A 144,179-nucleotide genomic window follows, 5' to 3' on the forward strand; every position below is an offset into this window, starting at 1 on the left:
TCCTTTAATGAAGATATAGGAATGACTTATATGGCAAATCACTGGGATAAAAAAGTTTCAAGAAAAGCAGGAAGCAATAAGGAATCCATTCAAAGATATGAGATTTGTTGTCAATGTATACTGTATCTATTGTGTTATGTGAAACTCATTCATACTGGAACCAAACATGGAGAACAAAAGTATTAATCAGTCATGACACTACTGAGCATTTTAGCTGCGTGCCCGTCTCTGCCTGCCCCTACTTATAATTCTATTTCTTATTTCTTATCCTTGCATGCCTTTCAAATGTGCCATTTCAATGGAGAGCATTTAAATTGAGTTAGCTCTGGCAAGATACAATGCCAGTTTTGATAGTTTTCCCTGTTCCTCTGCTGCATTTTACTCCCGTCTTTCACAGTCGTCTTCCCCCATCCATTCCTTTATCCATCCTGCCCCATCTTTCCATGGCATGCCTGTATAATTGGGGCTGCTAATGTAAGAAGCTGAATGCTCAGTCAAGCAAACTGAGAAATGCACCACGCTCTCCTGCAAGCCATTCAATATGGGGATTCTGCTTCCACCGTCGGCAAACTATTCAATATCGTTTCTTTTCATGGGAGAAAATAGGCAAACCCCTCAGAGTTTGGTGCAATCATGTCTTAAGACGAAGGCCAGCGAATAAAAACCCTTGAATGTAGAAAATTGTAATATTGCATTGCAAAATTTTTTCCTGCTACTTTTGAGTGTCTGGGATGTTGTTCCGATAATGAAGGATTTTGACATATTTTGATGAGGTGGAGGGGGGGGGGGGGGGGTGGGGGAGTAACTACAATGCCTTGAAAGAGTGTTAGAAAGTGGGAATGAGTTTGTAGAAAATATAGGATTCCTAATACTAACTAGATATATATTTTCCTTTGTTTAATTAAAGAATTATGGAAAAGCAATTGCCTGATGCATGAAGTTTAGCAGAAAGCCCAATGAAAACATTAATTTTCATTGGGGTTTCTGCTAAAAAAAGGGGATTGTAGGAAATGTGGAAAAATGTATAATGCTTTAACAATGCATTTTACTTCATATTAAAATATAATGTTAGAGTTGAAGTTGCTGCTACAAAATGATTGAATCTGAAAAAAAGGTGACATTGCAATAAAGAAAAAATTATACAACATTGGGGCAAAGCAGTACGTAATATTGGAAATGAACAGCAAACAAACAGCATTCTAATGGTGATCTGTATAGAGAGGGCATTTTCAATGTGAAATTCCATTGGAATATGCGAGACATAAATAAAATCCTCATTCACTCAGTAAGCCTGAAGAACTGAACCATTATAATGGACATAATGAATACAGATCATGAACCTTCATTTGTATCAATCAATTAAGGCTATAATCCAACTCATCAGCTATGAATGGAGTAGATGGAATAAAAAGTCAATAACATTCTTGATATAGGGGCATCCGGATCAGGGGCTCTGAATGGCAAAAACATACAAATGGAGCAGCATTAGCCGAGTGCTTAATCGTAAACACATTATCCAAATTTACAATGGCATTTATGGAAATTGAATCTGCACTGATGATTTCAACTGGAGCACTAACCCACATAATTCATGAATTTAACCCTGACCTTCTCTCCAGTAAAGACATCAAAGATTACTATATCTATGGACATTCCCCAGGAAATTCGCCAATTGGATAAGTGGGTTGGTTGTGGATGATGGGTTTACGGGTGCTGAGGGATAAACTTTAATAAATCTCATAAACCTGTTTGGATGCTCCATGCAATAACATGGTGTTAAGAGGGTCAACACTGCCACTAAGCTAATCTTTTTACTCGTTAGTTGACATTAAAACAAATTATGATGATTAATGTGACCGATGATCTGTCAGGGCTTTGCATGTTGAATTGCATTAGGGAGCACATCAAGCAATGCTGGCAATCATGTTGGGGTTCGTTGACATGTTACCAAGTGATATAAGGGATCATGTTTAATGTTCATACTCAAATGTAAATCATCGCATGTCTTAAAGTCATATCTGATGATGGTCCAAACAGATGTTGGATGTATTTGTCATTTATGTGTGATATCTTGTGAAAACTATATATGCTCTTACGGATTAAGTGTTTAAAATCATAAATCTTAATTGAAAGAAATACAGGAAGAAATTAAACCGTTGAAAATTGGAAAAAAAATGTTCCTCCCAATTTAACATTTCCATTCTAAAATAGATCTTATTTATATTGTAGTGAGAAGAGGAGTCTAATTCATTACAGTTTGATTGTCATTTAAACCCAGTTAGCTTGTAGGCATTGAGCAAATGAATGAAAATGTCAATTTTCTGTTGAAGTTTACACGCTAGAGGCAACTCAAGAAGGAGTAAGAAAAAAGTCTCCCCTCAACCATTTGCATCACATTATAGTTCTCATCAATTCCCCCACATGTCCAAAGAATCTAAAAAGAGAGCTAGAGTCTAAAAGAAAAGGATGAGACAAGATGTTGTATCTCTAGCTAGCTCTGATTGCTTCTGAAATGACCCCAAATAGCGCAGTGTTAATTAAAAGATAGCAAGCGGCTTATGAATGGCTATTCCACGTGTGGGTTTTAAGGCTAACCCATTTCGTGCAAGCCTCGAGATACAATCTTTATTGGCTTTCCAGATCTTGCCATTAAACAGCTCACTTTTCTATCCTCTCCTTTTGTCATTATTAGCATTTAGACAGGGCTGTCAAATGGAGGTTACTGTGATTCAGTGTCTAATTCAAAATAAAGTACACTTTATCAACTTAAAATGATTACTAAAATGATCAAACTATTGTCCTTTTGACAGCAACTTGAAAGACAAATTAAAACACATTAAAAAGCAAGAACATTGAAAAAAGACTAAAATTACCTGCGATTAAGTTCTAGACAGATTATCTAAATGATGTCTTGATGTGAAAGTTACTTCAATGAGTTTTCAAAGATAACACCAGAAATAGATGCAGTGTAAAATGAAATATCAGTTATTGTCACAGATATTTGATCAATAGGCCTATTCATGTTTATGATGATGAAATAATATACAAAGAAATTATTTTAAGGTGTTAAAATATTCAGTCTTCCCTTTGATCAAAGAGCCATCTTACTTTGGCCATCATACTGTAGCCCTTTCCCAACTCCATAGAATGACCTCGTGTAGCCATAGGAGAGTGATATGAGACTATCTGCCTTTAACATTCATCATCTTCCAACTCAAGTATATTCCCATTCCTTTGGAAATAGATGGCAACAACAGGAAATCTACCAAATTGGTGAAAATGCATCGATAATGATGATATAGGGATTGAATGTCAGGTATGCTGCACGACTCAAACACAGCGAGCCCTTGCGCCGAATAACACCGCCACTGCAAAAATGTTATCTGAGCCGTGGCGACTTCACTTTTTCTCCGCGATGCGTATCTCTTGCAATTCGATCCCGTTTGGTTTGTTTGCTTCGTTAACATACTGCCGTATATTTCATCTTTCCTCTAACGTATTGCATTTATGGTTTGTCTATACTATGGCATGCAATTGCAAAATGAGAATGTCTTGATCCATTGAACAAAGCAAATGGAGGGATGCGTAAGTCTTGGCCAGTTCCTTGTGCCAGTATCCATTACCGATATTTGTAATTCTGTTTGCTTGGTCTCTATTGCTGTGTACATACATATAGAAAGCGCTGGGTGGGTTGTATGCATATCTCACCACCGTTAATATATTAGGAAGAGGAGCTGCCATGTCTCATTTGTCCACATTCAAATTACAATTTTCAGAGTGGAAATCAAAGCAGAAATGTTATGGTGTCCATATTTAGACACTCAGAAAGTGACTCAGATCTGATCTTCAGAAGGAAAAAAATTGAATAGAATAAAGGAGGGAGTGAAATTTATATAATTATTTTTTTTTGGATGAATTGTCCTTAGAACTTAATCAAATTGACAGCAAAAACAAACTTTATATATTCAATTCAATTCAATTTTATTCACATCTCTTTAAAAACATCAAAAGATCAAGTTTACAAATCAATACAAAATACAACATACATTATAAATAACATTATAAAAGAAATGGTTAAGTTGAAGGGAGGAGGATGTGGGGGATAAACAAAAGGCCATTGGCCTGTCAAGGTAAATCCCCGAATTTACCCCACTTCAAAAAATAATACAAAATAACATATTACAAACACAAAGCTAACAACATAAAACAACATAAAAGGCAATAAATTAAAAATTAAATTATTCATATTCAAACTTAAGTAAATAAAATTTATATTTTCTCCTAAAATTACAAGTAGTTTGACTTTCTTTGAGGTCATCTGGCAAGAGATTCCAAGACTGTGGGTGGGCCTTTAAAACTGACAGTTGTTCTTGAGAAATTATAATGGTAAAAAGGTACATACATTTTATTGGCATTTCTTGTGCAATATTTATTTATGTTGATGTTATATTCAAAATATTCATTACAATATTTTGAGAGCAATTGTTTAGAGTAAGAAAACATAAAAGATGCTAGTTGTAATTTATTTATATCATAAATATTCAGTATTTTCAATTTCTTAAATAAAGGTTGAGTATGTGCTAAATAATTGGCATTAGTAATAACCCGTATTGCACGTTTCTGTAATAAAAATAATTTCTGTAATGAATGAGATCAACAGCTGCCCCATACAATATCGGAAAACATGAGATGTGATAAAATCAAGCAATTGTATAATTTAATTAAAATTCTCAATGGTAAAATGTGTTTCAAACTATTAAAAACTCCTATGGATCTTGATATCTTTAAAGCAATATGATTTACATGTTCCTTCCAATTCAGGTTTTCGTCTATGATTACGCCAAGAAATTTAGTACTAGTTTCTCTCTTTATTAATACATCATTAAGTGTTATATTTATTTCACTTTCTTGTATTCTGCAATTCCTACTTTTAAAGATCATGTAACATGTTTTTTTTTATTAATATAAAGTTTATTGACAGTAAACCAAGTTTGTATCTTTTCCAATTCTAAATTAAATAAATTGTTCAATGCCACCGGATCATTACCTGATGCTTTCAAAAATTAATTGCTGTAATGTACCAGATTTGTTGTTCTTTTCACAATTAATGCAAACCTATTGATGGAATGGGATAATTTGTTTGAAGAAAAACAAGAAAGAAACAGAACAATGCACCTTCCCTACACATATGCATACAACAGAAAAATAACTCACTGACTACTGATGTATTAACCCCCAAAAAAAACTTTGTACATAGGGAACATTTGATTTATGTAGGAAACAGAATAAGAAATGGTGCTAAAAATTATTCCATATCTACTGTAGATATTGTTCTGATGTTTCATGTTCTTTTGAATTGTAAAACAATTACAAGATTGCCAGTTACAATATTGATTAGAAAACTATTGTTTAAATTCAATAGTTGTATATTCACATAATTGTATATAAGTATTGAAATTATCATTTTATATAAAAAAATCTGTATTTTATAATATATTCATTCTATGCAGAAGCATCTGGTTAGTGATATATTCATAGAGTTACATTTGACTTTATGAATATGGCAAGCCCCCCCCCCCCAAATCCATGTTGTACCTTGCAGGGTTTCATCACTTCATAATCCAGTCTATTATCAAGTCATTATGTAACTTGATAAACATAAAAGCTTCCAGATCATATCACCTGCTGAGTGCCATTAGTTTGAATAGAAAATGAAACAGACATATAGGCCTGCATGTATGTCACTCTTTATCATTGAATTTGAAATTTACCAGTCACTGCAATGCTATCATTCAATAGTACATACTATGCACTGGACATCATGACTCTGCTCTCTATTCTATATGCACGCTATGCATGATGTAGAGATGGAAATACAAGTGCTGATTAGGAAGAAGACAGACTAAGTAAGCATTCCCATTGGATTAATTAACCCCTGAAGAAAGGGGAATAATTAGATTGGGTGCATCACACAAGGTCATATTCATAAATAAAATTGAGTCAGGGTGTTTAGATGGTGTATGTTCATTGCATGTAAGGGCAAACAATGAGGTTAAAAGGTCACAGGAAGTACATTGTTGAGGAAATACTTCACATCCAAAATGCAGACATTGATATGCATGTTAGGTTCTCTTTTAGCATATTAGCCTGTTTGATTTTTTTTTTGGGGGGTGAATAGATCTGTACTGAAAATGCTTCCACTCATGAGAAGCATTTATACAGTATGTTGTATTTCATTGGTTTTATTATGTACTTTAGGAATGGGAATATTGAAATGCAGTTGTATTTGCCATTTCGAAATGTAGACTTTTAAAAAATGAAAACAAAAAATACATTCATTTATGTCCTACCAAAATTTTGACCTCTTTACAATGGCATCCATATTTTCATTTACTTATCTTTACTGCTGTGAAAAGATATAAATCAAAGCAAATCTGTGCTTATAAAAACTCCTAAAGCTAAAGTTCACTATAAAAATCAAAGATTGGAAAAGGATAAACCACCCCTTAAAGGGCCAAGAAGTGACTTCATTTTTAAAAATGATGGAAAACGCTGTCATTCCTTGGTCCTTTTCCACCATTTCCACCCTTTCCGCCCTTTGTGTTTTTAGAGTATTTATTCAACAATGCACATGTGTCTTAATCAAAAAGACTTCTTGTAGAATTTGTTTGAGAATCATAGTCTTATTAAATGCATTTAGAAGGCATCTTTCCCATATCAACAGTGGCAATACGAAAAATATGTGCATCTATTTATATGCCCTGTGGTCGCCATGGTAATGGAGACTGCAACAATGGATGCCTTGCAAGCGTGAGTGGCCCCTCACATGCAGGCATCACCTGAAGAGCTGGGCTCTGTGTATATGATGAAGACAACCGCATCACTCTTTCTCTCTCCTTTTTTGAACCCTCTTCCTTTTGGTACAAAAGCATTGCAGCAAACCAGATAGGAATTGCATGGTGTATTTCGTTAGGACATACCGTGCCAGGAGATTTGCGTGCAACCCGATTCTCCCGGGTTACGCTACTGGAAGAAGTGCAGCGATACCTCGTGTGCCCCTCGGCACAAACAGACCATTCTACATCACCCAATCTTTTACCATTCTTTGTCCACTCTTCTCAACCAATACATTGATTTTTGATTCAGAGAGACTTATTATCCAGGGGTGAAAAAAAAAGATGACCCTGAAATGAAAGCAAAACTTCCAGAAAGATCTGACTTGGCCATTTCCTTTATTATTGTGAAATAGGATTGGCAATGGAGTTTTCTTAAAAACCTTCCTCACAAAGAGATCACACATGTCACTACATAATTAATAATTTCATTCCGTTAGATGTTGATGTTTTCTTTATGTAAGTGCTCTTAATATTGTACATGTTTTGTTATACTAAAAAAAATAATATATTTTTAAAAAGAGCTTTTGAACCTTTTGCTGACTGGAAGGTCACAAAAATATTCTATACTTTAGCAGGCAAATACTGATAAAACAATAAAGGGCAAAATAAGAAATAAAAAACACTAGCAATTTCTATCATTTTCACAAAATGTTTTATTTCTCTTATCATATGTTTAAAAAATTGGCAAAAGAAAAAAAAATAGAGAGGAAATCCTGAATAAATAAAAAGCTTTTTGTTTTACTTTTAAAAAAATATGGTTCTTCTGGCTTATATACTATAATTCATTGATGGGGAATAAAAATGTCACTGTGTTGTAATCTTCAGTGATCTTTAGAGATATAATGTCTCATAATGCTTCAGGCAGAGTACACTTTACTCATACCAGACAGTTTTTATCTCAATAAAATGGGTCACCAAAATGTCACACAGCTATTTGTATCGTGATGAATGGTTATTAATAGCTTTTTTGGGGGCTATTTTTGACTGTTTTAGGTATTATTTATATCACTTCCTAATGTAGACCAATGCTATGCTTGAATGTGGAATTCATTGCCCATGAATTTATACATGTGACTCTAGATAACATACTTGTATTACAAAATTTTCTATAATACAGTTTAATTTTCTTTGTAATTTTGAGACCTTGATGCATATTTTTTAGTAATCTTGACAGGTAAACACCACATCCATATTTTCATTTACTTATCTTTATTACAGTGTGGAATCCATTATGTGGAATTATTTTTGTGCAATATCAATAAGTAGTTTCAGAGAATTGGATTAAACTGGGTAAAAAAAAATGGGAAGGAAGGAGGGTGGGAGTGAAAGAGAGGGATTGGGGCTATTATCTGTATGAGACCGAGAGGAAGAGATAGATGGAAGGAGGGCGAAACAGAGAAAGAGAGAACGCTAGTTTAAAAGAAGACATCATCCAGATTAGCCAGCTCTAAAGACTCATGGTAGACATACTGTTGACTCTCTGTCATGAGAATTAGGTTAACGAGTAGTTATATGGTGAGAGCGTGATGATTGTAACTCTGAGTGTGTGTGTGTGGAAGGCTAAGAATGTCTACAAGAGAACTCATTCCATATTGACGGGAGAGAAGTAAAACAACTGTCGCTTTGGTGTGTATCTATGCTATTTGGTGACTGGCTTTTAAAGGGTAATTGCATTAAGCATATGCATTTGGATGTGTTCACTCAGTCTGGAAAGTAACACTCACTTTATTTTAATACTGATTTAAAGGCCCCATCTTTTGTTTGAATACTCATGTTAGTGTCAGATGGCAGAAAATTAAACCGGAAATTGTCTGAAGTTTAAGATTCCTATCAAACTGTCAGCATCTGTAAACCAGTTATAGACAACATTTAAAAAGCTCAATTAAGTTATGCATTCATTTGTCACAAATTATTATTACTTGGCTGTAGGTCTATGTTACATTGTCTTAATGAAAAGATAAAAATTTACTTGGTCAACTCATGGTCTGTGTTTTATAGCTCCATGGTCAACTTTTGGACTGAAGGATTTGAGTTAATATTTTAATAAAATTTGATTTTTTTTTTCATTTTATGTTCTGATTTCTCCATTTTCATGTTAAAATTTTTGTGGTCAGGAAAAATATTTGACACTCATATCTTTACAGACTCAAATTTGACTCAGAATAGTGCCAGCTACCAAGTATCGGACCAAGAGACATATATTTCTGAACTGTAGTATGCCATGAACTGAGAATCCAAGTGACTTTACCTTTTGAGTGATGACACCATTTTCACCCGAATATTTACTCAAAATTACCCCACGGAATTGAATTACTTTTTAAGCTGATGTTTTGTACTCATATATTATAAAAATGCAGAGATCATATGCTTTCAAGAGTCTCCTGTGAAGAATGAATAGTTGCCTTGACCATTCCATCCTAATTCTCATAAAGTTCATATATCCCCCTCCCATTGTCAAAATACACCTCAATCAGGCATTGCGCTAGTATTAGACAAAACTCCCCTTGGCATTTTCCAATTGGCAAAATAAACATGAATGTCTTAAAAATAAAGAGACCCCAATTTTCCATACATGCACAATCATTTTGATGTGGAGTGGAAAAATCTCAGGCATATTATGTAGAGTGTATTTTTAAGTCAAGGTCAGGCAAAGCAGTGAAATAGGTATGTTACATTTCATTTTTCAGTTTGACCTATGTTCTGCTATGATTGCAAAAAGTCACAATGAAAGTTACTTAATTGACATTAATGTGTAAGTTTTCATAATGTTTCTTGTGAAACTAATGAGAAAGAATGTGACAGAAATGTTCTGCTTCTCACATGGCAGTTTTTCTACCCATGTGATATAAGACAAGCCACCATTAGAAAAATATTTTCACTCTATTATTGTAATAAGTTGACATGGTACCCAGTCAGAGAAGTTATCCAGTCATGAGTGAAATCATGATAAGATATGAACATGTTTTCTCCATATTTTATCAATAATGCATTGTACTTTCCTCTGTTTTCCAAGTCTACCTTAAAGTCTTCAACACCACCATCATTTGATGACTTGAGGATAATAAACACATGATAACATTAACGCTGTATATTTTTATGCCATCTCTAGTGTACTAATTTGTATATAAAGAAATTACTTTGTTAGGTTTTACATCATAATTGCCTGAATAAGTAGTATAATGCATACATTGGAAAAATATCCTTATTTTTGTGTGAATCGCATAAACATGAATGGTGTGAATTAGCATGTTTTTATACATACATGTACTTTGGAAAAGAACATTGACCATACTTTTAATTTGAGATTGCATTGTTTACAATGGATTGACACGAGGAAGTAGAGCCTCAAGTCTAAGGGAGGGTGCTTTAGGGTATTAAAGATTGGAGAAAGGAAACGGGGACAGAGAGTGGAGGATAGAAGAGAGAAAGAGAGGTGGAGAAGGGAAGGGGATGGGGGAGAAATGGAAAGAGATGAGAAGAGGTCAAATGAAAGAGAAGTTTACCCCAATCTCCCCCAAAAAAGAAAAAAAAATGAGTGAGGACATAGTAAGGGCAAGAGAAAGGGAATGGTATAGATGGGTAGATATAGAGGAGAGATAGAAAGAGAGAGAGAATGTGCGAAGGCAGTTAAACAGATATAAAAAGAGTTTGAGAGCTGGCGAGACAGTTGAATATAGAAAAAATAAGATAAAGGGGGTGTTAGAAGGCAAAAAAGAGGAACATAGATCAAAGAAGGAAGATATAAGATTTTAAAAGGGAAATAAACAGAGCCAGAGGGTCTAGAGGTAACTTTTGAAAGAAAATAAAAAATGATGAAAAAAGAGCAGATGATAAGATGAGAACAGACAGGTAGAGGGAAAGACATGAAGGTATTTAGAATTGGATTAAGGTAGAGGTGACTAGCTGGAGTGTTTGCTTGTTGTAACCCTATATTGACATAGGGGTAATAAATGAGATTTATAACGATGAGTTAGAGAGATGCCTGTTGTGTTAATGAGTACACTATAGACTAGACACATTCTGGAAAAACAGGCCTATATAAACTTTAAGAAGCATTTTTGGGTAAAAGTTGGAAATCGGACTGTTTCACTCAATTCAAATATGCTGAATCTGATAAGACCGGTTCCCAAGCTAATTTCTCATGTTTTGACCACCTAATTTGCATAAACAAAATGGCTGCCAAATTGACAATTCAGAATATTATTTCGACAATGTTCTTTAATTATATTCGCTTTCACAGACATGAATACTGCAAAATCCTGCATACATACGTGTACCTTTCGGGAAAACTTGTTATTTTTGTTTGCGGCTAATTAATTATGCAAATTTATGCATATTTTGGATCATTATGCTATAATTTGATAATTTCAGCTCGATTGTTTATATTTTTGGTACAAATAGCATTTACATCATTATAAATAATTGTACGGCCCTTAGAATATCATATCACAGTGAATAATAATGTATTTTATTGTTTTTGAATTTCTAATGTATTTCTTTGTATTTTGTACCTTTTGTTTTGTACATGTTTTGTTATGGGATCTGTCAAATTATTGATTATCAGTGGCATAAAATAATAAGCTTCAATTATTTAATTACGTAATCACTTTTTTATTCGCATATATTCATGGGCATAAACAGATTCACCCACTCCCACACCCACATCTGCATACAAAGGTAAACTCCTGCACGGAGGGCCTTCCCATTTAAAAGCACACTGGTGGAGATCCAACGAATTTCATGAACCTATCTGTATTCAAGCGAATGTCACTATTAATTGCTTATATTTTTATTATAAAATGGTATCTTGAATTATGATATCAATCAATTCATTCATATTTACAATTTTAGATTATGAATTATTAAATTTGAATCATAACAGTACTGAAATTCTCAACTCCTTAATAGTCAATCAGTTGCATTTAATATCCTTTGGAGTAGTTATGTTCCCGACCAGCAGAATCTGATCACACATACATGTATATATATTTAGTGTGTTTTTCTTCAGCAAAATGAAGTGAAAACCGTCTGCTGAAAATGAGATGTCCTGTGTTTTTCTCCATTACGCTCGTCAAATTGTCCCAATATTGGAAAAAAATTATCAGAACTGAACCCACATACATGTATAATCCATCTAATTTCTCATTTTGCCTATCAATTAGACCGTTTTCCGTGTTTTAAAAGCCATTTTTTTATCATTGGACTTCATGAACGGATTACATGTGCATCTCCATAATATATCTTTTCCAATGCAGTACTGCACCTGTCCTATCAAGGATTGCCGCTTCATCCAACCTAGAGCCATCCAGCCTCCCCCAGCTTGATATACACCTTTTCCTTCGGGGTGTTGAATGATCAATGTCAGTTATCATGATTTGGTGTTCAATTGGATGGCTTTATTGATAGAGCAGCCTCATATTATAAAAGTCATCTCTAATTGTTGGAATCAAACCAATTTAGTACAAGTATTCTGCGGAGGCAGTTCGTATCGAAGTCATCGTGTTTGTGTTCTTGAGATATGTCCGATTCTCATGTCACAGATCCATAGAGAAAACCTAAACTTTTGTCTTGAGAGAGAATCTTCTGTCTAACCAGATCTTGTTTCAGGTGTTAAAATGCTCAGAGTGCACCTTTTCAATACCGCATTGAATTGTGTAATGTCTTCTAGGCCATTTATCGAAATTCTAATATTCACATATCTTCATATCTTCATAAGATAGACTATTTCAAATTGATAACCAAGATATCTTTCAGAGGATGGTGGGTTCCTGGAATGTTTGGCGTTTCTGTGGGTGATTATTAATCCACTTATTCTGATCGGTATTAAACCCAACAGCATCCAATAGCTTACCCAGCTCTGATAGCCTCCATGCGAGTCTGAGATATCACCATCAAAGTCTAGGTCGAGAATGTCTTCGATTGTAGAGCCAGGATTTCTCTTTCTATGAGGAAAGCAGTTGCCTAAGTTATGTTTGACTTGTCAACCGGTTTTGATACCAGTCAACATGTCATTCTTCTGGGGAGACTGACAGTCTGTTTTGGAATTGATGATTTTGCACTCCAATGGCAGGTTTCTCTTACCTTGCCAACAGAGCTGTATGAAGCTGTATTCATCACTGGCATGCAGACTCCTGTGACTACCCTTTGATATGGAGTTCCTTGGGAGTCTGTCCTTGTCCCTTGTTCTTCAAACTGTACATCACTCCTCTTGGCTCTGTAATGTGGCAACATGGTGTTGGTATACACTTCTATGCTGGTGACATCCAGCTGTATACCTCACTTTTGATCCAGAAGGTAAATATACAGAGGTTCGTGCGGCTGCTGTTGTTGGTGCTGCCATTGAGGATTCGATGTTGGATGAAGGTCAACTTCCTGGAGCTTAACAATAAAATGCGAAGTACCGGTATCTTGTTCTGTCATCTCCATATATGCGTAATTATTATGACTACAACTCCAGTCTTAATAGGTGAGGAAGCTATATATCTGCAGTATGCAAGGCTAGATCTCTTGGCGTAGTCTTTGATAGAACAATGAGCATGAAGAAACACACATCACATGTCTGCCAATCTGCATATTACCAGCTCAACAGAATTGCTGAGATCAGACATTGTCTTACATGAGCTGGTGCAGAAAATATCATCCATGACCGGGATGACCGGATAACCTCTAGACTGGACTTCTGCAACTGTCTCCATGCTGGTTTACCTTCAACAGGCATCTCTAGCACTTTTTAACCATAGGTCACAATGTGAAAATTTGTTCTGCATTGGGCAGTGACTGGGTTGGAAACCTTGTTTTGCCCATGTTTTAACCATGGAGCTAATCTGTGTTTAGCCCCATGTTTTTGTCATTTCCTCTTCTGTATTCAGTATCGTTCGTCAAAGAATCTTCCAAGGTAAGGATTGGATAAAAGCTGTGGTTTTCAGTTTTCACTTTGATGGTTGACTTGGGGAAAATGTATCGTTGCCACATAAATAAATAAATCGGTAATGACCAAAAAACTAGTAAGTGATCCAGTAATACAGACCCTTTGTATTTATTACAAATTGTTTTTTGGTTAACTGCCATGATTGCAGTTCTGATGGAGCTGAATAAAAGATATGATTTTGCTGCAAGGATTTTAACAAAGTACTGATATTATATCGGATTGATAAACTACACTGCGTAAATCATATGTTTAATTGATTATTTGATCTGTTATGAAACATTTTAATATATCTATTTCAAGAAATTTAAGTTCAGCATGATTACAGGTTTTTCAACTTCTAAACTCTTCTTTTCTTACGGGTTCATTGAATTTGGTAAGTGTCATGATTATATGATCAGCATCAATGTTTTTATATTGGGCATGTCTACTATACCTTGCAAGTATATTACTTTCTATATACAGGTCTGGGTGTGGGAGCATGTGTGTGTTTTTGTTCCTGAGTACAATTAACAGTTGTGGCAAAAGAAGTTTATCTAATGATTCAATCATTGATACTTGATATTTGTCTGCCATTGATATCATTTTTAAAGATCTCATCTCAAACATATATACAAAGCAAATGGCAGAAAATACAAGAACACAAAAGAAATATCAAAGAACAATAAAATACATATAAAATTGACTTGAATATTATATTTAAGGGCTAAACAATTATTATGATGATACAAATGCTATTTGTACTCAGAATAATGAACATTTTAGGTGTGATTTTCAAATTATAGCATAATATTGCAAAATATGCATAAATTTGCATAATTAATTAGCCGCAAACAGAAATAACAAATTTTCCCAAATGGTACATGTTAAGTATGCAGGATTTTGCAGTATCCATATCGGTGAAAGCGAATATTATAAAAGAATATTGTAGAAATAAGATTATAAATTGTCAATTTGGCAGCCATTTTGTTTATGCAAATTAGGTGGTCAAAACATGAAAAATTGGCTTGGGAACCGGTCTTATCAGATTCAGCACATTCAAATTAGGTGAAATAGACCGGTTCCCAACTTTTACCCCAAAATGCTCCTTGAACTCAAATTCTCCCCATATTGGTCTTGTCTACTACCACTTGTGATTAAAGGACATCTTGTAGTAAATCTCATTGAAAAAAAGAGCATCTTGTATTGTAATCTATTTGTCATTCCTTCTAGATTAATGACTACAATACTAGTACTGGAATGATAGTATACTATTGTTAGATTATGTTTTTGCTTTTAAATACTGTAATCTGATTTATGTCCACTTATTATACCACATAAAGTCAAGTGCGTTTGCGAATTGCTCTGTGTATTCAATGCAATCCACAAATGACATTGTGGTTTTATATAAAAAATAACTGTAAATTCAACCTGAGATTGCTAAAAATAATAAGGATTGTGATTATAATTATTATGTGTCACCTATATTAATATAATATTATATAATCAAATATCCTTCACATATACATTGACAAAAAATAAGGATGATACCTGACCTCACCTTATGATTGTTTTCTCTTTTGTTTCCCCATTTCTTTTTACTTTGCTTCAACCATCTTATCCTCATCTGGCTCGTACAGGTAAGAGATTTGTATACTTCTTTTTTAATTTTTGATAAAAGGCAGGTTTATCTATAAATCATAGTGCAGATTTTTTATGCTGTTTTATCATTCTGTTTTCTATTATATTTAGATGTATAATAAAGTAAATGATATTCGTTTGCTTTTGATGAAAGTAATGTTTGAATGCAGTTTTCAAATACATACTGTGTATATATATATATACAAAAATACATAATATAATTATGTAAGCAAATGGGTAAATAACCATTGGTTTTACATACATAGATGTAATATAATTGATTTGAAATAATGAATGAAAAAAAATTACCAGAATGATAGTTTTCAGTTATTCCAAAACTACCTAAAAAAACAATGGGAAAATGTGATGTATTCATAAAAAAATCAGACAAAATGTCTGTCATCCAATAAAGCTAACTGAAATATCCATTATTCTTTCTGTGTTACTGAACACTAACTAGGCATTACTAAATAGCATAATTGATCTCATTGATAATATATATTTTATTCAAATCACTTCACACTCTGTCCAAAAAAATTCAATCAAGTAGATTTTCTTTGAGTGGATTAAAAACACAAATCATTAGGGAGAAATTGCAATCAAGACAATTGAATCAAGCATGATATGAGAAATCAATATAGAGTATGAAGGGCAGTTAGTATATTGATGCAGTAACTAATTACATCGATTGAGTTCAGTACAGCCTTTTGAACTACAGCTATAGCTCTATCATATAATATGCTATGCCTTGATGTTTTGACTGAGTATTCACTGACATGTGTTCATTACCATTAACATATGTATAGTATGAATGCTTACTGCTTTTCTTGAGAAAAATCTTGGCATTTGTATTATAGGATGTTGGAGTATCTTTTCCTGCATTTGCTCAGCTATATGAGCTGTGTGAGAATGATAATTAATTGATTACCCTGGTATTTAAAAGTAAAATAGATATTCAGCAGATATTATTCAATAATTCTTAATACAAGTCAATTTTTCTAAGGCATAAAATATATTTTAGACTAATAATTAGTATCCATCATATGTCTTTGGAAAAACCAATCATTAATGAATCAGTCCTAAGATTACTTACCTGTAATGGTTATATTCTGTGATAAATAATTGTCATATTTGACAACACAAATTGACTAGTTTAGTATTACATCAGGATAGCTTTAATCTCTTGATGTCAGGATGTTGCAAGTGCAATAGTATCATATTCAAAATAGAACTCGGACTTTATTTCTTCTGATCACATTCCTTTGAGTTTCCTCTAGTTGTGTCCCTCCTTGTATTTGTTTTGATGGTGATGATTGTATGCTGTATCTGATGAGTAGACTGTAAATACAAATAAATAGAGTCTTGTCTTCCTGGCGCTGTATTTATCTGCTGTGCGCCAGGCACATTGATGCGTAGTATAAGGTCAGATAGTGATCAATGGCTCATTCACACAAGAGGAATAATACACTTTTAGAAAATTAATATCGATATTTTAATTCTACTTGTGTCACCATTTCATATCTTAGAATAAATGGGGGTGAAAGTTGGATAAATGTGCAATGGAATATATTTACAGTGGTGCTAAAATGTTAGTGAACCTCACCAAAAAATTAACATATTTGAAGTGTTCAAGTTCTACCATGTTTTATATATTTAATTATGAAGTTAGGTGATAAAATATTGCATTCAATGAAGTTTGCTTCTCTGGGCTCGCCGAACATTGTAGTGTTGTCTCCATTCAACACTCGGCATGAATGAGTGGATATTCTGGTTGGGTTCACTAACTTTTTAGCACCACTGTACTTGTACATTGATATATCTTGTTAAACAAAAAGTCTTTTTTTGGTCCTATATGATACTATCTTGATGTTATTTCTCATGGGTGCAAATCTGAAAGAAGTGAACCTTTAGCCTAAAAGAAGAAGAGCAATTGCTCAGTGGATTAAGCATTAACTTGCAAATTGGTGTGCTAATTATTATTCCAAAATTTATCCCCCGAATCAAAATCCTTCAGAGAATGCAAAACTGATAACTCTTTGGTTTCATTTTCCGTACGCTCATTCTCAACAGTCCAAATAAAAAACAAATTATGGCATTAGGTAAATCCTTTCTCTACCTGGAATCTTGTATAGATTGTGCCCAAACCTCTCATGATTATGTGTAAGGTACATATAGTCTGAGCAGAGAGAAATAATCCTTAGTCTCATATAATATGACAACTTTGCCAAGAAGTTTCCTACAGTACACACTTATTTGCTAGTCTGAATGAGGCATAGGAGGAATCAATTAAATGAATCCTCATTTAGAGCAATGAGGTGATGCGGCCAAATTGATTCTCAGAATGAATAGCACAAATGATATGGAAGATCTTTACAGTTGAAGGCATAGGCTGGTCTCTATCCATTTGAAACATGTCAATAGCAGAGAGGATTATTCATGAAAATTAATGATAGTTATCATGGACTTAAACATGAACAGTACTTTGACAGATCTCTTGGGGTGGGGGTAGGGTATTAAGAGTAATAATCTAGTTTATGCTCTCTCAATTTTAATTTGTAGTATCACTATCACAAATGGTCCAATGATGACTGTTTAAAAACAATTATTGCAATAAGATGAGGCTATGTAAGGCATTAGAAATTTAAGTATAAAGGATCATTCAGTTTAAAAAATATGTTGAATTCAAACCCGGAAACAATTCATTTTAAGGGAATGTGGAATAGATGCTTATGTCTTACCTTCATGCATGAGTATTGGGACTATAATATTTTTGTACTTTTTTATTATTTCATTGACTGATTAAGATTGAGAAATGGATGAGTTGGCTAGAAACTGCTAGACATTCTGCATTATATTTGTTTATATTATCCTCGTTCAATGGTCATCCTCATCTAAACAACCAAATTGTCCAGTTTTGAAAATGATTTTTCTAGTTTTTCCAATGCAATCATATTTGAATGCATTAGATTATTCAACTAGGAAAGAGGTGTGCTTGTTGATATGACTGCATAATTATAAGGTATACCTGATGCCTGCCATTCCTCTTATACCATTAATTTACAAACTAAGCATGCCCTTCACTTCAAAATATGACAATTGTACTGTGGCATATTTGTACTGAGGGATGAGCGGTTTGATGTTTTACTAGTAATACTGCAAGATATTTATATTTGTCATGTTATATACTGTCATGTCATGAAATAGCTCTCTACCTTTTTATATATGTATATTTAATTTCTCCTTTTGTATTAAATGTTTAAGTAATTATAGCTCTTTTGAAATACAGTATTTACCTTAACAATTTCCCTTATTTTATAATTTTTCATACAACTTTGTTTAATTACAAAACAGTCATTTTTTTATGTTCATCTTGTGTAATCCACCATTTTCAAAATAATTAATGTGTTTAATTTAATGTAGGTCTCAATTATTACCTAAGAACATATGTTTTCAAATGATAAATTCTATTAAATTTAAGATAATTTTCATTTTCATCCCTGTCTATTCTTTTTAAAATATTCTATCAATTCCTACTTCTTTTGTACACCATTTATTTTTGTATGTCTTTTTTTCCCTATATATTTCTGTAAGTTTAACTGTTATCTGCATTTTAAAATTGTACTCCTTTTTGGCAGCTAATTGATATTTGTCTCAATGAATACCATTTTTACATCCACTGCTATGCTTTTGTAACTTAATGAGACTGTGTATCTTGAATGAACATTCAGCCATTATGTTATGGTTTTAAGTTGAAAGATATTGAGATGCTAATGGCTATAAGATGAATAGACATCAGACAGAGAGATGGTTATGGGGATAAGATGACTGGCTATTATGCAGTCTGGCTTATCGGATGACCATCGAGCCAGGTGTTGAAAGCATGCCGGCATACCGTGAGAATCAATGAACATCGCTCTCACGCTGCGGTATGCATGCATCTCCACGCATAGCTCTTAGGGGTAGGCAGGGAGAAAGGGAGGGGAGGGTTGGGGGGGGGGAAGTGCCTTAGTTGCATGCTATCTCAATGAGGAACCACAGCATGATCCAGGAAACAAGAATTAACACATCACTACAGATTGTCTCATTTTCATAGGTACTCAGTATGAAGTGCTCCAATACCCTTCAGACACCTTTGTCCCGTTGCATATAACTTTTATACAGAAGCTTGGCAATTGTGAAAACCAAAGTAATGGGATTAGCAGAAAATCAAAATAAAGGTTTCCAATGTAGTTACCATACTGTCAAAGTCACCACAATACATTAAGTTTTCATGCAACATGACTTTAGCCCTTATAGAAGTTGATGTAATGGGCAGACTTATCTCAGTGCTGTCTTTTTAAATTGCGAATCAGATGAGGATGAATATGTTGTGAATTTTTCCCACACTCTTACACTAGTGCATATTTATAAAGGCTATCATTATAAAGTGCATTTTTATAAAGTGTACATGACGTTGAATTCCAAAGTGCAGTGACGTAAAGGGGAATTGAGAATTGATGATTATGTATTCATACATGAGATTATGGAACTGACTTCATTGATTCCCAAGGCTATATAACTGTAATGCAGTAATCCTTGTACCAGGCCATAATTTCATTAGCTTAATGATGCTTAAAGAGCATGAAAGGCTGTTGGCATGAGATAAAATCTTACATAGTATACATAGATGAACTTCATCAGATGTGAAGAAACAATGTCTTCATTCATATCACACACCTTCATGTTTAAGCCTCTGTATTCTCTGCCATCGTCCTTGAGATGTTACGATAATAAAAGGTAGAAGATTCAAGGACTCTTGGAAGGCCATATTGTCCTCCCATGACCATTACTGAAGGAGATGACTTCCCCTTCTGGGTCATTCAGCGCTTGCATACCTGCATCAGTGGAGCCGTTTGACTGCGTTGATAACATCGTATAATCTTCCTCATCTTAGTGGGCAAACACTCGTAACCTTATCATCACCGTAGTAACGTCCCATCACTGCAAACATGCTTTCACCTTGACGGCAGGATGGAGGATGGAGGAAAGATCATGGTGGAAAAGAAGGAGGAGGAGGTGGTGGTAGTGAAAGTCCAATCAGAGGTCAATCCTATCTCTGAGTAAGCATGTAATCACAAAACTTCATCCAGGCTCTCCCCCTCCTCTCTACGTTCACGTCAAATCAAGTTGTCAGTTGGCACATTCAATTTGTCTGATGGTGTTTCATCCCGTTGTGTGGGATAGTGTCCCTTGTCTAATCTCAAGGTGTTAGGACACTTTAAGGCGTGTAGTATGTGCGTAAGTCTAGTCTGCAGATTTATCGGTAAACCTATCTACAAAGAAAGGCAAAATTAAAGTATAGTGCAAAAAAAATTGTGTTAACATTCTAAAATGTATCATACTCACCAATGTCTATTTACCTTGTTTCTTCAGAGTTGTGAATAGAATTGCTGATCCATGTCCACAGATCAGGGATCATCTAATTCCCTTTGCCATCTTGAAAGTTAGTTTGTGATGTGTGCTCTCCTGAATTCTGTCAGATTTGCATTGCTTGGCTTTGCAGATTACAAGTACAATTTGTTCTGACTTGACAGGTACAAATTTCTTTAAAATTCAAAAAGCCTTTGATTAAACTGATGAAAAGCTGCCTACAGGTCTCATACATTCCATTTTTTGTTGTATAAGGCTTCGTGTCTCTGCTTTGAACCGTCAAGTGTGCAGACAGCCAAGCAAGATCATATTAACCTATACTTGGTTGCTTTAACCACCATTTACATGGAAGGTTCCTGTGTGATGTCATTTTGTCTCTACTCTGCAAGCATGAAACCAAAGAGGGCTGCTTTTATCATTTTGTCTAGAGTCTCCTCACCTTCTTGTTAGTTTTCACACATAATTTTATTGTGCATCATCATTTATAATTTTACACTGTGTACTAAATACATTCATATGAAAACCAATTGCGACTTGTGAAACTTGTTTATCTAAATGAAACAGTGTACATGTAGCTGCACATTTCTTTGATTTTTACAGAAATAGACATGAAAACACATGAGATTTTGATTTCATATAACTCTTAAATTAAAGATTTATCAAATCTTAAAACAATAATTTACTTCCTTTAGCCATACATAAGTGCAAAGGGCAGTCACTTTGAATGATAAACCCTGCTTTTACCCCAACAGGCAAATTTAAGGATCTCTAAGTGCATTTGCAATTCAGTTAGAATAAAAGAACACTTGACTTCAGATTAACCCAAGTGAAGTGGGCAATTTTTACCTTCATGTGAGAGCTGTAATTTACACTTGACTCAATCTAGGTTGGTATTTGGTTCATTTTTTTCAAAAGGGGAGGAGATTTGGGGGTAGATAGATACATGTACCATTGTTTTTCTTGTGCATGGTAAAGTATTAAAATGAAAGCATTGTGGCAGATCTATATGATGTGGAAAGACAAACACATAATTCTTATTGTACATGTATAGGTTAAATAAAAAGTTTTTTGAAGCTATTTTTCTGGTGGGTTGGCACATGAAAAACATGGAAGCATGATTTAGTTTGATTAGTTTTGAATTGGTTCTTAACAGAATATAGAAAATATGAGATATAACCACATCATGAGAATGTTTCATATCTGATAATTGAATGAAATCAATAAGGGCCTGTTTGGTATATGGATTTTCATCAAAGATGAGTGTCCTCTTATGAAAATTCTTTATGTAATATTACCAAATTGTATGTTCATATCTGCAGTAGATGGTTTATTGATGAAAGTCATGAAATATGTTTATAAAATGGTATACTGTACATATGTATATTTTTTATCCAAGAAAAGGGTATTCTCTAACAAAAAATGTAATACTGCATATGATTTGTTCTATGTTCATATCTGTAGTAGATGATTTATTGAGGACTGCTTGAAATACGATTATATATGCAATATGGTAATATATATATATATATATAAGACAAGTGCTTTTTCAAAAAAAGGTAAAAACTATATGATACACAGGTGAAAATAATCTGCATGTCCATATCTGCAGTAAATGGTTTATTGATGAATGTCATTAAATGAGGAATTGTGTTATACTATACATGTATGATAAATTAACTTTATCTTGTTAGATGGGTATGTATATTGAATTTGAAACATTCCACACCCCACCCCCACTTAAATGTAACATTCTCATTTGTTTTGTGGTTAGTGTGTTTCAATCTTCATTAGATATTGGGTAGTTATAGGTGAAAATTACTTCAGATATGAATAGGCCTATAATCATTACTTGGCATATTGTTATCATGGTTAGATTATGATTTCACAAAAATATTGATTTATGTTGTTATGAATACATGCCAGTCTAGTAGTAATATGTAGTTATAATGATTCATGAAATTATTAGAATGTTGGCATAATCAATTATTTAGCTATGCTATATCACTACTAATTATGCAAAATTGAATCGCCCATTCAATTGTTGTTTGTAAATGCTTTTTGTACATAAGAAAATTTTAGTCAATTTTTTTAGCTTTAAATGTTTGATGTTTATAGTACGTCTACATCTACTTTAGATCATGTAAAGATTTCAAAGAAAGATTTTTAAACTGCTAAGGATCATTTTAGTTCATCTTGGAGTTCAATAAAATATTTAATGTTTATTCTTAAAATAGCTCTCAGTTGTGATTATGAAATTCTGAGTTGTATGTATGACAACTTTCTATCTTCATGAGATAACATACTGAAAAACTGCCAGATATTTCCATGCAGTTTTCTTTTAGAGATATATAATGGAGCATATTGTGTATTACATATACCTCCAGCAACTTTATTTTTCATTAAGTTTTATGATTATAGTTTTCTAATTTGTAGGTTTTTTCATGAGAAGACTGTTAAAGGTTCATGGGAGGACTAATGCATTTCAACTTCTTAATAAATACAATGTCTGGCTTCATAGAAATGTCAATCCATTTCAAGTTGTAAATATGCTTTAAGTATTTACATATTCCTAACGTTACTGTGGAATTAATAATTCCACAGTAAATTTAGGAAAATGAAAGGGATAAGAACAATAGAAAGTCAATATATTGTGTGGGGTAATTTCTATTTCATTGTAATACTTTGCTGTAGAATTAGTGAAAAAGATGCCATAGTTTGCAACTTAATTTGGTGCTGTGTTTTGTGGGTAATTAGGCCTACTTTTATTATTTTCCACATGGTTAAATCCCTTTGAACCAGCTACATGCATCAGCTTGAAGAAATCTTTGTACATATTGACACATTCTGTACCTACCCATTGGCCTTTCCATCAGTGTGGAATTGGATATTATTGACATTGAGATATCTTGACAAGAGGGTTAATTCATCAGTATCAGTGTGCAGTGATAATCAAACTTGTCAGTATAGCTACAACACTCATTTCATTCACATACATGTAGCAACCACAAATCTATATTGTGGATAATAGTCATGAATATTAGAGGAACAAAATGAACTGTTGGTAAAGCACATTCAACAGCTATTGATGATAATGAATATTGACAAGAAATCAGTCTCTAAATTCTTCACTTAAGATTTTCATATTGCAGAAAGATGAGATCAAAATAGATTAAACTCTATTACACATAGATGATCAATACATACTTGTGAGAAAAATTACTTTTGGAATACAAACACATTTTTTTCATAACATGGTGTTTTTATTCAGTGACTGCTGTCATTAGTAATGATATATCATTGGCATTTGAGAGAGCCAGAAATTGGCACATATCATTCATTTTATCCACACCTGTCAGAAACACATTTGATCAAACTTATATAAACTTGCACTTTTTTGTGTTTTGAATAAATAGATTTAATTGTACTAGTGAAATTTCATGAGGATATAATGTACTCATTTACATTTTCATGATAAATAAAAACCTCTTTGAAAAAAAAAGAAAACCCTTAGAATAGCTTTTAGCTGATAGGGGTGTTCAACCCATAAGTGGACATAAATAGATGAATAAATAAATATACTTTTGTTCCACCCAAAAATATCTAATCTGTTTGGTAGTGCATGATCTTTAAAAAAGATGATTGGAATAGAAAGGAATCTGACATTGTTTGAAATCATCAGTCTTGATTGAGTTACTAATCAGTAAAGCCAGGACACCCACTCCTCCTAAAGTCACATGATATTTGTGTGCTGTTTATGTTGATTAAGATCAGCTCACTCTGACCGATCAAAAAGAAACACCAGGCTTGTGAAAGGAGAGTGGGATGGCTGATTGATCAAGAGGACTGGCTTGCTAATTGATGAGTTTATTAATGGATGTCAACTGTAGAATGGATAGTTTCTGAATCTATATGACAATAGCTGATATGATAGGAGGTGTGTAAATGATAGCAGTATTTGGAGGTACCATGAGTAGGATAGTTTTATTTTGATTGTTTCTAAGTCTTCCACTGAATCATAATGCACTGACCATGACGCCTGAAATCGATGTATATAGCGGTAAAATATAAACACACTTTTTAAGTAAGGTATTTCCCCCCAGAGACAACTCAAGATTAAATTACCTACAAAGTAAGTCATCAACCACAATTGATCCCATTCCTCAGTGATGAATTAACACCATTAGTTGCTTCTCGGTATTAGTTGGGCAAAACCGATGGTCATTTTGCTTATATCTAATTTATGTGTAAGAAGCTTGTCAATAGATTTAAAGGTGAGTGTGCGCATTATCAGAAGTGACCATAAGTGTAACATAGAACTCCACCTGGGTAATATTTTTTTCAAAGAAATAAACAAGGTCAAGAAAAATTCAGATAAATTTTATTTGTTACTTTGAACAAGGGAAGGAGACATTTAGCATTTTAATAATTAGCCTACTTTCTGGAAAAAGAGGAAAACAAAAAATGTTCCCTGCCACCACATATAAACAGATTTTATACAATGTGTTAGTTCTCAGAGCACATCAGCACATATTGTGCAATAAGTCATAAATGTTCCCTCATATAGTTTGCATGTAGAGTAAAAACCATTGCCAGTACAAATAAAATTCAACCATGTATTTTCTGCTCAACTGAGCATGTTATGAACCAGCTTCTAAAAATGTAAATTTTTGTGTTGACTTGCTGATTTTTTTTCTTCACCTCTGTGTTGGCATTAACTCACAGGAGAGATGACAGACTTGTGATGTGTGAAATTTTCCTGGAGACCTGTTCTGTAGTTTGCACTTAATTACCATCCCTGACCTCAAGATGTATTTTGTTCATCCCAAGAGAAATGTTGGAAATTTGCTTTCTGAAACCTGTCATTCCTTCACGCTTTTATCTGTCACTATTCCTCTCATAATATCATTTTGAAAGAGAGCTCTTAATTTCTTACTTTCATTATTACATTTGTATTGTACGCCTGAGTTGAGGTTCTTTAATGCAAGTATTTACAGGGTTGAATAGGGATGTGAAATAATTTTTGCCAGATCAGTGTATTTGATGTCTTATTTCCAATCCAGCTATTAATCTGGTGAGCTCTCTTAAATTCAAGAATGTTACCATAATAATATAATGTCTGCCCAGGTTGAACATTCTGTGATGAGAAATCAAGTTGATTACAGTAGAAAAAGATGCAGATTTTTCTATTACAATTTGTGAGCACAAATCCCACTGTTTTTACATATTGTCTCAATCAAAAAGAATAGTTGGTCACTTGGAACATAATAGATTGGTTGAACTTGGGAATTTAGATAGTTTCCTTACCTTTCGTTTCAATGCAAAATCATTTCCATTTGACCTTTATAATATCTAGTGTATACACCCAAGTTTAATGGCTTTTAAATAAATAATGTTGCAGTGTATGACTCATTTACCCCTTCACCATTACTTCAATAAATTATATTTTTAATTTAAGATATGAGCTAATTGATACTGTATGCAAAACTAACAACTTTTACAAAACACATTGTATTTCTTGTTCTTTTTTGCAATCCATTATATGATATACGATAGCCTATGAAAACTTAAATTGTACTGAGGTGGAGAATGAAAAAAAATCTGTGAGCAAATGCACTTCCTAACCTAAACATGGATATTACATGAATGTTATTTATCTATAGGTAAAATGCCAGTTGCTTTCCACTAGCATTGCTGGAAGTCAATATGAATGTATATGATTAGTGAAATTTCATTGTGTGCTTCAGACACTTAAGGTGAACACCAACAGGCTGTTCTTTACACATTTTATCAAAGATGTTTTTGATTCTGAGTAAATAACTAGCTTGGCAGTTACTTTGATTTCAGATGACCCTAATTGCCCACACGATCATCGCTTCAATCCTGTCCAAGATTGCAGGAGGCATCATTAAGTGGGAAAGGAAGATGATTCTCCCGCATAATGGTAATCTCCTGAGGATTCTAAGGGAACGTACGCTATATAATCTTGCAAAGAAAACCAGTTTTGATAGAGAATTAGTGGGCTGACCTTATTCTGCTCCTGGCCGAAAAGAGAGTTTTTTGTTACCGTGGATGTAGGACATAGAGCCGAGAGTCCCTTTGGACAATCTCCAGAGAGTTGCAGAAAGGGATGTGTGGTGAATAAGCAACACTGCTTTCAAGTTGTCCCACTTTTTTCCATGTTGAACATGTAGACTTTCCATCCTCATTGCTTGTCATGTAAAGCACATAGTGGTTTAGATATGGAGAGAGCTTTAGTTACAATTTTGAAAACCTTCCTCTGTAGTTTATCAGTAAGTGTGGCAGTGAAGAGGTCCCTTTGTTCTACCCCTACCCCATGGTCATAATATAGTTTAGCTAGACCAAAAATATCCTCTCTTTAAATATTTTCAAACATAAATAATTTGACTTAAATTTGAATAGAATGCAGGCATCTGCCATTGTGTAAGCTCTCTGGCTGTTAAACCCAAGACATGCTTGGAATTGTAGCATTTCACAATATTAATATCATTCAATTGTTTTTTGTGCTGCTGCATATGAAAAGGAATTCAGCTTGAATACAACCCACCAGTATCATTTTTATAATCAGAAGTAAATGTTACATGTGAAATTTTGTGAGTGAAAACCTTATGATTGCATACATGAACAAACTACCATAACAAGCACAAACAACAGCTTTTTACCTATCCCTCCCTACTTTGGTCCAATCATGGACCTATTACATGGTCCAATCTCCTTTTCTCTATATACAATGCCACCCACCCCCATCCTAGCCAGACCCTATACCCCTGCAACAATATATCACATACAATATTAAATGACAGCACGCGGCACACATTAAGCATTAGGTGTGATCCATCACCCTTTAGATTCAGGATGTCAAATCACCTGCTGACTCTCCCACCGTCATTGAGGAGCACCGGAAAAAGCCCCAAAGATGCACTCTCTTCTCCCCCCACCTGACCTTGTGTGCTCTGACACTTGTAATAGGAACTCTTTCATCTACTAAATACATGCAGGAAAGGAGAAGAAAAGGGGCTTCAATTATATTTCCCGATTTGTGTGTTTGAAATATACTTGTCCCAAAGTGCACATGATTTCCAGAGAAGGCACTCAATTAATGCATTGCGTCAAGAGAACTTGTACAGTGATATTCCTCTTTTTTTTAATATGGCCTTGTGGATATGAAAGCTTTCAGGAAAAGATCCATCTCTTTTATAGATGTTTTTACGAGAACCAGATGAATTATTTAGCTGAGGAGAAATAAGGCATATTTTTTAATGTCATCAATTTTATAATGTTTTGAGCTGGTAATAAAAGTAAGAAGTTGAATATATATTTTGTATGATTTATACTCTTTATTATGGTGTGTCTTTCTGTTCGCAAGGCAAATATCCACCTTTCAGAGAGATGATCAAATGAATTATAAAAAAAAAGGATATGTGAACTTCTGGCTGTTGGAAAATCATCAATGTCCTTTCTTAAAAGAGTAATTTGAGTATATATTCAACTGGAAAACCAAAGAATCTTCTACTTTCTCAGTGAAAACGGAAATCTGTCTATCAGAATCATAATTTTCATCAAATTGGTTGAAAAGTATTTTGGTAGTGACGTGACAGTCAATACTTACATGTAGGTGTACATGCATGCATGATTCACACCTTACATAGTTCATGAATAGATCATAAATACATATCAAGCTTTTGTTATTAGCTTTGGGTTTGACTGTGAAAGGCTAACAGCTTTTCAATTTCACAGGAATTCAGAGCATGAAAAGAGAAAAATCATGAGCCTACCAATTGATCCAAAAGAAAAACAGATGTTTGTATCCCCTATCTTGGAGAGCGAGCTGCATTTAATGAAACACCACGGAATCAATGATACTGATATAACCATTGTTTTGAGGTATCAGTATTTGCATTTGACACCCTTCTGCTTTTGTCATGTAGTTGATGAAATCGGCTTGGCATTGGGGTTTGTCACCAGCTTACTGGTGTTAACAGACTGATTATCACAGCTTCACCAGATGTCTGTCCCACCCATAAACCCGCTAGGATGAAGCATCTCTCCTATACATGATGGGAAGAAACTTCATCTAAAACTCACTCTAGGCCTTTGTACTTTATATCCCTTCTTCCTTTGGCGCGATATTTTTTGTCCTGTTGTTGATGTCTCAATCGCACCAATCTCTACTGCTTTGCACTCCCGTAGTTGTTTGTCAGCTTCTTGCTCTCTCTCTCCCTCTCCCTCTTTTAATCTCTCTCTCTTTAATCTTGTTCTTTCCCTCCCATCTTCAGATATGGCTCTCTCTGCTTCCCACTGCTCTCTATCACTCACACCTCAGGCTTTCTCTCAACTTTTCTTATTCTCTTAATCTTATTTCTAATTTCTCCTTACCCTCTTTTCCTTTTTTCTGTGTTCTGGAGGATATCTTATCAGGTTACATCACTTTTCCACGTATATTCCCTTCATGTTTTCAATAGATCGTTGTATCACTTTTTCCACTCTTATTACCCTTTCTCATATATCTTCTTTGTTTAACCTGTTTGTTACTGAATTGTCCTTTTACCTCTCATCAATGCTGATCAGTAAAGAGTAAAAACATTATTTTAGTAGCTAATTCAGTTTCTCTTAAATTTTGTATCTATGAATAAAGTTCAATTTCCTTTTTCATTTTCATTTTTTTTAAATCATGGGATAAAACAAAATAACAAAAACAATTACAATGTGGGGATTCATGAGCTCTTTAGGATTAACAACAACAACAAAAAACTTCAGAATTCAAGGATATCAATAGTCTCAAATATCATGCTATCATAAGTATGATTTTTATGATGCATTATTGTTTTAATATTGAAATATAATTATAACAGTATTTTTTTAAACTTCAATTGCTTACACTGCTTCTCAGTTTGATACTGAAACACAAATATTTTTTTTCTAAATTTCTGTTTGCTTCCATATTTCACCTTGCAATTATGTCAAAACACTGAGTATAAGAAAATAAATAATCCTTACTACTTTTACTGTTTTTTTGTAACAAGAATCTTGACACAAGCAAGAAACAAGGTAGCTCAAATATGATTTTTAATTACTTTCTCTGCTAAATTTTTGATTACAAGAATTAAGTCACATCCAAGCACAATACTTTCCTACATCCTGTTGACCCTAACAAGAAAAGAGATGAATATTGATACTCTTGGGTTAGTGCAAATTGCACATTATTTTTATCTTTACAGATTACACTAATCAGCTTAGACTTTTATGGTAGGAAAGAATAGTCCCCCTCCAAAGTATGTAGAACAGCAAGATCTTTGACCTTCTTTACTCTAAAATGAATAAAGGATCAGGAAATAAAAAAGTAAATAAGACAGCAGCTTTGGGGGTAAGAGGATCAAACCATTGAAAGTGTGCAAGAAAGGTCTTGTATTTGAGCTTTTAAGGCTTGGGAAAGTGAACAGACTGACATAAAACCATGATGCATACAAGATTCTCTATATTCTCTTTAACTTAGTCATACTATTAATAACAGTTTATGCTGTCTTTAAATACATGATGTTTATCATGAGTGTCACAAGGTTTGAAGTCTAAATGATGGTGGTACAATTATGTAAATATAAATGAAATTATTTTGAATTCATTTTAAACTGTAGAAGAGGGGTCAAATGCTGTTGCCAGTTTGCTTTACATGTAAACTACCATCCATGCAAATAAATAAAGTTTAAAATGTAATATCTTGAGCTGGATGTAAATAAAAGATTGGGATGAAAAGAGTAACATGAACAAATCTACCATGGTCATTTCAATTCATTCTTAGTTACATGATATGCATATTTAATTTTCTTACTTTTGATAAGGTAAATAAAAACTTAAGGTTTAAAATTTGGACTGGAGGAACAATAACTTGAATTTTGAATGATTGATTGTGCAAGACGGGTCGATAGAAGCGTCATAAGTTGACAGTACATGTTTGATGTTTATTCTCAAGGACCAAACAGATCTATATAAGCTCAATCTACACATTGTTCTAAAACTTTTTACATCACAACCGTTATTGATTTGTCCTTTTGTGGATTGTGTAAGCCCATCATGAGACAAATTATGAATCATTGCAATAGGCAAGAATTATAAGTATGTTTTTGAGATGTAATTGGTCTGAGATCCTCGCAGAACCTTGTAAACGGGAAACTGCGCATGTGGATTAATAAGAGTTCGATCCATGCAAAGTAAGACTGGTCAGTCAACCATGGTATTGATTAGTTTATATCTTATCAACTGTAGGCCCCCACTGGTCCTCTTTGGTTGCTATTGTTCCCTTTTGTCTCCAAGTTTGACCAAACGTCTCTAAATTATTGAATTTTCCCCTTTGTGAAGCTGAGAAGCTTTTCTACTTCGGATTAAGGTTGCAATGCAAAACTCATGTCATTAAAAATGAAGTGTGTAGCTAACTAGTTTCAAGTGCTTGTATGCTGATGTTATACTTGTTGCTATTGAGAATAGTTTTGAACAGTTACCCATAATACCATTGGAAGTGCAGAGTTACTTCAGAAAAATAAAGAATAAAAGCAAACCATATTTCATTTTGAAAATTGAATGATGTATCTTTCAGAAATTTATAGATTATGATAGTTGTAAAGAATGTGAAAATAAGGGGAAACAAAAGATAGGAAGTGAGGGATAGATGAAGATGGGAAAGGAAAGAGAAAGAAGGAGGATGAGAGTATGTGTAAATGAAGTGTGAAGAGTAGAAAATCTAAGAAAAAATAAGTGGATATTGTGAGAGAAAAAGGGTGGAAAGGGAAAAGGAAGACATGTAAGCAGAGGTAAAAAGGAGAAATGGGAGGGATTTGCAAAGAAATAGGTCAAATACAGCATCAGAAGGCATAAATACAGCTGAAGCAACTTTGTTTTTGGCAAGACCAATCATCAGGCCCTGACCAGCTCAAATATTCAATTCATCACATCGAAAGAAGAATAACACTGCCGAAGCTGACAATTTGCTAAACTCATGGGAAAAAATCCCCTGAAATAATCAGAGGAAATAGTCTTAAGGTACATTTGCGCACTTCCTATCGGAAACATGGCCTAACCTATGCACATTGGAGGTCCCACTACCTAAATTATTCCGTTTACCCTGGGGGAGAAACCGACATATAAAATCTGATTCATGGTTTGTTGGTTAACGATAAGCCAGAGTTAAACACTGCTCCTCCATCTTTGGCCAACCTTTCATGCCTCATTTGAATTGAACTGGTGTGATGTGGAGTACTGTTGTGTCAGTTAGTGGGGTCAAACCAATGTGAGAGTTGAGGTATTCTACTTTAGATAATATACACAATGTAGAGAGGTTTGGGGAGTTCAAGGTGTCTTTTATTATGAAGAAGGAATTCAAGCAGAAGAAAACCAATAGATTTCTGTTGAATTTCATCAAGCTATATCATATCTGAAAACCATAAGAACACCTGATTAGTACAAAACTTTGCTTTGGGATTTTAAGATAAAAATCATATCTAGGAAGAGATGAATGGTTACTGGAATAATATCAGAATACTCTTGCATGTGTTTATGAAAACTCTGGTTTTAAGAACCAATTATGTGAAAGAAACATATGCTTGGAGAAAACTTACAAATATATTCATTGTCAGGGAATTAATTGATTTGGAATTGTTCAGCCTGCTAACAAAGTGTATTGATTAAGATAAGGACAGTCTGCATTTTTAAGACTTTCATTCTATGTTTTGGGTGTTTTTTCTTTCTATTCAACCTACCAGTTCTCCCTGAAAACAATGCCTCCAAGAGTCATTTCCCTATAGCTAAAAAGAGTGATGAGGGGCACGCATCTTCCATTAATGGAACAAAAACCACCCAGATGATTTCCAGCTGTTGTCATGGCAATGGGGAAGTCAAAAAAATAACCAAGGGCTTTGTTTCCCTTCTAGCCAATTTCATTTTGTAGCCTGCTATATCTAATTCCCCTTCGGATTTAAGGTTTGAGGATGGTTTGGAGAGTATTGGAGTAAGTAGGTTGATGGCATGGTGCGATTTATCACGATTGTGATCAATAGACTTCATACTACTAGTATTCATTGTTATATGAGACATGTTAACAGTATTGGGTTTGTATTGGGTGACAAGAGTGTGTTGGTATCTCAAATACTTAAATCAATGTGATTTCATGTTCATTATAGATAATACAATAAATTTAGTTTCTTTTGATCAATTTATTGTCATTCAGTAAGATGTGTGATTTAATGTAGTGTTAAGGCTATGTTGAAATGAAATGTGCTTCATGATATTATCAGTGACCGAAGTTCATCTTCATCTATTGCAAAAAAAAATTCCAGAATGAAATGTCCAGAATGGCATTGAAAATTATTGAATATCATTAGCTTATTTTCAATCTTTTCAAGTTTCTTTAAACTCCTAGTGATTAACTATTACCAGTGATTTAAAATGCCTCTAAAAATAGTTTTTGGTTTGAAATGAGTCATATTTTTTAAGTTCAAAATTAAACCAAACTCCAAGAATTTTTATGTTAGAATAGAAATCTGGAAAGCTTCTATGACTCCCATATCCATAGAAATTGCACTTTGTCAATCTTTTGCTACGTGACTAGTACACAAGACCCCTATGTAGCATGAAAGCAGTAAAATTAAATATTTAGGAAAATCCTTCAAGATGGTGGATATCCTGGCACCGATAGCCACAGATGAGACTAAAAGAGAATAGGGTAGGTTCGCCAGAGAGTACCTTGCTTGATGTATTATTCATGGTACCTCTTCTAATGCATGATTGTCATTTGATGATGGCGCACATTTCTTCTCTTAAAGCTTGGTACAGGACAGTTTATTCAGTGGTTGGTCACTGTCTTACTTTTAGCCTAACTTCCAGGCACATTTACCGTTTTTTGAAGAATAAGTTTATTTCCTGCTCTATTTTTTTCCATTGTGATTTACTCAAAATATTTGCTCAAAATTTACCCATGTTGTTAGTCTGACTGCTGCTGAAAATTGCTATATCTTTAATACCTTTTAAGATGACAATGATATTACATTTACAGAGGCTTAATTGTAATTAAACAAGCTGCATAATCTTATTTGATTTGGTCAATATGTTCCCAGTTATTCTTTGCTTTTAGTGGCCATTTTCAAGGCATTGACCACATTTCGCATATATGAATACACAGTGGTCCACTAGTGAAGACCTATTCCTTATAGAAAAAATATATGGGTGTAAAGTTGATTGTCCTCTTCTGTAGATGCTATGATGGCTCTTTCCTTTTTAAGCTTGCCTTTTTTCTTTTGATTGGTATCTAGAACTTACATGTATTTGAAAATAATAATGATTATGAATTATAAATTAAATGTTCTAATATTGAATATAGCTATTCAGTTAGCAGTCAGCTTTGTAATATATTGAAAAAAACCCTAGTCACGTTTGTTTAGCCTACAGGTATAAGTCTAGTTTAATTTTAAACCACAGATCCTATGCTTTTTATTGATTTATTATTATTTATATTATTTCATTATTATTATGATTATGCAAATGCATAGTGATATGTATTTTCAGTAATCCCTATAAAATAAACTTTGTATTAAGGAAGTTTAATACAAGTGCCTGTTTCAAAGTGACTATATATTTCACTTTTTATCAGTTGATGCAATTGAAAATGATTGTACAATAAATCATAACTTTATGAAACTATACTTTCAGAATCTAGTAAGCGTAAACATACAGTGTAAACGAAGTGTTGACAATCTTGCTATAGTATAGTGAAACTACATATTTATTCCATGATATAAAATTGATATTGAGATTGGGGGCTGTGAAGTGCTAATGTAAATATTGCAAAATCTAGTGATATACATTGATGATCAACAGTGAAAAAGGTTGTTTGGAATATAGGTCATTTGACCTTCTTTTATTACTCAAAAGTGTCAGGTATGCCTTAGAGGTCTTATTTGCAAGTTGTCTAGTGGCATAGTGACGTTTGTCTAGATATCATTATAGGTCATCACATGTATTGTAACTTCTTACTTTCTCTATGTTATGTTATGTTATGTTATGTTATGACTTTTCTGTTTTTAACTTCCCTCCAAGAGTATATCATTTGTTCATTTGTGACTATCTCATGACTTACAATTACATCATCCTATTACTTTTTTTAGAACAAATGTCCCAAGATGATACTTAAGCAGCGTTCGAGATATATCTTGATTATGTATTCAAAATTGTAGTAAGAAGAGCATTCGCTCACACAGTTTTGCAGACAAAATTTGCAATGTTGTATCTCGTGGGGGTGGGGCCTTATGAATAATTCATAAGTCTGCTGCCTGAAAGGGTCAGGTGAATAATTGATGTGGTCAGTGAATGGCAAGGGGGGACCAAAGGAAAGCGTAGTCATCCGCACGAACCCCTTTCAAAGAGGTTCTCAGCAATTTTAGGTGAAAATCAATTTTTGTGTGTCTATGTTCTGCCTTTGTAGTATACTCTCTTTTTGTTGTGATTGTTAGGTATGGCCCTGTGAACATAGCAGGTGGATTCAGGAGACTGCATGGTCTCTACAATCACATAAGAAATCCCTTTCTGTTTTTTGGTTTGTATTGATGAATGTGGTTTTCTGTTCATCCACATCCTTGTTCAAATTACCTTGATCAGGTAGAGTTCATCAGCGGTTATTTGAGCTTATCAAGTTCACTCCTCAGCAATGCTAATGGCTGTTAGATTAAATGATTAGGTATTGTCTGCAATATTGACAGGGGTCACAAAATAATACATTAAGTGATTCTGTGAAGGAACCTGTCTATTCATATGACCATTAACTGTTTTGAAATGTTTGCAGTCAAGCCAGAAGGAAAAGCCAGAGTTATGGATGTTAATATTATTTCCAGTGAAATTCCTTGCTTGGTTTTAAATTGTAATGAAGTTGTTACTTGAGTAATATTGGGCCCACATCATTATCACAACTGTCATATTGTATCAAAAATAAAATTGTAAGTTCAATTTGACAGAGTCCATCTTCTGCTGGATTACCTTCAAATCTGTACACATTTCTTAAAGTATGGAAATATATGATGGATTGTATTGATGATTGTGGTAATTCTAATTCTACATTTCTTTAATAATTCTCAATTTTGTAGTAAATAAAAAAAATTATGTAAATTAATGAATGCAAATCTAATAATATTTGTTACACTCATATACATGTATACAAGAAAAAATATCCAGTTTATCTGAGAACAATGTGTAAAGATTTTCATACAACCGCTGTATTTGTATGGAAATATATTTCATCAACTTCTCATTTTCATAAAGATCATTTGGGCTATCTGAAGGTGTGAATTATAGAAAAAGCACAACCTTTAAAAACAAGCATTTCCAAAATAACATCCCATAAAATCAATCTTTCAAAATGTCATGCCTTGCGATGTTTACCTTAAGTGTCTGGTATGACACTATTTTGATGCATTATTCAAAGGCAAGCGGTATAAGGCAGCGTGCGCGGTGCAGGGAAGCTACAAGCCTTCCTTTCTCCCAGGAGATGGATGGATGATACCCCATTGCTATGGATACATATTTGCATTTAAGCAAGGAGATGGAGAGAAAAAGAGGATAATTTGTATGCATATAGATTACATGTGGTCAATATTGTTTATTTTTTATATTGAAGTCTCATATCATATATTTCTTGTCCAGAATTTGATGCCTTGGTTAAAGATGTATTATATTGTTGCTGCTGATAAAGATGATGACTATTGCTCCTATTTCAATCTGGATGGTGTATTGCAAATGCAGCATAATATTATTTTTATTGAATCAATGAATATGAAGTAATTCTAAATGTATATATTGAGGGAGTGTATAATTAAACAAACACAATTGTCTGATTAAACAAATTCATGAATGGTATTATGTACATTGATACTGCTTGTATACACAGTACATACTCAACTGATCCACATCTTTGCAAAGGATAGATAAAATAAAAGCTCCTAAATAATTAATTTTATTTGAAGGTCCCGTGTTGCTGTACACCAGCAGGTGTCAGATTGTTATGGAAACTCATCTTAATCACCAGTTAATGATAAGATACTTCACAACGAGTATCACATCCATTGCAGCCGTTTACATTTATTATTGATATCTTGAGTTACTGGTCTATGCATTTTGATTCAGCATGGCTTATAGAAAGCAGACAGAAATCTTGTAAGATAGAGGAGTGATGATGGGGTTTATTGATTATAACAACTATCAGATCAGATGTAACTTATGTTATTTGCCAACATCATGTATCATTCATGACACCCCACAAATAGATTTACATGGTTAAGGAATATCAAGACGTTTCCCATTCTCTTCTTCGTCTTGTCTACAAAAGAGTGGATAGATTGGTGCTCCTTGGGTAGAATCTATTTTCCATATATCGACTGGGTAATTTGAATACCTCTAGGCTTTTATGTTGGCAAAGAAATCAATATTATGGAACAGGGGTGGAGAGGGTGTAGTATATTTTTTCGAAGGGAGATGAATCAATCCTGTATGAATGGTGCTTTCAAAGGAGTCCTATATAGCCAAGCCTAAATTAGACTTTGTCACAAGATGATGTTTCTGAGAGGCAAGAGTGGGTTAGTCCTTTGATGAATTCCCTTCTGAATTTTAAGCAAATGATAAAGGGTCTTAATTGAGTTACAAGCAGTATGTATAAAAAATATTTATACATACATGTATTAAGGAATATTTTGTTTAGAGATGGGAAAGAGAGAAACAGAGGGAAGGGGGGGGGGATGAGGGTAGTGAGTGTGAGAGATGGGAGGGGGGCATAAAAAGTTTCAAATTAATTGTATTTAAATAATGTGCAGCATTCTCAACAGGGAGAGATATGTCTTTTCCTTTGTTTTTATATCCGTTATTTATTCTTCAAATATTCATCAAGTTTACATTCATATTACTCCATTAATAATTTTATTCCAAGACATCTGTCATGCATTATACCAAGGGTACTATAAAAAAAATCAATAATGATTATTATATCTTACATAAATTATCAAAATCAAATTTAAAAAAGTAAAACTTATTAATATCAACAATCTTTGTTGTCACATTTGATCTTATTAAAGAACCAAGACATCCATTACAAGAAACGTGACTCAACATTAATGCTAAAAAAGTCATGAAAGCGAAGATTGTAAGACATGTCATGTTACATTCAAGAAGCAAACTGATTTTAGTGTTTGACACAGAAGTATCAAATGAACTTGATATTGTGAAGATAAAATATTTGAAGGTCAAGTAGGATAGTGCTCTGTTTATCACCATTTTGGATCAGATATCAAAACTAAAATTATATCTAAAATGAAAGAGAGAGAGAGAGAGAAACGTACAGCATGTTATAAATCCTTTAAAAAGGAGAAATTTAGTAGATCTGCATTTAGTTTGTGTGTAATGCAATTTTCATGGGTTTGATGAGTGCAAATCAATTACCTTTATCTCATAAAGATTGTATGCTAAACCTGCATTGGTCAATATGTACTTTTAAAAAGGGCTCTCAAGTTCTCTTTGAGATTAGTTCCTCTCTTGATAAATTCTTGCTTTTTATTACAAGATGAATAAAAAAAAGTGTTTTATAACATTTAACCTTAATTAATGCAAATTATTATAATATTTCAGCAGGTATTAAATGAATGGAATGACCATAGAAGATATAATTTTTTTTCTTCAAAAATACACTGCATTAATTTCATATATGTTTTACTCTTGTTTCAACTGCTCAAAACATTTCTTTATTCACTACACAAAATGAAAAGATATCACTGTACTTATTTAAACATGGTCATTGCCATTCAGTCACACAGCAGTAATACAATAATGTATGCATGGATGCTTGCTTGGTCCACAAGAAGGGAAAAAAGATCAACTCAAAGTGCCCTATATCATTTGATGTAGAAAACGTAATGAAATTGGAAGTGTATATGTGGAATTATATACACTCGAGGGAGAATGGAGAAATCAAATTAGTGGAAGTGTGATTTCTTTACAAATTAATAATTCAATACTCTGGGATAGTCACATACAGATGATACAAACAGAACAATTTTTTTAGGGGGGGGGGGAGAGTTGAAACAGCTCTGATCCTATTGATTTTTCTTTATCCACACTAGGCAAGAACATCAACAGCTTTTGCTAATGCCTTGTGATTGTCTCTGTTTTTATACTCCAAAGAAAGGTATATTCTCATTGCCCCCTTCTCTCTATTTTATTACATACCCTCCTCTCCTCCACAACCTAATTACCAAAAAAATATTTATCCTTACTCTTTTAATTAAATTCAGCAGCGTCTCCCTGCGTGTCTCTCCATTTGTTTTGTTTTTAAAACTTTCAGTTTCTTGTCTTCTGTTCTCAACCCTTTTTGACCTCCTTCCTTCAAATTGTTATTTCCAAGTCAGAGCTTGTAGATCATTTTGCCTGGTTTACATCATTATTATGAATTTTATTGTGGACTGGTCTGTTTGTATTTCTTATGTATTTGTTGATGCTTCAATGTTTTATCTTAAGTGCCATATAAAAATATTTTTTTGATCATATTTGTAAAATTTTACTTTTTTTATTTCACGTTGCAGGTGCGAACCCTATTTGTTAGCGGCCTACCTATGGATGCCAAGCCTAGGGAACTCTACCTCTTGTTTAGAGCCTATCAGGTAACTATATATGCTCTAACTCATTCTAAAACTTACTGCATGTATGTTCAATTCTACTCGACTTGTTATCCAGATTGGACACCATTGAGAATTATGAAAATCAGTATGTGTTTGTATATATATATATAAGAGACAAAGAGGTAATGCATTGTAGTTCCAACAAAGTTTATTTTTTGCAAAAATACACTATAAGTTTTTTTATTTTTATTTTAGCATTTGTATACTATATTTGCTATATATAGCATTGAGCACTTGTGTGCACAATCATCAGAATCTACACATCTAAGAATATATATGTGGGGGGGCTGATCCATTTAATTTTTTCTCTCTATGTTATTTATTTGACACATGTCTTGAGAGGAAGCACCTGTATGCTATAAGAAAAAAAAAAGATATGTTACTCAAAATATATTTTTCATTTACAAGATGAGGAATTAATATCTTCCTTAGATTTCATGTAGAGAGGTAAGAAAAAAGATATTAAATATATTACCATGCACTTACTTCAAAGTTCAGTCAAAACTGAAAGCAGCAACTTTAGACAGGTGGCCCTAATAGACAGGTTCTTTTACAACATATATTCCTTGTAAATGGGAGACGATTTTGGTATCCACTAAAGACATGTTTCACTATAGACTGGTGGCTGCTGGGACACGTTGACTGTAGACACATTTTTTAAGAAAGTTTCCTGGTATGTAGCAACACTTTGATTAGATATTTTGCAAGTGATTAAAAAAAATGCTATTTATCATGTTGCTTGACCAAAACATTTATTTGACATAAAACATTGTTACTTACTAGCACTACCACTCTACTACTGCTACTACTCCTTAATTCTACTACTACTACTACTACTGCTACTACTACTACTACTACTACTACTACTACTACTACTACTACTACTACTACTAAAACTCTAATTCTGCTACTATTATTACTACATATACTTTCAATTCTAATATTACATTTAAAACCCCAAAAATGTGTATAAAGCAAGCAGTAGGCATACATATTTCAACAACTGTGGTAATTGCATAAATCAGAAACCATTCCTTTATAAGCAAATGATGTCATTTCCTCATTAAGACACTATCAAATACAGAAAAGGCGCTCTTTTTGGAATGTTCCCTCCTTTTTTTTCTCATCACTCTGGTAAATTTCTCAGACATTTGCAAGTATATGTATGCAACTCGCAAGGTAAGGAAGCAATTCAAATCTAGGTTTAATCTATTTGCTGACTGAATTTTTACTTGTGCAAACATGGGGCCCCTTGCTGCCCCTGTCTCATCTGAGAACAACCAGTGATGTAATGTGCTGAAACGGTTCTACAATGATAGATATGGGCTTTGAATGCACCTAAAGCTTTGCATGCCACTAAGCTTTGCAGCGCATTCCTGAGAATCCTATATGGGTGCGTGTTGCTCCAATGCGATGAGAACCTGCAATTTTGCTTGAGTGTGATGCATGAAAGACCAAAGTGTTGATACTTTTATCCAGATTAGAAGAAGGCAGTTCTTTGCTGGCATCCCTAATGGCCAAGATGCATTAGGAGATAAAAGAGGGAGAAAACACTCTATTTTGATGTGGATCCCGTGCAACTGGACCGCATCTCTTCTCTATAGCTCCCTCGTCCATTCGCCAGATCAAATGAGAACGTTGTATTGTTGCCATTATGACAAAAGAAAGTGAAGAATAGATATGGAACTAAAGCATAAATGAAGAAAAATAAAAACATAAAGTGTATTAGAAAATGGTGAGTCAAGAGGGAGATATTGAAAGGGTACAGAAATCTATATTTAGAAGCTTGAAGAAACATAGAGGTGAATATCAGTTGAATCCAATGATTTAAGAAGGAGCATCATTAATGTATTTTTTGCTCTTTATAATATGAAAGAACTCATACTTTAGCTCCATCTTTACACATTATGACACTTTGAAAGAGAATTTCTTGTTTTTCCATCTCTTTAATTTCTATATTATGAAACTGATAAATGTATTGTTTTTCCACCTCTTTAAGTTTTATATTATGAAACGCTCCTAAATTTAATCATACATGATACCAATGATTGATGGTACGTCACAATGGAAATGCCATAAAAAGACAGGTCTCTTTCTTTTTTACTATATATGTTTTATTTCAAAATTAATCTGTAATGACTTTGAAAAAGTGCAGACAACTCTAACAATATTTGTAGAAGGCATAGCGTAGAGAAAAGTAAAATAGAAATGAGTTAGAGGGAATAGAAAAGTATTTTGACCGTTCTTGCCACAAACAACTCATGCAAGAGAGTGATGATTATGCAAACACTTTTGTGATTGATTGAACATTTCCAACACTGCAAGGGTAAAGCTACTAGATTGCAAGTAATTCACATGTAACCATGGTAACAATGTGTCTTGGGAGATCTTGGGTTGATGCAATCAACCAAGTTGAAGAAAACAAGACTCCTTTAAGCATCATTTCTTCACTAATACCTTTCAGTGTTTGACTGCCATTGTGAAAGAAGAAGTAAAAGTCAATTTCATTAAAAGCTCACATTTGATGGTGCCCGAAGTAAAAAAAACTCCAATGATTGAAAAATAAAGAGTGGATTAATCTACTGAAAACATGAGTCTACATTTCTTATACAAAATGCATTTATTCACTCTTCATGATGATAGAAGCTCACTTACATGTCATATATTGTAGTTAATAGTGGAATGTTAAATTCAAATGTCAGATTTTGGGGACTCTTTAGTGTTGAAGATTTTTCATAGAGTTCTTAGCTCAAGCATCTATGTGTTGACTGAATACTCAAACTCAAGTACAACTTACAAGGCGGAGTTGTTTATTTAAAAGTCATTTTGATGTTTAACTTTGCTGGAGACACAACATGGTATAGTGTTTCAAAGCATTCCTCATCGTTGTGAGATTTTCTTTTCTTTGTTATTGGTACACATTCATCAGTCATTGGCAAGAACTCTGTAGATAAAATGGCAAAGACCCCTGGGAAGGGTTTTAGGTTTGAGATACGAGGTAGATCGGATTCCTCCCCAACAGCGCTTTCTCTTCAACTTCAGGAAATGAGCAAAACTAGGGAGTCGTTTTGGGTCATCAGTAGTTTTAAAACCGGAAGAATGGGGCAGGGGGAGGAAGAGATCGATGCACCAAAATAGATTCTTTGTTTCAGTCTGTTTCTTCACTGCATCACATTAAAAAGGGGTTTATTCAGATAAAAAAAATCATTTGATAAAAAATTCTGCTATACTTAATTTAATAAGGTATTACACTTGCTGTTGATATAATTTCAAGTAATTTTGAAAATCAAATTCCTGCCAAATGTTTGTGTATTTTTGTATCATAGAAAATTGTGGATCATATTGTAGAAGTGTATATTGTTTCATGTGGTTCATTGCTGACAAGATGGAACAGGACACATCTCCAGTGCATTCACACCTTCTCTATAGCAAATGATGGTGTAATATGTTATGCCACATACTCTTGTTTATGATAGCATGCTGCTTGGTTGTGATGAGGGTTAACAGCATGCATCTGGTCCCAGCACATAAACTGTTGGGAGAATACATACATGTGACCAGAGATTAGTATATCTGACTGATTTAGACAGACAGGGAAAGGATGCAGTGGTATTTACAATTTTTTTTCAAAACAGTCAATGCTTTCAATATATGACTCTGCAATAAAGTATTAATTTTTCAGTTTTTCTACAAACTAGTAATTAAGGTAATTTCAAACAAATATAGAGTATCAAGGCCATATTTTGTGGGCCTTGGCCTGTGCCTCGGGTCGAGTCACATGTACAAAATTAATGGGGAAATCTTATTGATTTGCCTCTTGACTTGAACTCATGGCATAGACTCATCCCTACTTGTAAATGAAAAACATCAGGGTCTACCAAAAACTTCCATGTTGAGCCTTATGAATATAAATGTGACCCCTTTGATATATCCACCAAAATGTTGGGTTCGGTATATCTCCATTGCGCCATTGCGGTTTAAGTCAGATGAGCTATTTCATAGTCCCTTGAACATGAGACTAGTATTGACAGGATGATATGAAGTAATCCTTGCGATGATTGTGATATGGAAGCTTGCAATCATCTCTTATCTGTTGACAGTTTTGTGTCTTTGTATGACGATTGGTGGTGAAGGTATCCGACGTTAGGTTCGGTTTACAATGTCGATAACCTGTTTTGAGCTCGACCTGAACTTTGACAAGGGTAAAGGATGATATGATATTGCAAACCAAAATAATACTTCCTAGTGCATTTTTTGTAAATTTACCATTGACCTGTTACAAAATATCAGGAAGATGTTAAAAGCTTTGCGATTGTGTTTTTAAATCGGGAAAATATCACAAAAAATATCCCCCTTAATACTAGTACATGTATTCCCTTTTAAAGCAGGGCAGTGGCAAGCCTTGTGTCTGAATATCAAATATACTGTACAAGATTTTTAAAGGAATACCTGAAAAATATTTTAATCAATTGCTGTTATGTTAAATAGAATTTGTCATATACAATATTTATCAATTAAACCATAGTGAAAGTATAAATTGATAGAGCTTGGGCTATATAGATACACTTTTTAGTATCTTTTACCAAACTTCTTTATCATTTGTATCCAGAAATATGAATGACTCTTTAAAATTATTTTGAAGTTACATCCTGTTGCATCTTCAAAAGATATTACCTGATAATGATGATGATTAGAAACCCTTGTGCAATAATCAAGTGGTTTTTTTATACAAATAAAATCAATTTGCTTTGTGTGAGTGTACTTGAAAAAACAAAACAAAGCCCCATCTCCTGGTAAAAGCATTATTGATGAATCATTGCTTTATCTATTTTCATATTTTTCAACTTAATAAGTATATATTCCCAAGATAATATCAAAGATAGTCAATTGTACTAGGTTTGTTAGGTTCTGTTTCCTGATTTTACGTGAATAGACAGTTTTCAGTAATTTCCATTAAAAAAAAAGCAAACTTTCATGTACAAATATGGCAGATTGTCAATTTTCTGTGGTATTTAGCCATGTATATCATTAAAAACAAATGATATTACCTTTGTACTTGAATTAATAATACTTTATTTCTTTTTTGTTTCCATTGCAGGGTTATGAAGGTTCATTATTGAAAGTAACCAGTAAACCTGGAAAGAATCAATCGGTAAGACACATTACCCCTTTTTATATTGGAGGTTTTATCATAGTAAAATTTTTTAGGGAAAAATATGTTAGAACATCTGTTTGTAAGTTACTTTATTTTATTCATGTTCTTAATCACTCTGCAAAACTACCCACAATGGCCTTATTTGTCTTTTCAGCTACTTTAAAAAAAATGTTCTCTTGTACATTAAAAACAAGAATTTTGGGCCAGGGTCAGTTGACCATGTTTCCTACATTTGGTAATTTGATGTCAAATTACATTTTGTACTTTTGATTCTCAGCCCCATACCAGAAGTCGGAGCAGTGTCTTTCCTGCATCAATTTCTTAGGCATCATTTCATTGCTATTCCTTGCCTTTCATTGTAATCAAACCAATGGGCTACATTCACCAAAGGCCTTTGCAGGAATTTTGCTAGAAAGTTATTATGTGACTTTCCCATCACCTGCGTTGTCTTTTTTATGATTTAATATGAGTATAAGCAATGAAATATGCTTGAAAGATTCCTTTTGTTTTTGTGCCTTATTTGCAATATATTGAGGCTTGTTTGCATTGAATGTTGGATACGTTTAAATTGTTTAACTGGTATGTTGGTTGATTTGTCTATAATATAACAGATACAGTAGGTATTTTAGGATTAAAAAAACAAAACTTAATCAAAACCCTTCCCCAAACACATACTTATGCCCTATTAAGTTGTTATTGAAATGTTTATTCAGAGATGGATGCCTCTCTGAATTGAATTTTCCTAATAAGTGTTGATAGGCCAAAATGTGTTTCATACTGCCACATTATATTTGCACATCATTAGCGCACTTATACCACGCTTTCACCGTATGACATCACTCTCGGCTCATGCATACTCTGTCAGGGCACAGATTCTTTCCTATGAAAAACACATGCACCCTATTTAGAAGAGATTATCCTGACCATCTATAAAATCCCAAATGGACTATATGTTAAAGGGCTGTATAGGAAAACATGTTGCTGTGAAGAAGGTGCATCTGTACTTTAGCCCCTTCACCGGGACTGATGGGATACCGAACATACCAACAGGGGGTAGTAAGTAGTCGTAATGTGAGTGACACAATTATTAGCCGACGTGCCTCGGATTCTTCGCAGACTGGGACAGTGTGTTTATCAAAGCTCTTCTTGTCTTGAGGGACGTTCATGGTCAGGGTTTGTAAAAGTGCTCTCCTTGCTATTTGCTTTGAGTACAGCAGATATAATCATAATCATTCAGAACTGTTATTAATTTTCAGATATATTTGTTAAAAATATCAAAATTCAATAAAATCACACTGAAAAGCATTTAACACATATCAGTGCATGAGAATTTAAAAACATCTCTGCACAATATACGCGGCATGAAGATTTTGTCTAATCCCAGTAATCTAAGTATGCTGGAGCAGCTAAAAAAAGAATTATTGAATGAAGAAAAACAAAAATCAACCTATCAAAAATGAAATTAAAACTTTGTTTGCTGCAAGCATGTCCAGTTTGTTCCACAGCATGGTATTTGAAATGGAGTGTACTTATCACCAGTAAATACAATTTGAAAAAAAAAGTCCAATTAATTTCATGTTTGTGAACATGATGAGGATTTCTTTTTGTATTAAAAAGGTCAAGTGAAGGTCATTTCACTTGCCATATGGGGTGCTGTTAGAAATATTTTGCTTTCAGACTAATGAGAAAATGAAATGTGAGTCGAGCAAACATACAGTGAAAGTACAACTGGAGAAGTGTCTATCTTTGTATGCTTGAAGCACTGGATGGGTGAGTGATGAGACTGGTGATCAAGTCTCATTCCCTTGACTACCATCCTACATCACTCATCTAGGCACTGAGAAGGGATTGACTTCTTCAAATGTGGGTTGGTCAGTGACCTTTTCAAAGTTATCATGGTCATTGATATTGGGAATATGACCGATAAAATTATTTCTGGTTGATATTGTTTTGAATATAGCTACATGTATCGAGGTAAAACTATAAACAAGGTTTTAACTTTAAAAGCGTCAAATCAAATAATTCATACTTTAAACGTATAAGCATTTAAATGATCATGGGAATCTGATTTTTCTTTTTAAACCCTATTACAACAATGTATATCTAAAATAAGCAACTTGTTTACAGTAAACTCAGAAAAAAGGCATTGCCTGGTTAACTTGTATCTAATTCTGTAATACCTGAATAGGCTTTGATGTATCTATATAAATAGCCGAATTTATTTTTGTTAATTGGCAATGAAAATCGAGCTGAATCAGCACCGTTGTTGACTGTCTTCATTGTGTAGTTCAATAATTTCTTTCCAATAAACTGATGAAAATGTTAGCATGGTTATTTTGAAATTGAGTTTCATATGATTCTCAAATACATCTTGTCATCCACTGGGAGTTATTTTTAGGGAGAGTAAGATTTCAGATAAAAAGATGTTTCCAATACTAAGAAATTGATATTACAGCAAAATATTGCATAATGTAATATTCTAATATCACATCAGGGATGTCTCATAAAAAAATGTTTTATTTTTAAATAAAACTCATTTCATGCTTGTTTGTAAATGCTTAGTTGCACATCTCCCCATCCTCTAATATCCCCATGGGTATATGGTTAATTGACATATTTCTATTTCAGTAATGTGTTTGCCTTTAGCAACTGTCATATACCTATTAACATTTTGATATCATGTCGGACAAACATTCACGGTGAGTGTATATACAAAACATCGCTGTTTTATAGCCTTGTAAGGCAATACACACTTTTCTTACTTTTCCTTTTTCTAAGAATTGTAAAAAAATAACATTTTTTAAATTTGTATATATGTATCTAGAGATTGCAATATACAAAGCTGGTTCATTTTTTTTCTTCAATATTATATACAAGCCATTATGGGGGAAAATTGTAGAAAAAATATACTGGTGGAAAATATATGTGTATTTTTGTAACCCCTTCTACATAATCAAATTTCCATCTATCTTGTATTTGTGCCCCCCTGCTCTCTATTGCTCTAATGGCTACTTTTTATGCTTTTTTTCTGTTGGAAATAATCAAATAATAATCTGAATTTACAATTTGGAAAAAGTTAATCTATGAAACTTCTTCTCCTTCATCATCTCCTCCTCCTTCTTCTTTTTCTTCTTCTTCTTCTTCTTCTTCTTCTTCTTCTTCTTCTTCTTCTTCTTCTCCTTCTACTTCTCATTCTTCTTCTTCTCCTCTTCCTCCCCCTCCTCCTTCCTTCTTTTTATTTATTTATTTTTTCTTCTCCAACCAAGTTTCTAAATTTTCATCCCATACCTAGAGGTATACTTATTTAATCAGTAGCTTCACATCTAACTGAGATTGAAAATAATGACAATTTTGGAGCTATCGCCAATCTTTTCACTGTTTTTATTCTCTCCCTCTACCCCTCTCTCTCATTTCCTTCATCCCCTATCATTTCAATCACAGTTCCTACAAATTCTGTCAAATGTTTGTTTTTACCCTTTTTTCACCTCTCGATCATACCCAACACATTGTCCTTTGTCCATGGATGACTTATTGTTCTTATCCTATTTTTCAAATTTCTAGTTAATTGCACAACTGTATATATCTTTTCTTTCTGTCATGTTTTCCCCCGCTTTCTTGCTACTAACTCTTCTGACTTCTAACCTACATGCATTCATGGATACTTGTGAACCTCTTTGTTCCTCTCTTTCTCATCTATAATATATTTCTGCGTAATTCCATTACAATCAATCTCCACTTCCACGCTCTCCCTTGCAATTGTTCATAGCCATTTTTATTTATCATTATATCCCTTTCTCTCCATTTATTTTCCTCCTCCAGCCTGTGGGCTTCGTCACATTTGAATCGCGTGCAGGTGCAGAAGCGGCGAAACAGGCACTCCAGGTGAGTAATTGTCGCCCCCTATAGGCAACCATTTTTAATAAAAGGCTGTTGCATGACGTCCCCACATATTAATCTGAAAGAGGAGCCCTCCAACAGGCTGAGTTCCTTGCTCAGAGTCTTTTAAAAGGGAAGGGAGACCTTATGTGATAGCCTTCATAATTTCTATAGCTCCATTCTGCTAGGTTAGGTTGATATTACCTACCATGCCCGGGGATGTTTCATATTTGTTTGCAGAATGGCTCTGTAGCTTCCCAGTTGAAATTGGATACAGGAGTGAGCTGGGATAATGGAGATTTTCAAAAATCTAAACTCTTGAGAGCTTTAGACTTTTTTTAATAAAGACATCCTGCTATCAAAGAAAGAGTATGGATACAGAGACCTTGCTCACTATCAGATATTCAATGACTACAAAATCACCCTAAGTCTTGTTTTTTTTTTTTTGCTGTTTAGTGTTATTGACTAAGATACTTTCTTTATATTTCAAGGATTAATTGATATCCTTATTTTCTTGCATTCCCTTGAATGGTTGCTCTAGTTTGTGTTGCATTTTTAGGTTATATATATTTCTTTTATCACTTTGCATTTGTCCTAACCTTGCACAAGTGTGAGAGTTATTTTATGAGGAGAAAATAGTTTATGTAAGTCAAGTCTTTATTTACACAGATACTTAGGGCTTTTGACATGCGTATCTCACTTGTGTAAATTTGACATGTGTACCATGGGCTTTTTAGTTATTGGTTGAATTGTGTAGTTTGACTTTTCTGAATTCTACTTCTAAAGAAAAATTGGCTAATGTGAGTCTTTCTCTATAAAGAGGTTTAGTTGTATATTTTACCAGACATAAGTCTGCTCCTGCCCATCTACGCTCCTCCTGACTTGAAAGTAATTATGAAGTGGTTATGAACAAACCAGGATTCAACCCGGATATCATTATTAATTGCCTACGTGCTTCGTTTTATTATTTTTTTTTAATGAAAACGAAAGTATTCTTTTACTTCATTTTAGACTTTGCATGACATAATACTAATTAACTGATTAGTTCATATACTCTCTCAATATATATGGGCAGTAGGGAATGGTTTTGTGACTTAGTTGATAATCCATTAAATGTGTGAAAGCTGAGGGATGATTTTTTTTTAAATGGTTGATTATCTTTTTAAATGTCAGCCAAATTGATTACTTGGTTGAACTTGGTGAAAAGTTATGTAACCAATCGTATTACACAATTAAAGAGAGGGAAATTGGTTGATATGAAGTAAAGTAAACGTCCTTCATAAATGTTTTGCATATTTTGAGGGGTACACAAATTATAATATGGATTACAGTGCATTGTTAAGAATTGCAATGCATAATATATAACTATGATACCCATATCCAATGTGGGATAAACATATACCAACATCTTTAAACCTAAAAAAAAAAGAAGTAATGTTTCACCACTTTGCAATGTAATAATTAGTGTTTTCCTATTAAACCAAAAACTTGTTGTTGTATGAATACCAGGGAGTGCGGTTTGATCCAGAGTTGCCACAGACGATACGGCTGGAATTTGCCAAATCTAACACCAAAGTGACCAAACCTAAACAGACATCGCCTTTACCTGCCATAAACCCAGTGGTAGGACCACCTATTACCCCTAGGGATCCTTGTAAGTAATCTCACTCATAATAGCACTATACTGCTGGTGCTAATGAGCACTATTACCATTTATACTTCTACTTTTAGACTTTATTATGTTTTGTCTATCCCTACTCCTCCTCCTTTATGGCTGCTGGTGCCATTGCTAATACTAATAATGCTGCTGATGGTGCTACTACTATTGCTGCTTCTGCTGTTACTACTACTACCACTGCTGCTACTACTATTAATGCTACTACTACTACTATTACTGCTACTACTTTATTATACTATTTCTACAACTACATCTACTTCTACTGCACCGGTACTGCTATTGCTACTGCTACTGATGAGAATGAGAATAATGATATTTAAAGTGATAGTGATGATGGTTATAACAATCTCTTAAATTAAAATTTTACCACAGTTTCCTGTTGTTGAAGAGAACTTGATTATCTTTTTTCTCATTATTGAATAATGCAAATTATAAAACTGGCAAATAATGATTGTGATGATCAATTTTTTTTCACTCCATAGATGATCTGGGAACAGTTTTTCTACCTGGTGCACCTGAAACATGGGCACATCATCCGTAAGTCACATTCAATTATATATCTTCTTTAACACCTAGTCTTGTGTAGACTTGCATCTAGACATACGTAACCTGTGTCCTGAGCAACACTTTTCCCCACCATGAGTATTTTGGTGTACTCAAGCAACACTCTGTAACTCTTCGTAGACTAGTTACCGCACAGCCAGTACAGGGCCTGATGGCCCTCATGCTCTTAACATGAACATTGGTGTTTATTTTTTGGATTCCATAGGTTATAGATCTTGCAATAATTTCCAAGAGATAAGGTCTCGTGGTCATGAATTATTGTAAAATGTGATATACTGCCATATGCCATCTACATAGAAGCATAAGGGCATTAGTTTTGTTTAAAATATATTAGGTTTCTAGTGACCCAAGGGGGGGTTAATTCTTCACACAGCCTGCTACCACAATCAAGTTAACCAAATTCGCAAAGAATCGCGATCCTTATGGTATAAGACTTGAGAAAAGCCACCCGAAATGGTGCATCCACTAATTCTGATACCCTAAATGTTGTGAACAGGTAAAGATGCTCACCAAAATACTTGATAATTTACAAATAACATTCCAAATGAACAGACATTATTTTGCATTCCTAAATGGCAAAACCTTCATATTCAAATTAGCAACCCTAACTGGCATGAAGAGTGAGAAAAGTCTACCATAAGTGGTGAATTGTGCAAAAAATCAACCCTTTTCCCAAAAGATGTGGATGATGTCCGTGTGCCTTTTCAATGGTTTTTCTGGATGTGAAAGAGCAGCAGGCCACGTGGATGCCCCCCCCCCCCCCCCCCGCCCCGTCTCCCTGGAATTGTCACCTTTTGATTCTCAGCAATCCATGCTTTCATGTTTATTATAGAATACCACAGACTGTAGATCATGCAATGATCTTGACATAAATGAGTCCACATGAATTCCCTTCCAAGAGAATATCCCAATGATTTGTGATATGTACCTATGCCCTATGCCTGAAAACGAAAAGAAATTAATGACTGAAGAAAAGAGATAATGATAATAAATATGTAGGCCTTGTAGCAATTTGTCAAAATTGTTAGATTATTCCACAGACCATAGATCATTCACTTATTAGACTACATCACAAGAATCCCAAGCAAATTAGGGTTTAGGAAGAATTATGTACAAGCCATGACTGTAGAAGCAAAACTGCATTAACTAACCAAACTATAAAGTCTTAAAGATACAGATCTATGTGTAAGAGATGATTGAATTCAGACCCTTCTTGCTCTGACCTGACAGTATGTCTTTGATAAAACTGTCACCAATCCGTTCATTTAAACTACTATCAATCAAAAAATGTAATGCATACCTTCATTACATTAGAGACACATGATCATACATATTATTTCATATGTAAAAACAATATCCCAAAATGGTTCATTTCTTAGTTATGAATTAACATTGCATTAGAATTGCAAAATTAAAACAAAATATATGCTATTCCGATAGCTTCCAAAAGATAGATTATGTTCACCTCCTGGAATTACCCAGCCTTAATTATTCCACTGTCTTTATTTTAGTCATCAAAATCTTTAATTTTCTTTCATTGTCTTCTATTTTAACGAACCAGGGTTCTTTATCGCACCCTAATGTATTCAAGAAAATCCTTTCTTTTTGGCTGTTTTGATCCAGAGATTAGCTGTTAAATGTCAATGCACTCAATAAAGTTTGATAACATTCTGATTTCAGTTCCTGCAGTAGTTGAACTTGAAAGTGTAAATTGATTTTAAACGAGACGGTGGTTTTGACTGGCTGCCAAGAGAAAAAAAGCCCTGAATTAGAGGAATTTCTCTCTCCTCCTTGTCTTCTTGCACGCATCAAGCTCAATGAAGCTGACTGCTGAAAGGAAACCATTACACTCACTTTGTAGCATCTTGCATTTGTGTGTTTGTTCTCTCATGCGCACCCTTTCCGTTTTGGCAGTCAGAATTGAAATGTCAGCCAGGGTAGTGTCCCCCAGTCGATGCTCTTGTCTCTTGAATTTGGAATAAATGTGAATGCCATGCTGCGGTACATTGGGCAATTAAACAGTCTCATAAATCAGCATAGAGCGTAGATGCTAGAGCAGAGAGTTGGGAACCAAACATTGATGAATGTACAATTTGCCAAGTAAATGTCTGTAAAATTGCCCATATGCTCTCTATGTTTGGAATAGTGTCTAAAGTTGATTAAAGCATTACTGTTACTGACATTTATATCAAAATGGATACATGAATTATATATTTTTTTTTTTACTATTTTGGATTCAAACCTTGTTGATTGTGGTGCCTGTTTAGACCTGATTGCTAGGGAAGCATGAATGCTTGTAAGCAAACCTAAGGTTCTCTCCGATGGACCTGCTAATGAGGATAGATACCTTACCAAAACATGATAATGCAAAGGCTGGGTTTCACGAGGGTCACTGGAATGCAAGATCATTGTGCCTCATATGTATTCCTGCAGTGCAAGGTGGCACGCTTTGGAGTGATAAGTCCCCCCCCTAAAAAGAGGACTTATATCAAAAGGGATGATTATCAGATTGTAGAAATAACAAAGAGTAAAACGGAGTAGCCAATCCTCATGACAAAACTCTCTCACCACCTTCCATTTCCTCTCTTCTTTACTCTGCTCTGTCTTTATAACCTAATCTTTTTATGGGTTTATGAGTTTGTTTTTGGTTAGATCACTAAATAAAATTCTAAAGCTGCTTTAAGAAACACCTTATAGCTGGAATTCTCCAATATCTTTCCTTTCTAATACTCTCTAATTATTACAAATACGAAACAATGGGGACCAAAAAAGCTATGAATTTCAGCATATGTTGATTGACTTGACTTTTGTTTAGATATTCAAGTGTCCTGACTACCATTGGGTGATTACAATGTATAGAATTGATGCCTGAATTCCCATTTAAAAATCTTTTTCTCTAAAACTCTCCCACAACTTTATTTTCTCACGCTCTTACTCTATGATTCCATTTCCCCCTTCTTGGTTTGTATTAATTTTCCAAATTCTTCTCAACCACATAGCTCTTCCTTTTATTGTATTTTTCTTTCCATGTCCTGCCACTTTCTTAGTCCATTTTCCTTCATCTCTTACACCTTTACAGCATGACTCCTAGTCATACTAATTGAAAGTGAGAGCAAGCACCAGCATTAGTGTCAAAGTGAACAGATTTTCTGACCATAATTGCTGTCAGGCGATTAGTCAAGCTCCACATATTCAAACTTGTTTATGGAAGCAGTAATGCAATCTTTGCCGGCTTGAGGGATGCGCTGTTGTAAAAGTATTCAATGCATGGCAATGAAGAGTGATAATGAGAAAGAGACACTGAGAGGCACTCAACCACTCAAAATGTTTCTTCCAAAATGACCATCAAGGGAAGAGTTTAGTTAAATTTGTTTATGTGCACTAAGGTTAAAATCAACATGACCAAAAAAAAACTCACATTCCTATCTCCCTCTCTCTCTCTACCACAAGATTTACTTTACAACTGAGTGTGATTTTTCTAAATGTAAAGTATGATTGGTGATTCTGGTGGTTCTAACAGCAATTAGCCATGTTGAATGAAATAATTATGATGGACAGGTTGAAATTCTGTGAGGTATAATCAAATAAGCTCCATATTATAGCAAATGCACTTTAAAGTGACCTGTCATGAACACACACTTCTACGGACAAATTCTTTAGGGCAACAGTTAAAAACATACTTGGATTTGTCATGTTCTAACATATTTTTTAATGCAAGTTAATTGAAGGTTAATGAGGGAGTGTTTATTAATTACAACAATTTTCTCAAGTAAGTGATAAAATCACATAAAAAAATTCAGACACCCAGTTGACACTGAGTAATAAATATTGTTTGTAGGTTCCTACAATTATTTGAACATTACATTTTCAGTTGCTGCAATTACTGCATTAAGATATCATTAACTGGAGATGATTATACACAGGGTATCTTTGACAGGCAAGATACACACAAGGTGGTGATGATATGCTTTCTTTGAAACTTCTGTTATCTTTTATTTGTGTCACATATTTTTCTGTTCTTCTCTGTGTTGTAGGTTATCATACACAGATTTAACGCCTTCAACTGGAGGTGTACACCATCCAGTGTTAGGTCAACCAGCCATCCATGCACAGCTACCGGTTACAGATGGAGCAAGACTTGCTTATGTCTTGGTAAGAAATCATCAGAGGCTTCCACTTAAAAGACCCTAAATATACCTTCCTTTCTGCCAGCTAGCTCTTATATTTTCATCACAAGAACATATTATTAGGCTAGGAATATTCCTAATGTTAATTGTTGATTGCTGTTTTAGTCAGTATAAAGAATGACCAGGCCCTGGTTGTTAAGCTATCGTTTTGAATTTTATTTCTCATATTAAAAGATTATTTATATTGAATAATGATCCCCAAATGTATTTGTCCAGAAACAAAGTCTGTATTGATTAAGGCTTATACAAATATAATTAGACAGTTGAATTATTTACTGACATTTGTCTTACATGTATAGGTGAATCATGAATACCAGTTGGAAATGAAACATTTTCACTTAAAATTTGTCTGATCCAATCTGCATTTGATCTTTCGAATTTTTCTGATATATTGAAATATTTGATTTCATTGGAAATGCATGAGACAACTGCCTTGAACCTGGTCATCCTTTAGTAAATGTTATGTATTGCATTATCATGAGGTATTTGTTTGGGTTTATTTTCATATAGTACTGAATTATTTGGAAGGGTTTGTTATTGGAAAGGTAATTTTCCATTGTGAAAGTACTCAAGATAGTGTTTAGGAAAGGATATGGACATCACACTTGAACATGAATGACAATTTCCTTTTTAAAATGAATTTTAAAGCTTTGTTAGTTACATAAACATATTGCATTCTGACAGTGTCAAAATGTAGCATGTATGAGGGAATATTTATAATTAAGTTAGAGTTAAGTTTCAGGCCTCACAAGAACATTAATTATGCACATAGTTGGTAAACACAAATTCAACTCACATTCACCATGTGGTATCTGCCATGTCACAAATTCTATACCATGTATAACAAATTTTAAAAGCTATTGACATTTAAAATAACCTATTTTAGGGTTTTTTTTACATAACACTGTAATCTAACATTATGATCTGCTTACAATAAAACATAAAGCTACTACTATGAAATAATACTACCATGAAAAGTACTTAAGATAGTAATCTGTTGGTGGTAACTTAATGAAGTCTGTAATGTGTAAAATCTAAGATATCCTACACATATTTCAAATAAAAAATATGAATAATGTGAAAGTTAAGGTATGTGACAATGTTACCTGTATTGATATTTGTAAGTTAAAATTCAATATGTATTCCTTTAGTGCATCATTGGGAGATTTAAATCTTTCTATGTGCTAGGTTCACTGATTTGCTGTGTTTAGACCAGTTGATTTGAAGCATCCAACTTTGCACACCATGTCATTTTGACGTTCTTAGATTGTGTGGACAAAGCATGTGATATTCTTGAAAGTGCACGACAAACCAAGCGCACTGACCTTCGATGCACTTTCAAAAAATTCAAATTTTTCAATTCTTGCATTCAATGAAAACAAAAGCACATGCAACTACCTGCAACCAACAATTCTGGCACAAAATAAGGAAAATGGCTGATAGATTTGTGAATGTTTGGAATATTTTTTTAAATTTCAGATTGGTAGTTTTTCTTTCATTTTCCTGGCCTATCCACAGTACTTCAGCATCTACTTAAGATTATGAAAAAAAATCCTTAAAATGTATTAAGTGCCTTACTTTCAAACCCACTATAGTTGCAGCTATATCTTAAAAATATATAACTATCTTGGTAATTGGATTTGGAGTGTTATCTGAAGATGGATGATAAGTTGTCATGCAGTAAAACTAAATTTTTGCCCGATAGCTTATTTGGTTTACAACCCCTTTTCAAACCATAAGATATGACAAGTAATTGCAGCGAAAGTAGGTGGAGTGATGGTGGTACTTCTGACAATATTTTACAATTTTAAGATGATATCAGTTGTCATGTAGGGGTTCTTGCTTGATATCATGTTGTTTAGAATATCTATTTCAAATATCAAACATTTTTTGATAAAGATGGGTATACATTAAGTCAACTTTGCTTTTCGCCACTTGTTACAAATAATGATTGAGAAACTAAACTAAACATGCAAACAATTCCATAAGAGAAAATATTATGTTATTGTTTGAATTAAATTTGTTTTTGTTCAGTCAAACTGTTCCTTTTAAAAGACTTTTTTATCAATGGAAATGCATGTATCAAATTAATTTTTTATGATTCAAAGTTCAGACTTGACATAAATGAAATGCATTAAAGGGTGATTTTTAGGCTAGGATTTCAAGTGTTTTCCTTTTAAGTAGCCATTATGTGATTAAAAAAAAAAACCCTTATCTAATTCCTATCCCTAACAATGAATTATTCAAATTATTTCTAATATCAAAATATCTAAATTTTATTTGATGAAGTACACTCAGAAGGAAATATTCAAATAGTTTTCTTTAACTATATTAAAAGAATATTAAGAACATGTTCAAGGAATATTCCACCTAAGTGAAACAAATTTAAAAGTCCATGCAAAAATTATAAGACTCAACGTATAGAGAATTGATATTTTATGTATGTAATTAACGTATTCAATGAATGTACAAAATCAGATGATTATTATTTTTTTGCTGTAAAAAGGTAATGGGTGATTGTACTCACATGATTGAGCTCTTATTCCTTGTGACTTTTCAAATTTACAGATTTTTATTTTTTTATTTACTAATTTGAAATTTTGATGCTTTCAGTGTTTGTGTCCCCTCGAATAGTTTGCTCTTGATTTATGATAAGCTGAGTATTACAATTTCATAGTATTTTTTTCTGTGAATTGGTTTGAAAGAAAGGAAATACACATTTGATTAAACATATTCCCACATGTAAAGCCAACAACTGAGATATGCTACAAACCCTTCAACCATTCTTGCCTCACTTTTGGAAAAAAAAATCCACACACTTTCAATAGGGGAAATTTATTGACTTTCTTATATTTTTGTTTCCTCCCTTCCATATCTCTTGGATTTCCTGTCTTGTTGAATGTAACCACCATTGCAGCCTCACCACACCCCCCAGGCTGTCGCACATACCCCCACGCCACACACCCCCCTCCCCCACCAACAAACCATCCCTATCAGTATGGCCAATGCAGCCACTATGGTAGCCATGGCCAACTCAGGGGCTGCCTGCTCAACGCTTTTTTTGGCCAACCTGGGGACTAATACATCCGAGCAGGAATTACGCGACACACTCAGGTGGTGAGTTCTCTATCTACAAAAAAAAATCACACTTACCTCTAACTTTTTGTTTCTCTATTTCTCTTTCAAACTCTGCTTTTAATACATCCTTGATAATAAAGTGCAAACCATGTGATATTGAAGTTAGGTGCTTTTATACAAATTTATTACAGCAAAATCATGGTAATGAAGATATTTGTCTCTATGCAGTGTGCCCTATTTCTTTATTGATTCATCTCCAAAAGAAGAGACAGTGCTCCATTATGACCAGAGACAAATTATTTTAATACTGGAAACAAAGGTTAATTATTTTTGAGAACTCTGCCTTATTTGAATAAAACAATTACTGTCACTCATGGCATTAAAGGGAATTGTCTAAGTGTGAAACAGATTGATAGATGCCTTTCTCCCAAAGAACCAACCCCCCCCAAAAAAAAAAAACAAATGAAAAACTGGTGTCACATATTGATATTCACGCAAACTCTTTTTAATTGGGCTTTGGTTAGTGCAAATTTGATTAATAACTGCATCTGAATTTTCCCGTACTTCCATCTTCATTAGCATTTGTTAGATTATACAATGTTGCTGCTTTTCTGTCATTTTACAAGTCACCTCACTCCCTTGGATTCAATCAAAGATTTTGCTTAGGTATCTTTCACAATTATTAGAATCATGGGCACCCAACCATTTTAGCAGTTTCTGCATAATTTCTAACCAATGAATGAATTTATTGTGTGCTTGGTAAGTTTAACAAGTCAAAGCCATGTTTTTTGTCATTTTGTCATCTTTTTTAAAAAGTTTATCCACAAAGCACACAGTTCACTTGTATTTTCTCACCATAGAACCACATTTAATGCAAGGATCTAAACCATCAAAGAAATTGCATTTTTGTGAAGTAAACCGAATATTTTTAACATAAATCATGTTTCTCTCTTACTTTGCACAGGATGGATGAATAAATTTCTTAATTGTCCTTTTGCAAAACAACAACAGGCAATAATTAATGGGGGGGGGGGGGGGGGAAATAAGATTTCTGCCAAACTATGCGTATTTTTATTTTCAGGTTTGGTCTTTAATTATTGTTTAATAGAAATTCACGTCAGTTCATATTTCCTTTCAATTTAATCTTGTAAGACATGTATACTCTAAAAATGATTGGAATGTAAATCTTAATTACATCCCAACTGTGTAGAATCAATCAGATTATTTCAATCTATTTTGAATGTTTTCTTTTCTTGTTCCTAGCCTCCCAGGTTTTAACCGACTACGCATGCATAACAAAGGAGGCGCCCCATGCTGTTTTGTGGAATTCCAGGTAAATTATCAATAGCCAACTAATTTCTACCAACTAACTAGGCTATCAATATAACCATTGCCTCTTTGAGAAAGTTTCACATAGAACTTTAGTGGATAATTCCGTAATGAATTTTAATAGTTTTGTTGAATGCGCTCATTTAGGGAGTAATTAGCTTGTTAATGGTAGTGCAGTTTACATTAAAGTGGGAAAAATTATTTTGTTATTTATTAGTATATGCATTTAGTTTCAGTCATATAGTCAGAACAAAGAAAGTGTTCTAAGTTCAATTTCTAAATGATCACTCAAGTCTGTAAAGAAATGTTTAATAACAATGCTTTTGAGCTCTTTCTGGATATTTCCACAGTAACAGTGATTGACCATCAAATTAAAACTTGAAAAACTAGACCCGATTGACTGACATTTGCACCATGCTTGAATAAAGATCATGGGTATGTTATCTGAAATACCAGTAATATTATCCAATAAATAGCTAGTTTGGAGACAACTTCTGATTTCTTGGAGCTATGCATAATAATGATCGTAACTGCTCATTTGTTATATTTGTAAAATGATAGTTTTCAATTTTTTTAAGTTAAAGGCAGGAAGAAAAACTTAGGTAAATGTCGTTCAGAGTAAAACATAATTAATACCCATAGTTATATATTATTTAATTAGTAGCAGCAGATATGTAGATAATGATTCTCACGTTTTCTTTCTCTTTACCACTTGCCACCACTCTTTGACTTTCTCTCCCCACTATTTTGATCTTTTTCCTTTTTTTCACTGTCCCCTCATATGGTTCCTCTCTCATTGCCTCATTTATCATTCGAATTTCCTTCTGTCTGTCTTGCCCATACTCCTCTTATCCCCTTCCCCTTACCCCTTGGTGGCTTCACCCCTCTCTCCTTGTACTTGAATTCCCTTTACCCCTCTTTATTACTTTTACCTCCTATAGAATGTAGGGTTTGCTATGCAAGCCCTGGCCCACCTTCAGGGGCTGATGCTGAAGTCAAGTGACCGTGGTGGCCTTCGAGTGGAGTTTGCAAAGGCAAATATGGGTGAGGTGAGGTCTAAATTGTCACTTGCCCCTTTTGAAAACTCCTACAAGAACACCGCAGTTTTCAAGGTTGAACTTACTTCATTGCAAATTTTATGTAAATTTAAAGGTTGGAGTTACAAGTAAGATTATATAGAATAAAGTAAGGGGAGCACAATGTAAATGTTCCTGACTTGATATTTCTGTTCAGAGCTGGAGTGCATTATAAATCACATGAGACCATCCTCTATAATGAACATTGCTATCTGCTGATTCTTAAAAAGTATTTTCCAATAAGGTTTTGGGATAAGATAAATACAAACTTGAAAAGGGCTTTGGTATCTTTCATTTTTCTTCGATTAGAGCTCACTATAAAGAAATCCCTTACTTGAATGTCCCCATTTAAGAGTCAGTCTCGTGTTGTTCCCCCAAAGAAAAACAATATAAAAACGGAAATACCCTACAAAAACAATAATGAATGAAAAAGAATTTTTAAATAACTAGACAGTATACAATGATTGTTTGAAACAAAAGATAGCAGGTTATTTATGAATGCAATAAAACACAATTATGCTTTATATAACCTGGTCCTTTCAGGCTTGATGATGTAATTTCCTTGTATATTTTTCCCATACTGTACTGTGATTTGTTCATTGAACCAATGAATATCAGATGATTTAGTAGTCAGCAATGATTTAATGTAATGAACCAGGGGGTTGGTCATATAAAGTTACAAATAACTAGAATATCAGTCATAATGGGGTCCTCCATCATTCATTTTCGGTCGCCATATTTTGCTTGCCATACTATTAAACTTTAGCTGGAGATGACAATTAATGCCTGTCTTGGCATTATTAAGGCAAAGTTCACCCTGGTAAAAAGTTATTATAGAAAAAAAAGAAAAAAAATTACATAAAATATTGGTGAAGCTTTGAGGAAAATCTATCGAAGGTTAAAAAAGTTATTAGAAGTTTTTTTTGTGACGTCATTTGCAAGCAGCTTTCTATGTATTGTGAATTGAAAACATCAACAAATTGAAAATGCTTGTTTTTGTCCTTTCAGTATAGCAAAAGACAAATCAATTCACACCCACTCCTGAAAGAAAGAAAGAAAAATAAACATCATTGACCATACAAAATTTGAAATTCATGCATTTTATATTACATAACAGTTGGGCAGCTGCTCATACATAACATCACAAATCAAAAACTTCAAATTCTAACAACTTTCTTAATGTTTGATGGATTATCCCACAAACCTTCACCAATATTTTCTGTTATTATTTTTACAACAAAGCTTTTGTCAAGGTGAACTTCCCCTTTAAGGAGAGGGGAAGATTAAAAAAAATGTTTAGGTCATCATATATATAGCATACAGATAAAAAACAACAACAGAAGAATTATGTGAACCAAATGCTCTGAAACAATGGAATCTGGACTAGATATAATAATTACCAACACCCATTTCAGATGTGTACATCTGGTGTTATTCATCAGAAAAAAAATGCCATGCTTATTTGTTTTATATTAATTTGAAATCACTAATTATCTACAAAATTGTTTAGCAACTATTTTGTTTGTATATTCATTTACAACTAGTGGTTGTCTTGTTGAATTTTGTTTGAATTTACTGTGTGAACATTGCTACAAAAAAATTATCATTCAACTTTCAATGGTAAACACCATTTATGTTATTCACTGCAGTTTAAATGAAATCATTTCAAGGAAAAACTTTTGTTTTTTTCTACAAATTAGTATAAACCACATACTGGTCATATTTTTGTCTTTTGTAAAGGGATTTGTAACTTTACAAACAAGTATAAGTATATGAATCATCCTTTGCTATCACTGAATCATTTGATCAATAATATATATCTTTTTTCTTTTCGCTCAGCCCAAGAGAATAGAAATGACTACCCATCAGCTGTCTCCATCAATGCAACCCCAATTGGTATTCCAGTGATGCAGTTGCCATGGTAACCATAATCCCTCTAAATCAAACGGTGCATGCAAGAGAGTGAGCGAGAGAGATGAAGTCATTCTAGCCTAGCAATTCTATCATTATGTGTATATTATGTTTATTCAAGGAAGAGAAAGAAGACCAATCTAATTATTGTTTATAAAATATCTTGTTTCCTTCAGATGTTTATATTTTGAAGAAAAAATGGATTGTAATCATGAGTATATAATTGGTGAAAAAGCAAATTTCCAGTGTTTGTGTATATCGTACTGTTATGTGATTGTAGATTTTGGATGATTATTAGAGAATTTTAGAAATTCTATTGAGTGCAGTTATTAATTTCTTTGTAGTATATATATATATATATTGAGTAGTTAAATTACGTTTCAATGAAATATGTTGTTTGAATTGTGTCATAAACTTGTAGTGATTTTTCTTTATTTTCATTATTCAAACACAAAATCATGAAATCTAAAATTATGAAATTTGAAATCTTGATGAAAAATTACTTTCATATTAATTGAATATTTCTTTATTTATCCTTTTCGGTGTAATATTAGATTTTTAATGCTCCTGGATATGTTGTTTATTTTCATATATTGACCAGTACTTGCAAATCACAGATACATTTTGAAAACTTAAGTGTGTGCTTGGGTGTAATATTTTATTAAATCTTTTAAAAGCACACAGAGACACCAATTTAGTTCTAAATTTCTCACTAATCACTTGTTTGTCAATCACTTACAATTATCAACCTTTACCTGCACTATTGAAATGCATTGTCCCATTCCAGTTTTCTCAATATTTTGAACATTATATTCTGTACTGCTTGTACTTCAGTCACCAAGAGCACAATGGTAGTATATATTTGATCCTTTATTTGCACAAGGTATTTGGCACTTAATTGACAAGGACTGAAAAGGCCAGTCAATGACACTGATGAATGTTTCAGAGAGGGTTTCTTCTGTTGAAACAATGCAATTTCTTTCTCTATCATTGCTGCCATCTGTTGGAAATCAATGTGAAAAGTTGAGATATGGCACCAAATGCATTTAATCACTTTACTACCTTTTTGAAGTGGGTTTTACACATTTTATTTTATTTATTTGATTTCATTTTCAGGTACACACTATACTCATAACAATAGTCAATTCATTACATTGAAAATAATCATCATACAATATCCAATATACAATATCAAATTAAAAAACACTCAAAAAAGGGAAAGAACACCAGCTAATGCCTGGGGATTATCAAAAGAAATCAAGTTTCTGTTTTGATGACAACAATTCTCCATTATCACAACAATGAAAAGATATGTGGAGAACTAGAATAATTTGTGAAGATTTCCTTTTACTGCAATGTTTAAATTACACTTAAAGCATTTTCATTAAAGCAGAGTTGATTGATACTGTGTTTTTGTTCTAAATCAAAATGTGAACATCTATTCCAAAATACATTTTTAGGCATACTTGCACATATTCACAATAGTCATTTAATTAATGCACAGGTCTTGTCAAGAGCTACACATACACACCATTTATTATGATTATTAACACCAAAACACTTGGGCACATTGAGTGGTCACGCAGATGTCTTTGTGGATGTTATGCACCAAATTGTCCTTTTTTTCACAGCCAGATTAGTGTAGCCGCCAACAGACTTGCCTAGAAAAAAGAAAATCTGGCTAAGTTATTATATGTAGAGATACTTTATCATTATGAAACATGGTGCAGTTTTTTGCTACGAATTGTAAAAAAAATATTTAATTTTTTTTATGTGAGCAGAGGAAAAGTCAAGTGACCTATATACTTTTTATTGGAAAGAAAAAAGTTTTACCATCCATACTTGTAAAACCAGAAAGTGCTAGATTGTAAAGTTTTTTTTTGATGACATGAGCTGATGTAATGTTTTTGTTACATAACATAAACTGGTCTTGTTCTGTAAATATTGATCTATGAATCTTGTGTTGATATCTGAAACAGCAGGGTAAGTTTACTGAGACAAAAGTCTTAGATTTATCATTATTTCTAGTAAATCCTTTTTTATTCTTTGCTGATAATAGCTTAGTTTCCTTTCTCAACAAACCAACCAAAGAGAGTTTTGTTTAAGAGTGATAGTGGCTGATATGCATATCTCTGATTGTCCTTTTTTTTCCCAAGAAAGCCATGTTGATTAAGATTCAAATTTTAGTACATCGTAAAGGAATTGCTAATGAAAGAAAATTCTGTTTTGAACTTCTAGGTTTTACTTAACTGTACCAGATAGGTAAATTGTATGAAAGTTCATTTCAATACTTTTTTATATAAGCCATGAAAATATTGACAGTAGCTCTCCCTTCTAGGCTAAAATTATTCATGATTTTTTAACAGATTTTTGTTGAAATGGTAGAAGAATGATGATGATGTGATGTTATTTTCTCTGTTTTTGTATGCTTTTTAAGTCCATTGTAACCTAGTATCTCACAACCATTCCTTACACATCAGACTAGATGATGTACATTTGATGGGCACGATATCTCAAAATAATGCAAACATGCACCTTTATCCTTGATCTTTTCAAAATAGTAAATAAGAGGAGTACCCCCCCAAAAAAATAGTAACTATGGGTTTAGAAGAGGGAAAATGGATTTACTGATAATTTCCTTCCAATTGACCTAGAAATGGGGTGATTTCCCCCCCCCCCACCACATCAGGTGTCTTAGTCTAGTTTGAAAGGGTTTGAAAGAAACATACTGCATAACTTGAAATGTTATGGAATTGGGTACTCTCTTTTCAAAACTTTATTATCTCAGTTCAAATGCTGCTGAGTCTTGCAAATCATTTTTTTTTTGTTGAGTAGAAAAAAAGAGTAAACATTTTTACCTTGAGTATCAAACCAAACTTGCTTTGTTTGGTTTAAGAAGTGCCTGTTTTGGATAAAATATAGATGACAATGATGAATATTGTTTGTACATACGGTATATATAATTATCATGATAATCGTAAGTATTTAGTATATATTGTAATTTTGGTCATAATTTATACATTTTAGTGATTACCTTAAAGTGTTCAATGTGTGATAATGCTTTTCAATTCTTTATTAATTTGATACATTTTTTTCATTATCCCATTATTTGTCCACATTTACCTTATTTTGAAAGGCAAAGATAACAATCAGGTGGATGTGAATAATTTGAAATATTTTTTGTTCATATATTAATACGTGCAGATAGATTGGATGATTACAAGAAGATAGAAAGTCACAATCGAGGGCTGTCAAAATATTGGACTAGTTTGATCTTTTTTTTAGAATAACAAATTCATTCTTTTTTAAAGGCTTCTCTCTTGGTCTTTTTTGTTTGAGAAGAATGGATTTGGTCCTCAAAGGTAAAGGGTATGTTTTGGTTAAGTTAAATCGTTTGGGATTATGTAATTGAAATATGACTTTGAATATTTCAATCTATCAATCGATCATTGCCCATCTTTGTTGGAGATATGTATTTCAATTTTCTAAAGAAAACATTTTCACATTGATATGAATGGATGAATAAATTCAGAAATGAAATTAAAAATATAAGGATGAGAAGTGGCAATGTCCCTTGTTGACCAAACCAAAACATTCAGTCATGATTTCATGTATCTTTTTTTTTTTTTGCTCTCAAACAGAAAGTATCGTTTCCTTGAAGCCTTGGATTATCATAGTGACTTCGATGCAGAGCAGTACCACCTATGTATTATTAAAGTGAACTATTCTGTTGGTACTAGCATTTTGAATTTGAAAGTACTGTACTTTTGTTTTTCCTAAGTATTTATTGTTGGTTTATACCATGTCCTAAATGAGATTTTCCATTGGAATTTCATTAAATTTTGTGAAAAATATGAATTTGTACAGGTTTGTGTGGCTTCACTTATTTGTGGATGTTGTTTACCAGGTGGGAGTAGTCAATTTACCAACTGTACAGTACAGGCTTGAAAAAAGACAAATGAAAACCCAACCCAGTCTATTCTATTTGTCAAAATCACAATTTCATGCTTTTTATCTAAAACCCTATGATACATGTCCTTATTCAAAGAATTCCAAATCCCACAAATCCTCAATGAAATAAATCAACTTTGAGGAAATGATATTACCAGCAATAAGGATGACTTTGCTCTTGGACCAGAAACATCACATTTTTTTCAATTTTGACACCCAAAGAATACCATATGCATATAGTGTCTTGACAAGAAAAAAATGATATATCTTTTTTCAAGTTTTCTGGTTTGATGGGTTAGTGCCAGCCCCTCCCCTTCCCCACCCTGGTTGCATATAATGTAATTATGATGAGAAGAGGTAAGGTGGGTATGTGTGTGCATGTGTGTGTGAGTGAGGGGAAGAGTATAAAATGCAGATTGAGATGGAGAGAGAAAGAAAGTGATGGGGAAGAGAAAGTGAGGGTGTGAAAGAAAGTGAGAGGGAGGAGGGTAAAAGACAATTTGTTGCAGTAAATTCAGTACATAACAATTATTCTATTCTGCTTGAATTTTATTATTCATTATAGTAATAAAAATATGAATATCAACATTTAGACAGATAATTAGTGTTTAAACATAATGGCCTGCACTTACGAAGGTGCTTTGAATTGTGCCATGGTACACTATGCAGATTTCTTGTATTATTGTGCTTCATTAAGCATGGATTTAGTGCCCTATGCATAAAGCGCATATTTGTAATTTGGAATTTTAAAGTGTATGTGATAAAAAGCGTAATAATATACACAGTGTTTGCATAGTCCATGGTTTTGTACCATGGTACAATTGAAAAAAAACCTTAGTGAATTCAGGCCCTTCTGTGATATTATGAGTACTACCAAAAATTGTAAAGGACATATTAGGACAGTTGCATATTCTTTTTTCATTATCATTATCAAATAATTTATCAATATGAATTTGAAGAAAGATATCCACAGTCAGTTTAAGTTACTAATTTGAAATTCCAAAATGAATTATACATCTCAATTAATATCATACATGTATTTCATTTAAAAAATAGTTACGTTAATTAAAATCTCACTTAACCTAATTGATAAGCAAGTGAATATAAAAAATCTTTCAAAATATAGAATGTTAAATATTGTAAACACAACCCTTCAATAATTGAGCTGCATATAGTGTTATATTTCTATTCTATTCTAAATTTGGAGTTGAATACAATCATTTGCTTTAAAAGAGTGAACCATAAAGATATAATAAATAAAAAATTCTGGAACATGGTAAATTCTTTAGTGCATTCCTTACAGCAACTTTATAAAAAAAAGTAAAAATAAGCAAGTACTGTATGTTTGTATTTCCACTATATATTAGAAACATAATGTAAATCATAACTATAATTTTCATTTTCTAGGTTAAAGTTACTTCCATTTCTTAAGCTTATTTATGAAAGACAAATATATCTTAAGCTACTACATTTTAATGTGACTAGTATTGTACGAGGAATATTAACATGTGGAGCTATTTAATCTTGGACAAAATAGTAGAAATTGAGATTATAGTACTTCCAAGTTGTAATTCAAAGTAATCAACTGAGGCACATTTTCTGTAGGAAACTTGATGTTTCCCTAAAAGTCTGTAGATTTTGATTACACCAAAAGTTTGCAATAATTTTCTAGAATACATAAACTATGATTAGTCATCACAAATGAATTAAATTTGCTATAAAGAAGGTTTTGTAAGAATGTAAAATGTTAAGGAGATTCCATTGGGTCAATTATTGGAACAAGGTTAACACTAACACTTTTTCCAGCTCTCTCCTGTTTTCTTAACCGTGCTTCCACTTCTGCTGGTCCAGGCCTGGGAGGTGCAGGGGGTGGTGGGGCATCATTGGTACTGGATCCTTCAAAATGTCTTGGCTTTCTTCCCCTGTCAATAGTTGGCGCTATTGCATGTGGGTTCCTTGCAACACTGGATGAAATTTGGGGTGAATGCCGACCAGGCACATAACGAGAATCCATGTAGCCGACCTGAAAATTATTCATTGGTGGGTGATAAATCTTCCACATGAACTTTTCAACTCGAATTCTAAAAACGATCAGTAACCAAATATTTTTGTTATTCATATATGTAGAGCTATCAATATGACTTATCTTTTTTTTTCTCCAAAATTGTATGTGTGTATAAGTCAATTAAAATTGAAATACTAATAATACTGATCAATTTCGTGTAGAATATGAAATCATAAGGCGAATTGAAATTTCTTGCACTACAAAGCAATTTTTTCAAGAATATGAATAAAGACATGAAACTAAATAAGTAGCAAAGAAGAGTCTTTTTTATCCTCTATAAACAAAAAATGCTTGATTGAACAAATTCTCAAAATAAAACCTTCCCACCATGAGGAACTTACAAATAAATTTTCAGAGGAAGTTACAGAAATCAATCCAATAACAAAATGAGATTAAGGAGAAGCTTCAGACATGATGTTATAAGCTAGGTATAGGTATGGAACAGTATACATGATTTAATTGCTAACAATATTCATAAAAAAGAGTGTGGACAACTCCTTATCAAATTAGAAAAATCATACCTCATCACCAGAAGCAACGTATGGTGTTCTGAATTCAGTGGCACCCATGTCAACTAATCGAGGATGGTGACCAGCGTAGTACACTGGCTGGTTACTGATTCGGTGGATTGAAGACTGCAGAAAATAAGTGATTCATGTAGTCTATATTTAAGATAGTAGATACTTCTATATTTCATAAAATGGACCTGAATGGTTCGAGATATTGATATTCTATGATAGAACATGCAATCGACAAGGTTTTTTAGAAAACAAACTTGCTTCTTTTTTGACGTAATGTTTGGAGAAAAAATTATGTTTGTTTCTAAGGTGGGGGGGGGGGGGTGTCAAGAAAAAAAGTTTAAGATCATACTCTGTGCTAATCATATTTCTAGATTGTAATTGGGAGAGTTGGTGAAGATTAATTTGTGAAAATTTGTAATTCATTTCATTTGTATTCATATCTTAACTTTATTCATTCAATTATTATTTAGTATTTAATTTCAACAACAGGAATTATAGTCAAATTAAGAGTATAGTATTCACAAAAAATATCAAAAAGAGGAAGAAACAAATAAATAAAAATTGATGACTTCTTCAATTTCAGAATAACTTACTTCAAATTCAGGAATTTGTTGACCCATAGCACCAACAATCCTTTGGCTTCTTTCTTCATCCTCCATCATCATCGCGCTGGTACTCGCTGCCACATCATAGGCTGCGTTCGACAGTGAATCCTCGCTTCGCTCATCTATTGGGTCCCAGTCTGGATCATGGAAGAAACGGGGTCGAGACTTGGCATGATTACCACGACGCTTTGAAGAGTCTCGGTAGCGGGATTGCTGTCTTCTGATGGCACAACAGAAGACTGTCAGGACAACCATGAGGACGATGAAGATGATGGCTCCCAGTGCGATACCAAGGATCTCAAGTGCATGGAGGTCACCTAGACAAAATAAAAACCAGAATGTGTCGTGAGCTTGATCACTGTTTTTTTCAAAGAAATCAGTTGGATGGCCTGTCAAACTTGAATCAGAAGATGAATTATAAAACTTTTTTGCTAGTTAGGATTGATGTCTAAAGATGTATTTATAAAAAATCATGCATAAAAGGCCTACAGGTCTACCCAAAGAAAGGAGTAAAATAGACGAAAACTATCAACACAGCGGGTGTGAACAAATTGAGACAAGTAGTCACTTACCTGAAGGTCCGATTTCACACTGTGGTCCGGAATACCCTCTTGCACAGCTGTACAAGAAAATAAAAGAGAAAAATATGAATATTGAGTATTGTATATACACAAATATCAAAACAGTCATTCATTTGGATTCATTTATAAATCTCTCCTGTATTATTTTAAATTAATCTTGTAACCAGAACTCACAACGCACAGAACCTAGTGTGTGATCATAGGGCTGATTTTTCTTATATTTGATTGCATTGATTATAATATGCAATCAATTATATAAGTAGTATGATCAGTGTTCAAACCACAAATTCAAATTCAAATTCAAATGCTTTAACCAAATGAAGATAGTATGCTTACTTGCATTCAGATCCATTCTCTGATGATGAGCAGGTTCCTCCATTTTGGCAGTACCCATCCGGACAATTCTCTAAAGAAGAGAAACAAGGTGAAGAGGCTGAATGAATACCATTATTATTCTTGTTAAAGCAATGTGAAATTTTTTCAATGTTTTATTAGTTGATACTAAGAATGGATGGTGTAATTTGGATACGGCTTAAAACGGCGATGTCTACATACAGGGATCACAAACATACTGTGTGATAATTGTTTTTGTTGCTAAATAAAAAGGAAGAAGTGGAGTTATCGTTATAGTGAGCATGACAATGATAGTGTAGATGAGAATGATAGTGATGATCGTAGAAAGTATTGACATTTTTTCTTAGCGACTTGGCCCAGTTCTCTTTGTTTGATATAATCTTATTTTCTTCATTAACTTCATCTTTTTTCTTCATCTACTCCCTTCTGCTTGAAATCATAAGGGAGGCCATCGCCCCCTACCCCTTGTAGCCCCGCCCCTCTTGAAAGGGATGTGAATGTTGTTGTATGTGGTAGTGACAATGATGAAAAAGATGATGTTGATGAAGAAATTAAATTAAAGTGAATATGGTGATGATTAGGATGTTGATGATGATGATGATGATAATGATGATGTCGATGGTGATGCTAACGATGGTAGTGATGCTAATGATGATGGTGATTATTATGACTGATTGTGATGATGGTGATGATGATGGTGATGATGGTGATGATGATGATAATAATGAAGCAGGTAATTGTGGTGATGTTGAAGAAAATGACTATGATGAAAGAGATTATGCAAATGATGAAAATATATTCATGACATTGAAGATGAAAGTGATTATGGTTACAAACAAAGAATATAATAAATGCATACATGAAAATGATATAAGTAATGCTGGAACTAATGACTAGATTTTACAGGTGATGATACAACTGCATACCTTGGCAGATTCTTCCTGGCAGTGAAGGGAACGGCGAGACATCTACATATCCATTCATACATTGGCACACATACCCCTCGATAGCATGTTCCATGCAGACTGCTCCAGTTGAACAGGTATTAGGAAGGTCTGTCGGACAAGGACCAGGCTCTGAAGAAAGAAAATCGGGACATTAGCCCCCCAAAATTTATATTTAGACATATGATTTCTTTACAAGCAATCTCGACTTAACCTGTTGATTATTTATTGATTCTAATATTTAGAAGTATGTGTGAGCATACTTTCTCATTAGTAGTTGTGTATGTGAAAGACCTGCATTAATTTGACAAAGATTTGGGATAATTTGACTTCATTTATGGGTATGGGTCCATGGGCGAGGCAGCAAATGTCAAACGATTAGGATGGATACAATACTATGTGGTATTACCATGGTGGAATATCCATAAAATTTTAATTGACTTTTGGACATGGGTTTTAGACTAGACTAGCAAGGTCAAAGGAATGTAATCCTCAGTTCATTGACCTAAAATGCCATTTAACCTTGAAGAAGAAGCTCGTTTTTCATTCCCCCATGTGGTATCCAATAACCATCTCATCTAACTTCAATGTGATTATATATTTTGTTGAAATAGTGAATAAAATAGAATAAAATATCAATTCTCATCTAAGTTGACTTGAAGTGACCTTTAACCTTAACCCAGTAACCTAAAATTATCATAAAATTTTGGATATCTGTTGACCATCACATCCATGTTTAACATAATACTGAATAATAATTCAAAATTATCTTGAAATTATAATCATTCTTTGGCTGATCACATAAATTTTTTATGAAATAGGGTCTTATAGGCTTCTATTTCGCAATTATCCTTGGTTTAGTTTTTAATTTTAATGATGCAACATTGTCAAAGTCCATTAACCCTAAATGACCTTTCACCTTAATCATGTGACCAGCAACTCATGCCAGATGAATAAAGTTATTAACCTTGGGTAAGATTTCAATGTTGACAACTTGCTATTCTATACAAGGCAAGACAATAAAAATGTGATAAACAAATCGTGTTTTTTTTAAACGAGGGACGGAAAAGGCAAGAACCAAAACGATATGGGGATATTTCATGAAAAACAAATCTATTGATTTTTCTTTCCTGAAAATATCCCAATGCCCACCTCTGCAGCTTCTTCCAGGTTCTCTGTTAGGATCTGGTGACGTATCAATTAATTCATCATTACAACGACATGTGAATGATCCTTCTGTATTGATACATTCAGCATTAGTTGCACAATCATTGTCATCGGATGAAAGACATTCGTTGTAATCTGTATAAAAGGTAGATCAATACATTAATAATTGAATTCAGATTCTCCATTTTGTTAAAAATTAAATAATACATAGCGTAGGAATAGAGGAACCATCACCCTCCCTCCATAAAAAAATTGAAAATTATTTGAAGAAACCCTACGTTGTAATCGTAATTCCCAAACTATGTGCCATGAGTGGGACAGGCAAAATAAATCCCCCATACTTAACCCATAGAGCTATTATCTGTAATAGCTCTATGCTTAACCCATTTTATCACAATTACATTTACAATATCAAAATGTATTATTCATAGACAAATCACAAACATAAATTAACCTTGTATGAAAGTGAAACCAGGGCCCTGTCCATGGTGGATTAATCTATTGTTACTGGGGGTGCTGATCATTGTCACATCACCCTCGGCAACAATAGATAAGATCCTCCGTGGCCCGGTCGATGTATGAAACTAACGGAACCAACTATGTAAAATCTTATTCGGTCCTGGGGAGCGTTTCATGAAAGGCATTGTCTGAAGTTTTATCCGACAAGTCCTATGGTAACTGTGCTTCTTAGCCAATCAGAATCCAGGAAAGTTGTCAGATCTGACAACTTGTCAGATAAAAATATCCATGAAACGATCCCCTGGGGGCCTGTTGCAGAATGAGTTGCGTTTGAACGCAAGTCAAAATATCAAGCGTAAGTCCAGAATGCGTGGTTTTGATTAGTTAAAGAATAAGTTGTATTTTATATATACCGCTTGTAAATAAAGTAACTTTAAGAACAGTTACACCAAACTGTTTCACACTTATGATACAGGATAATTAGAATCGATTTGCGAATAAGAGATATTGGATACGAACCATTGACGATGATAGAATCTTCATCGATCTCGATATCCACAATTCCGTTCTGTACCGACTCTCCAAGTGATTGGGTGAATGCTGCCGAAACCCTTGATGAGTTCGCCAACGTGGTGTTTTCATCCTCCAATTCAACCCGGTAATCGACCACAATAGATCCATTATGAAATGCATCAACCACAATGTTGATGTAACGACTAGCAACAGCACTGCGCTCGTAGATAAGCCTCAGCTATTTCAAATAAAGACGATATGAATTAAAAAAATCTCTGTATTAGTTGATTTAATCAACATTTCGATATATTACATAGGTGGAAACTAATATTATTTAAACCGTTCTGCATGAAATAAACAGAAATCATGATATAACCAAACCATTTTAATGTAATTCTCTAGACTTATTGCAAGTATATTTTACTAAGTAGAAATATTCTTTAAAAAGACTATCCCATTTAGTAACAAATTGTCTTATATTTGCTATTTCTCTTAAATTTTATGGCCATTTGTCTTTTTTTTTAGACTCGTAATTTGCTTACTGATTGCTTAACCCTAACTAGGCCGGGCTTTTTTGGCTGTTCTGTGGCCGGGGGGGGGGGGGGGGGTGATTCAACCCCCCCCCCCCTGAGATCTCGGCCGCCGATCGCGCGAGCGCCGCAAAAATTTGCACGCTGGTAGTGTGCGATGTAATCTACAAGGCCGTATGGTAAAATTTTCCAAAATAATGAGATTTTTTTTTATATGAATTAATTATGCTAATTTATGCATAAATCATACTTTTTGCTCTAATTCACTAAATACAGCTCCTAGAATGCTAATTTTTGGTAAAAATATTCCTTGTAGCATTCTTAACAACGGCAATTGAAAAAAACTTCGGTTTGGAAATCAATTTCTTATGTATTTTATTGTTTTATGAATTTCTTATGTATTTCTTTGTTTTTCAACCTTTTGTTTTTCTTTGTTTTTTTCACCAGATTTATTGCACAACCTTTTTGAAGCATAATTATGCTAAAATCAATTGCTTTCAGCTGTTTAAAGTAAAAATAATCATATCTTTATGAATAAGATGAGAAAACTCAATTTGCATTGACTTTGTACACAAAATCACGTTTTGGAACAATTTTGGATCTGACATGCACTTACAAAATGTTGCGTAATTTCGGAACCGCGTACCCGGGCGTCGTAAATTTGGTCTCAAAAGATGCGCGAGACTTAAAAGTATAAACTCTGCGAGTGGCGCGGTCAAAAAAATTCGCGCGGCGGAATGATCGCAGAAAACGTTGAGGGGGGGTTGATTCAACCCCCCCCCGGCCATTTTAGGGTTAAACTCTATCTACTACTTATATTTGCCTTGATGACTTCTCTGACTTCTCTTCTTTTCTTATCTTCTATTTTTTCTCTTCTATCCTCTATGATCTCATTCTCCCCCTTCCTTTTCTCTCTTTTCTTCTCGTACAGTTGTGCAATACATATTTTAACAGTTATGATTGTCTGTCAAATGTATTATTTATGCCATTTTTTATTGTATTCATGTTTGTAACTTTATGCCCGAAAGCAAAGTTTGTGTATTTTTATGAATGACAATAAATTATCTTGAATCTTGATGAGCTTCAAGTATAAGTGTTAATCCCGGTGTTAATGTGGAATTTTAAAAACGCTAATATACTGCAAATGGTATAAACATTTTGATATCCACCTTCAGTAAGTCTGTTCTACTGGGGCTACAAATCATTTTTATATCCTGCTTATTAAAGTACACCCATTTCTCGCCTGCAACTGAAGTGCTACAAACCATTTTGATATGTACCATAATTCTACTTAAGATTTGATTACCGTTTCCTTAATGTCTGCTGCAAGAGCTACGAACTCCTGGGTACTGCTGCTGGATAAAGATAGGGTGAAGGCTGCCTTTACTCCTCGGAATCGAGTAATTCTACAGCTACCAAAGAACTGGTTGACAGCTGTTTAGAGATCAAAAAAGAAATATAAAGATGATGACTTTGAAAGGAGGTCTAATCACAGTGATAGTTACTGTGAAACGATTATTTTGGTATTACAACTGTCCATTAGGATTGTTTCCTTGAGATTCAATTACAAGTAAAATAATATACCTTTTAATATACCATATATTGATTTGGTAAAATAAAGCGTTAATGTGATTTTCTATATCATACAGAACTCCAACGATTTCAGTTTAGGAAGGCAGACATCACAGCTCCAAAATGAACTTGCGCCATGAGGTAATTTCTTTGTTTAAGTTTGGGATTCATCCAATCAAGTTATATTTAAACATGGATCCGACTAGAACTAGTATGATCCATGATGTAAAGAAGAGATCATAACTCACGTCTACATCGGCCTTGGTTATTGAGAGCGAATCCAGGACGACAGATGCACCTGTAACTTGTACCAACTACCACACATATTGAATGGTACACGCTGGCACATGGATCCGATGAACATGGATCACCAAGAGTGGTAGATGGACGCGGAGTTGTGTGAGTGGTGGTAGGAAGGCGTGGTGTTGTGGACGTAGTCATATTGCGGTTTGCCGTAGTAACGCTAGGCGTTGTTGGTGCTAGAATTAGATGAACACAAAATAACAAAATATGTTTACATATCTTAAAATTGCCACATTGAATTGGAAATGAGAATTAATACAATTAGGGATAACACATCTTCTGAATACATGTATAAGATTTGCGTTTGATATTTTGATCTTCAATTACATATGCCTTTCCTTCTGATACAAAATGTTATTTCATCAAAATTTCTGCCATCGTGTGATGTTTTTGATGATTGTCGAACAACTCTTTTATTTATATTCAAGAGATGAAATGTATCCATCACAATTATAATTCATAAAGTATGCTTAACTACTAACCAACACATAATCTGCCAGGTTTGTCAGGTAGGGCTGGAGACTGATCGATAAATCCAATATTACACTCGCAGGTGAATGATCCTTGTATGTTGATGCATGACGCATCATTGTCACAATTGTTGTCCGTTGAAGATACACACTCGTCAAAATCTATGGCGAATGATGTATTAATAAAAACATAAGATTGGATATACAAATAGATAAAGATATAAATAAGGAAATGAACGAAAATATAAATGAATAAGTACACGAATTCACCCAAGCAAATTCCCATCCAGATGAAGAAAACATACCTTCATCAACATAAATATACTAATTGCCGCTGGAGTTATGAAGAAATGTACAGGCTTGGTAAGTTTTCGGTCGGGTTGAAATCATTTCATTGGTGTGAATGCAATTAAGTGTGATTAAAATAAATCTCTTTGAAAAGTTCAATTTGCATTTAACGTGTTTCATGAATGATTTGACGGATCAGTTTCATTTCTACACAAAAGTATTGTGTCAGAACATTTCTGCCAATTCAAAAGTTGAACCATATCTAATTACGTTTAGATAATAAGTGTTTCTGAAAAAAATTGAAGCAATCTATCTCACCTGTTACCATAATTGACGCTTCATCAATTGTCACATCGATGTTTCCCATCTCCATTGCCATCGACAACGAGTCCATAAAGGCAGTCATAACCAAGGTCGAGTTGATGAAGGTAGATGACGGAGATGTGGAATTACTGGTCACGTTCATGACAGGGTCTTCAGTCTTGAAGTTTACAGTGTAGTCAACAATGATGGAACCTTCACTGAATCCGTTAATGGTAACACCAAGATAGGTATCAGACAGTGCGCTCATCATGTAGATCATATCCAACTGTACATTTTACAATTAAAGAAAGAAGATATTCATGTTTTTATTTAAGATTAAGGATAACATTTGGATTGTGTCATTAATGGAAGGTAGTTTTAATCAAAGTTATGAACAGCAGCATTAAGTCACCCCTATTAAACTAAAACAGTTAACTTCGGTAGAAAACGCGTGAGGTAATATTTCTTAAGTCTTTGTACGATGACATGTATAATACAATCTTATATAACCCTACCGTGTTTTCAATGTCAGCAGCTAGAGTCTGGAAAGCAAGTGATGTTGTATTCTGCAGATCTTCTGTGAAATTAGCCGTTCCGCCATTTACCTCAGTGATTCGAATCATTGCTGTGAACTGCTGGATGGCTATTAGAAAAATAAGAAATATGTCATCATTGATTTAGATAAAAAGATAATCTATTATACGACCAGTTCATTTACATGATAACAATCCAGGAAGGGTGATTTGTGGTAGACAATGAAAGCAACCAATCTCCAAGTACAAAATCAAAATATAGCCTACTAACAAGTGCAATTTGATACTTTGACCATCTTTAGATATTGGTGTATACATAGAATCTGAGAGTATTCTGTAATATAAAATATTAGTATACCTTGAAATATGAACAATACTTTAACTTACATATGCAAGTGTTATTAACATCCCTAGTGTATCCAGCTTGACATTCACAAATGAATGAATCTCCTGACGTGATGCAATCAGTATTAACATCTGATACACATGGATTCAAAGAACATGGATCTACTGGAGTTGTGAATTCCTTCGTCTGAGCTCCTGTTGTGACAAGTGTTGTGGTGGTACCTTTTGTCGTTCCATCGGTCGACTTTGACTCAGTTGTTACATCTGCTGTAGTTTCAACTGAAGTTTTAGTTGTGGATGCAGAGAGAGTAGTTGCTACTTTTGTTGTTCCAGAGAGAGTAGTTGCTGCCTTCGTTGTTTCAGAGAGAGTAGTTGCTGACTTCGTTGTTTCAGAGAGTGTGGTTGGCGCCTTCGTTGTGTCCACAAAAGATGTTGACATTTGGCTCTCTGTTGTTGCAGATTGACGTGTAGTCTGAACCTTGTCAGTTGAGACAATTTGTGTTGTGACCTGTGGCAAGAGTGACACTTCTTGCGTGGTTCGAGTTTGTGTAGTGGCAGAGTCTGTTGTCTTGAATAGACCGTCAGTTGTTTGCCTCTCAATTCCCTCTTCAGTTGTCATTTTGGCAGAGGGGGTAGCTTGTGTTGTAGACCTTTGAGTAGTTCCTTGGTCTTCCTCAATTGTAGTAAGTTCTGTTGTGGTCTCGGGTCTGGTTGTGATCACGTCTCTTTCAGTTGTCGGTTTTCCTTTCTGTGGCGTTGTAACTAAAACGGTTGTCATCTTTCCTTCAGTCGTCATTTCTGGTGTTTGCGAAGGTTGAGTAGTAGCTTCAAAATCTGTTAAATCAGTTGTTTCGATATTGATATAGAAAGTCGTTTCCATTCGTGTGACCTCTTTTGTTGTTGCTTTTGTAGTCTGGATTGTACTTCGTTCGGGTCGAAGAGTTGTCTGGATGGTTGTCACTGGCGATTTTTGTGTAGTGAAAATATCAATCCCATCTGTTGTAATCTCATTCGGCCGCTCTGTATCAGTTGGCTGTGGCTTCTTTGTTGTCAAATCTGGTATCGTTGTATATTCTGAGTCTAGAGTTGTCACTTCTGCAGAAATGGTTGTTTCCTCAAAGAAGTCTGTTGTTGGTCTGTAAGTTACTGTAGGACTTGGTGACATCATATCCCCTGTATCAATAAAACAAATGCACAAACATATTATTACATTCCTATCACACTGAAAACAAATTATTCCCACATGTGTTAAATACTCTATCAATCATTATATCCAAATAGTAAATACTCAGGTTGTGTAGATATCCATATAGATCATGAAATGGGTTGTGTGGTGGTATCCTCCATTGTAAATAGTGATGACAGAAATATCAAATCAAAAGACATTCAAAAGTAATAACCGGATAGAGGGCTCAATACTGCACATACAAACATGGTCACAACGCTTTGATCAGCAGCCCCGCATTCTCTATATCAACAGTTCAGTCAATTTCCTATCATTCATTTATATGATGTCACATCATATCCTACTCACGATAGCATTCTCTGCCAGGTCGATCACGGACATTTGACGACAAATCGATGAAACCTTCAAGACATCGGCAGGTAAATGATCCCTCAGTGTTGATGCAGAAGGCATTGTCATCACAGTCATTGTCACGGCGTGACCCACATTCATCAAAATCTACAGACAAAGGAAAAAGAGATGAATCACTGGTCATGTATGGCATTAATTGAACACTTCTAGGTAAAATTATATGACTTCAGTATTTCCACTGAAAGGGTATGAGTCGTATGACCATAATTTGTATTATTATATCCTTCAGTTTCTCTCCACCTTCCGTGTTTTAGTATCCCTCTGTACTATGAATTAATGTTTTTCAATGGGACTTGGAAGACCTTAACTAAGAATCTAGCTTCCATATGTAGTGTCCGTGTGTTAAATTTTTATGTTGTCAAAGGTTGTGTGTGATTCATAACAAGTATATTTCATCTTAACTGTCTACAAATAATCTTAATGGCTATCATTACCAATGACAGTGACAGAAGATTCATCGATGGTGATGTTGAGAGTCCCCATCTCCATTGCACTTCTAAGTGATTCCATGAATGCACTGGCAATAATGGATGGATCAATCCTGGGTGTTGGATCATTTGGAATCATGAATATGACGTCATACTGTGCGATGATAGAACCGTTGGCAAAGCTGTTGATATCAGATCCTACATACAAACTGGCAATCGAGCTCGTCTTGTATACCAGATTCAACTGCAATTTAAACATCACGAGAGGAAGTAATTACCAACAAAACCTATCTGATGAAAACAGCATAGGCCCACATAAAATCACCTCTCTACATAATGCTTAGAACTATAATGGGAGGTCTTTGAGGCTGATGATAGTTACTTACCGAGTTTTCTACGTCCATAGCTAGAGCCCGGAACGCAAATGAATCTCTATCCTGTAGATCATCTGTGAATAATACTGGTTTCCCTTTCATGTTAGTGATACGAATCATCCCAACATATTGCTGGATTACTGTATGAAAAGAATTAAAGCACATCTAGAAAGTAAATTCTAAGATACAGACAAGTTAATTCTAACCATGACCTATACCATAAACACAGTACAGTTTATACTCGGAATAGTAGTTTCCGAGGATTTTAATTGATTTAAATGATTTTAATTGATTTTAATTAATTTTGATTGAGATTAGAATTACTTTACTTAAAATTGATTGAAGATTATTCATAAGTCGTACCTATTGTGCCCTAACCAATACTGGGACATAAGCGACTTTCAATAAGAACAAAACTATTTCGGAAACTTACATATGCAGATGTCATCAGAGTTCCTGGAATATCCCGCCTGACATAGGCACAAGAAACTGTCATCCTTCGTGACGCAGATGGTGTTGGGGTCCCAGGCGCAGGGGCGGGAAGCACAAGGATCTCCTGGCGTTCTAGGCTCCTCAGTGGTAGATATCATCATATCAAATGTAGTTATATCAATTCCAGTTGTCTGTTCCAATGTTGGAAAGGTGGGCCTTGGTCTAATAGTAGGACGTGGTGGACGAGGAGGCCTCGTCGGCATTATTTCTAGTTTGATAGAAAAAAAATACACAGAATAGATCCAACACCAAATTTTGAAATGCCTCACAAACTTTTGCTCTTTACACCATCTAGTAGAAGCAATTTCGAGACAATCCCATTTGAATCGAGATATCAGACCGTTATGTACAAAAACTAGTTCAAACTCATTAAGAAATATAGAAAGAATCTTAGTTTTAGATAAACCCAATACAAACGTTTTGAAATCAAGCACTCTTTATAACGCATCGCAAATTTTTAATGAGTCTCCTCAACTGATTCGGAATGATTGAAGTAAATCTGAAATCTTTTAGCAAAGGCATATCAAAAGTATTTCCCATGGTGTTTAAAGCACATTGATATGCTGTATCTATGTGTGTATTGCGTGTGTGTTGTTAAATTCATATATGTGCGTGTAATGAAATATTATTATTAATGATATTATTAAACAAGTGGAGCGCCTCTGGCAGTCTCGCCTGCATTACGCGATTCAATATAGCAGCAGTGCTGACTTTGAAAGCGACTATAGAATAATCATTCACAAAAAACACCATTCACATGATGATAACTATACTATGTTCATTGACCCTAACTGACATTTGACCTTAATCGTGTGACCGAGACTTATCAATGATACAATGATACTTGATTACCTTTATGTCCACATTTCATGAATTAGTTCCACAAACATTCAAAGATATGATGGCAATTCAAAAAATACCACAACACGGCCAAAGTTCATTGACCCTAAATGACCTTTGACCTTGATCATGTGCCCTAAAACTCAGGCAAAATGTTTAGTAATACTTGACTACTCTTATGTTCAAGTTTCATGATGTTGACGACGCCGCTGCCGCCATCGGAAAAGCGCCGCCTATAGTCTCGCTCTAGCTATGCAGGCGAGACAAAAATGTATAAATTTGTCTTGTTGTTTTTATATATTTTATAACTTTGCTTTACGGACTTGCTGAAAAAAAGTCTTGTCTTATTGAATAAACAAACAAACATTCCAAAAGTCTACACATGTGGTTCATCTGCAAACAAATTATTTGTTGTGAGGAAGTTATCCTATATACGACAATCTTGAGATGTATAGGCGAATGCTGTTACGTTTGTGTAAAATACCAAGACTTTTATATTTCATTGGGAATAATCGAGACAAAATTACTTGATCAAATTAAACATAAGAAAGTATGTCTGAAAGATAAATTGCAAAGAATCGAGAAAATAGAGAGACTGATCGAGATGTGATTTACTTAAAGGAGAATGAAACCCTTGAAACCAGCTGAATCCATATCAAAGAGAAAAATCAAAGAAACATATTGTTGAAAGTTTGAGGAAGATTGGATAAATAATAAGAAAGTTATGAGCATTTGAATATTGAGATCACTAATGCCATGTAGATCCTCCCACTGGCAATGCGACCAAGATCTGTGATGTCACACACGTACAACTCCCTCATTACTTTAGTACTTATTTCACTTAAATTCTCTCTTTTATAGAGTCTATCACAAGGTGAGGTGTTCTCTTTATGAGAGGACAAGTACAGAGGTTTCACAACATTATATCATTCATGAATCGTTTGTCATAATGATTAGAATGAGCAAAAAGTGATGTTTTAGGGTATATTTTCAGTGTCCAAAAGGGGAGAGTTGTTCATCTGTGACATCATAGATCTTGGTCGCATTGCCAATGGGAGGATCTCCATAGCATTAGTGATCTCGACATTCAAATGCTCATAACTCTTCTATTGCTAGTCCTATTTTACTCAAACTTTTGTAGATCTTATTCTTTGATTTTTCTGCTTTCACAAAAGCTAACTTGCTCCAAGAGTTTCATTCTCCTTTAAAGTAAAAAAAATACTAAATTCGCCCAAGTTATATACTTACTTAAACATATTGGTCGCATTCCACTGAATGACCCGTCAGCTGTGCATCTCAAGACATGTATTCCAATCAGTTCAAAGCCATCCTTACATACATACTTCACCGTGTCTCCTACAAACGCAAGAGGTCTGCGTTTCGGTAATTCTGGAAGGAACGGCAAGTCGAGCCACTCCAGGAAGCTGATGAGTTTCCAGAACGATTCGCGGTAGATTTCGTTTATCAATGCATCAACTGCATGGGAAAATCCACTCAATCTATCTATCAGAGTCTTAATTGCTGGTGGGATAGGAAGATTAGAAAAGTCTAAGCTGCTGCTCCAATCAAAGTTTGACCAATCCATACTATTAATTAGTTTATTGAAATCTATAATCTGCTGTAATATTGGCAAACCTGACATATCCATATTCACCCAATCGGCGTTTCCCCAGTCCATTCTCATCATCCATTGGATGGCAAGCTTCATTTGATCAGAGATGGGTAGGCCAGAAAGGTCAATAATTTGAGTCCATTCAACGTTATTCCAATCCGTGGTCAACATCATATGAAGCATACTTCTCATTTCTTCAGACAAAGGTAGTCTAGAGAAGTCCATTTCACTCCAGTTTGGGTTTTCCCAATCCATTCTCATCAGCTCCTGGATGAACATTTTAGTTTGGTCTGAAATCGGAAGACCTGTCAGGTCGATTATTTGAGTCCAGTCAGTGGTTTGCCAGTCAAGTTCTATCACCAATTTGAGAAACTCTCTTACTTGATCAGCCATAGGTACCATTGATAGATCCACTTGTTCCCAACTCATGTTACCCCAGTCAATATTCGTTAGCATTTGAAGGAACAATTTCATTTGATCTGGGATAGGAAGTCCAGACAAGTCGATAACCTGGGTCCAGTCAAAATTCTCCCAATCCATTCGGGTTATCATCATGATGTACTCTATTAACTGGTCTGGCATAGGGAAATCAGTCATATCAACGTTCTGCCAATCCATGCTCATCATTCTGTGCAACAATGATCTAATAGGTTCTGGAAGACCTGAGAGGTCAATGACATCAGTCCATTCAACACTTCCCCAGTCCAATGACATAATCATTTCCAGATACATTCGCAATTGATCAGATATCGGCAAACCAGAAAGATCTATGACGTCAGACCATTCAATATTTTCCATACCCATGAATTCTCCTAGAAGCTCTCTTATTACTGTAAAGTCCATGTTCATCCAGTCAAAGCTCTCCCAGTCGATCTGTTCCATCATCATGAGCATGCTTCTGATCTGATCAGGTAAGGGAATGTTCATGAGGTCAATCGCTTTAATGAAGTCGAAGGTTTCCCAATCTATACTTTCAAGGAAGTACATGAACTCAGAAAATTGATTGGGCAACATAGTTGTATCCCAGTTCTCCCTGCTGGAGGTCAACATCAGTAATAAAAGACTCTTCGATTCATCTGAAATTGGTAGATTTAGAAACTCTATCATCATCTCCCAGTTGAGTTCTCGGATTTCCATATTAGTCAAAGCACTCATCCAGTCAAAGTTCTCCCAGTCCATCATCATTAATTCGTTGAACATCTCGAAGACATGTTCCCTTGTTTGGGCTTCCATCAGCATAAGAATAAAGTCCTTGTTACTTTGAGGAACAGGAAAGGTATCCACCATGCCAGTCCAATTGACAGCATCCCATCGCATGTTCATCATGGTAAATAAGGCATCCCTGATGTCTTCTGGGACTGAGAGAGCAGATAGATCAATTTGATCCCAGCTGATATTATCCCAATCTGTTCCCATCATCATCATAAGAAATTGCTGGGCAGGAGCAGGAATTGGAAGATTAGTAATGTTCTCGTTCGTCCAGGAAAAGTTATCCCAGTCAATGTGCCTTAGAGTTTGGAATATTTCACGGCCATTTTGTAGCACTGACAGATCCAACGTATCTGGAAGGCCCCAATCTATATTCATTATCAACGAGAACATTCGATCCATATTCATTGTCGACCAATCTTCTATATTCAAGAAAAGAAGGAACTCACGAATCTCTGAAGGAATGATAAAATCTGTAATATTTCTTAAACGGATACTTTCCAAATCCATATTCATCAGCATCATCATGTATTCCCTCCATTCCTCCGGAAGAAGAGCTGTCATATTCATCCGGTTTACATCGAGCTCTTGCATGTCGAAGTTAATTGCCATCTCTATCCAATTCTTCAAGTAATCTGGTATTGGTAACAGAGGCAGCATAACCTCAATCATTTCCATTTCAGACATGTCTAGGTGTCTTGCAATAGTAAGAAAGTTTTGGATTGATGCTGGCATCATGCTTTCTAGAACTGTTGTATCAAAGTTTTCCCAGTCAGTTGAAAGGAATAATTCTAATAATCTGGAAGAAGGCAGAGTCATGTTTCTCAAATCGATGTTATTCAAATCAAAGCTCTCCCAATCCATATTCATAATTAAGTTGAGATAGGGTCGGATGACCTCAACATAATAATTGCCAGTCATATTGAAGTTTCTCCAGTCTGAAAGAAAATAATGCAATCCGTTTGGTATTGTCATATTCGTATTGTACATGTCCATCAGGTCCAGACCAGTATAGTTACGGAAGATATTCCAGTCTATTGGATTCTGACGCAAAATGCGCGTGAATATAACGATTAATTCAGATGCAGAGGAAGGTACAGGCATATCATTTATTCCTGTCATATTAAGCCTGTCCAAATCAAAACTCATTACCATTGTTATCGTGTCTCTTATTTCATCTGGAATGGGGGTAACACGCAGTAGATCATCGACTCTTATATCTTCAATTTCAGTTGTTGTGAGAAGAAGAATCAAATCCCTGAGGATGTCTGGCATCGTGGTAATGTCATCCCAGTTAGTATTTCGCCAATCTATGACCATTGCGATAGTCTGTCTAAAATTATCGGGAAGAGGAAGTATTGTCATATCAAATGTACTCCAATCAAGCATGATGTAGGAACTTCCATTCTCGTTGAATGACAACCGGAATTTTGGCAGACCTTGGGGCAGAAATGAATTCAACATATCAATTGATGATTCCAAGTTCACATCTGACTGGTTCGTACTAGATAGGAATCGTCTCCCGATGGAAGTAATAAGATTGACTGTCTGATTATCAATATTTGGAATAATATCTGTGAAATCGGGTGTATTCATATTCCAATCTATGTTCGAGAAATCACCATTCTCTAGGTTTCTCATTAGTTCAAGAGCTGCCTCGAATACCCTGCGAATTACTTGTAAATTATCCTGGGATCCTAGACCATAGTTCTGCCAATCTATGTTCATTAATATATCGATCACATATTGAGCAACATGGGTTGCTCTTGAGTTCGGAACATCAACAGTTGGTATATCAAAAAAGATACCATCATTTTCCCAATCTGCAGTCACACCCTGTAAATCGGTGGTCTCCTCAAATGGGTTTCCAACCCCGAGGTTTGGAAAATTTAGACTTTCAATACGTGATGCCGCATCGCTGATGTTAGCAGCATCCTCAAATTCACCCCTCCAGAGGTTTGAAACAGTGGTGAAGTCATCTCCGAATAGATCTCTAGTGACGGGCCATTCCCAACCAGGGGTGGACTCGTTTCTAGCACTTCCACCAGTAGGAGTAGTCAGAGGCCTCATGCCAGGCGGGCGATTGTCCCCAATGATTGCGTATCCATGTCGTGGTGGATGAGGAAAGGGACCACAGGTCACTATGAAAATATAGAATATGAAAATGTTAGGTCACTAGCACGTTTTCTCCCATTCCAATTCTTTTCTATTTAACCCAGATCTTTTTCATATTTTGTTTTCACTGTATAACATTTTCACCGATCACAAAATTATCAATATTTTATGAATAGTAGAGCGGATTAGCTCCAAAAATCACAACAATTGTGCAAATTTTGACTAAAGCATGAAACTTTCACAAGTATTAGTATATGCCGTAAGATTTATTTTAAAGGTGGGAGGTAAATTTCAAAATGCCATTTTCGGCCGTTGCCATGGCAACGGATTCATTTCTCAAAAATGACATACATTCCCATGTAAATGCTAAATAAACATGACATAGATGACCAAAATGATAATTTTCAAGTTCCCAATTGATTATATATAAAATTTAGAAACATTCAAAATTAACAAGATAGTTCCAATTGGTCCGTTGCCATGGCAACGGCTTGTTTTTCCCCAGAAAAATAAAAAAACTGATTAAAAAAACGTTGTACAATAGGATTTATCTTTAATTTCCCCTAATTTTACAGTGTAAAACAACGATATTTTGGTTGCTCAATGTATAAACTACATCTCAAGCCATTGCCATGGCAACCAAATAACATCTAATTTACAAAAATAACATGGTAAACTAGACAATGGACAGGTGGAAAATACAACTGGAAATGACTTAATCTGTATGCTTAAGTTTTGACCCCCTCATTTGAACAAAAAATACAGAATGTGTTCTGCAGGAGTTCTTTATAAAGATAAAACATTATGTTGCCTTGGTAATGCTTGAATTAAATAAAAAAAACGAATGTTGCAAAGATCCCGTTGCCATGGCAACAGTTTATTTCCCTCTAGAAAGGTAAAAATATTGATAAAAATATAGAATACATGTATGATCATCATTCCATTTTCAATATTTTTAAGGAACTAATCAAAATATGATTGTGACTACATTTATAAATATAACATCTTAAGCCATTGCCATGGCAACCAGATAACATCTAATTTAAAAAACAACAGCAGGGATGACAAGGTTATGGATAGGTGAAAAGTACAATGAAAATTAACTTATGTATATGCATAAGGTTTGACCTACTCAATTAATTTAGGGGAAATAATACAGTGAGTGTTCTGCATGAACTAATTGGAATGATACAGATTGATGTTGCCTTGGTAATACTTGAATTCAACGATAAATATCAATGTTGCAAATTGCCTGTTGCCATAGCAACGGATCATTTAGTACCAGTTTTTATTAAAAAAGGACTATAGAATCTGGTTTTTCTTGCATTTCCCCCAATCTTAGTGTGTTAAACATAGATATGTTTGATGCAAATTGTTTTTAAAAAATCTAATGCTATTGCCATGGCAACCAAATAATATCTAATTCACAAAAAAATAATAATTTGGATGACAAGATCATGGACAGGTGGAAAATACAAATATAACTCAATATGCGAAAGGTTTGGCAAGTCATTTAATTTTAAACAAAAAATTCACTAAGTATTCTGCATGAGTTCATTCGAATAATAAATTGATGTTGCCTTGGTAATTCTTGAATTAAATGATAAATATTAATAATTCAAATGTTCTGTTGCCATGGCAACAGCTCATTTCCCCCAGAAAAGTATCAGCAGCTTTGATAAATAAAAACATGATAAAATCTGATTTTTCTTTCATTTCCCTTAAGTTAAGGGTGTTAGAAAATATATGTTTGCGGTTAATATGTAGATAACATCTTCAGCCATTGCCTTGGCAACCAATCAAGATGTAATTTATAAATACAAAAAAAAATTACTGTTGAAATGATAATGGTCAGGTGGGATGTAAAATAAAGGTTTACTTTTAAAAGCTCCATAATGTTTGACCAGTCATTAAAGGGGAATGAAACCTTTGGAACAAGTAGGCTTGTGTCGAAACAGAAAAATCAAAGAATAAGAACAAAGAAAGTTTGAGAAAAATCAGACAAATAATAAGAAAGTTATGAGCATTTGAATATTGCAATCTCTAATGCTATGGAGATCCTCCCATTGGCAACGCTACAATGATGTGTGATGTCACACATGAACAACTTTCCCTTTGATGGACCCTGAAAATGTGTCTTTTTGCTTTTTCGTATGGTGATACAAAGTCTTTATCCATGATGTATTCTTTAAAAATCTGCATTACATGCCCTCCTATAGAAAGAATACATGTTCTACTGATAGATGTAATAAAAGAGGCAATTTAAGTGAAATATATACTAAAGTAATGGGGAGAGTTGTTCAAGAGTGACATCACACATCTTTGTCGCATTGCCAATGTGAGGATCTCCATAGCATTAGTGATCGCAATATTCAAAAGCTCATAACTTTCTCATTATTTGTCCGATTTTTCTCAAACTTTCATTGATCTGTTTCTTAGATATTTCTGTTTTCACACAAGCTATCTTGTTCCAAAGGTTTCATTCTCCTTTAAGTTTTGAACAAAAATTACAGTAAGTGTTCTGCATGAGTACAATAGCATGATAAAAACTGATGCTGCCTTGGTAATGGTTGAATTTAATATCATTTTTTTGCAAATGTGTAACGGATCGTTTTTCCCCCAGAAAATACCATCTTTGATTAAAAAAATACCTAGTAGAATCTTATTTTTCATTCATTTCCAGTAAGGTTAGGGTGTCAAACATACACGTACATGTTTGTTGTTAAATGTATAAATAACATTTTAAGGCGTTGAAATGGCAATAACATAACATTTCATTTACAAAAAAAAACATAGCTGACAAGATAATGGACCGAAGGAAAATACAATAAAATTAACTGAATATGCGTAAGGTTTGACCTACTCTTTTAATTTTGAACAAAAGTTACATTAAGTGTTATGCATGATTTCATTAGGATGACAAAAATTACTTTTGTTTTGGTAATACTTGAACATAATGATGAATATCAATGTTACAAATGGCTCCAGAAAAGTACAAATTTTGATAAAAATATGTTTATTTATTTCCTTTTCCCTTATAGGAGGTTGCTGAACATAAATATGTTACATGATAAGCACCATCTTATTTCATTATACATGGCATCGAAATAAGACCTACAAAAATCACATCAGACTTTTTTGGGCTCAAATAAATTCCCGAAACTCTAATTTTGATGCTGGACAATTACGTTCAAAGTATTCGCAGGCGGCCATTTTGAAGAGAGCGTTTTGGGGTGATTTGTGTTTTAAAGCTGTTCATCATATCAATATCTAAGGGGATTATAGGGGTTGATGAATCAAAATCTTAAGTCTATTTGAGGAGTAGACATGGTCTTGATATCCTAATCAAGGTAAATACAGTAAATCAACTTTTACATGGAGATCATGAAATCATGAAATCCTTCCTTGTTCGACTGTTTTAGCATACTTGGCTTGAAATATGATAGCAAAGCACTATTAGGCATCATCTGCCAGGATACAAATTTTAATTCCTGCATACAAATGTCAGAAAATCGTTACTTTGTGAAAATTCCCATAATTTCTTTAAAAATTCATGAAAATTGCCGAAAATTAAAAAAAAATTCCCACAAAAGTCACGTTTATTCCCATGGAAAGTTTCCATCAAGAAAATTCCCGGGAATTTGCAACCCGTCTCCCCCCCCCCCTCCCAAAAAAGAAAAAAAATCATTATCAAGAAAGAATACAGAGAAAGTGAAAGAGAGATGGATAAAATATGATTATTTTACGAATAATATACCAAAAAGGAAAAATTTGGAAATTTTTGCTCTGTCGCTGGCTCGGTGAGAACATTTTAAAGTAAATTTTGCTTGATATGTCATATCTGGCCCCCTCAAAATTGCACTGCTGATTTTGAAGAAGAAAATTTTGTAATACTGTGATAATTTTTAAAGTAACATATGAATCTATTCAACGCCAAGTGTAATCTATTCACTGGTTATTTTACATGAAAAGTAGACTCGTCAAAAAAAAAAAAAAATACCTTTACTGGTTGAAAGGTTAAAAATAATTTAAGCAAGGGTATTCCAAGATGGTGCCCTCAGTGGGTGCCATAGGCTAAAAATCCACAATTCATCCATTACTTGATAAAATGGCTTTAATTTGGTTTCTATTCATTGGTTTTAAGGATCAAGTAGTACATTGGACCAAGTTACAGGGAAAGCCAGTGGTCTGGAATGTCCAAAAATCCAAGATGGCTTCAAAAAATTTAATCTAAAATGGTTGCTTATACCTAAAGCGGACATAGCTCATTTCATATTGGCCTGGAGGATAATATTTTGGTGTCTAAATCATTGGTTTCAAGAGTAAATCATTGGTTTCAAGAGTCTAACAATATTAGTACAAGTTACAATGACAGTCGGGTGTATTCGAAAATCCAATATGGCTTCCAAAAACTATTCTAAAATGGCTGCTGATACTTAAAAGTGGAATAACTCATTTTATATTTACCTGTGAGATATGATTTTGGTGTCTAAACCATAGTTTCAAAAGTGAAATAATAAATTAGGACATAGTTTGTTCAATATCTGTCTGGGGAATATGATTTTGATGTCTAAACCATCATCATAAAACCATGGTTTAATGCATTAGAACAAGTTACAAGGACAACCAATGGACTGGTATGTTAAAAAAAATCCAAGATGGCCTCCAAAATGGGGTCTAAATTGACTGTTGTTACTTCGAAATGGACATATAATTCATTAATAATGCACATTGGGGGTATGATTTTGGTGTCTACACTAGTGTTTCAGGGGTCAACTAATACTGTACATTGTGTCAAGTTGAATGGACAGTCAGGTGTCAATATTGTGTCCAAAAATTCAAAGATTGTTTGAAAAATGGGGGTTTTAATGTTACTTAAAAGTGGACATAGTACATCAAAAAATACTCCTGGGGATGTTATTTTGGTGTCTACATTAGAATTTCAAGGATCAAATGATACGTTGGGACTGGTTACAATGATGTATCTGTCCATTTTGCCTGAAAATCCAAGATGGCATCAATGAATGGGTTAAAAAATGACGACTGTTACGTTGAAGTGGATATGATATCCACTTGTGAGAATCTACCTTGGATTTTGGACAAAATTGAAAATTAACCATCCTTGTTACTTGTCCTAATGTAATAGTGGACCCTTCATACCACAGTGTAGACACCAAAGATGTTTCTCACAGGTTGTATGAACTCTGATAATTTTTGAGTGATAGAAGTCATTTTAGATTCCATTTTGGTCACCCTCTTGGATTTTTAGGCAATTTGGACAACTGGATATCATTGTAACAAGTCTAAACGTATTTTTCGAAACTTTAAACCAAAGTTTGAACACCAAAATCATTTTTCCTTGGTTGACTTTCAATGAACTATGTCAATTTTTAAGCAACAGACTCCAATTAAACCCCGATTGTTTGAAGCCATCTTAGATGTTTAGACATACTGGATTACTGACTGTCCTTGTAACTTGTTCCAATGTACATGATGTATTTACTGACTTTTCAAACCATGGTTTAGATATCAAAATTATATGCCTTTGGCATATATTACACGAAATATGTCCATTTGTTAGTAACAGGAGCTTTTCCATTTTTGGAAGCCACCTTGGATTTTTGGACATACTTGACCACTGGCTGTCCTTGTAACTTGTCCTAATGTATTATTTGACCCATTCAACCATGACATAAACATATTCCGGGATATCAAACAAACTACGTTTTTCAATGCAGCAACAGCAATTTTAGACTCCATTCTTGGAAGTCATCTTGGATTTTTTATATACTGGACAACTGACTGTCCGTTCAACTTGTCATAGTGTATTATTTGACCATTGAAACCATGGTCTAGACACCAAAATCATATATCTCAGACGGATATGAAATGAGCTATGTCCATTTATATATCAACAGCCATTTAAAACTCCATTTTTGGAAGCCGTCTTAGGGTTTTGGACACGTCAGACCACTGGCTGTCCTTGTAACTAGTCCCAATGTACTACTTCACCCTGAAAACCATTGAATAGAAACCAAATTAAGCCACTAAATTAGATGTTATTTGGTTGTCATGGCATTGATGGCAATGGCCTAAGTTATTTGTACATCAACAGCAAACATATCTATGCTTTGCTCCCTATAATTAGGGGAAATTTATGACAAAATGCAGATTCTAAACTGTTTTTCGATCAAATTTGGTACTTTATTCGGAAAAAAAGGAGTCATTGCCATGGCAACGGGCTATATGTAACAGTGATATTTATCATTAAATTCAAGCATTACCAAGGCAACCTCAAATTTTATCATTCTAATGAACTAATGCGAACCACTGTAATCTTTGTTCAAAATTAATTGACTGGGTCAAACCTTGAGTTAATGGATTGCATTTTCCACCTGTCCATTATCATGTCAACCATGTTATTTTTTTCAAATTAGATGTTATTTGGTTGCCATGACAATGGCTTAAGCTATAATTTGAATGTTAACAGGAAACATATCAATTCTTACCATTAAATTAGGGGAAATGAAAGAAAAATCAGAGTCCAAAGTCCTTTTTCTAATCAAAACTAGAACTTTTTTTGCGTAAATGAGCCGTTGCTATGGCAACAGGTCATTTGCAACATTGATATTTATCGTTGAATTCAAGTGTTACTAAGGTAACATCAATGTTTATCATTCTAATTAGTTCATGAAGAACACTCACTGTATACTGTTTCCCCTAAATTAATTGAGTAGGTCAAAACTTATGCATAAAAGTTATTTTCATTGGATTTTTCACCTATCCATAACCCTGTCATCCCTGTCATTGATTTTTTTTAATTAGATGTTATTTGGTTGCCATGGCAATGGCTTAAGATGTTATATTTATAAATGCAGTCACAAACATATATTTTTATTAGTTCCTTAAAAATATTGAAAATGGAATGATGATCGTATTCTACATTTTTATCAATATTTTTACCTTTCTAGAGGGAAATATGCTGTTGCCATGGCAACGGGATCTTTGCAACATTTGTTTTTTAAATTTAATTCAAGCATTACCAAGGCAACATAATGTTTTATCTTTATAAAGAACTCCTGCAGAACACTTTCTGTATTTTTTTTTCAAATGAGGGGGTCAAAACTTAAGCATACAGATTAAGTCATTTCCAGTTGTATTTTCCACCTGTCCATTGTCTTGTTAACCATTTAATTTTTGTAAATTGATGTTATTTGGTTGCCATGGCAACGGCTTGAGATGTAGTTTATACATTGAGCAACCAAAATATCATTGTTCAACACTGTAAAATTCGGGAAAATTAAAGATAAATCCTATTCTACAACGTTTTTTTAATCAGTTTTTTTATTTTTCTGGGGAAAAACAAGTCGTTGCCATGGCAACGGACCAATTGGAACTATCTTGTTAATTTTGAATGTTTCTAAATTTTATATATATTCATTTGGGAGCTTAAAAATTATCATTTTGGTCATCTATATCATGTTTATTTAGCATTTACATGGGAATGTATGTCATTTTTGAGAAATTAATCCGTTGCCATGGCAACGGCCGAAAATGGCATTTTAAAATTTACCTCCCATCTTTAAAATAAATCTTAGGGCATATACTTATACTTGTGAAAGTTTCATGCTTTAGTCAAAATTTGCACAATTGTTCGGCTAATCCGCTCTACTAGAACTAATCTTTGCAAAAATGATTGTAAATCTATGGCAAGTTCCCCCAAGTCTGCGCAGTCCCCCTTGTCTGCGCACACGCGTATCTGCGCGATTCTACTAAAAGAAGATACGCAACGAGCCCGAACTTTACACATGCAATACATAGACAGGTATTCATAAAAAAATCCGACTCAAAATGGTGGAAAAATAATGAATTTAGGGCATTTCATGTGACGGCCTCAAAATGCAGCCTTTCTCATCAAAATCCCCGAATCGTGTGCAAAGTGAATGAGTGCGCAGACATGGGGTACCATTTTTTTTTCAATCTGAAAATGACTGCCCGAGGTTTTTTCCAGAAAATCCTTTATTTTCTTTCATTTTTTAATGAGAAATTTGGTACACTTACTCTTAATAATATAAGGAACATTATGAACTGAAAAATTTTGTGAAATAAGAAGAGATTCATGTTAAATCTTATCTCAAATTGTTAGGTGCGCAGACTTGGGGCCCACCATCATACATGATGAAAGTTGTTTAAAAAACATGCTATAGTATGTTCACGGTCTACGCCCGATAGACCGCAATGACAGACCAGTAAATCAGATATAATTATTATAAAAAACATTGCATCTTAAAAGTCACTCAAATTCATCTATTAATAGTGATCATGTGTTAATCTTATTTTTATCCTTTTTACAATGATATACATTATGTCATTTAAAGGGAAGATATGAATTCCAAAATATGATTGTATTTCACTTATTTGTCAGCTGCTTTCGCTTTTCAGTGAATGTATGTCTGATTTACTAGTGTGCGCTTTAAACAAACACCACAGTCTTTGGCTCAGCAGTAAACGGGATAGATCAATGCACATATATAGCTCCATTTATAACTCTGTTGAATCATAATGAGTTTCCAATTATTGAATTTATTTGCTGAAATTACCACAAAAAAAATTCTCGAAGTTCAGCACTATGTGCTACTGACAGTTCATAACGAAATGCATATTCCTGCGATTACTAATGTTTGGCGTACGTGTCGAGGATGTTTAACTTACAATCACAAACTCCTTCGGGATTGAACACAAATCCTGGTCGACATACACACTTGAAAGATCTACCAACGACGACGCATTCAGCCCGGGCATTGGCACATGGATTTCTTGAACACGGGTTAGGAGGAGTAGGAGGCATTGTTGGTGTTGTGACGGGAACTGTGCGATGAAGGAAAAGGTGGTTACTTGATTGACTAAAAACATAAATCATCTTGACCATGCACAGTTAGTCATGTTCATTACGTTAATTCCAAGGTACTTAAGAAAAACTCTGATATTTCTATATTCATGATGTATTATAATATTGTATTAATGAGTATAGTGCTGTGAGTTTTTTTTTTTTTTTTTACAGGCAACAGCTGCCAGTCCGTTATTATCGTACACTATCCTAATTTTTAAACTCTCTACCAGACCAGAAACTATACCTGTCTACATTTTCATAAATTATTTAGTTATTGTCCAAATAATTGTTTCATTTCTTAACCCCCCAAATTTTTTGACACAAGCATCATAACTTTCATCATAAAGAGGCCCTGGTTTATCAAAGTAAAATGATCTTTTCTTCCCTGAAGCTACGTAAAACAGCTACATTTGATCTATCGGTTGCTTGCTTTGGAAAATCATTACTCACGAACACATCTTTTGCCAGGTCGATCACGGATGTTAAGTGATATATCGATGAAACCTTCACGGCACTGACAAGTGAACGATCCCTCGGTGTTGATGCAGTAAGCATTGTCATCACAATCATTGTCTTCGCGTGAAACACATTCATTGAGATCTGATGAGGAAAGAAAAAAATATTCCTTGAACATAAAGAGAAGTACGATATCTCATTACCTATGTATTCCATCCGGTTCTAACACCTTCATATTCATTCGGATTGACGATATTATTAGTATCAGATTCTACGTTGCACTTACCAATAACCGTAACAGATGACTCATCGATGCTGACATTGACAGTACCCATTTCCATAGCCATCTTCAACGATTCTGTGAACGCTGCGACAACGGATGATGAATCTATCGTCGGCCTCGTTGTATTGGCTGTTGTATTCGTTGGTTCGGTTCTTTCCTCTTCCCTGAATTTAACTGTGTAATCCACAACAATGGAGCCATTGGAGAAACCATTGACAGTTGCTCCAAGATACGAATCCGAAAGGGAGCTCATCAGATATATCATGTCGAGCTTTGAAGAAGTGAAAAAAGTAAATTCTTGTAATTTGATCGTCGAGTTGAATATACTCTTTATTCTCTGAAACTCGGACAAAGAACATCAATAAAAAGTGATAATATTTCGTTTCAAAACAGTACAGCTATTATTTGCTACGAGTTTGATATAAGATCACATAACTAGGGTTTATCTATTTGATCCAGTAATCACATTGAAGGACACTTCAGGGATATTCGGATTTTCAACCTAATTTTCAAATTCTGCCCATTGATTGAAAGAAACTGTTACAGTAGTATTTCCCTACTTACTGTGCTTTCTACGTCAGCAGCTAGAGCTTGGAAGGCCGGTGACGTTGTGTCCTCCAAATCCTCTGTAAATGAAGCAGTTCCACCATTAACCTCGGTGATTCGGATCATAGCTGCAAACTGCTGGGTTGCTGCAACATTTTGGAATGAATGGGATATTATTTTCATCTATAGGCTGTCTTTTAAAACTCTTCTTGATTTATAAGAGTTTATACGTCAGTTGTTTAGGACAAAATGCAATCTGGAGAAGCACAGCTTTGTCTCTGTTACTCTGTAAGAAACCATGTCATCATCATATTCATCTAAAAAAAAAATCAAATTACAAGATGCATAAGGTTGCCCCTACACACCACAACTTATATCAAAAAGTTATAAACTTTACCATGATAATCAATTATTGATTATCATAAAAGGTTATTATGCACAGCGTTATAAAATAATAACAATTATTTACTGACACTTCAGGAATACAGTGCAGAAAAAAGTGATAATAAAACTTACAGGTACAAGTATTGTTCGCATCCCTGGTGTATCCTGCCTGGCACTGACATCCATATGTATCACCCACAGACACACAGTTTGTGTTTACATCCGCCAAGCAAGGATTCGAGGAACATGGATTAGAGGATGTCGTTGGAGCAGGCGAAGCTTCATCTGTTGTAACCAGTATGGTTGCTCCATCTGAAGTCGTCTGGAAATCTATTATTGGAGTGGTCACTTCGTCACCAATGGTAGTCCCTTCCTCTTTTTCTGTAGTGGATTCTTCGGTTGTTTGGGAAGGCAAAGATGTAGCTCTCTGAGTCGCTTCTTTTGCTTCTGTTGTTGCTCCAAAGGGAGTTGGCTCTGGAGTTTCTGATGGCGTCGGACTTTCCGATGGATAGAGAGGTTTTGTGGGTGTTGCAGTTTCAGATGTAGCTCTATAACTTTGGGTCGTACTTTCGTCTATTGTTGTTAATTCGAAAGAAGTAGTCCTAGAAGATTCAGAAGGCATTGGTCTATCAGTTGGACGAGGTCGTTCGGTTGGCCTTTCCGTCGGATGAGGGGTTGGCCTTATTCCTGAAAATATAAACGTCAAATTATAGTCAAGAATAGGCGAAAAATAATTTGTAACGATATTTTCAAAATGAATTGAGAGTCCGCAATAAAATGATGGGGATTTAAAGCAATGAAAATAAATTAAAAGCGCACATCCGAATTAAATTAAATGACAGAGGGCATATAACAAAATATGAATGGAATGATGAAAAAAGGAAGCAAAGGAGTTTTCTATTACATATGCTTTTTTATATATTGGTTTGATAAATCCAAAAAATTCCTTAGAAAATGGACATGAATCCGATATAACTATAATATCCATTTTCATGAATCTACGGATGTAATAATGATTGTCAACCATAACATACAGTGTCAACAGGTAAATAAAACTCTTGTGTTCACGAAATATCTTTTGCAAAGAATATTCCAAATTGATGTACAATTTGTCCAATGAGGACAAGCCTTTTGTACGAGTAAAGAAAAAAGTGAATACACCTAATTCTGTTTACAAAAATGCTTATCTACTGAAGGTAGGGCAATTAACCTTAAAATGAATAATAACATAATCATATATCAACTTCACGAATCGTTTATTTCCTCTTTTTTACTTTTAGTTTAACTTACTGATACACATTGGTCTCATGCCACTGAAGGATCCGTCAGCTCTGCATCTCAAGACATGCATTCCAACCAGTTTAAAGCCATCTTTACATACGTACTTGGCCGTGTCTCCTACAAACGCCAGAGGAGTCTGTCGTGGTAATTCTGGGAGAAACGGCCAATCTAGCCACTGCAGGAAGCTGACGATTTTCCAGTGGACATCATGTAACGCTTCATGAATTAACACATCAACTGCATGAGAAAATCCTGTCAATTTATCAATCAGAGTCTCAAATGCATGTGGAACAGGAAGATTAGATAAGTCTAAAACGCTGCTCCAATCAAAGTTTGACCAATCCATACTATTAATTAGGTTGTTGAAATCTAAAATCTGCTGTAATATTGGCAAACCTGACATATCCATATTCATCCAATTGGTGTTTCTCCAGTCCATTTTCATCATCCATTGGATGGCAAGCTTCATTTGATCAGAGATGGGTAGGCCAGAAAGGTCAATAATTTTAGTCCATTCAACGTTATTCCAATCCGTGGTCAACATCATATGAAGCATACTTCTCATTTCTTCAGACAAAGGTAGTCTAGAGAAGTCCATTTCACTCCAGTTTGGGTTTTCCCAATCCACTCTCATCAGCTCCTGGATGAACATTTTAGTTTGGTCTGAAATCGGAAGACCTGTCAGGTCGATTATTTGAGTCCAGTCAGTGGTTTGCCAGTCAAGGCCATTCACCACATTGAGAAACTCTCTTACTTGATTAGCCATAGGTACCATTGATAGATCCACTTGTTCCCAACTCATGTTACCCCAGTCAATATTCATGAGCGTTTGAAGGAACAATTTCATTTGATCTGGGATAGGAAGTCCAGACAAGTCGATAAACTGGGTCCTGTCAAAATTCTCCCAATCCATTCGGGTTATCATCATGATGTACTCTCTTAACTGGTCTGGCATAGGGAAATCAGTCATATCCATGTTCTCCCAATCCATGCTCATCATTCTTTGTAACAATAATGTAATAGGTTCTGGAAGACCTGATAGGTCAATGACATCAGTCCATTCAACATTTTCCCGGCCCAGTGACATAAGCATCTCCAGATACATTTGCATTTGTTCAGATATCGGCAAACCAGAAAGATCTATGACGTCAGACCATTCAATATTTTCCATACCCATGAATCCTTCTAGAAGCTCTCTTATTACTGTAAAATCCATGTTCATCCAGTCAAAGCTCTCCCAGTCGATCTGTTCCATCATCATGAGCATGCTTCCGATCTGATCAGGTAAGGGTAAGTTTATGAGGTCAATAGTTTGCATGAAGTCGAAGTTTTCCCAATCTATACTTTCAAGGAAGTACATGAACTCAGAAAATTGATTGGGCAACATAGTTGTATCCCAGTTCTCCCTGCTGGAGGTCAACATCAGTAATAAAAGACTCTTCGATTCATCTGAAATTGGTAGATTTAGAAACTCTATCATCATCTCCCAGTTGAGTTCTCGGATTTCCATATTAGTCAAAGCACTCATCCAGTCAAAGTTCTCCCAGTCCATCATCATTAATTCGTTGAACATCTCGAAGACATGTTCCCTTGTTTGGGCTTCCATCAGCATAAGAATAAAGTCCTTGTTACTTTGAGGAACAGGAAAGGTATCCACCATGCCAGTCCAATTGACAGCATCCCATCGCATGTTCATCATGGTAAATAAGGCATCCCTGATGTCTTCTGGGACTGAGAGAGCAGATAGATCAATTTGATCCCAGCTGATATTATCCCAATCTGTTCCCATCATCATCATAAGAAATTGCTGGGCAGGAGCAGGAATTGGAAGATTAGTAATGTTCTCGTTCGTCCAGGAAAAGTTATCCCAGTCAATGTGCCTTAGAGTTTGGAATATTTCACGGCCATTTTGTAGCACTGACAGATCCAACGTATCTGGAAGGCCCCAATCTATATTCATTATCAACGAGAACATTCGATCCATATTCATTGTCGACCAATCTTCTATATTCAAGAAAAGAAGGAACTCACGAATCTCTGAAGGAATGATAAAATCTGTAATATTTCTTAAACGGATACTTTCCAAATCCATATTCATCAGCATCATCATGTATTCCCTCCATTCCTCCGGAAGAAGAGCTGTCATATTCATCCGGTTTACATCGAGCTCTTGCATGTCGAAGTTAATTGCCATCTCTATCCAGTTCTTCAAGTAATCTGGTATTGGTAACAGAGGCAGCATAACCTCAATCATTTCCATTTCAGACATGTCTAGGTGTCTTGCAATAGTAAGAAAGTTTTGGATTGATGCTGGCATCATGCTTTCTAGAACTGTTGTATCAAAGTTTTCCCAGTCAGTTGAAATGAATAATTCTAATATTCTGAAAGAAGTAGGCAGACTCAAATCAATGTTATCCAAATCAAAGCTCTCCCAATCCATATTCATAATTAAGTTGAGATAGGGTCGGATGACCTCAACATAATAATTGCCAGTCATATTGAAGTTTCTCCAGTCTGAAAGAAAATAATGCAATCCGTTCGGTATTGTCATATTCGTATTGTACATGTCCATCAGGTTCAGACCAGTATAGCTACGGAAGATATTCCAGTCTATTGGATTCTGACGCAAAATGCGCGTGAATATAACGATTAATTCAGATGCAGAGGAAGGTACAGGCATATCATTTATTCCTGTCATATTAAGCCTGTCCAAATCAAAACTCATTACCATTGTTATCGTGTCTCTTATTTCATCTGGAATGGGGGTAACACGCAGTAGATCATCGACTCCTATATCTTCAATTTGTGTTGTTGTGAAGAGATGAATCAGATCTCTGATGAATTCTGGAGTTGCAGTTATTTCACCCCAATTAATATTCTGCCAGTCCATTCCCATGGTGATAGCCTGCATGAAGTTATCGGGCAACGATACTGATGCCATATCAAAAGTACTCCAGTCAAGTACGAAATCAGGTCTCCCATTCGCTGACATTCGGATTCTGGGGAGACCTTGAGGTAAAAATAGATTTAATGCATCAACTACTTCTTTCCAATTTACGTACGACCGGTTTGCACTTGAAATAGATTCTCTTATGATGATGGTTAATAGGTTTGTTGTTCGGTTATCAATAGTTGGAACCATATCAGATATCACAGATGAATTCATATTCATCCAATTTATGTCCGTAATATCATTGCTGGCTAGATCTATATTTCTGATGAGTTCAAGAACTGCTTCGAATATCCTACGAAGTACTTGGAAAGTTTCCACGGACCACAGATCAATGTTCTGCCAATCCATAACCATTACTATGTCGAATAATTGTTGTATAACTTGTGATGCTCCAGAGTTTAGGTTACCTACACCGGGTAGGTCAGGTATGTCCACATTAGGAATCTCGATATTTGGAAGGTCACCAAATAAACCATCTTTTCCCGAATCTGCCGGCTCTCTATTCGAGGTGGTGGTTTCTTCAAATGGGTTTCCGACCCCAAGGTTCGGAAAATTCAGGCTTTCAATACGCGACGCTGCATCGCCAAAGTTTCCGGAATCATCGATTTCGTCCCTCCAAAAAATGTCAGAAGCTGTGGTGAATTCATAACCGAAAGTGTCTCTCGTGGTAGGCCATTCCCAGGCAGATGTAGAGCCGTTTCCTTCCATTCCATCAGGCGTCATTTGAGTTCCCATTGCTGGGGGGTAATTATCGTCAAAGATGACGTACCCATTTCGTGGTGGATATGGAAAAGGTCCACAGGTTACTGTAACAAATCAACAAAGGGTATAAAAGGATTACATATTTTCTTAATCATCATCATATTTTCATAAATTAAGTAAATTTCTTAACTTGATGTATTTTGCACACTTAAAAAGACAAGATACATGCTTCGACACTGCACTAAATTCACACACACACAAAAAGGAGATGGGCATACAGTAAGAGATTAATTAATTACGCAGTTTTTACAGAATGGAGATAATGTCATCCACTGGGGTAATGGGACAAACATTTTGAGGGGCCAGACATGGCGTTTGAGACAAATTGTACAAAACTGCGAGTGACTGATCACATTTTTTACCTCTTTTATACAAAATTTAACCTTTTTATATATTTTAACATACTATTCAGAACATGAATTCATATCATTATATGCTTTTCATTTCCGTTTCTTTCCTTTTTCTAATAATTCCTTTTTGTTGTTCCTGGTCGTAAAACCGATGGGGTGGATGGATCCAAAGCCCCTCCATCTTTACTTTAGTGGTTTTAATTTAAATCATAATACTAAATAGGTTCATTATTGCGGACTGAAATAATCGCTAGAGGGTATTCATTTGTCTCGCAATCTACTATGGTCAACAAGGAAATTCGTGATCACTCTCGCAAAAAGTGTTCACTAGCTTACAAGTTCGCGAGCTTTCAAGTGCCGCTGCAACTCTTTATCAAGTGACGAAAATTATCTGATAACGAAGAGATTGGAGATTGGTATTGGTATAAATACACTTCGTTATCAGATAATTTTCGTCACTTGATAAAGAGTTGCAGCGGCACTCGAAAGCTCGTGAACTTGTAAGCTAGTGAACACTTTTTGCGAGAGTGATCACGAATTTCCTAGAAAGCTAGTGAACACTTTTTGCGAGAGTGATCACGAATTTCCTTGTTGACCATAGTAGATTGCGAGACAAATGAATACCCTCTAGCGATTAAATCATAATGTTTATAACTACCAGAGACTGAATGATTTGGACTTGGAAATAATTCTTGTAAAACTTACATTCGCAGATACCATCCGGATTGAAAGCCGATCCATGTCGGCACACACACTTGAAAGATCTACCAACAACGATGCAGTCAGCCCGTGCATATGCACATGGATTTCTCGAACATGGGTTTGGAGGTTGTGGGGGCATTGTGGGTGTTGTCATTGGTACTGGAACAAAGAGAAACACATATCTTGATAGTGAAATAAAATGCAGATCACCCGTACTGTTTTGGTATTCCCATAGATAAAAACCCCGACAGGCATAATAGCCCCAAATATGAATGAATGTAAAATGTATCATTATTGATGATGATTGTATATAAGAACTTATTCCTTTTGGACAATATCCCTTCAGTGTATTATGGAAAGCTACTCACGAGCACATCTTCTACCAGGTCGATCAAGGATGTTTAATGATATATCGATGAATCCTTCACGGCACCGACAAGTGAACGATCCCTCGCTGTTGATGCAGAAAGCGTTGTCATCACAGTCATTGTCCTCGCTTGACATACATTCATCCAGATCTAACATGAAATTATATAGATCCAAATTAAATCGATTTGAGAAGATAGAGAATGTAACAAAAATTTTCGTTTCCAGATCAATACTTGATAGATACTTTGTGTGAAGAATAGTATTGTATAAGTGAGTCCATCCTTTGAACTCCATGTTATCATCTTTATTGTACTGAGCTATACGATGTCACAGTTTCTTTGATTGAGAATACAAACAGTACAGAGAATAGTTACGAAGTCAAAAAATTGCAAATTTGTGCATTTTTGACAGTCGGTGCGTCGATTTTAAAGCCCAATACCCTTAGAAAAAAAGATGAGGCTAAATAATTTTTGTAACACACTCTAAACCCTCTGTACATACCGGAAATCATGATAGATGACTCATCGATGCTGACATTGACAGTACCCATATCCACAACCATCTCCAAAGATTGTTTGAATGCTGCGACAACGGATGTTGAATCTATCGTCGGCCTCGTTGTATTGGCGGTTGTATTCGTTGGTTCAGTTCTTTCCTCTTCCCTGAATTTAATTGTGTAATCCACAACAATGGAGCCATTGGAGAAACCATTGACAGTTGCTCCAAGATACGAATCCGAAAGAGAGCTCATCAGGTATATAATATCAAGCTTTAAAGAGAATAATAATTATGTTGAAATTAAATTTCAGTACCTCAATGTCAGTACATGCACTACATATCCTGTGCATAGCCTGTGCAAAATGAAAAAAAAAAGGATAATAGAAATAGGGAGAGAGAATTTTTTCATCTGAAGACCATCTTGTCTTCAGCCATAACATCAACTAGAAGATCGGTTCTTCTTCACCTACCGTATTTTCTACATCAGCAGCCAGAGTCTGGAATGCTGAGGATGTTTTGTCCTCCAGATCCTCTGTAAATGAAGCAGTTCCACCATTTACCTCAGTGATTCGAATCACAGCTGCAAACTGCTGAGTTGCTGAAATATAAATTGAAAAAAAGTGGAGAAAGTACATTCAGTGTGTTTGCAATTCACATGTTTGACAGAGGATATACACTCAACGCAGTATTCCTTTGTAAATTTGAAAAAAAGTACATTTTCACTTCTGAAATTCAAAGCAGTTGAATTGTCTAAGTAAAATTATTTACGAGTGATTGCAAATGTGAGCAAAATCTACATTCTTCATAGTTATATATAACTATAAGTCCATGAATACATCACAAGATCGTGAAAAATGTCAAATGAAATCATTATTATCACCGTAAAATGCAATGATGCATCTCTATTTCAATTGTCTACTGTTGCTACTGTTATATATGGCCAACCTTTAAGACAGTCCGATTTGCTGTAATCATGGTAATCTTAAAGAAGATAAAAATGCACTGACAACTTAAAGTAACTATCATGCTTACATGTGCAAGTATTGTTTGAATCCCTCGTGTATCCTGATTGACACTGACATTGATATGCATTACCAAAAGAAATACAATCTGTGTTGACATCTGAAAGACAAGGATTCAACAAACACGGATCTGAAGGTGTTGTTGGGAAAGGCGAAGGTTCTTCAGTTGTAACCACCATGCTTGTTAATGCCTCCGATGTCTGCAGATCCGATCGTGGAGTAGTCATTTCATCGACACTGGTAGTTCCTTGATATCTTTCTGTTGTGGATTCCTCAGTTGTTTGAGACTGTAGAGATGTTGCATCTTTCTGAGTCGTTTCTTCAGACTCTGTCGTGGTTTCAAGCGTGGTTCTTGCAGGTTCCGAAGGCTGAGGTGTTTCAGTTGGACTAGGCCCATCGGTTGATTTTTGCTGTTCGGTGGGACGAGGGGATTCTGTTGGTCTTATTCCTTAATAATTAATAAGAAAATACATTTTCGAAAATTCCAATTAAAAACTCAGTAATAATCTTGAGTATCATTAAACACACACACTACCAGGGGATTATATGTATGAACTAAGCCTTTTAAACATTTTGTATTGATGACTCTGGGTTTTGTACCTGAAGGACATTGACACATTTTTAAAGGTTGAGGTATACTCTGGTTTCATTTTCTAAATGAAATATCTATTTTAAATCTGGCAAAAAGGAACAATAATACAATGAAAATGGAAACACTCGACTGGTGTCAGAGACAGCCAAGAGGACGCCGGTCCCTATTGAAGTTACTCCCATCTCCATTCGAATGCTTACAAACATAAATTAATACAGATACAGATATTCAAATGTCATCAAAACTCATGTATATATATTCTAAAATAGATATATAATCATGATATATTACGATGTAATGGTATCCGCAGGGATCAGTGGGTGGTTAAATTATCTTGTCATACATATCCACTTTATTTTCCATTAATTTTAGTTCAATTTTGATGACATATCAAATACAATAATTTGGTTTCCTGGAATCTCTTAGAATTTGATTTTTTTTTTACTTACTTTGGCATTGAGGAGGCAAACTATTCCATGAACCATCACTCCTACAGGTAAGTGTCGATGTTCCAATCAGCTCAAAGCCTCTCTTGCAGACGTACGTAATGCTATCACCAGCAAGTGGAGGAGGCCAGGGGCGTGGTAAGTCAGGTAAAAAAGGTAAGTCGAACCGAATAAAAAACTCCAATATCTTGTTATACATGACATAAAATGGACGAGGAAGTAAGTCAGAAATAATGAATTCTACTCTGTGAACGAAAGCCATGAAATGCTCCATCATACTCTGGACGTTCATCCAATTGGTGTTGCCCCAGTCCATTCTCATCATCCATTGGATGGCAAGCTTCATTTGATCAGAGATGGGTAGGCCAGAAAGGTCAATAATTTTAGTCCATTCAACGTTATTCCAATCCGTGGTCAACATCATATGAAGCATACTTCTCATATCTTCAGACAAAGGTAGTCTAGAGAAGTCCATTTCACTCCAGTTTGGGTTTTCCCAATCCACTCTCATCAGCTCCTGGATGAACATTTTAGTTTGGTCTGAAATCGGAAGACCTGTCAGGTCGATTATTTGTGTCCAGTCAGTGGTTTGCCAGTCAAGGCCATTCACCAAATTGAGAAACTCTCTTACTTGATCAGCCATAGGTACCATTGATAGATCCACTTGTTCCCAACTCATGTTACCCCAGTCAATATTCGTGAGTATTTGAAGGAACAATTTCATTTGATCTGGGATAGGAAGTCCAGACAAGTCGATAACCTGGGTCCAGTCAAAATTCTCCCAATCCATTCGCGTTATCACCATTACGTACTCTCTTAACTGGTCTGGCATAGGGAAATCAGTCATATCAACGTTCTCCCAATCCATGCTCATCATTCTGTGCAACAATGATCTAATAGGTTCTGGAAGACCTGAGAGGTCAATGACATCAGTCCATTCAACACTTCCCCAGTCCAATGACATCATCATTTCCAGATACATTCGCAATTGATCAGATATTGGTAAACCAGAAAGATCTATGACATCAGACCATTCAATATTTTCCATACCCATGAATCCTTCTAGAAGCTCTCTTATTACTGTAAAGTCCATGTTCATCCAGTCAAAGCTCTCCCAGTCGATCTGTTCCGTCATCATGACCATGCTTCTGATCTGATCAGGTAAGGGAAGGTTCATGAGGTCAATCGCTTGCATGAAGTCGAAGTTTTCCCAATATATACTTTCCAGGAAGTACATAAATTCGTAAAGTTGATCAGATAACGTAGATGTATCCCAATTCTCTCTGTTCGAGGTCAATATGAGTAGCAACAAATTGTGCACATCCTCTGATATTGGCAGATTTAGAACATCGAGTATCATTGCCCAGTCTATATTTTCCATTTCGATGTCAGGCATAGGATTTATCCATTCCACCATCGTAAGTTGACTTAAAAAATCGGAGATAATATTTTGGACTTCGACATCCATCAACATCAGAATGAAATCCTTGTTACCCTGAGGAATAGGTAAATTGTTCAACATTCGAGTCCAATCAACAGCATCCCATGGCGTGTTAGTTATAGCAAATATTACACTTTTGATCTCATATGGGATTGAAAGAGAAGTTAGGTCAATCTGATCCCAGTTGAAATTCTCCCAGTCTGTCTGCATTAGTATAATGAGAAATCGACTGATAGTATCAGGGATTGGAAGATTTGTTATGTTCTCGATTGTCCAATCGAAGCTCTCCCAATCAATGTGTCCGAACATTAGAAACATTTCTTCAAGATTTTGCAGCATCGATTGATTAAAAGTATCAGGAAGCTCCCAATCCATGTTCATCACCAACGAAACTATATTGTCCATATCCATAGTTGACCAATCTGTGGCATTTAGAAAGTGGAGAAATTCCCGGACCTCTGAGAGGAGAAGCAAATCAGTAACATTGCTAAAGCTGATGCTTTCAAAGTCTGTATTCATAAGAATTATCAAATATTCCCTCCATTCGTCTGGGAGAAGGGTGGTCATATTGATTCCTTTAATATCGAGGCCTTGCATGTTGAAGTGAATTGCGATCTCCATCCAGTCCTTCACATAGTCTGGACATGGCAATAGAGGTAGCACAAGTTCAATTGTTTCTATATTTGTCATGCCTAACTTTCTTGAAATCAAAAGAATGTGTTGAATAGATGCTGGCATCATACTTTCAAGAACCGTTGTTTTAACGTTATCCCAATTATATGAAAGCATATACTCTAGAGCGTTTTGGATGGTATCGGGCAAACTCATATTTCTAAAATCGGTGTTATTCCTGTCAAAGCTACTCCAGTCCGTGTTAAGCAGAATGTTTAAATAGGGTCGAAGTAACTGGACATTAGTAATATTAGTAAGTTTAACATCGCCAAAGCTTGACAAGAATGGACGCAGAGCATTTATTACGGGCATATCTGTCAAATTCATGTTGTACATGTTTGCCAAGTCCATACCGGTGTAGTTTCGGAAAAGATTCAATTCGATTGGATTTTGACGCAAAAGACGAGTTACCAGAGTAATCATTTCATATGCTGATGAGGGTACGGGCATGTCATTTAATCCGGTTAGGTTTAGCCGGTTCCAGTTGAAATTCATCATAACTGTGATCATTTCTCTTATATTAAGTGGAATGGGTAACATAGGTAAAATATGGTCCGCTGTTATATCTTCCATATCTGTTGTTAATAAGAGAACGGAGAGGTCCCTGATGAATCTAGGAATCAATGACACATTGAACCAGTTCATATCATTTAAGTTAATGGCAGTGGTGTTCATTGTACTCCAATCTATATATGGTAATGATCTTTCTCTTAACTCCAATCGTAATAATGGAAATCCTGTGGGAAGATTCGAGTTTATACTTGCAACTATGGCTTCCCAGTCAGCAGCTGATAAGTTACCACCATTCAGAAACTCGTTTCCTAAGAGCCGAAGAACGTCTACATTTATTGAAAGGCGTGTTGTATTGATGCGAGAGAGGTCAATACCAGATAGATCACCCATATCAAAGTCTGGACGTTGAATAGACGCAATGACGCCTGGGATATCTGTAACCATGGACCAATCAGTATCTGTTATGACATACATGATTTCTTTTATGAAGTCAAAGAAAGCAAGTTCAGTGAAATCAATTGATGTCCAATCATAGTTCTGCCAATCGGTTGAGAGTATCAAACTTAAACCGTCTCGCAACATGGGCGGCAAGGGCAAGGTCGACATGTTCGTGTTCTGCCATTTGATAGTCGATAGATCACCATTTACCCAGTCAGTTGTCAATAATAAGTCACTGAATATCTTGAATAATTCACGTAAAATACGGATGACAAAAGATTCAGAATCAATAACCCGCCAATCTACTTCCATTGCAATATCAATTATTTGTTGGATAACCTGAGTAGCCTGGAAATTTCCGAAATTTGGGAACATGTTCGATGAATCACCTGCGTAAGCACCTTCCCAGGTAACGGTGGGTAAGGTAAATCCTGGAGAAATGGTCACCATATCGCCAGGGATATCTCCACCGCCGATGAATGGTATTTCTAGATCAGGCAAATCAATTATTTCGATTGGTATCCCCCAGCCTCCATTATCAGAATTTCTTGTTGCACCTGGAGAGGCTGAGGCCGATTCTTCGTCGTCACCTGCAAATGGGTTTCCAATTCCAATGTTTGGAAAGTTTAAGGCTCCAAGGCGACCTGGTACATCATCGACTTCTCCGGTTTCATCGAATATTTCTCCTAGCGTTTCGTTTCTTCTCATACCGCCAGGAAACATAGCTCTTGTGACGGACACCATTTCTTCGAATCCTGGTCGAGGTGTCCAGTATGAAGGGTGGGATGGAATGTGTCTATCAGGGGGAAGGACATAGCCATGCCTTGGGGGAGGCGGATACCGTCCACATGTAACTGTTTGACAGAAAAGGTGAAACGATGTCTTAAACATAGCTTAGGAATAAAATAAATATCAATATACTAGTACCTCAATATTAGTATTTTTAAAGGTTTTGCATTGACATTAAGAATTAATGCTACGAATGAACCGTCAGTAAATTTGAAATCTTTAAACAACATGAATATGTTTGTAATCAATCTAATGCATCGGCAAGTATGTTATGTATATACCTAAATATTTACTCACTTTTACATTCAGGTACAGGGCCACTCCATTCTCCATCAACACAGATGATCCATTTTGGACCGACTAATGCGTAGTTTGGATTACACATGAACAAAACCTTCTCCCCGCGGTGATACCAATCATATCGTCTGTAAGATCCATGATTTGGGGCCAAGATTGCTGGACAAATAGGACGTGGCCTTGTCGGTGGTTCTGGTGATGAGTCATCAGTAGTTATCAACTGGGACGATGTTAAAATGTTTATTGTAGTGTAGTCGCGAGTAGTTCCTTCGGGCAGAGGTCTGGTGGAAGCTCTTGAATTGGTTGTTCGAGGTGACCTGGTGGATGTTTCTTGTCTAGTGGTTTCGGTGTCGATTAATGGCGTCGTTTCTCTCTCTGTTCTTGCAGTGTAAGTCGTTGAAGCTGTAGTAACCCCAGCTTCTGTCGTGGGAGCTCCTGCGAGGGTTGTTTTGGGGACAGACGTCGATTCCGACGGCTGCCTTGAGGAAAAAAATGTTGTTGGCCTTGTCGACGAATCGGGCCTTGTCGTGTCGACGTCCACACCTAGTGTTGTTTCCCTTAATTCCGTCGTCATTTGCTTTGTTGTTGCAGGACTATCTTTCATTGTGGTTCCTTTACTGGTCACAATCGCTTCATTAGTTGTAGCTGCACCACGAGTTATTTCATTTGTGGTTCCTTTGACTCTTGTCACTTTGCTAGTAGGTTCAGTGGTTATCGCAGCTTCTCCAGTTGTAAATGTAGCAACGGTTGTTTCTTTTGATCCTTGTGTTGTACCAGCAGGAGAATCAGTTGAAACAGAGGCACCACCTGAATATGGAAAATGGATAATACATTTCTGATTTACTGATGAGCCAAATCAAGAATGGTTATCTAACGAAATGGTTCAATCATGTGTTAAAATATAGAGCATTACATGCTTGTTTTTAACGATTGTAGAATTAAAAATTTTCTTTTGAGCGGAGTTATATAAAATAAAGGATGGATAAGAAGAATACGAAGAATAAAATAAAAATAAACCTAAATGGTACAAAAACAGGGTATAAAAGTTAACGAACGTGAGGAATAAAATACTAACCTTCACATTCAGGAATGTTTGCATTGTATGATCCATCATCACAAGTAATCTGAGATGCACCGATCAATGTATAACCCTGGTTGCATTCGAAGGTTACAACGTCGCCATGGTCAAAGGTTCCAGATTGACTCCCAAACTGTGGAGTACCAGGGTCTTCACAATTACCTTTCAGAAAATAAGCATGGACAATGTAAATTACTGTAATCGTGTACCTATGAATCTGCATTATCGGTAAAACAGTAAAAATGTAAACACAACAAAAACATTTTTTTTTTAATATCGATACCCCTCGGCATAAAAAAAATGTACGACAAACCAAACAACTGATTAACAGAAAGAGTATATTAGCAGACATAAAACTTAGATTGTGATCATAATGCTTCCGTTACAGAAAGGATATTTGGAGGTTGGAAGTTATTCGAAAGAACAGTTCGTATCTACACAAACTAACTCTCAGAGCAAAATTGGGTAAAAACGTATCACACTGTGTGCATCTCTTGGGGTGTTATTGTTCAAATAGTGTGTACAGCATCAATTTAGATAGGCCTATATTTCGAATTTAATGGCGTCGAGTATGATATCATCTCAAAACTTACTGTAACAGACTGGTGGTTCGGCATCCCATCCATTGCTTGTACATGTTAACTCAGAAGCTCCCACCAGGGTGAATCCATCATTGCAAAGATAGATGAGTGTGTCGCCATACTCCACTCCACCTGACTTAGTCCCGTCCTCGATGGTCCCAGGGTCGCCACAAGCCGCTGTCGAGGGTAATATGTAAATAACTTATATTCGTTATATATTAATTTACTTATATCTAACTTCAAGTTTACGATATGTTTGATAGCGTTGGAAGGAGTACAGTTGGGTCAGTACAATTCCATTCTTATCAAGATGAGGTAATCTTTCTTTGTTGGTGTTGGAGACTTTGGAAACTATTTGAAAGTTTTTTTTTATTATTATGCATTGCATCTCATTTTTAGCAATGCCCATGATGATGAGTTTACGGAAAGAATTATAATTCTTTCCGTAAACACGCCCTCTAAACTTCATGTTTTATGTTTTCATATTACATGAATAAGTTGCCTGAAACATTTGACGGTTATTTCACAAAAAATCGAAGCATAACCAAACATAATACAAGAATATCTGATAAACTATATATTCCTTTTTACCGTCATAATTTCTCGAGAACAGTTATAAGTTGTAGTGGACCACTCGTTTGGAGTAAATTGCCCCCGGAAATGAAACAATGTCCTTCCTTAAACCCGTTTAAAAGAAAATGTAAATCCTACCTGTTAAATAATTGTACTACGTAATAAGCTTGTCTGTTATGTTCTATGTTTTTGTTTGTTATTTTACTTTTTATTTTTGCTTTTAATTGCTGTTGTCTTGTTTTACCAGTCAACTGAATTTGTGTGATTGCGAGATCTTTGTTTTTCAATCTCAAAAGTTGATTGGAAGATATTGTTTTGTTTTATTATCAGTAATGAATGTAAAAGGGAGTAGCCAGATAGGCCAATGGCTTTTTATTACTCACTCACATCCCATTCATTACTCTATGTTTTTTCGTGTTATTTTTTGTCTAAATTGTACAACTGTCATTGTTATTTTTACTCTAATGCATTAACTTCATATGCATTGTACCCTGTTTTTAAGAGATTTGAAATAAATGAATTTGAATTACAAACATACCAATGCATTCTGGTACGTTATTACTCCAAGGACCTCCAAGACAAGTGATGATACTGGCTCCTACGAGCGTATAGGTGGCGTCACACGTGAAAGTCACTATATCGCCGTTGCTGTAGGTACCAGATTGAGCTCCGTTTTCAGGGGTCCCGGGGTCCGAACAGTCGGCTGATGATATAAATGAGAGAGTGAATGGTGAATGCATGCATAACTTAAGTTTGTGTAAGAATGGTTTCGTTTTTATTTTAACAGTGAAGAATGTAGGCTAAGTCGTCCTCTCACAACTTTTAAACAAGAATTGCCTTTGTAAATTAGCATGAATTCAAATATAAAAGAGCAAGTATTAAATTTCCTTTGCGCAGTTTGCTTACTTTACCTTACATGTACGTATTTTATTTCTTGTCCAATAACGGTCCGAAGATTCAACCACATTAAAAAAAAAGAGTATGTCAAATTTAGAGATAATACAGGAAGATGATTTCTTTCCATGGGCCTACGTGATTTCAAATTTGCTTTGAAATTACAAGTCGTGTACTCCCATTTATGATTGCTCATTCAATAATAGTTATAATAAATACACTTGTCCAATATTAAAAAAATATGAATTATAATGCACAAAACCAAAATACATCTTGAGGATGCTGTGGTCTACCTTGGCAGATTGGAGCTTCTGCTGAAAATATTCCATCTTCACACGTAATCTGTGATGCACCAATGAGGGTATATCCACTATCACATGCGAACTCCACCACATCACCATGTTCATACGTCCCTGACTGACTGCCAAACAAAGGAGTCCCGGGGTCTGTGCAGCTTTCTAAAGAATTCAAAATAAATACCATTAAATCACAAGTCGTGGATCCCGAAAAGAAATATCCGATACATTGTTGTGAAAGTAAACACCGAAAATATCATATTCACTAATGTTTTAGGATTCTTATTCACGCGACTGAAAATGTGTTTGAATTCTTATATAGGCCTCAGCTCATTATACATGACTTGTAATATCATCGGGGGGGGGGGGGCGTTACATGAAAGTTGTCAGCGCTGACAATTTCAGTGAAATCCTTGGTTTTGATTGGCTCAGAGGCTCTGGCCTTTGACTGTTAATACTACGGTAACTGTCGAAAAAGGCAACATGTCAGTGCTGAAAACTTTCATGAAACGTTCCCCAGATTTGCACTCCTTTCTGAGAGCCTTGAACAGCTTGAAGCATTTCATTGGTACTTTTACATCACATCGTCATTAACTATAATCCTCATAAGCACGGAAAATTTTGTTATTGATCATAATTATTCCATTATGTTTATCATTCAATTCATTATTGAAATAGCCATTACCGTTGTTAATCTTAATAACGATATATTAATTATCGAAATTATCAATTTTCAATTATTATCATTACCATTACTATCATCATTATTACTATTGTTATTAGTATTACTATTATTATTATCATTATTATTATTATCATTATTATCATTATCATTATTGTTTTTATTATTATTATCATTATTACTATTATTATTATTATTAATGCTGATACCATTATCATCATTATCTTAACTGAATATATACATGTCATTTTGGGGGGGTAATTGCTATCACCATTCATGTAATTTTGAATAAAGTTATATTTATCTTGTATTGTTTTCATCCATGTTATTGGTATTGTTTTTGTCTGTAGATATTTCCTTACGATAACATATGGGTGCCTCGGTGTCCCAACCACTGTTTGTACATGTTAATTCCGACGCTCCAACCAGTGTATATCCTCCGTTGCAGGTATAGGTGAGTGTGTCTCCATACTCCACACCTCCCGACTTGAGTCCATTCTCGAATGCTCCAGGATCTCCACATTGAGCTGGATCATTGACAGGTAATATAAATTAACTTATTAGACTCAAGAAACAATACAATGGAATTCTCAAATATATGGTTAAAATGGCAGCATGTTTTTTTTTCGTCCCCTGTAAGTCCAAACAAAGGTAGATTTCAACAAAGCATAAGATCTACAGAGTAAATGCATGTTCGAAGTCTTGTGAAATACTAGAAAACCCTTTTTTTAAGTACTATAGCATTGAAATTATAACATATTATAAACATAATATCAGTATCAGATTCATTCATAGGCAAACAAAATAGGGATCTGGTTTGCTATTTCAACTTTTGATCGATGTTTGCAATATTGATTTTCTTGAATAAATTTGGCGAATACATATAATTTATTAAGAAACAAAGAGCAGTGGGTCCGTTTCATAATGCTGTTCGTAAGTTAAGAGCGACTTTAAGAACGACTGGTGATAATTTTTACGTTCTAAACCATCGTCAATGAATCAACCATTTACCACAAGATAGGATCGTTAGTCGTTCTTAAAGTAACTTACGAACAGCTTTATGACACACCCACCCGGAATAATGAGAATGGAAAGATGTAAGTGAATGTGTGCCCATTTGCTTAAAGGGTACTTCCCCCTCAAAAAGTTTCATGACCAAGAATAAAATAATAAGGATAACATGAATTAAATGAAAGTAAAAGGGGTGAAATATGATATCATAAAATAAGAATTTTTATTTCGAAATGATCAAATATATCCCCCGCCATTTATTGATGGCAATTACGCTACTGCTAATTCATAATAGATTTTACACCAGATGACAATGATATGATGAAGAAATTGAAAATAATTATAAGATTCGCTGAGCAAAGTTAGAAAGGGTGCCCTCACCGTAGCAAAGGGGCACTTCGTCACTCCAGACTCCTTCCACACAACTGATGATACTAGCTCCTACCAGGGTGAATGTATCATCGCAGGTGAACGTCACCGTATCTCCGTTACCATAGGAACCAGATTGGTTTCCGTCAGCAGGAGTTCCAGGATCAGAACAGTCGGCTGAAAGATGATTATTCGGGCGACACAATTAATTTCCTGACTGTGAAATTGAGCAGCGTCATATTTCATGTGTTTACTTTGCTCTCTTAGCATCATGAGACAATTTTAGGTATCTGACTGCATGTTAGTTTATGCTAAACTCCACACGTAAAGGACAAACAGAAAACCTGTTGCAAAGGCTTGTGTATCAGTCTTCAAGCAGGTATAGGTCAGCAAGAACAGGGCTAATGCATATTTCGAAATTGGGGACCCTCTCTCAACATACACCAAGGATTTGGTTGTCAAGTGAATTCGATATACTAAATTGTGAAAATATTTGTTTATATGTTTTCGTCTTACGTTTTTAAAATCTTTTTAATTTAATTATTGTGGGTTATGTTAAGTGCATGCGAGGAAAAGTGATTAAGACGGACATACCTGCACATACTGGTATTTCTCGATCCCATTGGCCATCCTCACAGGAGATAACAGAAGCACCAATCAGAGTAAAACCCTCTTCACACTCAAATGATACAGTAGTACCTTGGAGATAAGTTGGATTCCCTACCTGTCTACCTGAAGATGGTACCCCCGGGTCAGCACAGTTGGCTAGAAGATGGATAATTGGCAACAAATTATCATTAATCACTGTTGGGGCAGGGCACACTATTTTGCGATTATGATATTTGCAAAGTTGATAGTTAAACGTAATAAGCGCCTGTTTACACAGTTATTTTTTCGAATGGATGATACATTGCAATTCTCCCTATCATCATGATATATTCTTACTTTAGTCTTTTATTTTTCATGTATTTATCATGATCAGTTTTATAATTTTCTAATTTGGGGTTCCCATGACACATCTTTGTTTTCTGACTTTACGCAAAGTAGTACAATTTTTTACTTAATAAAATATTACTTCGGACAATGGAGGCCCATTTGTGAAGTGCCCCCTTTACAGTAGGATATTCGTTAAAACAAGAGATGACGATAACCCATTTCAAGTACTCTGTTGCCGTATCATTGAAATAAATACATTTGTCCTGAATCAAATTCAAATTCAAACTTTTGCGAACGACTGCAGAAGCCTTTCCCGAACATAAATGTAATTCAATGTCCATCTCCTAAACCCTCAATACAATGCAATAACTTCCCTTCAAACAGAACAGAAATGGCTCCACATATCACATCTGGAATATCAAAACGGTAATTATGTTTACCAATGGAACGGTTCAAAATGGCGCCATCGGGTAATGAATTATTTGACCAAGAAATTACTCACCAACACATTCCGGCACTGGTAGAGTCCACGTCCCGCCATCGCATGTTATAGTCGGTGCCCCTACCAGCCCAAACCCGGTATCACAAACGAATGAAACCGTTGTATAAGCCTGGTATGTCGGAGTCCCTTCTTGGGACCCGTCCATAGGAGATCCGGGATCACTGCAATCAACTGGGATAAAGATTTGGTAGAGAAGTCTGCTAATTTTATGTTGCATTACTGTCTAAAAAAAGCCAACTAATAGAGCATAAAAAAAGTCATGTGGACTACAATTTCTTGAAACACAACTTAAAGTTAAAACAAAAAAGCCAAAACTGTACCTAGTTTAAAATAATATACAAATTAATCACTAATATATACGATTGATATGATTAATCCTAATCTGGAATACAAATTCTAAATTCTTATTGTGAATAAAATAAAACAGTTAAGGAAAGTTTCGAAGAGTGATAAAATATTTTCGACGGCACAATAATGTATTTTGATAATGAAATTTGTATATTAACAAATTATATCTTGAAACTTAATTATAAAAACACACATAAGCTTGGGCTTGAAACTTGGTTCCTGTGTCCATATCTCTCAGGTTCAACATACTAAGTATCTTTATGCTTAAATGAGACAAATTCCTAACAAAATTATTCCCTTAAAGCCTGTATTAATTTTCGTAAATCTAAGTTGAATTCATTGTCAAATGAAATAAAATATTTTTATTACAAAATAAATAACTATAGTGTTAATGGGTCCCATGGAAACGTGAAATGTCAAAGTTGAAAAATTAGAGTCTTCGAACTGTTTTTTTTTTCGGTATATAAATCCTCTTCTAAGAATCGTATGGGACCACAATTACGGAATAGAATATTTTGTATAGGCTTATAGTTATAGCTTTCTAATATCTACATATATAATAAAGGTCTTTCACTATAAAATTTCCAAGAGGGGGTGTTAAATTCATTTAAATTGTCAAATTCATATTATCAGTAAGAATAAAAAGGGAGCACAATTCATTATAAAATAGATGTATATAACAAAGGTTAGCCCAGTATACATCAGAGGCGGTGACAGCGTGTTTTGATGGGGGAGAGGCAGACGATCTAAAAGTGGTGTTATTTGAAAAAAAATAGTGAGCGGTCCCCCTTGCTCGAACTATAACCAAAAGACAGGTTCTGTGAATGTTACAGTTCTCTCATACTTACGAACACATGATGGAACGGGTCTTGAATACTCATCGTTGTTACACGTAGTAGACGGTGACCCAATCAGACTGTAACCTTCGTTACAACTAAACGTTACAGTAGCCCCTTCTCCGAATCCTTCCTCAGCAGAAAGAGAGCCATTATCAGGTGCTAGTAGGACTTCACATGCTGTAAAAAACACAAAAGAGTGTTTTCAGAACAAGAATTCATCGTAGAAAGAACCCTCTGGTATCACATAAATGTGACAGAGGCCGACAATTATGTGTTCAAATATGCTTGCTATGAGGTTGGTATACTAACTACACAAATGATGTGCATTAGCATACGTTTCTTTGTTATTGAAGATAGTTATTTTGAATATACATTTTTAGTCAACTTACTGATGATTGATGAAAACAAGTTTAATTTTCTTGACTGACTGACCGACTAACTGTATCAGTTACCTTTCAATGGGAATAAGCAATGGATAGAGCGTGTTCATGCAACTCCCTTGGTTAAACATCATCAGCACAGTGATCCACCTAAACCGATGTCACTTCGACATGGCGACATAAATTGGAATTCATCGTGAAAGAACAACTGTTGCTATGTAGGATTATTTGCGCGATAAGTATGTTTTGTATGTCAGTACAGGTCTGGCGACGTTCCGATGAATTTCAAATGCCCGTCAGATGACAAAGGAGTCCTACGAAATATTTGTTGAAAATTGATGAACCGAAATAGAAGTTTTGTATGAATCAGGGTCCATTAATTGCATAAATTCAATTATAATAACTCTGTCATAAAATTGTATAATAAAATGGTAACAATGCCCAACATCCAATCAAAATAAAGTATTTCATAGAAGTTACCTTTGGATGGAAAAGTAACTGTTATGGTAACTGCTTTTGAAACGGGCCCCAGCTTTTTGTTCCTGACGTCACATTCATGTTCAAAGTATAGTATTTTGAAATATTTGAATTTTCTCAATCCAGACGAAGACGTCTTTGGACAACTGGGTTGCTTTCAAGGCATTCTTTGCACTGATTATCTATTACATTTCAGCAAGTTTTGTTTAAATGTGCATACACATGCCTCAATAATAAACAGTTGAATCACCAACATTAATCAATATGGCGCATCCAATCAATAAACCCAAATTAAATTTACATCAATTGCCAAGTGAATATAAAAGTTGCATTGAGATTCCATACTCTGAACCTTGGTGACGGTATCACTAGTCTATGACCCAACACTTCTGATGACTGATCTAATCTTTTTCATTGGTGTACTTAAGACAATACTGGTAATATAAGAATACCAGTCCATGTGACATAAACGTATACAGTCTTGTAAAATGTAAATTTGTCTGACAAACAACGTAAGAAAAAGTAAAATCGATTGTAAGTATTGATTGCATTTGTTTGTGTTACAGTTTTCATATAATGTAAATGATGTATTTTCGAAATTAAAATCAACTCAAGTTTTCACCAAGCTTTGATGAATTAGTTTAAACTGGCACTTGCTTTATTCATAATAATACACATACAAATTGAAGAGAGCGATTCTCGTCGAATAAATGCTGGATTAATTACTCCAAGTAAGAAAATCAAAACGAGGTTACAATTATAAAGGAAACATCATAAAAAAGTACTCGTTAATAACGTGGAATGTATTCACCGCTTGACACACAATAAAAATATACATTTTAAGATGAGACATGGTAATAAAATTAACTTAAACAATTGTATAATTACCCTGTGAAATCCTTTGAACTGAAAAGATAGTGAGTATGATGTAACTTAAATGAATCCATTGGCAAGATAGCCTCCTATGTGAGTTAGTAGTCGGCATGGTCTGGGGAAAACTTTCCCTTTTCCACAAAAATAAGAATCCTCTTCGAAAACCAGAAACCGACTGTTAAAGTTCATGCAACATGGTAGAGATCTTAATATATTCCTCCTATGAACGATATAAAATTTGTTGAGATGTAATTGCTGAACAGAAAAAAAAATGAGCTGAGCTGATCCTCTTTCTTGGGGCCGTTTCCAATTCATCTAAGGCGAAGAAAACCTTATTCAATCAAGAAGCCCTGTAGAAGTTTCTGCTCTTGGGGGAACCAGGCAGTACCAAGTAACTTGTGCAAACATTGACAGAGCCTCCGCCCTTTTGGACCACTTTTCGGCTCTCTCCGAACTTTCATCTATTCTTTCCCCCTCCCTTGGCCAAACATAAGTTGCGCAATGACGTACACATAAGCGTCTGTGAATGGTAATGGCTATTATTATACCATATTCATTAGTATTCAGCTTTCTCTAATCAGGGGTACATGTTCACTTTCAGAAGAAAGTGACTGTAAACATAGTAAGCAATATGAAGGCATTTAGCGATTCTAATGGAATCAAATAACCGTAGAGAGACATAAATTGTTCTCTCTGTGGTTGTGTCATTTACTTCAAATTTTCATAAGGGTGTAGGTGATAATTTGTGTTCTTTACTATTCTTTCCTGACTAATTGTGACACATAGGCCTACGTGTACGGGTTTGAGACTCATTTGGAATCAAACGTATTTCTACCAGATCAGGCACATCATCAGATTCCAAGCACTCTTCTCATGATCCTGATGGTACCAGTTAAAGACTGTGTCAGAATATTAAAATTGACATACCGTACTCCTGTAATTGTACAAGAAAGCGACTTTTAAGAAGGGTGTTGAGGATTTATTAAGCATTTCCTCCTTCTTACATAATCAATTATTTGCTCAACTATTCAGTGAATTGCGTGTACAATATAGTCCATCGATTTTTGTTTCAATAAAAGAGCGGTGTGCATATTATCATCATTATAGTTCAATACTGTTTTGGGGATGGAAAATGTAAAATTCCTCACGTGTCGCCCAGACTGCATACATGTTATTAAATAACACACTCCATTGCAGTGACACAGAAAGGAGGAAAAATCCCGTAGTTCTTCTTTATAAAAAATTGAAATTAGTGTTTGAAATACAAGCATGTAGAAGACAACCAGAAATGTATTCAGAATTCTGGTGTTTTGCTAGGAAGAAAACAATATTGTTGGAGACTATAATTAGGCATGCTCTGTGATATATTTGGTATTTTCTACTGGAAAGGAAATATGAATTTGATTTTGAAATAGAGAGTGAAAAATGAAAATTGGGATTGGTTGCAAAGTGCCCAAACTTTGTTTACAAAATCATTATCTTTTTTTTATTTGATTTAATGTTTTAAATTTATTTGTTGTTTTATTTTGTATTTTGCGTGGAGTGGGGATTCGCCGATAGAGTCATATAGTCTCTAAGCATTAATCCAATCAATAAAGACGTACTTATATTTGTTTAGGTAAAAAGAGTGGATGTTGTTAGGACCACCAGTTCAATAATAAAAGATGGCCACAGTAATATGTAAATCAGTCCATGCAACGTCATACCTTACTGTAAGACATTTCACATGCACACAGCAGGCAGCCAGCGCTCTTGACATAACGGTCAATAACAATAGGAGTAATGGCAGAAAGTAAAAAGATCATCATCAAATATTGATCAACATAAATATTTCAACCTTTCGGTAGAGTATGGTAATGCAAGTCAAAATTCCAGCTTTCCTCAACTTATTGATGAAGCCACCATCAATATCAAGCTTAACCGTTCACAATTACGGCCTCTTTATTTATATATACTTTTTTTTTATTAAAGAGGAAGATCGAGCTTCCAAAAAGCTAGACCTGCATGGAAACTTGGCTGCAGATCTCTGCATTTTTAGTACATCCGTAATAAGGTATTTAGGTAATGAAGCTCATGACATAGGCCAATGTACAATCGATGCACATAGTGATTCATAAAACAATCAAGAAATATATTTTGCAATTTAAAAAAGGGAGAAAGTGAGAGGTCGGTCTACACAAGACATGCCGAAACAATAGTCAATAACTGAATAATGATAATAAACAAAACTATAAAGATAACAATGAGGATAAAAATGGCAATGAAAAATATTATGCACGTAATCCAATACAGAAACACATAAGCCGCATTTAATTGTAACATACGTTTTCTGACGGAATACTCGATGTGGTTTAGTTACGTCACATGACTTTGCATTGTGGGCACTGGGCAGATAAGTCATCCCAAACTATATAAACATCTTATTACAAAACTTGTACAGGTACTTCAGTATTCATGCATTTAGGCGAAGGATCTTCGACAAGATTTTTATGCAAATTGACCAACTTACATCAACGCACCAGTTCACAAAGATTTTAGAAGCTAGTTCAGAATTGAATTTTATTCTTTTTTTTTTGGGGGGGGGGGGCATTTTTGCAAGACCAGGTTGATTGTAGATCAGGATAAGAATTGTGTTCGGTTCGTAGCAATATGTACTGTAATGCACGATGTACAAAGGTGGATAGAGAACATCTATATAATTATGATTGTTTAATTCAAATCATTACAGGGCTGATGTAGTGATGTAAGAAAGAACGAAGGCAATGAGACAGTATATAATATGAATAAAAGATTTTATGCTGTGGGAGAGAGGATGGAGAGAAAGGGGAAGTGAGACTGTGAGAGGGATGGGAAGAGAGAGAGGGGGGGTGGAGGGGGTTGAAAGATAAAGAGAGAGAGAATAGAGATAGAAACAGAGAGACGGAAAGAGAGAGAGAGAGAGGGGGGGGGGGAAGAGAGGGAGGGAGATGAACAAGAAGCGAGGGGTTCGGGGAAATAAACCAAGGGCAGTTTTTTTTTAATCAATCAAATTCGTATTTATTCATTCCAACAGACAAAAGCAAAGTCATTACATAACACAGTTACATAAATCAATGTTATAAGCATACTGGCATTAACAATGACCCTGCGTCAATTGAGTAGGAAATTGTGCCAGAAGAATGATAGATGCAGGTAGCCCGTAAAAAGGGGACAAAACAAAACCTATTTAATCGTGGCAATCGTTACAGTATGAACTTTCAAATGTGAAATGGTGCGAAGTCAACAGAAAGTTTTTCATGTTAATCTTTAGAGCAAGCGGGTGTGGTGTGCATACAAAATCTGCCAAGGGGACACAGTCTTGTTAAATGTATTGCTCACTGTTTGCCAAAGACAAATGACGTATAAAATGACTTGAAGAACCCTTTATGTCGCAGTTGTATGACATTCCAGTGAAGGTAAAACTTTTCTGGTACAATTCTTAGTCTAATGTGAAATGAAATATATTTGATGTTTGGTTTTAGATTCGACATGTAAACGAGTCTTATGTAAGTTGGCTCCTGTTCTGATGATGTTGGGTTTAGGAAGTGATGGCGAGATTGTGATTACGAACAGAACTTCATTTCACATATTCTGTAACTCTCTTGCTCTGTTTCCACTCCGTACAAAGGGATACATATATATATTTAAAAACCTGTTTTTTGTATTGCATGCATTGAGGATATTAAACCCAAAATGTGCATTAGATATATACTTCAATACAAATAAATAATAAAATGAATTCGCTCCAAGAATTAATTATTGACCATTAAGTTTATTGTTACACTGGCCCATCTTTTATCCCTTTTCGCTATTATACCTCTTCTCATAACACTTTATCCTTGTTTTCCCCCCAGAAGATAGGTTGAATCATAGTTTCATTTATAATATCCTCAATTTTTCTCCCTACTATTCACATCATCTTCTGAACAAAGTACTATACAATTTTAGCACGCCATAAATTTACTAAATTAATAATATAGACTTCATTATTCATCGTTTTCATGATCAACAAATAATGGTTGAAACGTTGTATGAGAGTGGTTTCCTTAGCTGGGAGGAGACTTCCTGCCTTAGCCGAAATGCAACTTTGAAAGATGTCTGGCGCATACAATTTGGAAAGATTGAAGAGCGCCATCAAAATTATTCAACTACTACTTAAACTAATAAGATCACGTAGGTACGGATCTCCGTCTTCTGAGAGTGAATGAAAATGCTATTGATTTGGTTAACACATTGAATTGATCACATATTGCAGAAATCTAACACAAGTGAAGTAGTTGAACGCAGTATATTCTTTGATAATGGTTAAGGGGAATAGTAAATTGTCGAGGAACTCTTGCTTCGTCTATACCTTTTCTAAGTACTATGTTCAGTGCATCAAAACAAATCCAAGAATTATCGATGATTAATCATAAGCATAATGAACAAAATAAACTATCGTTGGAAAGATGAAAGTCTCTTCTTTCATCTGGTAGAAAACATATGATTTTTAATTCATGTATGAATGAAAGAAAAGAAAAATGCAAAGATGGGACACTTAAAAGCTATTTTGCGGATGGTACCTGAATTTCTGAATCAGATAAAAAGTAAGAGTAATGACCCTTGGTTACTACACTCTAAAACACAACATTCATATTTGAATAGATACTTTGAAAGCTAGTCACTTAGTTATTTCAAAAGCGAAGAAGATTGCCGTCCATAGAATATATATATATATACACACACACACATATATATATATATATATATATACATATATACATGTAGCGATACAAATACACACCTGAAACATGACCTCAAGCCACCTAACCAAAGGTGATATTTATATATTGGCATCTGTCTGTCTCGAGAGACAATAGAGTTTGCGCTGGTAGTTTCTTTTACTTCCTAATTCATAAAGTGCAGCTCCTGCGATGACTAAATAGTCCAATCCTTGAGAAGCAGGTCTTGTTGCAGTTGCTGCATACAAATGTCACTTGTGGCTGAGCTGTTGGAGCCATGGCTATCTGTCGTCTTAGTTGTCTTTTCTCCTCCCATTGATCTACTCTTCTCTGTTCGCTCCTTTGGATGCCAATCTTCACAGCATGTCTCCATTTGGGACGATTTGCAGCTAGGGCTTCCCAGTTTGCAGTGTTGATTTCACTGGTCTTCATATCCCTCTTGCACACATCCTTGAAGCGGAGGACAGGTCTTCCAACAGCCCTGGTCCCGGTCGCTAGCTCTCCGTACAATATGTCTTTTGGAATACGGCCGTCATCCATTCTAGTGACATGCCCAAGCCATCTCAGTCGTCGTTGTGTTAGATGAGCATAGATGGTTGTCATTCCTCCCTTCTTGAGGACATCCTTGTTTGGGATGTAGTCCTGCCAGTTGATGTTCAGGATTCGTCTCAGACAGCGGAGATGGAAAACGTTTAGACGACGCTCCTGGCGTGCATACAAGGTCCATGACTCACTGCCATACAGGAGAGTGCTGAGCACACAGGCCTGATAGATCTTCATTTTTGTGTTGGTGGTTAGTGAAGTGTTCTCCCAGGCCCGCTTTGAGAGTTTAGACATCATAGTTGCTGCTTTGCCAATGCGTACGTTGAGCTCGGGATCAAGAGAGAGTTTGCTGGAAATCATGGAGCCGAGGTAGGTGAAGTTTTCAACCACTTGAAGGGTGTAGTTTCCAATGGAGATATCTGGAACACTCCGTACATCCTGGCCCATGATGTTTGTTTTCTTGAGGCTGATGGTGAGGCCAAAGTCTTCACAAGCTTCTGAAAAGCAGTCAATCAGTCTCTGATTGGGATGACAGAGCAACATCATCAGCAAACAGCATGTCTCTAATCAGGATTTTCCTCACTTTCGTCTTAGCCCGAAGTCGTGCAAGATTGAGTAGTTTTCCATCGCTTCTTGTGTGTAGGTACACACCGTCCTTAGATGATCTGAAGGCGTGTGAAAGCAGCACAGAAAAGAAGATCCCAAAGAGCGTAGGGGCAAGCACACATCCCTGCTTGACTCCATTCTTGATTGGGAATGGGGCAGAAGTAGAGCCGTCATACTGGATGGTGCCCTGCATATCATCATGGAATGATACAATCAGTTGAAGCAGTGTGGGAGGGCATCCTATCTTCTGAAGCAAATTGAAGAGAACCTTTCTGCTGACTAGGTCAAAGGCCTTGGTAAGGTCGATGAACGCAATGTACAATGGCTGTCTCTGTTCACGGCTTTTCTCCTGCAGTTGGCGAATGGAGAATATCATGTCAATGGTTGATCTTCCAGCCCGAAATCCACACTGTGATTCTGGGTACACACGGGCTGCAAGCAAATGCAGTCTGTTCAGGATCACTCGGGCGAATGTCTTTCCAACAGTGCTTAGGAGGGAGATTCCGCGATAGTTGTTACAATCATTGCGATCCCCTTTGTTCTTGTATAAAGTAATGATGTTGGCATCGCGCATATCATGCGGAATTGTTCCCTCTTTCCAGCATTGACAGAGCAGTTCATGGAGGTGGCGTAGAAGATCAGTGTCCTTTCCGGCTTTGATTAGGTCTGGGGGTATACCGTCTTTTCCTGGAGCCTTGCCGGAGGTCAGGGAGTTCACAGCTTTTGTAAGCTCTTCTAAGGAGGGTACAGTATCAAGATCTTCCATGACAGGTAAGCTTTCGATGCTCTCAATTGTAGCTTCGTTGACCATCACCTCACGCGAGTAAAGCTCTTCATAATGCTCAACCCATCTCTCCATTTGAAGCTTCTTGTCTGTAATGATCTCCCCAGTAGTTGATTTGAGATGTGATGTCTTTTTTATGGTTGGCCCAAAGATCTTCTTTATGCCTGCGTACATACCGCGGGTGTTGCCGTTATCTGCAGCAAGCTGGATGCTCTGACATAGGCCTAACCAGTAGTCATTGGCACAGCGTCTAGCAACCCGTTTGACATCCGTCCTCGCCTTTCTGAGGGCTGTGAGCGTCTTCACAGATGGATCACTCTTGTACTTAGCGAGTGCTGCTCGTTTTGCTTCAATGACAGGCTCCAACTCTGTGATTCCAGCTATGAACCAGTCTGGGTTCTGCTTTTCTCTCTTGCCGAATACTTCCATGGCTGAGTGATGGATTGCATCGCGAATGTGATTCCATCTTTCTTCATCAGTAGCAGAAGGATAGTCCTGGAGGGCCTGTTCGATGGAGTCGGCGAAGAGATCCTGCAGGTCCTGCATTTATATACCTAGAAAATTTTCAATCCAAACAGATGTAAGCCATTCAAATATGCATGTCTGTAATGTAATTTGCATGGCTAAAATATATAGAAACATGTTTAAATTCAGTTTTTCTTGTTCTTCTATGTTTGAAACATTGGGTTTAAAAAGTACGAGAGTTGGCGAACAACTTATAAACAACTAAAATTGAAAATTTGTAAACAATCATTGATAACTCCAGGTCAATTTTTGTATAATGACCTAACTTCAGGTCAACTTATATCCAGACTTTCCATTACATCTATTATTCTTGTCACAGTACTCTAGTCGTAATATTTACCGATCGTTTCGGTTCTTTGGAATGATATGCAATGTATGCCCCTCTACCCCAGAAAAAAGGGAAAATCAATGGAGGGTCTCTTAAAGAATTTATATCATACCTTCAAGTCCGGTCTTCTCTTTCAGTGGTGACTCCAAGTCAACTATTTTGACAATATCAATAACCCTAGATCAAATAGCTTGTCGATTTTGTCAAAGATTCTATATCATATGTACTGTTCTTAACATATTTATTTTCTTTTTTTGTATTTTAAGCATTCATACTTTTTGTGTAATATGGAATAATGGTTTTATTTGAATTTAATCACAAAAAATAGAACACAGGTAACATGTTCGATAACCTAAAGTCAACGATTTTTATTCTCTAATGACTCCAAGTCAACCATTTGGCAACTCCAGGTCAAGTTAACACCAGAACGTCCATGACAAGACTCATCAAAGCCCTGTCAATAGTTTTTATGTGTATTTAATTATATCAAATGCTTATTCTCCAACATAGAAAATGTTAAAAATATCACCTCAGGTTAGGTGACTTTGAGGTTAGGGTGACTTGAGGTGTGCATTTCCATCGCTGCATTTATATACATGTACATATACAATAAACTTTTTGTTTGTAAAAATAATGGCAAATTGCCTCTCGAATAAACACTGTTAGAAAAAACAGAAGATTTTACAGAAGAAAAAAAAAACATATTTTACATAAGGAAATAATCAAATAATTATGTAAACTGTTATAACAGGAAAGATTTTTTACAATTTTTCTACAATCTTACAGAACATGTCTGTTTTAAAACAGGGGGAACAGTTTTATTACAATAAATTTGTACGGTTACATACACCAAATACAAATTTTCCGTAATTTTACACAAATGCATGTAAGATTACACGGTTCAGTAATTATTACAGGTATTCTCGAGACTGCTGCAGGAATTTTTTTTTTTTTTTTAAGTAGAAATTTTCTTACAGTGTAACAACTACCTAAGTTTGGGTAAAATTGATTTTTCGAGTGTTAATTAGTCTTAGAATGTAGACAAAATGAAAAAAAAATTGAACACCATCCGGAAATAATAGCAAGGGTTTTTTGCCCAAGCGTGCATAAACCTTCTCCGTAATTGATACTGTATTACCAAGTTGTTTGAAATCTCACGAAGATATGAATGTCATGAAGCAAAATCAAGGAACTTTGTATAAATCCTTTTTTCGGTGAATTGGTGAATTATATAATGGGCATAAAATATGCCTGTTTGACATTAAAGTATGTTAAAAATAACGAAAATAAAAGGTATGTGAGATAAATCTCAATAAGAATCAAGGGTCCAAACTGAAAGAGTATGAGAAATATAAAAAAATAATTAGAAATAGATCATGTAGACGAATTGTAACTCCTGATATGCTGAATGATGCATTAAGTGGAATAACTTGGATGAAAAAGACATGAAAGAGGGCGAGAAATGAAATATAAAAAAACAGGGGGAAGGAAGAAAGAGAAATAGAGAAGTGGGGAGAGAGATAGACAAAGCGAGGGGGAAGGGGACAAAGAAAAAAGAGAAATAGAAAGGACAAGAAGGGAGACGACTAAGAAAGGACCACTACTATTAATGTGCGAAAAACATCTTTGTGTACTAGATTTACAAACATTACGAATATGTATGTGTACATATATATATATATATATATATATATATATATATATAAATATATATATATATTGTAATGGTGGAGGAATAATATTGAAAATGGTTGGGGAATGTTCTAGGATACCAAAGGTGTTCATCCCTGATGAGTTTATTATGAAATGTGATACATTGACTGAGTTAACACACGAAGCGCTCAAAGAGACAATGTCACGGGTACATATATATATATATATATGTATGTCGATATTATACAGCTATCCACATCAATTCCGATCTCAAAACACTAGTATTATACCTGGTCACCCTCAAGGGTGTGTTATAGGTCAGATATCTTACCAATGACTAAGTTATTTCAGAATTTGTGTTATTGGCTAGAAATCACGATGAATTAGGAATATCCATAATTTGATACATTAAACTATTCTGAATTAAACGTTCCTCTTTACCATGTATACCGCTCGATATAAATTATTTAGCTCTTATTGGCATTTAAGGTCTATCGGTATTATGGAAAACCCTTTTTTATAGTTGATATTAGTATTGTGTAAATGCATTCGGGATGAACACACATTTCTTCTAATTAAATTGCATGGGTACATAGCTATTTGCATTTAAATTGTTATAAAATCAGCCATTGAACATAAATACCACAATCTCTCAAAGGAATCTACTTTAGCTTTGGGTCATAATGTGCTCTAGAACAGAAGTGTCTTTCCTTTGGAATTCGCTATATAGATATCTCCGTTTATTTTCGATACGTTCACGAGTTATGACATCGTCATTCATATCAGTTGACGACTCCTGACCAACTGTCATGTCAGAGTGTTATCTCACTCATCGGGGATCCTCCTCATCATACAGTCTTCTATTGGTGAACAAACCCTTCTGTTTCGATGGCACCGCTGCCGCCCGCTGCTGCTCCAAATATTTATGAGACAGGCGATACCAGACCCTGCACTTGAGCTGCGAGTGATACTCGAAGATGATGCGGATGATGGGATGAAGAGTGAAAGCATAAACGAGTCATCAGTAGAAGATTCACTCTCATCATGAGCGGACCATTTTGAGAGTCATTCTCTTACTATTACCTTCGCTTCATGGTCGATCGCCAACATTGTTATTATTACATTGACACAATCGGGAGTTGATGTTAGTCTGCCTGGTTAATTAAAAAGGAGTATTCCACGCTCCGTATCGAGTTAAATGTGATAATTATTATCCCGACCTTGATGTGATGACGATTATGTTCTTGGAATACCATGTGTCAGTGTTACCCCGCATCTATTAATTTCTGTTGTATCACGAATCCATTGACTGTAAGCATGGTAAGAGTACGAGGGCCCCGCTATTATACTCTTCACCTGATCCATATAATATCGAGAACGCATCTCGACTCTTGACTTTTGTTATATAGGTACTTTATCAGATGCCTTCCTTGTCAGTATGCCAATATATTTGTCGGGTAATAGTGGATGCACGCAGAACTTCGCACAATTTGATGATCCGAGGAATGATCGATCTCTAAGCTTTTTCCTCTAATGCATTTATTTCCAGTCGACAATGAGGCTGATTTGCAAAGTCGCCGAACGTAATAGCACGCCGCCGCTTGTATTACGGGGGAAAACACCAAAGTATTGTGTACTAGGCATACCGTCCGCCGCCAAAAGGAGGCACATTTACCAAGGAAGAGGACTCGTAATGCCTCATTTTTATTTGCTTTGCTGCTCCATTGCAAGTGAATAGTTAGTGTCTAGCTTCCCTTGATGGTTCAAACAACATGGATCTTTATCATACGGTATTCATGACTTTGGTGAAAGTAAATTTCAGTCTCCTTCTTGTTCTACTGTCACCAAACGAGATGTTTAAAGATGGCATCATCGGTATAGAAGCCCAAAACAGATCAAATAGTATTGACAATTGCTCGTAAGTATGATCAATTTAATGTTGTATTTGTATCAATCATAACTATCAAAGTTCATCACAACGTGTGAATTCAAGCTCGATAATATGTGTTTTTTTTTTCTTCAAAATTTCTTTAAGGAATGTATTTCCATATTACTCTCTTTTTATCAATGCTAAAGAAAAAAAAAGAGTCTGAGTTTTGTAAAACCAACTATGACACTGACCATTCTATATAGAGAAACAAACTCTACATTCTGTAGAGTAATGGAGGCCTTGTTTTAATACTGATTCGTTCTTGACTTCAAAGTCCAGAGGAATGATTTTTTAAATAGAGAATATTAGTCGGTTATATCATTAATTGAATAGGTAAAGTTGATATAACAGGACAAAAGTACTTTGTTTATCGAGGCTCATTATTTTCGAGTCTTTAACACTAAAAATGAAATAGATTCGGTATTTAAGGTTTCGTTTAGCAGCAGCCTTTTCATCATTAATTATCACATTTCATTCGAGATTATAAGACTTCTGTTGATCATGTAGCGTACTTTTTATTGATATTTTCCTATATTTCTATTAAAAAAATAGTATTTTAATAGGCTACATTATGCATAAAACTAATGCCTACTTTAAGACAGAACTGTGTTTAATAACAACATTGTCGGTTGATATGAAGACAATCCCACACATTGTACAGATATAACTGTACATCTGACCTTTCTGTATAAATCAATCAAGAGGGAATACAAAAAAGTGCACCATGTAGCAATACCTCTAACCAAGCCATGTACCTCCTCTCGTCAAGAATACATCATCACCTCATCTCAACACTTTTCTTATCTCTCTCTTCCTACTTCATGATCTCCCTATACCACCCAATTTATCTAGAGATATCTAATGAAGAAAAATCGATTATTCAATTTGATTCCTTCCCCAAACTTCGAAGCCCTAATCAGTATGTTAATCATCTTCCCTTCGTCATTAAAGTTGAATTTAATTCAGCAAAGTGGTTATAAATGCGCCATCTCGGGTGCATTCATTGTTTAAGGTACTTTTCACTATTCTCGCCATCCCAACCTCTGACGCATACCCACCGAACACCAGACTCTCTTTGACATGTTTGATGAAAAAGATGTAATGCGTGCTCAGAAAAGACTGTGATCCTTAATCCAAGCACGTCCTCTTTTGAATGAGAATCCCACCCCTCATCCTACTTAGATCGCCCCTTCCAATAAAGTTTCAATTCTTCTACAAGGGTTGGAAAGGTAGGTTCTCTTCATCAGTAGACGTAATTAAAAAGATAAAAAGAAAATCGCCTTCCAGTGATGGAGGGAATTTTTAATAGTTTTATACTTACAGTTTTGAATTGGAGTAATTTTGCGAGATCGTTGATGGGGTATAAGCACATTATAGTTAATCACAATGTGGTACCGGACCGTTATCAGTGTAGACAATGTCTTTATTGAGTTGAATGAAATAACATCATTCTGAAAAGTATTATGTCCAGTTTCTGAAGTCAATGAGTTAAATTGAATTAGATTGAATTAAGTTGAATTCAATCGAGATGAAATTTATCTTACGTCTGGTAAAATAAAAGTAGTATATAAGAAAATACTAACCTTATTTGTGAGACATGCATTATGGGTATGTGGAGGGGGGGGGGGGGCGGGTGTACAGGGAGAAGTTGGACCTCTATGTGAACATACTATGAAAATTTGGAAAAGAATAGCGCTCAAACAGTAGGCATACTGGCATAGACAGCATTGGTATTTTTATTTCATTGGAAGTTTTCAACTTATTTTCGAGAAGCAATTGTTCCTTTAACAATTATGTTGTGTTGTTACCATAGTTTTGTGTCCTTCTATCGGCCCTGAAGCATCACGAGGGCATGTCCATGAACATTCTACAATGAAGCCCACTTCACTCCACATCTCGCTAATTAAGTAGCATGATACATGTTTAGAGAAAGTGATATGACTTCATGACCGTACGCGCACTTGAGTCTTAGGAAACACCCGATACTTTCTAAAGGGTACAATGTAATTTTATTATCATGATCAAGACTTCTTGGTAAGATCTAGGGTCACATGGGGTGAGAGGAATGTCCAGGGTTACTCTCTAACAAGCGTCTGGAGTTAATTCATTCTATCGACTCGGTCATTCCTTATGATTATATCGTTATGCCCTGCTCGAATTGAAATATTATGAGCAAGCGGACGATAAACTGCATTCATAAGATCAGTATGATTTGAATCAATATACCGGTTCATATATACGTAAATATTTGATGAAATTGACCCGCTAAAATATAATCATGTGGAATGCAGTGTCTTCTATCGTAGAACCTATCGTGTTCATTGTTTACAAATTTGGCGTGGCGATGTATTTGTTTCACATACTATACACCATATTATTCATACTTGATTGTGCACCTATTAAAGGCTAATCATTTAATGCTAGAATAACTGATGTGCCCCCAGTTATATTTCTGAGCTTGTACAAAGAAACGTTCACAGGCACTCTCACAACCTGCGTAGTTCTCATGATGATTTGCTCCTTCACATCCACACTCATAATACAAAGATAACTTTGGGAGATCGTGCTTTTGCCTGTGCAGCCCCAAAATTATGAAATGGTTTGCCGTATGTAATAAGATTCTGTCCATCAGTAGAAACGTTCAAACTTAAACTAAAAACTTATCTGTTCAAATAATTCCCATACATTTCTTTACCCCCTTTTCTTAATTTGTTCTCAAGCATTTCACTAGCTCTTAAAAGGATGGTCCGGGCTGACAGTATTTATAGCTTAATAAATAGAGTAGAATTCACTGAGCAAAATGCCGAAAATTTCATCAAAATCGGATAACAAATAACAAAGTTATTGAATTTTAAAGTTTAGCAATATTTTATGAAAACAGTCGTCATGAATATTCATTAGGTGGGCTGATGATGTCACATCTCCACTTGTTCTTTTGTATTTTTTATATGAAATTAGGTTTATTCAAATTTGTCCTCCAAGAACTAGAAAAATTGGATTGACAAATTATTTAGTGCATTAGATATTTATTGCTGCAACTTATTTCATTATAAGGGATACATATTATTCACACAAGTATGAAATAATGAAATAATTATGATTTTATGTAATAACATAAGAAAACGGAAAGTGGGGATGTGACATCATCAGCCCACCTAATGAATATTCATGACGACTCTTTTTACAAAATATTGCTAAACTTTAAAGTTCAATAACTTTATTATTTGTTATCCAATTTTGATGAAATTTTCGGCATTTTGCTCAGTGAATTCTACTCTATGTATTAAGATATATATATATATATATATATATATATATATATATATAAATATTTTCAGCCCGGACCATCCCTTTAATTGCAGCGCAGTAGAATATATGCACATAGTTTCTACGCTATATAAATCAGTATATTATTATTATTATTATAATGCATAATGTAGCGTTAATCAATATATTGTCCCTTATTTTAATCATGATTCTTGTTAAACAATGTTGTGCCCAGGGCAAATTTTGTAGATTTATACGGGTATATATCAACGTTGATAATGATTGTTAATATAATATTTATAATTACCATTACAGATGACGTGAATGTATGTACGCAGAAAGCTCATGTGACATTCCCTATCATTATTGTGACGTATTCAGTATGACATAAGTCCACTTTAATACTTTGCTATAAGTTATAGGATCAGTTTCGACCATTCCTCGCTCCTTATATTATTTTACACATTCATTGATTTATCTGATGTTTATTTGGGTTAAAATAATTCTAATTTTATCTCATTCATTTTTTTGTTATTTACTTCATGTGACAGAAAAAATAAATACACAAATAATAGTATACACATTTTCCATCAATAGAGCAGATAAAGACTTGTGTGCTATTTCTTGCATGTTATCATTTGAAAATATCTGTAATAGACCAGTAAGTCTTGTTTCGTTTTTTTTGTCCGTTGTTTGTTTGTAATTGACCTATTGTAGATTTGATTGTTGTTTTAACTTGATTTAGTATATTGTATATTTTGAATGTAAGTGGGTCACTGTTTTGCAAGCCATAGGCTTTTATTGTAATTCCCCATCCACATTTTATTGTGTATATCTGCTTTGCATTTTATGAAATGAAGTCTGTTTTTTTAAATAAAAGTATCCATTACAATCTACAAAATATGGGGTAAAGATGCTTAATGAGGGTAATTATGTGTCCAACCAATATTGGGCATTTCTTTCGGGCATTTATATTTATCCAGTGTCAGTGATGAAAATTAATTACTGCATAATGTTTAACCTTACTAGACAATATGCTTCCTGCATTAGGTAAAATACGGCCCAAAATTGGTTGGACACATGATTACCCTCATGCTGGTTAAAATGTTACCCATTAGTTTTCGCAGTGTAGAATCCCGGTAACTTATTTACATGGTATTGGGAACCCTACTTTTTGCAGCCCTAATCTAAAACTACTCGAATATAGACTTAAAGTTATGGGTTTCTTAAGATTCTTCCTCAAGAATTTCTATACATACTTTGCTTTCGAAAAGAAATGATCAAATGATATAGTATGAACAAAACATGTTCACCTCGTTTACAATAAGAGTAAGTTTAGTTTGAATGGTTCACTTGAACTATAAAAGTACACAATTGCATGAGCTGAAAACATCGAGCTTCGATGAGTAAGTGATAATACGCAAGCAGCCTATATAGTAGATGGACAGATACGATGGATATAAATGTAATGGGACTGTATAGAGATTTAAAAAAAGATGGGATGGACATGAATAATGGTATAGATAGATAGATATATATAGCGAGGGAGAGAGAGAGAGAGAAAGAGATGGGGTTGGATGAAGAGATAAAAAATATAACAAGATTTGGAGGAGAAGAAATAACGACGAAGAACGAAAAGTCACGATGCTATATACGTGAGCAGTTTGAAATAGCGAGGAATAGTATTTGTTGATAGATTGCTGATCAATTTGTATGCAGATAGATATATAGATAGATAGATAGAAGGATATATAGATGGATAATGTAGATATATAGATAGAAAGGCCTATATAGATATGCAGGTGTATGGGCATGTATAGGCCTAGAAAAAAAAACATGAGTCATACTTAAATGCATATGAAATATGCGAATCTATGTACGTGAGGTATCATGGGGTCAATTGTGCCTCTTCATTTTGGACATATCCAGGACAGACTTGACCAGTACATCAAGGGTTCAGCATCCACCAAATCAAAGGAAAGTCCATGAATATTTTGTTGTGTCTAAATGGATGCAAGATCACACTCGAGGTTATTGCTCTGACTCAGGCTCATGACTTCTCCAACGAACTCTACAAAACTTCATAAATAAACATCATTACAAACAGGGGGCTCCAATCTCATGCATTGCATAAAATAATGCAACCGGAGGCTCAGAAATATCAGAGCAATTATCTGAATCGAGAACTTGACATCTCCATCCCATGTTAAAGATGTTGGTAAGATCTCATCCTCCTGATTCAATGTGCAGCTTTAAGATCTTGGATACGAGAGGAAACTCTTTCCTATTCTCCCTTCATCCGAGCCTCTTTTACCTCATTCATCAACTCCCGATTTAATAGCTATTCTACATAATGGATGGTAACTATCAGCCCGATCCCACTCCTTTTTCTCTTATATTCTTCATTTCCTTTAACTGTATATCTCTTCCTCTCCTGAGTGTAGTCCTTATAAGGATTCATTCTCATTATATTCCCGGGTATATTCCCCAGTTTCCCCTCTTTTGATACACGTATTCTCATGTCTTCTCCGTGACAAAAGCATGCAAATAGTCTATTTTTACGCTTCATTTCAATATTTTCTACTGCCTTCATCTCTCCCTCTCACTTTTTTTTTTCTTTTTTTCTTTCTTTCTTTCTTTTTTTCTTTTTTTTTCTTCTTATTTTACCCCCAAGTCTTCGAATCTTTCGCGAGATACCTACTCTCAATGCGCACCAGCCAAAATGTAAATAAAGCCTTATAAGGAGAGTGCTATGTCAACCCCTCAACGGATTGCTCATCCCTCGGGTAGCTCCGGGGATGATGTTGGGTACACCACTCATACCAAATTTATTCCCGACCTGACATTTTTTACCCCCTTATTTTGTTGTCGTCTTACCAGGAGGAATCCCGACCTACCCCACCCCTATTAATTTTTGTCTCCAAGTTGATGCCTGATCGTACTCTCCCAGTCCTCATTTTCCCTCTTCCCCACACGCGGGTCTCCGTTTTCGTGTACTTTATTCAATTCTTCGCCTCTTTCTCCGTCTTTCCTTCAACTTCTTCTCATGCCATGATGTCACTTTATTTCATGTAAACCCGCTTCTTGCTACTTCACTTCTCCACTCCGCTCTCGCTATCTTTTATTCCCTGGCTTATGCCACACTCCATATTTCTTTCTCTCTTTACCATTAATAATTATCTTTACCAACCGTCTATCCATCCATCTACACCCTGAGAAATTATGCACATACATGGATCTTGAAACAAACAAGTTACCCCCCACACACCCGCAGTAGCGGACATATACATATTCACCCTTACATACCTACACACACCCTCACACACACACACACACACACACACCCACCAACCCTTCCGTACACGCGTACACACACACCCACGAGCTTCCACATCCGCACATACACACCCATAAAAAATAATAAATATCTATGTCTTCATAAATTACCGTTTTCCCTCTAATTGTATCTTGCCGTCGAACCATCTCTCCTTCGTTTTAGCTAACTACATGTCATTATGTTTTTTTCCATGTAAAACAACTTCATGATACAGGCATATTGATACGCATAACAGTTCAATGAAATAGCGGTAGAGAAACCGGTTTGAATTATTTTGGTGTTCGAATATTTGGCTCCTTGCCCGTGAGATGTGGGGACGTGATATCATGGCATTAAACATGAACATTGGTGTGCAGACATCCAAACAAGACGACACAATATATCATAGAAGAAAGTCGATATCAGAGTATATCATCTCTGTACTCGAAGAAGTCATTTATTGTCCTATCATTAAATCCCGACATAGCTGCTCATCCATGGAATTTAAGAGCGTGATATATACTCGCATAATATAGATAACGAGCTGTATGTCATCATGTCACGATGGTTTGTTATGTTAACACGGTGAGGGCATGCTTTCTTTGTCCGGGTTACTCCTTTGGTTTTGGTTGAAGAGAGCAGCTGCCTTGTTGTTTCAAGAAGTTACCACCATAGTCACATCATCAGTCCATGAAAAATCACCATCATCCCCTTCCCCAAAACAACCTCACAAGAGCTGCATTTTGTATTACATGACATAAGGCTATTTTTTAACACTATTTTCAGTTTTGGCAAGTTAATTTAAAAGGGAGACCTGACCCTGGTGTCAAGTTGGTTACAATGAATAAAATGACTTAAACCCCCCCCCGAGATAAATACAAGAATGAAAATTTGATGAAATTACATTATTTAAAATACCGAGTTTTGTGCAAACTGCTCCCCTGTCGTGTACTTCATAAATTTGTAATGTTCACAAGTTGTAATGAATCAGTGAAAACATCTACTAGAACTGCTTCTCCACCATGTGCCAGGAATCATACATGATGCAAACGATGAAGAAAGGCAATTTGTAGAATTCAAATAGGTGAGTTTAACTTTAATTGCAATCAAACTTAAACGATCCTTGTTAGATTTTGGTCGAGGGTTTATTTCACTTTAAGAATATTGAGAGTAAGCTCACACAATCTATGGTAAATGTCGGCATTGTCGAAAGCAGTGACAATTTTCAACCATTGCAGTCACATTCTTTAAAAAAAAAAACCCAAGAGCTTTCCGTCTCACTTTCCCGTGTCAGATCTGATATATCATCACGTTACGCAGCTGGTTTGTTTCCAGAGTCTAATAACACTCTCTAACATCGAGATCAATCAATGTTTTATCTCAGTCCCACCAAGAAACCGACTCCAATAGGCCGAGTAACCGATTCACCAAATCGACTACACATCAGTTAATTCACTGATTAAAGCCATTTGCTAACCGATACTCGCAATAACACCCTCAGTCCGAAAGCGGGTGTGCATACTCGTCATTTATTCATTGTATCATTGAACATGTTGAAAGATAATGTACATTATACAGTGAACAGGAATGGAGGTATAATACCGTTGCTATATCGGTACGCATTTGAAATTTGAGTATAATACGAATGATAAATGTCTCTGAATGAGACAGATTTGAACCCTGGACCAATCGTCAGTAGACATGGACCACTGTTAACCAGTGTATCAGTCAAACCGGAAACGCTACGAAGTTAACCGATCTGGAACAGAAATCTTTTTTTTTGTAAACTGGACTCTTTTGGCCTTTATAATGTATGACTTCGGCTAAGTACTCATATGTACAAGCTACCTTTACATAATAGGTCTACCGGTTTGATATATAATGACAATATTGTAACTAAACACTTTAGCTTATAATGTTATCCGCCTAGTCTGATCAAAATGATATGAAACCATTAAGATTAGGATCTGACGTAGTCACGAGATTACGTGGTTGACTGTATGGTGTGTTATGTCCCTGCACACAATACGACATTCGTTCACCGGTTGGATTATTCTTTGGTAGTTTTTAGTATATGAAACTTTGTTCGTGTTTTTGTGATCTGTATCAGAGGTATGATTCAAATTAGCTTGAGTCCCTCATGATCGAGTCATCAAAATTAATGCACCAATGTTGCGAAATATGATGCTAAATGTGTGAAATTTTGGCAATTTTCATACCGAGTTTCTTTTCAAAGCTTGTTAGTACTAGGCACAGGGGACACGTGTCCCCCCTTTTGAGAAGCAAAATTAAAATTTGTAATGTAAAAATGCCATTAAAACAGGTGTGCCCCCTCTTTTGAACTTAATTTTTTTTTTTTTTTTTTTTTCGGGTACGAAATATCCTTAATTTGTGGTTGAAATTTTTTTTTTGCTTGTCAAAATTTTCCTCCGAAAAATTTGCCCCCCCCCCTTCGGGAAAATCCTAGATCCGCCCCTGCGGTCAGGTATGAGAGCAAGAAAAGCTACGCACAATAGATTGCATGCTCCATAACACAATTGTAATATTTTCGCAACACGGAAACCAACTTCTGTCAAATTTGTTTGTTTTAATGCTAGGTTCAGATTCCTCCGGACTACTGACATGACAAGAGTCTATTAATGTCTTCAGAACAATGCATATTAATATTAGCGTACATAGTTCCTGGATACCGAAGTACATTTATCGGGTGTGGTGTACGCCGCAAGGTTTCATCCCGCCATATTAGAAATGGTTTTCTGAGACAGCGGTTTTCTAGTTCGAGTCTTGATAGTTGATACCCGTGGTATGTTGTGACATTTTCTCCAAGGGTATTTGAATGTGAAGCAAATAGGTTTCACAATAAACATCAGTGAGTAAGCTATTGTTGCATCAAAACCAACAAAACTCAAAAGCGACTGACAAACTGAAGCAAACGTCTGTCTTGTTAGGCCCAGCTAATTCCCACACCCGATTCTGATTACTAGTAGTTACCGCCTAATTTTCATTCTTCGTGTGGTGGTAGAAAATTTGCTAACGTTAACTAAATAATTTTACAACGAGGATTTTTCGTTTGTGATAAATCAAACATCTAATATTTTATAAACTATGGTTTGATATGTTTAAATAGAAACCTATTGAACATGTTGAACGGGAGGTCCGTGGAACAACTGGAGAACATCTTTAATGTAACAAAACCAACATATCGACAGAGAATGATCCCTCTGGCGAAGTGCCAGGGACAGGATGTGACTCAAAGGGGGCCTTGCATTTGAAATGAATGAAAGAAATGCTGAAATAAAACCCATACAGTCATTGATTTGCTGTCTGACTATACCGCCTGTGTACCTTACATGCGTACGACGAGACTGATGCAGATGAAATTGGCAACAGTTCGTCAGGTTGGTTTTGTTATTATTTAAATTGATTATGTTTAATCATTGACAGTAAATGATCTTCAAAAATCATGAGTTTTGCATGGAGTCAACTGAAGTAATGACTAACAACAGTAGAACTGCTATCTACGATTTTTATCCAACACTTTTATAATTTGACCTTTACATCAGTTGTTTAACAATTGTTAAAATCTTAAACAACAAAAACAAAGTTTAATACTTAGTATTTAATCTTCCATATTGAATTAAAAAATGTTGTTTATAAACTGTTAAACAATTGCTGTAAATTTTGTACAGTGAACGATTTTTGTACAAAAAATAAACAGCGTTTTTTTTTCGCTGTTAAAATATAAGGGCAAAAATCATGATGATATGACTACATAATCGAAACAAGCGATTTACTATGTTTTTTTAAGGATGTTTTATTGTATTCTCTCAAATCAAAATACACATTCACATTCCATAAGCAAGTTGTACAAACTATTTGAAACATGATTATAAATTATACAATAAATCCCTAACAAATATAATTATACAAATTATACATCAAACTTCAAAATTAATACTAATGCGTTTCAGCAATTACAAAATGAAACATTAACAAGATATATGAAATGATAAGAGAGAGAGAGAAAAAAATATATAAAAAGTGTTATTCTACCTCCCACCCCCGTCCCCAGGTTAGGAGCACCCTCCCCTTTTTATGCCTATATTCTACATGGAAGGGACTACAATTCTCTGCATTGTTTTTAATTTTTTTATGTGTTTTTGTTTATTTTGTTTTGTGGTTTTGTCTCTCGTTGTATATATACCTTTGCCTCACTCTCCCTATATATTCTTTTAATTAAGATTTTCCCATTTCCTTAAATGTAGAGACATCTTACCTCTACCTAGCGCCATTTCAGCCATGGTTATAAGTGCACCATTTTCCCTCCCTTTGAAGATTAAACATTTAACAAAGATTAAACAATGATTGACTAAACGTTCCTTTCCTTCGTCCTTTAATTCTACACCTACAAGAATTTCCTCCCAGCTTAAATTACCCGTAGAAATAAAACCAAACATCTCCTTACAATTATCCCAAACCAGGCAAGCATATTCACATTCCAAAAATAGATGGCGATATGTTTCCTCCTCTTTTTTACAATAACAACAAAGATTATTTTGTGAGATTTTAAAACGGAACAAGTGATGATTTGTATAAGCAATGCCGTGCAACATTTTAAACTGAAACTCTCTTAATCTACTGTTCAGAGTACATTGTCTTGGTCTAATAAAAATGTGTTCAATATCTTTTCATAAAAAAACTGTATTTGTTTTTTAACCTTTCGAAAACATCAGGTATTGCGAAGTTACATTTCATAAAAGTTGCATAAACGTTTTTAGATACTAACTCCTCTATTGACAAAATTCTTTTTCTAGATATAAATGATATTTCTTCCCTAAGAGAAGCCTCTTTGCTATCTATTTTCATATTTCGTTTCCAGCTGACTGGAAAAGTTTTATGAATTGACTCTATCAAATGAAAATCATTTATGTTTAAACCCTGTCTTTGGAAGTACGAAAATGACCTTAAGTTTCCATCATAATCCACAATAAGTTTCAATCTGTAAATATTTTTTTCACATATTTTTTTGTTAAATATGCATTTCCCTTCAATTCGTACAAATCTATTGTTAAAAAAATATCTCATTTCCTTTAAATGTTTCAGATTTTAATCGAAAATCCTTCGTCTCTATCCATACTTCTAACAAATCTATATAAAATTGCGGCAATGCTATCTCCAACAATCCGAGCAAGTAATCGCATGAAAATATAACATATCCTCCCAGATGTTTTGTGGCACAATTGAAATATTGTTTCCATTTCATTGCATTATTTTCTTTTAGTCTTTTAATCCACATAATTCTCTATGCCTTTATTAACCATTGAAAATTCATCATTTTCAAGCCGCCTTGATGGTAATCTAAATACATCGTTCTTTTGTTAATCTTATTTCTGCCACCCCACAAAAAAAGTAAAAGCCAACTGATCAAGTTCAACATAAACCCATCCTGGGATTGGTGTGAGAGATGCCACATATATGAATTTTGAAAAGATAAATTGCTTTAATGATTGTATTTTGCCCATCAAAGTTAAATCTCTTTGCTTCCACCAGTTTAACAACTTCTTTATTCTACTTAATATTTCTTTATAATTCAATCTTTTACTTTTACTTCTACATCTAAAGAAAAAAAATACACCGAGAATCTTTATAAAATCCACCTTTTGGCCAAAAGATAAATCATATGATTTTCCTTGAGAGGAGCCTAATAATAAAACCTTCGTCTTATCGCTATTAACTTCAAGTCCTGATACTTATCTGAATTTTTCTAAAATTTCTATTACTTTTTTGACTGAATCTAGATCTGGGGGGTACGTAATACATTCGAAAACATAATGTTAGAGAGTGAGCGAAGCGACCGAGTTTACTTGCAGTTTGAATTTGAAAAAAAATATGATCGGATACACGCTTTCCATGAATTTTTAGAAAATGTGACTTATCGAAAATGAGGATGGGGGTGAGGTTTCAACTTCTTCCCCATGAAATGGAAATTGACGATTCGCGCTGGTTTTATTAAAGCAATATAAATCTACTCCATTTCACATTCCAGATAGCGTGCATCATTTTAATGACTGTAATAATGTGTATGCAGGTACAGTAGATAGCACATTGATATATTCGATCCTCTCAATTTAATGATATACGTCAATGCAAATCCTACATCATACCATTTCTTATTTACCCTTACGTACCATGCACAGTCAATAAAGCAATGAAAATTTCTGTAATGCATCGAGGTATACATTTAATATCTCAGTTTGCATCATAATGCGAATCGAACGTGACTTCACCGCTCATTTTTATTATTTTTCGAGCTCTTGGCATAACTTGAATAGGCATTGAGATACAAGTTCGTTGACTTCTAAATTTTTATATGAATAGAA

At 34.9% G+C, this 144,179-nt stretch overlaps 2 protein-coding genes across 3 annotated transcripts; one reads left to right on the plus strand and one right to left on the minus strand.

Annotated features, from left to right (window-relative positions):
• Window positions 1-39,461: 39,461 nt before the first annotated feature.
• Window positions 39,462-66,272, plus strand: LOC129257099 (U1 small nuclear ribonucleoprotein A-like). 2 transcript variants are annotated; one of them, XM_054895356.2, is made up of 10 exons: window positions 39,462-39,542; window positions 44,659-44,712; window positions 48,535-48,597; window positions 50,101-50,245; window positions 50,752-50,806; window positions 54,868-54,985; window positions 57,938-58,137; window positions 59,362-59,431; window positions 60,369-60,476; window positions 62,343-66,272. In XM_054895356.2, the coding sequence occupies exons 1-10, from the start codon at window positions 39,495-39,497 to the stop codon at window positions 62,409-62,411; spliced, it is 930 nt and encodes a 309-aa protein (XP_054751331.1). In that variant the 5' UTR covers window positions 39,462-39,494; the 3' UTR covers window positions 62,412-66,272. The 2 variants fall into 2 exon arrangements, with proteins under 2 accessions (XP_054751331.1, XP_054751330.1); XM_054895355.2 differs by having other exon boundaries at window positions 60,369-60,471.
• LOC129257098 (uncharacterized) lies at window positions 63,005-120,411 on the minus strand. Its single transcript, XM_054895352.2, has 42 exons — window positions 120,124-120,411; window positions 118,388-118,555; window positions 117,192-117,362; window positions 116,348-116,518; window positions 115,766-115,930; window positions 114,736-114,900; window positions 113,689-113,853; window positions 113,040-113,204; window positions 111,941-112,105; window positions 111,345-111,509; window positions 110,270-111,076; window positions 106,123-110,037; window positions 105,092-105,529; window positions 104,530-104,657; window positions 104,063-104,330; window positions 103,561-103,710; window positions 103,196-103,351; window positions 98,435-102,184; window positions 97,277-97,831; window positions 96,779-96,906; window positions 96,218-96,485; window positions 95,926-96,075; window positions 95,298-95,453; window positions 82,898-86,611; window positions 80,751-81,017; window positions 80,330-80,457; window positions 79,950-80,187; window positions 79,453-79,602; window positions 77,961-79,091; window positions 77,556-77,683; window positions 77,056-77,326; window positions 76,462-76,611; window positions 75,925-76,155; window positions 75,411-75,538; window positions 73,581-73,812; window positions 72,588-72,737; window positions 71,418-71,567; window positions 70,474-70,543; window positions 70,129-70,175; window positions 69,545-69,873; window positions 68,952-69,065; window positions 63,005-68,388 (listed from the first exon to the last, which is right to left on the minus strand). Exons 1-42 carry the CDS (start codon window positions 120,218-120,220, stop codon window positions 68,113-68,115), a joined length of 20,370 nt encoding a protein of 6,789 aa, XP_054751327.2. The 5' UTR covers window positions 120,221-120,411; the 3' UTR covers window positions 63,005-68,112.
• Window positions 120,412-144,179: the final 23,768 nt, after the last annotated feature.

The sequence above is a fragment of the Lytechinus pictus genome, chromosome 3 (genome assembly GCF_037042905.1).
Source record: "Lytechinus pictus isolate F3 Inbred chromosome 3, Lp3.0, whole genome shotgun sequence".
NCBI lineage: Eukaryota > Metazoa > Echinodermata > Echinoidea > Temnopleuroida > Toxopneustidae > Lytechinus > Lytechinus pictus.

Excerpts from the sequence above, each read along its gene's own strand:
- LOC129257098 (XM_054895352.2), bottom strand. The coding sequence starts at position 120,220 with ATGCCGACTACTAACTCACATAGGAGGCTATCTTGCCAATGGATTCAT. Across the intron at positions 97,832-98,434 it reads CATGAGACCAATGTGTATCA|GAATAAGGCCAACCCCTCAT; the intron begins GTAAGTTAAACT and ends TTATATTTTCAG. Across the intron at positions 68,389-68,951 it reads ACGTTGCTTCTGGTGATGAG|GTCGGCTACATGGATTCTCG; the intron begins GTATGATTTTTC and ends AATAATTTTCAG.
- LOC129257099 (XM_054895355.2), top strand. The coding sequence starts at position 39,495 with ATGGATGCCAAGCCTAGGGAACTCTACCTCTTGTTTAGAGCCTATCAG. Across the intron at positions 39,543-44,658 it reads TCTTGTTTAGAGCCTATCAG|GGTTATGAAGGTTCATTATT; the intron begins GTAACTATATAT and ends TTTCCATTGCAG. Across the intron at positions 50,246-50,751 it reads TATTACCCCTAGGGATCCTT|ATGATCTGGGAACAGTTTTT; the intron begins GTAAGTAATCTC and ends TTCACTCCATAG.